This window comes from Anoplophora glabripennis, unplaced genomic scaffold, assembly GCF_000390285.2.
Source record: "Anoplophora glabripennis isolate ALB-LARVAE unplaced genomic scaffold, Agla_2.0 scaffold133, whole genome shotgun sequence".
Classification (NCBI taxonomy): domain Eukaryota; kingdom Metazoa; phylum Arthropoda; class Insecta; order Coleoptera; family Cerambycidae; genus Anoplophora; species Anoplophora glabripennis.
Window position 1 is genome coordinate 739,905 of NW_019416244.1, and position 144,179 is coordinate 884,083.

The 144,179-nt window shown below is 31.9% G+C and overlaps 7 protein-coding genes and 1 non-coding gene across 15 annotated transcripts in view; 3 read left to right on the forward strand and 5 right to left on the reverse strand.

Moving 5' to 3' along the window:
* LOC108904446 (dmX-like protein 2) overlaps window positions 1-6,280 on the forward strand; it is a 43,924-nt gene extending 37,644 nt beyond the window's left edge. For all 3 annotated transcript variants that reach the window (XM_018707009.2, XM_018707010.1, XM_023456094.1), the window contains 5 exons: window positions 101-161; window positions 1,644-1,852; window positions 1,905-1,974; window positions 2,028-2,320; window positions 5,834-6,280. In XM_018707009.2, coding sequence (XP_018562525.1) covers window positions 101-161; window positions 1,644-1,852; window positions 1,905-1,974; window positions 2,028-2,320; window positions 5,834-6,040 — 840 coding nt within the window. In that variant the 3' untranslated portion in view covers window positions 6,041-6,280. The remainder of the gene's footprint in view (window positions 1-100; window positions 162-1,643; window positions 1,853-1,904; window positions 1,975-2,027; window positions 2,321-5,833) is intronic.
* Window positions 6,281-16,346: 10,066 nt separating this feature from the next.
* On the forward strand, window positions 16,347-44,983 carry LOC108904447 (sorbitol dehydrogenase). Of its 2 annotated transcripts, none has more exons than XM_018707012.1 (9): window positions 16,347-16,449; window positions 32,561-32,594; window positions 37,348-37,452; window positions 38,118-38,177; window positions 40,157-40,316; window positions 40,399-40,583; window positions 41,980-42,155; window positions 44,344-44,465; window positions 44,737-44,983. In XM_018707012.1, the coding sequence occupies exons 1-9, from the start codon at window positions 16,348-16,350 to the stop codon at window positions 44,903-44,905; spliced, it is 1,113 nt and encodes a 370-aa protein (XP_018562528.1). In that variant the 5' UTR covers window position 16,347; the 3' UTR covers window positions 44,906-44,983. The 2 variants fall into 2 exon arrangements, with proteins under 2 accessions (XP_018562528.1, XP_018562527.1); XM_018707011.1 differs by lacking the exon at window positions 16,347-16,449 and adding an exon at window positions 20,449-20,517.
* A 10,184-nt stretch (window positions 44,984-55,167) lies between these two features.
* Window positions 55,168-55,249, reverse strand: Trnal-aag. Its single transcript has one exon. It is a non-coding gene; the product is annotated as a tRNA-Leu (tRNA).
* Window positions 55,250-60,800: 5,551 nt separating this feature from the next.
* LOC108904455 (muscle-specific protein 20-like) lies at window positions 60,801-90,701 on the forward strand. The gene is made up of 3 exons (XM_018707028.1): window positions 60,801-60,906; window positions 88,194-88,405; window positions 90,249-90,701. The coding sequence occupies exons 1-3, from the start codon at window positions 60,877-60,879 to the stop codon at window positions 90,559-90,561; spliced, it is 555 nt and encodes a 184-aa protein (XP_018562544.1). The 5' UTR covers window positions 60,801-60,876; the 3' UTR covers window positions 90,562-90,701.
* On the reverse strand, window positions 60,979-78,283 carry LOC108904454. 3 transcript variants are annotated; one of them, XM_018707026.1, is made up of 5 exons: window positions 78,203-78,283; window positions 68,289-68,443; window positions 65,528-65,756; window positions 61,414-61,563; window positions 60,979-61,355 (listed from the first exon to the last, which is right to left on the reverse strand). In XM_018707026.1, exons 2-5 carry the CDS (start codon window positions 68,421-68,423, stop codon window positions 61,195-61,197), a joined length of 675 nt encoding a protein of 224 aa, XP_018562542.1. In that variant the 5' UTR covers window positions 68,424-68,443; window positions 78,203-78,283; the 3' UTR covers window positions 60,979-61,194. The 3 variants fall into 3 exon arrangements, with proteins under 3 accessions (XP_018562542.1, XP_018562543.1, XP_018562541.1); XM_018707027.1 differs by lacking the exon at window positions 78,203-78,283 and adding an exon at window positions 78,025-78,155; XM_018707025.1 differs by lacking the exon at window positions 78,203-78,283 and adding an exon at window positions 75,262-75,484.
* On the reverse strand, window positions 80,497-81,793 carry LOC108904456 (myophilin). Its single transcript, XM_018707029.1, has 3 exons — window positions 81,710-81,793; window positions 80,902-81,189; window positions 80,497-80,848 (listed from the first exon to the last, which is right to left on the reverse strand). Exons 1-3 carry the CDS (start codon window positions 81,713-81,715, stop codon window positions 80,633-80,635), a joined length of 510 nt encoding a protein of 169 aa, XP_018562545.1. The 5' UTR covers window positions 81,716-81,793; the 3' UTR covers window positions 80,497-80,632.
* Window positions 90,702-99,100: 8,399 nt separating the features above from the next.
* On the reverse strand, window positions 99,101-103,924 carry LOC111692251. Its single transcript, XM_023456158.1, has 3 exons — window positions 103,694-103,924; window positions 102,035-102,307; window positions 99,101-99,411 (listed from the first exon to the last, which is right to left on the reverse strand). The coding sequence occupies exons 2-3, from the start codon at window positions 102,111-102,113 to the stop codon at window positions 99,101-99,103; spliced, it is 390 nt and encodes a 129-aa protein (XP_023311926.1). The 5' UTR covers window positions 102,114-102,307; window positions 103,694-103,924.
* Window positions 103,925-105,844: 1,920 nt separating this feature from the next.
* On the reverse strand, window positions 105,845-131,781 carry LOC108904453 (mitogen-activated protein kinase kinase kinase 15). Of its 3 annotated transcripts, XM_018707024.1 has the most exons (15): window positions 131,523-131,781; window positions 131,255-131,463; window positions 130,162-130,356; window positions 127,537-127,685; window positions 126,867-127,203; window positions 126,667-126,817; window positions 122,348-122,817; window positions 122,066-122,244; window positions 117,519-118,000; window positions 117,062-117,460; window positions 113,048-113,183; window positions 110,401-110,463; window positions 107,676-108,078; window positions 107,197-107,478; window positions 105,845-106,928 (listed from the first exon to the last, which is right to left on the reverse strand). In XM_018707024.1, exons 1-15 carry the CDS (start codon window positions 131,563-131,565, stop codon window positions 106,593-106,595), a joined length of 3,834 nt encoding a protein of 1,277 aa, XP_018562540.1. In that variant the 5' UTR covers window positions 131,566-131,781; the 3' UTR covers window positions 105,845-106,592. The 3 variants fall into 3 exon arrangements, with proteins under 3 accessions (XP_018562540.1, XP_018562538.1, XP_018562539.1); XM_018707022.1 differs by lacking the exons at window positions 126,667-126,817; window positions 126,867-127,203; window positions 127,537-127,685; ... (1 more) ...; window positions 131,255-131,463; window positions 131,523-131,781 and adding exons at window positions 123,020-123,170; window positions 123,220-123,556; window positions 123,891-124,035; XM_018707023.2 differs by lacking the exons at window positions 110,401-110,463; window positions 126,667-126,817; window positions 126,867-127,203; ... (2 more) ...; window positions 131,255-131,463; window positions 131,523-131,781 and adding exons at window positions 123,020-123,170; window positions 123,220-123,556; window positions 123,891-123,972.
* Between the last annotated feature and the right edge of the window lie 12,398 nt (window positions 131,782-144,179).

Here is a 144,179-nt window from a genome sequence, read left to right on the forward strand (position 1 = left end):
GTTGTTTTGAAAGAATGGGTGGGTTCTCCATTAAAAATTGTAATTTAGAGCATGTGCTAAATATTGTTTGAATTTATATCTAACATGTCTTTTAAAACAGGTTCTAAAGCATAAGATCGATGGCATAAGAAGAATTACTGCACATCCTTTATTGCCCCTGTGTAAGTATCGTTAAAGATATTCGACCAATTACGCTAAATTTCTTGCCAGAAGTGAAAATTAAAGTATTTTGATAATAGAGCATGATGAAAACATTTCAAATGAAATTTGTGAATTAAAAAATTAAATAATGGTTGCTTACCTTAAGTTGTGGAAAATGAATAACATATGCAGGGTGTCCCTTAAAGAATGTGCCAAACTTTAGCACTAGATTCTACAACGAAACTTGGGTAAAAGTCATATACAATGTTGGCCAGTTTTCAAGATACAGGGTATTGAAGTTGAAAAGATAAAAACGATTTTCAGGCATATCTCGGAGATACGTTAAGGGATTTTTTTTCTAGTTTGATATGAGGAGTTTTAACGAGGACCTACATCATTTGCTGCGATTTCATGTTAATACAAAAAACCAGTGGCGTGAAAACTATATTTTCGAGACCCTTTTTTAAAAAATAAATGTTACACCGCTGCGCAAAGCGGAAATAAGTAAAATTGTTTCAATTTTCAATTATTTTTCATTCACTTCCAACTTGTGTTATAGAATAATTTTTTGATAATTAAATAGTATTAACGAACATTAAAATATTTTAATATTTTACAATATACTGTTTATATATGATATTTCGGGTATTACAGTTGTAAAATATATCAAACAATTGAGAAAACTAAAATATAAATACATATAAACAAAATTTTTGTTTAACGTAAATAATGAATTAATAAAATATACCAAGAAGAACTAAGAAAAACATTAATTAAACACTAATTATGTTTAAGTTTATTTTTGAAATATCCAAGTTTGACTGAAGACATGTTCAATATCTTTTTAAGAAAAATCTCTGAACAGTGAAAAATGATGGGTTCGGGTGTTTTATAGCATTTGCAGCAGCAATTATTCTTTGACACAGTTCATCTCTATTGTTGATAGAGGCAGCACTATAAACCATGGTCTTAATATATCCTCAGAAAAAAAATCAAGTGGATTTAGATATGGACTACGTTCAGGCCATGAGTGTTCACTTCCTCTTCCTATTCATCAATGAGGAAATATATTTGGCGCATTCTTTAACGGACACCTTGTATATGCGTAAAATGTTTTCTCGTGACCAACTGTAAAATACAATTAAGCATTTTTTATCACGACTCAAAATTAAATTTTCTCCAATTTTTCAAACATAATGATATGATAAAACTTTTTCCTAAGAAAACTGAAAATAATTTCAAAAATTAGAAAATATTTTCTTGTATTTAAAAAAATATATTTTGCAAATATATGTAAACCATTTTTGATATTTCAGGATCGACAACTTCTAATTTAATTTTCTATTCCTCAAATTCTGTTTGAAATTTTTTCATCGCAAAAATTCTCTGTGTGGGCCTTTATTAAAATACTGTCCTTTAATTCTCACCAACCACTTCTGCAACACACTCGAATAAACACGCATGTGCTAAGATTTAAGTTTATTTTATTCAAAATATGACAGATTTGACTGGAGGGCAAGACGGATCTGTACATTTGTGGGAATGGGGACATCAGCAACCGGTAGCTGTGCCTAGGCCACCCGGCACATACGCCAAAGTTACCAGAGTGCGCTTCTCTCAGCACGGCAACAAATTTGGAGTTGCCGATTCCGACGGAAATTTAAGCCTGTTCCAAGTCGGTCTGAGCGCGAACGCTACACGACCATTCTTTGTAAGTAACTTTTAAGAAACAATATTCAAAAGTAAAATCATAATTTTCCTAGACTTTGCCGTGCCACAACAAAGGCATAAGCGATTTCGTATTCTTAGGATCTTGCAGTTTGTTAGCTACCGGTAAGTCGTTTCTTACCATCTACAACATTGTATTAAATACGATTGTCTTTTAGCCGGCCACAGTTCCGAGAGTAAGAATGTGTGTATATGGGACTCCATCTTGCCTCAGGGCAAGGCATTGGTAATGGCGTTCACTTGTCACGATCAAGGCGCCAGCAGCTTAGTGTTCGCCCCTCAACATCAGGTACTTATTTCGGCTGGTAAAAGAGGTGACGTGTGTTTGATCGATGTAAGGTCCAAGTCCATCCGACACAAGTTTACGGCTCACGAGAATGCTGTCAAATGTATTGCTATTGATCCGCATGAAGATTACTTTGCTACGGGATCGGCAGATGGTGATATTAAGGTATGATTTTTTTTATTAATCCTTAATTTGCAGTAGATTGAAGAATCATTTATTTTTTTTTTTCAGTCAAGTGTAATATCTTTTAATATTTTTTATTTTCATTTCTTTCTCTAATAATTTCAGATATTAATTCTTACTATATTGATATATTGCCACTTTTTCCATTACAACACAAAAATTTGTTTTTAACGGAACCCCTGTATATTTTTATTTACACTAATTCAGAAACGTTCCCTTCTCATATATTTTTTAGTCAATAATTTCAAATTTGCGAACCTTGCTTCTTCCTGAAGAGGTCTTCGTAATAAATATTCATTTTAAAACATTTTTTCTAATTACAACTTATTACTTTAAAAAGATGTTACTTTTTGACTTGACTTTGATAAAATTAAAAATATAACAGTTTACGTGATTGTTTAATTTTCAAAATCATAAGGGCCCAGATCAATAGGGTTGGTGTAAATAAAAATTGCGTTAATTTCACATGCATAAAATACGAAAATATAAAAGAAAAACTTACTGTCTATTGATCAAAATGCGCAAAACAAAAGAAAACTACTTTTCCACGCTAGTGTGTAAAAATCTTTGTAAACCAAAATGCATGCAGAAAAGTATAAATTTTCAACATGTACTTAGAAAAAAGATTTTTCAGGTTTAATTTATAATTAAGAATTATTTGCTCCATAGAGACATACGGTTAAAATAGATATTTCATAAGAAATACGGTTTGACTTTATTTAATTTATTATGAAACCACAAAGCATGTTCTTATAACTTATTGCAATTAAATAATACAAGAAAATAATCAATTTATTATTTATTATTTAATCAATATTTATTCATAATTCTTGGTCACAGGTAATTTAAAAAAAAGAATAGTAGGAGTAGTGCGATTTAAATTATGTGTTTCTGAGTTTATACTACAAAATAAGTTAATATTTGGTTTATTATTTGTAACAGATTGGAAATTTAATAATTGATAGACCGAAAATAATTATTTATTTCATATCATTTCTATTACGTAAATGTAAATAAAATACCATAAAAAAAATTCTAATTTTTGGTACAAGATAGGCCAATCCTGACACTTGAGCTGTTTCTCGTACTTCTTGAGGAGATAATAGACCAAAAGTATAAATATGCTCAATTTTTGATGTTTTGATTCGTTTTTATAAGGCGTTTTTATTTTTTTGTCTTTTATCGTGATGTTAGGTAACTTTTATTTGTAAACATTTTTTGCTTTTGTTATGTAGCTTTTTTTTTAGAAGAATCAAGTTGCATATGTGATATTTTTCTATAACTTCAGTTTTACAGTTGTTAATAAACAAATGAAACACATTTTTTTTATTTTTTGTAACTGCATTAAATTTTGTTTTGAATTTACACAAAAATATTTTCAAGGTACCTATAAACCACAATAATTATTTTATAATTCAACTTTATGTGATGTATTTTATTATTTTTTTTCACTAATATGTCAGTTACATCCATGGCATACTTAAATATATAAAAAAAACGGCTTAATTCAAAAAAATTTTAGTGTTTAAACTTTGAAATTTAAATATCAAGTTTCACCCCAAAAGGGAATTTTACACAAATTGCAAAAATTGAAAAATATAAGGGATGTTTTATTTAAAAAAAGAAAAAAGTTATAGGGTTTTAACTTAAAAAATTGAATATAAAACCTTTTTACAAATTAATAAAAACCATTAAAAATGAAAAACGCCCTGTAATAGATACAGGGTAAGTAATTTTTCTCGAAAATCAAGGAGGGATTTATGAGGGAGGGCTGCTAAAAAAAAGTTGAGTTATTTGAGTTATTTATTACTTATTTCATTTATATGAGTCGGGCCACTACAACTTTATTTACAGTGTTCGTTCTTCAAGTTGAGAGTTGTAAATCAATTTATTGTTGTAATTTGTTTGTTTCTCATTAAATTTGGATATCTTTTGGGGAAAAGCTATGTTATTTGAGGTTATTTCTACTAATGAATACAATTTATTGGGAGCAAAGCATTCTCGGCAGTCTTCGCTTCCAAAACGTACTTTCATACTTTTTTAAAGTGAAAAATGTATACATGCTTATTATCGATGTAATGAACCGTTTTTGAAATAAATGCATTTGACAATAAAAATGCCATGCCATTTCTGACATATCTTAATAGTAATAAAAACTTGAAAACAACAGTTAGTACTTTATTTAGCAAAATAAATACATAATGTCAAATGTCTCGTACATACTTATTTTGCTGCATAAATTTTTGTTTTCATGTATTTAATACTAAAATAATATGGTACCTTCATCATTTAACACGTTTGTCTTAAAAACGCCTTATTGTATCTACATTAATATATGCTATTTTTTGCTTAAAAATGTACGAAAATCTTAAAAATTGAAAAAATTAAAAAATAGACATATATTTTTTTAGGGACCAAAAGTGCCGAGGATCTCTGCTCTTGGACCCCCAAAGTAGCTATCAGTAACTGAATTAGTATAAATAGCTTCAAATAACATGGCTTTTATCCAAGAATGATAAAAACTTAATGAGAAACAAAAAAACTAACTTCAAGTGCTAATAACACTACAGCCTGACCTGACCTTGAGTAAAAAAAATTAAATAAACTTGTGACTTTATTTTTGTAAGTTTTACCCAAATCCCGAGAGATTGCCTACCATTTTCTGGACACCCTACATATGGGTTCCATATCTTTGAATGAGGTAGTAGGCATGTGGTCACTAAATTGAAATAAGGAAAATGTAGATAATTTTTTTCTATCTTATATACAGGGTGATTCACAAACTATGACCAAAAATGAAACCTCGTAGTTTTAAGGGGAGTTCTATATAGTTTTTATCTAGGACGCTTCGTTAAAAAGATACAGGGTGTTAAATTTATTTTTTTTTTTTATTTTTTTAAATAATTTAAAAACTAGTAACTGAAATAATTTGAAATTGGGCACATATTTATATAAATATTTTCCCAAATCTGAGGCCTTTTCCGAAAATTTACACACCGATACAGAGTATCGGTGGCATATTTTTGTAAATAAAATAGTACGCCACTGCTTTACGACAACAATCATGATATTTTTGGATTTGTCTTTCAATTTTCTACAAATTACTACTCTCTTATGTTTTTAGAAAAAAGCCTGATTTTCGAGTAAAACAAAAAACGAACTGAAAACACTTTCACTTAAATGAAAAAAGCCCTCAGATTTTGAACAATGTTTACATAAATACATGTGCCCAATTTCTAATTATTTCACTTAACACTAAATTATTTAAAATAATTAAAAATATTTTTTGAAGTTTAACACCCTGTATCTTTTTAACCAAGCGTCCTAGATAAAAATTTTATAGGAAAGACTTCCCTTAAAATTCACCAAAGAATACGAGGTTTCATTTTTGGTCAACGCTTGTGAATCACCCTGTAGTTGTCAAGATGTCAAAAAAAAAATTAAAACAACTTTTGAATAAAACTTATTTTATTTTCCGTGTGTATATTATTTTAGATTTGGGGAGTGGCAGTTCCAAACGTCCTGCTCTCCTTGCCTGCCGAGCATGCAAGGAGTAGCTTCTTCAAAAATATCGGGCAAGGGGTGACCCAGCTACACATCGATTCACACGCGAGACTCTTCTCTTGCGGGGCCGACGGTAGCATGAAAGTTAGGCAGTTGCCCAATAGAGAAACTTTACTTAACCACCATGTTAAAATCTAAAGCTTATCAACTGTATTACTCTACTTGTATGTACATTTATCGAAGGTATTATAATTTTAAAATAATTTTCCTTTAGCAACACTTCCCATACTTTTATAGTTTGTTATCTGACTGCTTATTTTAGGTTCCCTTTACTTGTTGTTTGTTATCATATATGTAAAAGTCTATTATGTAATTATATGTGATTGTAGATTTTAGATGTTGTGCAATTTTAACTTCAAATAAAGTTGTTAAGGTCAATAACGAGGTTTTTTTCTTTTTCGAACCGCCGATTCTGTTATCGCGTACACTGTATTGCTGTATAATCAAATTTTGCGTTTATATTGAGATATTTTTAAAGTTTACATATTTACATGCCTAATTAAGGATAGTATCTTTATAATTTAAAAATAAACATACAACTTCAAATTAGCATAATTCTAATGGAAGTGTAAATTATTGAGTAATTTATTTGTGACTGACTACTTACTAAACTCGTTTATTGAAAAAGGTAAGTAATTTATTTTCAGCATTTTTTCAGCCTCATGTGGTTTGTGTGACTATTTAAGAATTCAAAAAAATAAATGGAAATGATCATTAATTTACAATACTTTTATGGTTAGAATTGTCAAAAGGGAGAATATTTGTATTTTTGAGTTTACATAAAAAAGTCATTCTTTACCAAAAATTTTGTTTTTAAAATGAGGTCACCGAAAATCCTAGTTTTGCATGTACAGGATGTTAAGAAAATGGGTAAATTTTTTAAAGTTTCAAGAAATACTATTGAAGAAGTTTAGAATAAAAAATATATCAGAATTTTAATTTGTGGATAAATAAGTATACTTCGAATGTTCTAAAATTAAAACAGTCAAACTAAAAATTTGGATAGTGTGCAAGAGTAACAATTAGCTTTGACATGCTTATAGGCTGATTTTATCCAAAAAAACAGGGTTAAAAGGAACTATTACGTTTAAGCAATTTTATTGCATGAATCGTTCAAAGGGTCATTTTAGATGAAAAAACCACGGAGTGCTATTAAATTAGAGGGTGGAAATTGGAGATAGGGGTGAAAATGCACCCCTTTCAGTTTTTTAATTGTAACTCGAAAAAGAAGCAAAATTTCGCTATAGTTCATAGGAAAAATTATTTAGAGAATTGAATTTCCCATCGAAATGGATTATTTAAAGAATTTAAAAGAAAAATTTTATGCAAAAAATCGTTAATAAACAATTTTAAAAAAGTAAAAAAAAGATTTATTTATTTTTTTTTACTTTTTTGACTATTAATAAACTCCTATTTGCTCGTTGGTTCTTGAATGTGCCTTGTTTTGTCTAGTTTTAGTTGTTTAATTTTGTTTTTTTACTAATAACAAGTTACACAATATTAAATACTGGCCTGGATGGACCAAATGACAGTATTAAGGGGGGTATCCTCGTATAGATGGCAAAAAATCAATGCGAGCTTCAAGATTTTTTTTTTGAGAAAACTACAATTTTTTTTAACTTTGACACTATTTTACTTGTAGCTAGTTTAAGAAAACATAAAAAAAATTCTATGATAAATCGCTGTATCATTCAGAAATATACCAATCGAGGTTTTTTCTTATTATAACACTTATACCTCATCCATGAACCTAATTTAAAAGTATAAAAAATTTATTAACAAAGTGGCGAACATTTGAAAATATTGTAACAAAAGCCGGGACGCGCAGTCATTTATTTATTAGTTCCCAGAACGGATGGCCAAAAAGTAAGATATTTCAGTTGTCACAAATTATCGGAGGATTAATGGTTTTCAAGTAGGTAGTCCTTCGGAGAAATTTGCCAATATTTTAACAAGTTCGCTTAGAGTCGGGGCCATGTGTTAAGCGTCTAGTATAAGAGAAAAATCGATATTTTAATAACGCGCGAAACCGCGAAAAGAGCGTAGGGGTTCCAAATTAAAATTGTAAATAGGTAGTAATTGGACAAGGAAGTCACTTATTAAACAGCTGGTTTTTCGGCGGATTTTCCAAGCTATTAAGAAGATATTAAATGACATTGACTAATCCGCCCCGTATTTGATACACGGAGTCACGAGGGGAAGGCTAGGGTTTAGTTTAGTTTCAGAATTCTTATATAAATGTAAGTCAAGTCAATTAGATAATTATTAACCTAATTATTAAAGCATGCCGACATTCAGGGTTCTCGCCAATAAGATGAGAACCGAACTTCTGGACCCAAGAAATGGACGTGGTCAAAGCGTCAAATTTTTTTTAGTAGAAGTAGGCAAAGAAAATTGCTGTACAAAAAAACTAGATGAGATTCCCTTCAAAAAGACTAATATTTACTGAATTATAATTGGTCAAACTTAAATATTTTTTAGATTTTCGTTGTTTTTAACATAAATTAGAATAAAAAAAAGTAAAAAAAAAATGAAAAAATCTTAGTTTTTACTTTTTTAAAAATTGTTTATTAATGATTTTTTGATTTTTTAATTAAGCCACTTCGATAGGAAATTCAATTCTCTACAAAATTTTTCCTATGAACTATACCGAAATTTTGCTTCGTTTTAGTGCTATATTAAAAAAACTACAAAAGTGCATTTTAACCCCTATCTTCAATTTCAACCCTCTAATTTAATAGAACCCCGCGGTTTTTTCATTTTCAATGATGACCCTTCGAACAAGTCATGTGATGAAAATCCTTGAACGAATCCTTCCTTTTTTGCAAAAAATGAGAATTAAAACGTTTAAGGGTAAACGCGACGAAAATCGAAAAATTGGCCAAGTTTGAGTGGCCATAATATCAGTCAATTCTCATCCAAAAATACAGTACAACCTCATTTTTGAAGGAAATTTTATTGACTTTTTTTTATGAAGCAATGCCTATACCTATGTCAAAAAAAAAACTAGAGGCAAAAAAGTAAAAAAAAATGAAAAAATCTAATTTTTTGCTTTTTTTTTCAAAATGGCTAGTAACGATTTTTTGCATAAAATTTTCCTTTTAAATTTTTTAAATAAGCCATTTCGGGGAAATGGGAAATTCAATTCTCTAAATAATTTTTCCTATGAACTATAGCGAAATTTTGCTTCTTTTTCGAGCTACAATTAAAAAACTGAAAGGGGTGCATTTTCACCCCTTTCTCCAATTTCCACCCTCTAATAGCACTCCGCGTTTTTTTCTCATCTAAAATGACCATTTGAACGATTCATGTAATAAAATATCTTGAACATCACCTATATCATCCTTTTAAAATCCTATAATCAATAACCTGTTAGCATATATATACATATATACAATGTAATTTCAGAAATTTTAAAAGAAGAAATATTTATATCAATTATTTTCCAATTTATTCTTCACATTTTCTTTATACAAATAAAACATTTTCACAAGCAGAAACAAGTTTTAGAGATTTTTTCATAGTTCTTAAGCAAATTATAGGTGTAGTTTTTACCATTCAATTCATTTAACCTAACAATTATTTTTTTTTTTTTGAAGACACTTGTTATGGTTGGTTTATAAAAAAGTATTAGTCCTAACTTAGCCGTAACTTAACCTTAATCTTAGTCCTAAAAATTTAAATGTACACAATGTAATGTATCGGTTTATAAAAATCTTAACGTTGCCCTAGTTCTATACATTACATTTTGTACATTTAAATTTTTAGGACTAAGATTAAGGTTAAGTTACGGCAAAGTTAGGACTAATACTTTTTTATAATCCAAAAATTAATGAACTGCATATTTCAACTGCACCACTTACATCATCATATTTTGGTTTCGCGCTGTAAGCCCTTCATCCACGTTTTTTATCATCTGATATTCCTGCCTTGTTAGATGAGGGCGCTTACCATTACGAGAACACGCTGTAGATCTTGAATTACTCTCCATTTTAAAAATACAACTTCTCCCGCGCGTTCGCCTATTTGCCTGTGCCGACAGAATTGCCCGGAACCGAATAGACGCAACCCAGTTGACGTCACACACCAAAGATCAATGAAAGTCTAGAATTTGCTGCAGCAGAAGAATTCCTAAAACTGTGCAGTATCAACCGCTGTGTGAGAATGCGGCACACACAATTTTATACGAAGAATTTACGAACGGCTCATACTTCTCTTTGTTTTGACTGCTAAAAATGGTGAGCCGGATTAAAGTTGAAGTTACTGCCTATTATTTTGAGATACGACTGTAGGTATGTTACAATTTTCTCACATAATTTCAGATTTAAATAACTTTATTCTTACATTCAATCCTAATTTTTTTCTTTTTTAGACCACTCCCCCTCCCTAGAAGCAAACTTAATTAAAAAATAATATGTATAGAACAACTTCCTGTGATACAATATAATCTACTTCTACTATTGTTTCTACTGCTCATAAAAAACTACGTCTAACAGTAAGATAATAATTTCAATCAAAATTTTTGTTATGCTAAAAAACGACAGTCATGCGATTAATCGAGACCTTGATATTTATCATGTTTTTTACAGCCTCATTAATATTTTTTATAAAAACGATAAGATAATTACTTTATTATTTAATTATTAATTTCTTTTCATAGCAGTTTGTGCCACACTTGCAACTGAGTATATTTAGCAGCATTAATCATGTTCATGTAAAAGTGTAATAAAGTAAAGAATATATCTTATCTAATAATAACAATAATGTTTAGTCTTAAACTTTTTGCGATCATAAAATATTATAGCAAGAATTATTCCATGCCATAATCATCGCAAGCTTATTGGTTTATTGTGATAATTAATGCAAAAATGTTCAAATGAGGTATTATTGAGGTCAAACACTATCTGTATATCGTATAAATACGTTAACGAGTTCAAGTAGTAAGAATATCCTTATTTAACAATAACTTGAACGAATTTATTGATTTTCTTACTGTATGTTATCATTTTTATCGACATCTAATTCAATTGATATTTTAGACAGTTTGTTAGCGTATTGGATCAAGTACCCATCTAAAGGGTTCCATGCTTTACCTATATACAGTTTTAACTTATTGTGTGGCCTGTACAGGTTAAAATTGGGCAATGTATGAGGACCGTTAGTTCCAGGATTACATTTTGAATTGACCAGGGTCTGTTTTATGTTATGATTTTATGGTTGACTGCAAAAGTATCATTGATAACTATTATCTATTTATTAATGACGCGTTTTTGGAAAATTAATAAAAAATCGATTTGTTTAAAAATTATTTCAGATTTATGGAATTGAGGATCAATATTTAAATCTGCTATCTACTTTTCTCATATTCTGTTTGTATGTATCTAAAATATAGGGCAGTGAATGGAACTGTCCATGGAAATTTCTTTTTTTATTTAAACCTGTTACTTCATTTTTTCTTGTATAATAAGGACAAATTCTCATTTAAACCTCATATGTTCTGTGTAGTTATGTTGCGAATTTCATTCTTTATAGTAGAGGCACTCCTATTTTCCCGATAAGTTATTAAGTACATCAATGTTAAATCTAACTTCAGTGAAGAATAAACTGTTTGCAGCACGGATTTGTCAAATTAAACTAGATATTGTAACTAAGGTAGGTGAAATGAAAAATTACTGCGACTGCGTAAAAAAATGAGAAATATAACAATCTTTCTGTAAAAAAGACCAAAACAATATATTTGTGATAATAGTATATCACTGCACCACGGTTGAGAATTTTCCTATTCCAAGGTTTATGATTATTTATTTATGATACAATATCATTAAGAAGATTAAAATATATTTGAATTATCACTGGTAAGGTTAATAATACCATCGTAAGGGGAATATACTATTTACTTATTCTGAGATATTTCGACAATGAAAATAGATTTTATACTTGCTTATCTGTTTGTTGAAGTGAATCTGAAATTATAACTATGACAATATGCTCCAGTCGAATTAGATCATAAAATTTGAATACTTGAAAAAATTATTAGTATACATTGATGATATCAAAAAAGTAACTCGAAAGAAGTGACGTTAAGTTGGCAAATTGCAAATAAGTGTCAAAATGTGTCTTTTCACTTTTTTACTTCCCACCGAATTTGAAATTTTTAAGGCAAAAATCTCGCGTGCGACGAGAGCGACGTTCACGAGCATGCGCGGGCCCGGCGCTCCTTCTCTTGCGTGCAGGCGTTCATTAACTTTTACTGTTGCGTTTATGGACATGAACTGTCAATGTAAAACTTTCTGAAAATAAAAGTTGTACACTTTCTTTAAAGGGCCGGTACTTTCAGTCTAGATTAAATACACCGTTAACTAATCGATCTATAAATTAATCCCAGTAAACTAACTCAAGTTTAAAGGATATTGGGTACTTTACGGTTTTTTCAAACACTAGGTTAGGTAAACTGGGTTTGAATTAGGATAGTAGGAAAGACGTACTACGTACTGAATATGAAACTTAAACAAAGTTTGGGGCTATCTTAATTCTCATTAATAATAAATTATACACAAATCACGTGTTACTTTTGCGATAAGTAAATTATAATAGAGTAATGTTAAGGGTTACATCATGTTATTATTAGCCGTTTTAAAACCGAATCTGGTATAAGATTCATATTTAACTTTTGGTAAATAAATTTTTCAAATTGACGTCTTATTTCATAGACAATATGTATAACAGTGATTGGATAACCACAAAGTAATACTTATAAAACAAAAACAGAAACACATATTTATTATACATCTAATGGTTTAATTAACAAGAAAAATAGCAAATATAAATAACTTAAGGTAGTGGAAGCAAGATTGTCCTGACAGTGTTTTTGATAAACCGAAATCTATTAAAAAATTGTTCTTCTGTACACTTTTCAAAATGGTTTATGCGTGTTTTTACTTCATATGTACGCAAATTATTCACGTAGTTTATCATTTCTTCATCGTTATCATCGAATAGCTCCTCCAATTCATTCAAATCCATTATTTTTAAAAACGTCAGTTATGTCAAAAGTATCAAAACCACGTTAATCAGGCGGTAATCGCGGATAGATGCTCCGATTAAATTTAAATACGGACACACCCACTTTAACTCCTGGTTAATGGTTGACAGTATTTGAAAGTAACCAAAACGAAGGGTTAAAGTTTAACCGAGGTTTATATTTATCTAATCTAGACTGAAAGTACCGGCCCTATTGACATAGTGACAGCCGATTTGAACTCATATTTTCAAGTCAGCTTCACAAAGGCCAGTTATAGACAATTTGCTTATAAGAGTCGTCCACTTTCAAAGGGCCGGCACTATACTACTTTGTTAGTTGTAAAGGGCAACTTAATTTCAACTTTTTAAAATATTTCTTTTTCGATACGTTTCTTTAGATTAACGTTTAGTAATTAAACAACAACAACAAGAAAATGATCGAAATTAATTATCAAATATCTTGAGCAACAATTTCACGATCGCCTTCGGCATACATGTTGGTCTTTGGATTGACCGTTTGTTCCATAAATTTCATCAACATCCATCGCTTTTTGCAACAATAATGCGTAATTTCCGAAAACTGATTTCTGCGTTCAACCTTTATTCTACAGCTTTAGATACCTGCAACATAAAATGACTAATTTTCCGATAAGCCGACTAGTTTTTCGTGGGCAGTAAAAAAAGTGAATATATACGTAATTTTGCCAATTATTTGGAATTTGCCAGCCTAACGTCACTTCTTTCGAGTTACTTTTTTTTACGTTCAAACTCTAATTCGATTGGAGTAATATTTGTAATGGGGAAATCTTGCCAAATATCCATACAAATTCTAATTACATTTGAAACACTACTTTTGGAGTATTTACTTGATTTTGATAATGATATTTTAAAATATATTTAAAAAAAATGTTCTTTGTACAGTATGTTCAACTTAACAGTTCTATAATCCTTTTAGTGTTTGTCTGATGTAATTTCTTTTTAAAGATGCAGATTCCATTTGTTGAAGATATTCAGTTACCACCCTCAAATACAGAGGCGCCTGAAGTTAAAGGTCTTACAGCCCTTTTATGCATATACAGTATGTCTGTTTTTTTGTATTAACACTCTCTTAAACGTAAGTAGTCTGGCGGAATCGAGTGGGACTATTTTTTTAGAGTTCTGAAAGGTCATCACTTGGCAATTATTAGTTTCCCATTACCACGAACACATGGACTGCTACGATTTTTTATATGGGTGAATTTTTCAGAAAAATATGAATACCTAAAGAACATTTATTGCCTATTTTTCTGTACAGGGTGTTAAAAAAAGAGTGTAAAATATTTAAGGAGGTAATAGTATGAACCAAAATAAGCCGAACAGTCTCAATAAACATGGGTCAAAGCAAAGTAACGGTTGCGGAGATATGGAATGTTTTATGTTTTTTAGCCCCTTTTTTTATTTTGCAAAAACGTTGTGTATTTTCTTATAATAGTTGGTTGATATTTAGTGAAATAAACAGTACGTATTTGACAGTTGTTCTCAGTGCACAAGTTTTCTTTCGCTATGGCTGGTTACTCTAACGCAGAATTAACAGACATGCATTTCATGTATGGTCGTGCTAATGGGAACGCCACCGAAGCGCCAGATTCCTTCACAACGCATGTTTCGAAGAATTCACCAAAGATTGCGTGATACCGGTTCCTTGAGCAAACAGTGCCATTTATCCGTAAGACCAAGGTCGGTATCCACTCCTAGAGCAGAAGAAGAAATTCTAGCACTGGTAGAGCAGAATCCAGGTACGAGTGTGCGGAGAATATCAGCCGAGGTAGGAATTAGTGGTCCTCTTGTTTGGAGAATCCTTCACGAGCAACTGCTTTATCCATACCATGTGCAACGAGTACAGACCTTAAATCCAATAAATGATCATCAAGCACGTTTGTTTTTTTGCCGCTGGTTTCTACGTCATGATGCTGAAAACCCTCGTTTTCTTGCAAACATTCGTTTTACTGATGAGGCCGGGTTCACAAGAAATGGAGTGTTTAATTTTTACAATACCTACGCATATTTGGGCCGACGAAAATCCTCATGCTCTAATAGAATCTGGACATCAGGCACGTTTTTCATTAAACATTTGGATGGGTATTGTAGGTGACAGGTTTCTAGGTCCTGTTGTTTTACCAAACCGATTAACAGGCGCTGCTTACCTCAACTTTCTGCAGAACACACTGTATGAGTTTTTGGAAGACATTCCTTTGAATCAGAGGCAACAAATGTGGTTCCAGCATGATGGTGCTCCAGCTCATTTTTCCATGGCCGTTAGAGAGCATTTACACCAAACTTTTCCACGTAGATGGGTAGGAAGGGCCGGACCTGTTTTATGGCCTCCAAGATCGCCTGATCTGAACCCTCTAGATTTCTTTGTTTGGGGATATTTGAAGACATTAGTGTATGGTACTGCTGTAAATAGCCTGGAAGAGCTGTAGCTACGGATTAATCAAAAGTGTCAAGAAATCCAAACCAAGGAGGGTGTTTTCGAAAGAGTTCGAATATCGTTGTGAATGTCGTGCCTGCTTGGAAATGGACGGAGGGCACTTTGAACATCTTCTGTAACTTTGTTTTTTGTTTGTTAAAAGCTTCCTTTGTCGGTTTATTCCTAATAATATAAAATGTTTGAAAAACGAATAGTGGTCCATATCTCCGCAACTGTTACTTTGCGGACCCATGTTTATTAAGACTTTTCTGCTTATTTTGGTTCATACTATTACCTCCTGAAATATATTACACTCTTTTTTTAACACCCTGTATAGGTACCGATAAACTTTTAAAAAATGCAAAATAAAATTTTCGTGTGTCGTGTGTGCTTCTAGAATGCCATAAAACCAAAAGTGGAGTAACAAGAAAAGTATTGTTGAAAGTCTCTAATTTTTGGTTGAAGGGTTTTGTGTAGTAAAAGAGTTAAACATAAGAACTGCAAATAATGATTAATAGCAACAACAATTTTCAGTTAATGACACAACTATTTCTCCTTTAATGATCGATAGATATTTTTTTCAAATTTGGGAAACGTAGAATAGTCTTATGGCGACGTTCTTGATTTCATAGCATCCTAGATGCGCCCCTCACTGTTCTAAGTGTTCTATGAACATTTTGAAAGTAGCTTTGCGTCAAAAAACAATTCTATACTTTGACAAAGTCAAAAAATTCGTTCGGCACCACCGCCGCACCTGCGGTCACTTCAAATTCCTGTACAAAATCCAACCCTCTGCAACCATGAACTAAACACACCATCGACAAAACCCCTTGGGGACGCAACGACCAGCTTCTTGAGAAACGTGCGCATAAGTACAAAGATAATTTTCCGAAATCCTATTATCAACACCAATTCATATCAATAATATTAACGTTACGTCAGAGTTCGCGGTTATAAAGCAGATTTCTCCAGCGCCATGCATATTTGTAGTGCAACTAGCGGCAGCTCTCCATCGCCCGGCATGGCTCCCAAGGATAACTTGTCCGCCGTTCTGTACGGCATCAACGACATGAGATTGGTGAGTAATGTAGACTTTAGGTACCTAATTTTTCAGTCCCTTTAACGCGACAGTCCGTTTTAAACCTCAGTTTCATTTACCGTAAGCATGCGAATGGCAAGAACTCTTCGTTTTTTTTTTGTTGTGCTTGTAAATATAAAATAGGGTACCAGGTTTTTGTATGAATACAGCATGTACTCATAGTTGAGTATACAAACTGGGATTACCTAATATCTTAATAGAAAAATTAAGTAATGCTATTTCATTAAAGGAAGTTTTGTAACATGCAATATTCCAAATTTCACGTTTCCAATGAAATGTTTCAAAAAATTGGTTTCAGTAACATTCTTTTGATGTTCCATTTATGCACTCGATATTTTTGTTTTACGTTTCAGTATATTTTCAGAAATACTTGAGTAACAATAATTTTTATACCATACTGTTCTCATAAATATAATGCCCTCAATTTTAGATAAATTCCATTTCAGAAACGTTTTTGAAACAGTATAGTGCGAGTAATTTTTTAAATATTTCTAATACTCTTTTGTGATATTTTTATTTGTATTGTGAATGACTTAATTCGGACTCCAGACAACTTTTTCTGATTTCTCAAAAAAATTAACTCAAAAACATTATTGTATATTAAAAAAAATAACTGCTCTTCTAGTTTGGGGATGCGGCAACTTTTACCAAGAATTTTTTTCTTTTTGAGGAGCCACTGAAAAAATTTCTAATATAGATTACGAATTCTGCCATTCATCGTATAAATAAAAATGTCACAAAACAATATCAGAAGCATTTTAAAAAAGCTACACATCATTTTATATTGTTGAAATACGCTTCTGAAATGGAAATTTTCTAATGTTGAGACCAGTGGCGGCGCGTGAACATTGATTGAATGTGTTCTGCTTAGGGTTGTTACATTTGTTGAATTGAATTCCGGGATATTAAGTGCCCGGAGTCCCTAAATGGCGCCGCAGGCGAAAAATTTTAAAATTTTCAAGGTCACGCGTTTTCCTGGCACTTCTGAATTTCAAGGAACAATGAATTTATAAAAAAAATACAGATTTTCACAAGAATGATTTTTGAAATTGATACCTTTTTGAAATATCCATTTACGAATTACCTACTGATGGTATAATAATTTGGAATAAACTAAATATATTTTATTAAATTATTGAATATTGTTTATAAAAAAAAATCGTTTGTGAAATTTACCAACGATTCAACGAATTTTAATTTTCCTCGGCGTGTTATGATTTTTTCTTTATCTTTTTTTATATATATGTACATTATATTATATTTCGGGAGTTATACGTGCAAATCCGAAATCCGGGACCATACAGCTAATTCCCGGTACAATCACAGAAAATCCCGGTCATACCAATGTGGCTAGATGTTCTTTTAAAATGTCGTCAAGATCTACACTAAAATTTATGAGTCCACGAAACACATCAGGGTTGTCCGAATTTTCTGTCTCGTCGTGTCCGAGAAGTGCTAATTCGAAAGCTCCGCAAAATTTTATGCAATCTATGATTTTAAATAATACATGACGATTTTTCATTACCTGTTCATATGTTTCCGTATATTATCCCAATATGCAGAATCTAACTGACTTCTTATGTTTATTTTACCTAAAGACGTAATGACTTAAATCTTTCACACTGTATATTGTCCATGCTTTATCCCCACCGAAAAGTAAGCACGGAAAACAAAACAGTGAATATTTTAAATCACACCCGCACACCCACTCTGCTTTTGTGTATACATTATTGTTTTTTTTATAACTTTTACTTCTTTTATTTTTAGTTTATCCTCATAAGGCAGAGAACCAAAGTTTTTTTTTAAACGAAACGCTATTCATTTTAATAACTATAATATCCGTAGATGCCTAAACGAAAATATTCACACGTGCCGCTCGCAGAAATAAACCACCACATACCACGTACGACGTACGAAATATTACTGCATTTACTACAGAGTGCAGACTGCAGCGCTGTGACTATTGCAGCCGCAAAATCCCCTATCTCCGTGTACTGGGTCACGTGCCTGATCAGCCAATAAAAACAAAGGACGCATATAATTGTTCGCTGTCCACACATTGTGTATATGAGGTTGCATATATTAAGGAGCGTAGCTCGCGTCGCAATAAATAATAATATAAGCTCCTAGATTTATTTTAGCGCGAGTACATTTGGATTCTTTAAATATTTTGTTGACATTTAATATGATTAAATACATAAAATTTTATGTGTTCTGCAGCTCCGCAGCTCTTATGGTAAAACCGCCACTGGTTGAGACCGTCATGAATATGGTAATAATGACGAACTGATAATTGAAAAAAGTTAGTTATGATTTTGAATCTTGAAATGGCAGGTACATGAAAAACAAATAACTTTACTGAAAAATAATATAAAGTCAATATTACATCTAACTTTTTAATAATAATAAATTTTACAGTAGAAATAAAGATACAAAAGGATATCTTGAAAAAATAAATATCTGTAGGTATAACTAAACTCTTTTATTTAAGCATGCCTATACACATTCACAAATATAAACATTTGTACGAAATATAAAATAAATGACATCTATTTCACTTGGTTTATCCATATTTCAAATAGTTAATGAATGAATATGTAGTTGTTCTTCAAATTATATCGAAACATATAGTTTCATGTTCCATTTTCTTAGTTCTTGTCCTCTTGTCTATAATATAGGTAGTGAGTATAACTATGTTTAGGTAGATGTGACGCAAATTGGGAATCTCTTTACACATATCGTTTTAAACATTTTGCATCGGTATTTATTATTTTATGATGCAGCCTTTCAAAAACCACTAAAAAATTTATGCACATTTTTTGTTTCTTTAAATTTTTCCAGTAGTGTAGGTATGTAAAAGAGTTTATTATATTACTGCCCTAATTACAGTACAATATTTGAATTGTTTTAGCTATAATATTCCAAATAGTTTTTATAATGCCTTCTTTATCTATTTCTCCATTTATTTTCCTCATATCGTAAGCTCGATCGGTTAAAATTACTGCAATGTGGCAGAACTGTATGAATTGAAACTATGTCGATGCTTTCTTCGTTCAACATATTATTTGAAGAGAATTTTTGCTGAAGCACATTATAAGCACATTTCACAATCAGTTAAAAACGTTTTCTTTATATTCGGTTTGATGTTAAAAATTAATTTGAAGAGTAACACATTTAAAGCATTACAAAGACATTTTATCTTATGGATGGGGGGAAATAATATAATCTAATAAGTTATTTTGTACCGGTGTACTCGTGTACCATCATTTGTTTTACCGGTATTTGCCTTCACTAGCTTTATCTGCCTTGCACACATCAGTACGATAGTTTACTTGGTCAGTGACTGGCACGAACTTTGCTTTGTACCTACTGGCAGAGAGCGACCTACTAACCCGTAGAACTAGAGAACTTTTTAAAAGACAGTGTTTATAAAATATCTCGTCGTTTTTTCAACTGCTGGTAAAACAAATTACAAACGTTTTTGTTGATATCAAATGATGTGAAGAATTGTTCACACTTACTTTTTGGTTTTTGATTTACATTTGTTACGAATAAGTTGCTAAATAATGAATTATTATGACAAAATTGGTTTAATCTTCGCTAAGAATGGACACACTAATTTATTGAAACAGTAAACAGCAAACAGCATAACTCCATACTAGGTAACTATGTTCTAACATTTTGAAAGTAGCTTTGCGTCAAAAAACAAATCTATACTTTGACACAGTGAAAATTTCGTTCGGCACCACTACCGCACCTGCGCATGCGGTCAGGCCAAATTTTCGTACAAAATTGAACCCTCTGGAGTCATTAACTGAACCACACACACCGACAGAACCCGTTGGCGGCGGAGTGATAATTTTTTTAAATTATCAGCACCATATCGTTACGTCAGTGGTAATAGTTCGCGGTTATAAAGCCGATTTTTCCAGCACCATGCAGACTCGTAAGTGTGGTGCAACTAGCGACAACTGTCCACCGCGCGGCATCGGTATGGCTAAGGATAACTTGTCTGCGGTTCTATATGGGATCGACGACATGAGACTTGTGAGTAATATAGACTTTAGGTACCCCATTTTTCATTTTCTTGTATACGACAGTCCACATTTGACCTCTGTTTCATTCCCGTAAGCATACTAAAGATAAGAATTCTTCGTTTTTTGTTGCGCTTGTAAATAGGTACCTACTAGGTTTTTGTACAGCACGTAGTTGACTAGACAAAGCGAGATTCCCTAATATCCTAATAGAAATTTCATTAGAATTAGAATTGTAATATATGCACTGTTCCAAATTTCACGGGTGATTTTTTAACTATAAATAGGAAAAAAGCTACGTAGATCCGCACACACTTGGATTTTGAGATAAAAAGTGATTAAAATTATTATTTATTTAGTTATATTTGTTTTATACATTTTCTGGTATAAGACTTGAAACCATATTATAATTTTACCTAAAAAACACCTAAAAAATGTGATTAATAACAACAAATGTAGAACAGTTAAAGATAGAAAAAAAATCAGATCAAAAAGTTTTTCTTCACAAAAGTGTCAGTCAAAAAATGGATGGATTAGAGTTCCAAAAAGTGGCATAATAGACCGGGAGATATTAGACTGAAGTTCGTCGACGTCTTTCTCGTTTATGCCTCTGAGAGTACTGAAAGGTAACCGAGAGACAAGTACAATAAACAATTTAAAAGATGGGCTGCGGGATACCTTTGTGAAAATTCAATTTTCCTTTTCAAAAAAATTATGTGTACAGCGACGTATTTCTCACTTATGCCATGTTCATAAGTTGAAGAAAAGTATCGATTTTATCGCAAATTAAAGTGTCGCAAGGGACCTAAAAATGGAAAAATGTAAAAAACATCTTTTTTTCTGTAACGGGAAAAAAGTTTGACATTTTATCTCTGTTGACAGGTAACAAAATGTCACTTTTTATGAAATTGCTGTTTTCCCCGGGAAAAAAGTGAGTATTTTTTTCCCGGATATATACAATATACATAAGTAAAGGTAGATATTTAATTTTAGAATATTTTATTATATAGAAGTTACATTTCCTTTACACCAAAAGTACAATTATTAAATGTACATTGTATAAATGACATGTTTCTTAAACTATTCGGTATAACAGTCGAACGTTTTTGTGTATTTTTTTCTGTCATGGACACAACAGCCGTTGATGTACCTGGTCGGAAATCGGATGTTATTTCAGCACTGCCACACGTTCTAAACACTTTATTAGCTATTTCTGTCCTGTGTGCTACCGATTCATCAATATATCCTTCAGCGACCGTTGATGACTTCCAACCGCCATGTTTCTTTAGTGTCATCAAGTCTCCCTCAGATTCAACTAAAAATGTAGCAGACGATCTCCGAAATGAATGACCTGTGACTCAGCATTGTCAAGTTGAAGAAAATTAACTACTGTTTCAGGTACCTTATAAAACTGATTTTTACCTACAACCTGATTGATACATTTCCCATTGCGATATGCATAAAACAGACGACGATCTTTTGCTGCTGCTGGACGAAGGGCTATGTACATTCGGTAAAATTTAGCATATTCTTCAGTAACTACAAATCTCCTGTTACATCATTCTTTGTTTGTTTAAGTTTCACAATTAATAGCGTTGCCGAATCTTCAATATCATCTAATCTTACCTGGCTGATTTCACAAATTCGACAAGCTCCTGCAATCCCAAATACAACAACAACCTTGGCCATTAAATAGACTTCATCAGGAGCATTATTTAAAAAATCATTAATTTGTAAAATCGTCAAAATCGCAGATTTCTTGGGCGTATAATCTTTCCCATTTTGTTTCAGAAATGTAATTAGTTTGAAATATTTTGAAATGTCTATATTATTATTGGATTTTAACATACTTTTAATCATTGAATAATTTGACCACACTGTTGATGGCTTTTGTTGTTGTGCCAGTTCCACAAAAAAAGCCAATAACACCGTCTCCGAAAAATAACTGTATATCTTTTTCATCTTCCATTCCATACATCTTGAATACGCGGTTTCGTAAATTTTCCGCGATTTAGCTGGCAATAATTTTTACGCTACTTTCGCTGCTTCTACTAACTCCGGTGGAGTCAGAGAAAACTCGGAATCAGACATTTTTTAACTTTATATTATTCAAAATAACTACTAAACAACCACTAAGTTTGCAATTTTTAAATCAAATCACAGAATTAAATTGACAGATAGGTTGATTACTTTAAAGGTTTCCTTAGCAACGCAGATGTAATTGTCGCTATAAGTATAACAGCCTACCAATTTAAAACTTTAGTGACTAGTATATTGTAATAATGTTTTTTCAATATTAAATCGTTGATTTTCCCGTCACAGAAAAAAATAGTGTATTATACACGGGAAAACAGTAGATTTTACCTCTCGGTTTTTTGTCTCCCTCCGCTTCGCGTCGGGAGACAACACAACCTCGAGCTAAAATCTAGTACTTTTTTCCCTTGTATAATAAATATCTATATTTGTCTACCAATTTCTCATTAATGCCAATTAGAAATATTACATTATTATATTCGAAAAGCTCATAAAAAACATTGGCATAAGTCCTACTAAGGACTTATGAACATGGCATAAGCGAGAAATACGTCGTTGTACACATTACTTTTTTGCAAAAGAAAATTAAATTTTCACATAGGTGTCCCGGCGGGCACATCGGTTTTTTCCATAATCTTACTTGTCTCTAATGTATCTTTCAGTACCCTAAAAGGTATAAACGAGAAAGACGTCGTTGAACTTCTACGAGTATCTCCCGGTCTATAAAGTATGATTTTTTAAATTATTTCAAACAAAATTTGTAACACCTATCTCTTCCCAAAAAATATTAAATGTGCCAATCTAGAATGGATTATCCTAAAAAACGTATACACGTGTACAATTTGTAGGTATGAAATCATTAATAATATAATATCGCGATAATCTCAATTTTCAATTTCAAGTTTTTTTAGTTAGAACAAACGCTGTGCAAAATTGTTTCGCTGTTCCGATGACGTACTTAGAACATTGTTAGGGGTCACCTCATACCAGAATAAATTAAAATTGTATTATTTAAACTATTTATTTTCTTGTTGCGGTGAATTTCACTACAAACAGATTTAAAAAAGGATAAAACATCTGCATCATAATTCAATTTTAACAAGTTTTGCGTATTTATTCATAATGATACACTAATAAACTTAGCACGTGCCCATAACAAAAAGGTTATCAGCAATAATTATCTATATTGCTTGCTCATAATCACTAAATTTGCCATTTTTTTTTCAACAATTAATAAATTATGTAAGTATGATTATATCTTATCTTTCAGTTTTCTAAATTCTTTTCTTTTTTATCGTATTGTTTATTTATAATTAAAATGGATTAAACAATTATTGACAAAAAATGTTATTTAATCTGTACTTATATTCGCTAATGTTGTCTCCATTAATTTTAGAGTGGCATTTTCAATCATCGTTAGTCAAAAATTTGTTGACACTTTTTTCAGTGATCTGTATTAGATATTAAAAATATCAACAATGTATGAAAACACACTTTGCAGCATTCCTTTTAGAATTGATAAAAATATCTAATTCTTGGTCGACTAGTAGTAGCAATTATTAAATTATACATTAAAACTGCCTTTTATTATTACCTACATACAAGTTTTATTGCTTCTATGTACCTATTTATTAAATTGATTTATGATTCTTTCCCATTACGTTTCTAAACCTCTCAAGATATCTTTGTATGATTTTATTTATCTTAACTAAATTAAATATTTTGTACGACTTAGACCCCCTTATCTGTGTTTAGAGGTCAATACCTTGTTCTTGAGTATAGCTTCGCTGTATTGTTAAATTAAATTATAATTCCATTAGAATGTATGTGTGATATAACCTGCAAAGTATAATATCTCATACCTCAAATGTCATTGCTACTCATTGTCCACTGGCACAAACTTTGTTCTCTACCTACTGGCAGACAGCGACCTACTAATACATAGGCATTGAGTAGCAATGATATCAACATTTAAGATATGACAGATACTTTGTAGGTTTCATCTCACGAACACTCAAAACATGTGGGTAGATACACATCCTGATACAACTAAATAGTTCGTTAGTTGTCTCATACGGATAATAACTAATAAGTTCGAAAACGGTTTGTCTCTAGTAATTTTGTTGACAAATGGTCTAGCAGTTTACTAGATATTGGAGGTGTAATTCAATGCTGGACGGGTCATGTAAGCCTCAGAGTATTTTCGGAGCAACTGTTAGCAAGAATAACATTATTAAGTGATTGTCCAAAAAAACTCCTGTTTTTTTCAAAACCTCTATATAGCGAAAAAAAACAAAATACTAAGATATCCTTAGCGTCCTAAATGAACTAGTTATCGTAAAAAAATTAAACAAAGTGAATTTCTTTAAAGGTTAGTAACTTTTTAAGGAAGCAAAATTGTACTAAGGCAACTTGATCTTAATCGGCTTATTTTCACTTAAGAAAACTACCTTTTCTTAGTAGACACCATGATAATACAGTTTTTGATCGTCATTCTAACAGCGTCTTATTTTTGGATACATATCTACGTTATCATCAATTTTTTTGACCCTCCATATCAATTACTTATTTGAACTGTATTACATAAGCCAATTGACACTGCAACAACGCAAGTGATCTTTCAAATTGTGACTGATTTTTGCGCATTTACAAATAGATTTGTACGCATATCTTCAATTAATCCATCACTTAATCACCATATGAAGCAGTTAACAGATATACTGTGATACTTTTGTTTAATTAATTATTAAAGTTGTTCAATTGTCATGTCACGACCTGGATATAACTTTTCATTTTATAATTCTGGGATACCCTGTATACAAAGTAATTTCGTGGTAAATGAAAGTATCATATTTATTTGCAAATCGTTGTAACTACGTAGTCTCTGGCTGTTTTTAAAGACAATTTTAATGGACTAATTGTAAGTAACCTTGATTGAAACGAACATTTATAGCAAAAGTCGTACAGTTTATTATTTAATCCATCTATTTTTATTTTCTAAGGTAATTGTGGAATATTGAACAATGAAATAGTTTAGTAGGTATACAGTGATCCATTAACGGTACAGAGCAGCGTACATAGGAAACTAGACGTGCTACGATTATGGGGTAAAAAATCTATTAACAAATACGACCAAAAGAAATTGATTTAAAATATTTTCAAGTTTATAACTTCACCGCTAGGGGGCGCAACTTCTATAGTGTTACAGAAAATTGTTGGTTTTTCGAAATTTCGCTTATATAACCTAAGTTGAAAATACATTTTTTAGATACGCTCTTAAACCCTTCACAAGTTTTGTTTGAACTTTTCTTTTGTTATTACCATAGCGACGTTAGTATGAAGGACGCTATCTTGAAATTTTTAAATTGTCATAACTTCTAAATGCCTTAATCGATTTCAATAAACGATGGCTCATTTTCAAGAACTATTAATAAAATTTATTTTTGTGGTATAGGAATGAAAATATTATTTTCCTGCGCAACGGTAGACGATGCTAATGAGAAAAGTTTTGTAATTGTCTCCGTTTACTAAAAAAATTAATCGCAACGATATAGGTTTTTTCCATAGCTTGATAGACCATTCATTATGGAAAACAAATACACAAACCGGAGATCGATATCTTTTTTCATTTTCAAGTAATAGTGAAGTTGTGCTAGAACATCCACCTTTATTTAGTTCTCTAAATAATATTGATATAATCCAAGCCAAAATTAAATTGTAAAACTATACCAATCTTGTTTTTACAAAGAATTATTGCTTTATTTTGAAATTTTTTTGATAACTGCAATATATCATATTTTTATTAATTCCAAATATCTAGTAGTTATAAAGATTATTGTTTCCATGACGAAGGAGGCCTTGGACTTATTTGGGGATTTACATGGACACAAGCCAACATATTAATAATATTATCTTCCGTTCTTGCACGGCGATATCTTCTTACAGAATGTAGTGGCGTGTGGATAAACGCTGAAATACTTCCCTGGAGCGTATTCTACGAGGGTATCGTGATATTTTCTTACAAAATCTGGCGCCTGGATAAACGCTGAAATATTTCTCTGGAGCGTATTCTACGAGGGTATCGTAAAGTGTATTCTCTTAAAGCTATAACGCATTTTTCAAACATTGAAAATAAACTGCCAACATATCATACGCTTCCACATTCGTAAAAGGCATTTTCCTTGTTCACAAGTACTTTTACAACACAAATAACACTAATTTTGCACGTAGCAAGAGCTGTCACATTTCGTTTGGCATACTTTTTGTCTATTTTCATAGGGCATAGCCTGCCTCGTTATGGAAACAATAATCTTTATAACTACTCAGATATTTGGAATTAATAAAAAATGAAACATTACAGTTATCAAAAAAAATTGAAAATAAAGCAATAATTCCTTTTAAGGACAAGATTGCTATAGTTTTACAATTTAATTTTGGCTTGGATTATGTCAATGTTATTTAGAGAACTAAATAAAGGAGGATGTTCTAGCACAACCTCACAATTTTAACAATAACTTGAAAACGAAAAAAGATATCGACCTCCGGTTTATGTATTTGTTTTCCATAATGAATGATCTATGAAGCCATGATAAAAAGCCTATATCGTTGCATTTAATTTTTTTAGTAAACGGAGACAATTACAAAATTTTTCTCATTAACGCCGTCTACCGTTGCGCAGGAAAATAATATTTTATTACTATATCATAAAAATTAATTTTGTTAGTAGTTCTTTAAAATGAGCCATCGTTTATTGAAATCGATCAAGGCATTTATAAGTTATGACAATTTAAAAATTTCAAGATAGCGTCCTTCATACTGACGTCGCTATGGTAATAACAAAATAAAAGTACAAACAAAACGTGTGAAGAGTTTGACAGTGTATGTAAAAAATGTATTTTCAACTTAGGTTATATAAGCGAAATTTCGAATAACCGACAATTTTCTGTAACACTATAGCAGTTGCACCCCCTAGCGGTGAAGTTACAAACTTGAAAATATTTTAATTCGATTTCTTTTGGTCGTATTTGTTAATAGATTCTTTACCCCATAATCGTAACACGTCTAGTTTCCTATATACAGCCGCTCGATACCGTTAATGGATCACCCTGTATAATGGTATTTATCATACACGAGGAATTACCCATATCTCGCCATCAGTAACGTACACCATGATAAAAAAAACTGCAAAATATCTTTTTTATTTTGTTTTGTAACGTTTTTGTTTGTAGAACTAGTTTTATAGACATAAAACAACCTATTGATTGCAATGGCGATTTTCCTCGGTGTATCACTGTTTTTTGAGATGCTATAGTAAACTTTTTTACACACCTTACTGGTTTTTATATCATTAAATAAAAAAATAAATAAAGGTCAAATTAATTACGTCATTTTAAAATGAAAATAATATTTACATGTACGTACAATATTTTTTGGCCGTCATTTTTTACCCCATAATCGTAGTTTCCTATATACAGCCGCTTCTTACTCTTAATGGATCACCCTGTATATTGCCTCAAATCTCAAATTGGTAGAGCTCAAGCATAAATCAACAAAAGCCAAGTATAATGTTTTATATTTACAAGATTAAAAAGAAGAAAATCTGAATTATTCAACAATCAAATGAAAAAATATTAATTCTTAAAGTGTTTTTAACCAAATTCAAAATAAAAGCAAAATATAAAATCAAATCATGAATAAAAAATATTATTTTGCATATTCAGTAAAAGGAAGTTCTTCAATTCCATGTGGTTCCTTTCCAGAGCAATATGATTAGCAGCCTCTATAAAAGCAAAAAATATTCTGACGATTTCTTTATTACAGTAAATTCTGAGGCTGTTTTTTTATATCCTAAATGTTATCAAGTTCAAAATTTCCGATTTATTTCGGTTTTCTTTCTATTTTTTCCGACACACCAATTTTCCGGAAATTTTGTATCTCTGGTTGGAATGTTTCATTGTAAGAAATGGTTTAGCAAAATATAGAATTTTATTATAATTTGATGTTAAAATAATTGTCTTTACGTACGGTACTGCTCCCCATTATATTGAATACGCGTATTGCTGATAATGTCAAATATAGACGCCTAATTAGAACTATCAAGACTTCCACAATAATAATATATTAGAAACATTTCAAAACATTTACACGAATTTTTTAAAAACTCTATGAAGTGCGATATTCAAAACGAATGGGAAGTTAGCAACATCTGCAACTGTCTCATCTATAAAAATTCTAATCCGTTAGAATTATGAAAGTTAAGCGAACATATGAGTTCCATGTCGTATTAAACTTTTCCAACTTTGGCACGATAACCTTAACACATGTTAAAGCGTTTCAAAGATACAGAAAAAAATCATGATAATAGTGTGGAAGTTAAGAGAAATTATTATTGTAAATATTGGATAACATGTGTTGTAGATATAATGTTATCTCGTCGTTAGTTCATGCTTGCTTACGGATACATTACATTTTTATTTCGTTGTTTTTACTATTAAAATGTAGTGGTGCCGCTTAAATACTATCATACAGGGCATCTATGAAATACAGTTTCAAACCAAAAGTAAAAAATATGTTTTGGAAAAAACACATGGACGGACAGATACGTTTAGAAATATGTTACATGCAGTTCTTTTGCAATTTTTTTTTATATAGCGAGTGTTTAATTAGACTTTAAACTGCTTTCTTTGAAGAGACAACTTTTACCTGTGAAAATTTGTTTGTTTAATGCCTTTTAACATTTATTAAAGATCTAATATATTCAAACCAGTGTACCTGATTTGTAAGCAATCCAAGGTCAGTCTTAGGTGGTCACGTTGGTGATTTCACATAATTTCTATGAGACATGTACTGATTTGATGAGGCATGTTATACCTGTTGTCAATTTATTATTATTACCATAACGTTTTGTATTACATAAGCAGAATTGTTTTTCAAATCGATAGGCTGTTAATCTCGTCAGCAATATCGTTCGCTTGATATGAATTATGGGGAAAAAATATTCTGCGGGCATTCTACTGGCAAAGACCGACCTATTAATCTAGGTAGATACTACGAGATATTAGTGTTGCATTAAACGAAATAAACTTTTTAACTAATAATATTAGTTATTATTATTCGCTCTTTGGAAGTAGGTATAAAGTAATACTAGCAGGTATTGAGTAGATATGTCATACCTTGTAGGTTATATGTCACCCACACTCAAAATACGTCGACCGCCTCCTCTATGGTATACTATTGAGAACTGTTGACGAATGATCTTAAACATTTTCTAGATATTGCGGAGGCGTAATTCAATTCTGAATGGTGTCTGTAGTCAGCAGTCAGCAGAGTAGTTTCCTACAATATCATTAGTTCAAAAATTTATTTCGCCTAGCGCGCCGCTAATCATGTTACCATAGTATCTACAGATTAGTACGTTGCTTTCTGTCAGTAGTTATAAAGCAATGTGCGTTTTGTGACAGAAGGCGTCGAGTAATCATAATAATTAATATACAGGGATGGCCAGAAGTACGGAATAAAATTCATATCTTTTGAATGAGTTAATTTTTTTTAAAACACCGAAACACGTTAATTGATTTTGATTTTTTCTCATCTTTCGGTTATATAATAATTAATTTTTCTTCAACCCCCTAACCCCCAGCTACCCCTACTTTTTTTTTCAAATGGAAACATAAGGCATGAGGGGGCTCGTTGAAAAGCTTGTAGAAAACCGAATCCAGCCATACCAAATAAACAAGTTTTATTTTTCAATAGCAAGGTTTTTAGGGTTGTATAAAACACTTACTTAACAAGTGAAATAAAATTTAATTATCTTCAGTCTTCAGTGTTATTCTCCATGAATTTGCACAGAATAAAATAAAGAATTTGAAACTGTACCTATCACTGCTAACGCAAAAAAGATATATTTTTTATGGCGCGTTTTTTTGGTACCACTTATTTGCCAGACTATCTGGTTAATTTTTCGCTTTAGTTGTAAATTGGAGTTTGAAAAGTTACTATTGTGTCAAAATCAAGTTATTTACTGAATTGCAATGGTATTGTCGGAAAGACAACGCATCGAAATCTTGATATTGCTTGGATGTGGAGACAAAATAATAAGTCAGGCTGAAGTGCGCGATTTATTTAATGCGAAATATCCCGAAAACCAAATCTCGCAAGGGACAGTTAGTAAAATATTTCACAAATTTGAGGAACACGGTACAGTACAGACTTTGCCCAAAACTGGACGGGCACGTGCTTTGAATGAAGAAAAGAAATTAGACATTGCATTAGAACTTGTTGAAAATCCTCATACTTCAACTGTTTCATTGGCCCGCAATCACGATGCTTCTCGAACTGCAATTCGAATGTTTCTGAAACAAGAGAAATACCACCCCTATAAGGTATGTCTTGTCCAAGAGCTTTTGGAAGACGATTATGATAGGCGATTACAATTTTGTGAGGAAATGATGAGACGGTGTGACGACAATAATGGTTTTCAACGAGACGTACTTTTTTCGGATGAAGCTACGTTTTATTTAAATGGAGTGGTTAACAGGCACAACTATCGCTTTTGGTCCCAGGAAAATCCACACTGGACATGCGAATCGCATACGCAGCATCCACAAAAAGTTAATGTATGGGCAGGTATCATCAACAACAGAATCTTGGGCCCATTCTTTTTTGAAGAAAATCTTACTGCCGCACGCTACCTGGATTTCCTAACATTTGACCTGATACCTGCTCTAGCTGTGATTTTCCCTCATGAAATTGATCCAGATATACCGAATGAAAGAATTTGGTTCCAACAAGATGGCGCTCCCCCACATTTTGGTATTGATGTTCGAAGATACTTAGATGAAATGTTTCCAAATCGCTGGATTGGTAGACGGGGTACAGTTGAATGGCCGCCAAGATCCCCCGACTTAACACCCCTGGATTATTTTCTTTGGGGATATTTGAAAGAAAGAGTCTACCAGGACAGACCGGATAATATTGAGAATTTAAAGAACAAGATTAGGGCGAAGATGCATAATTTACCAGCTGAAGTCATTCAGAATGCTGTGGACAGCTTTTACTATCGTTTTGGAGAATGCCAAATAGTGAATGGAGGACATTTTCAGCATTTGCGAAATTGAGTTTATTTTTGTAAATTATCTAGTTGTTTCAATTTCTAAATGAAAAAAAACTTGCTATTGAAAAAATAAAACTTGTTTATTTGGTATGGCTGGATTCAGTTTTCTATAAGCTTTTCAACGAGCCCCCTCATGGCTTAAAAATTAATTATTATATAACCGAAAGATGGAGAAAAAATCAAAATCAGTTAACGTGTTTAGGCGTTTTAAAAAAAATTTACTCATTCAAAAGATATGAATTTTATTCCGTACTTCTAGCCATCCCTGTATGTAGGTTATATCTGATCTATAATAATTGTTGATTTGTTTACTTATTTTTATTTTATCTTTTACTGCTTTTGAAAAACTGAATATATTGATTTTAGTATATTTTGTCACTTTATCGTTAACTAATATAAAAAATAATTTATTTTTTTCCGTGTTTATCTCGTACTGTCATTTTATAATTTACTTATATCAGAGGTGCGCGAGGGGGTTAAGTAATTGTTCCATCTGAGATATTATATTTATTATTTAAATCCGTGTTGTATTTTGGTACTTAATCTTTATAAGTACTTATTTGGGCAATTTAAGAGGCTAATTAATTAATTAATTCTTAAGTACTGATATCGTGACAAATATTATTTCTCATCTTGTAAATAGCAAACAAAATACGTTAGGTAAATAATGATTATCAAGCAATAATAATAGTGCTTAATACACAGTTTCATAATTAATGTATTTGTGTTATGATAGGGGATAGAAAATAAGTACATGTTATGAAAACAACGGATGACTATTGTTAAAGGATTCTAGTCCAAAATGTGTCAAAATGATTTTCTATGATTTTTATTTGAAGCATAATGACTTTTTTTTGCATAATTAAACTCTCAAAACAAAATCTAAAGTAACTTTTTTTTTCGTTTATAGGAGCAGAGGCCAGTTCCTGTACCAAAAGACAATCGTAAGTACCTACCGTAAAATACAGTTTCAGTAAATAATAATATAGTATATTAAGTATTAAGGTCAAAAAATTTAATATTTTAAGAACATATAAAACAAACAAGTCGTACAAGACAAAATTTTCTCTTTGATTCCTTTGTGACATCATCTGCTGTCATTAGATATAAAATATTTTAAGCTTCTTGTAAGTTATGATTCAAGAAAGTGACGATTCAGACTTAGAAAACGCTTGGCAAGTAGGATGCCCAGCCTGAATTCCCAAGAAGTCCAAAGAGAGATATGAGAAAATCTTCAAGCTATTTACAGATTGATGCAACAAGCAAAATTTTGAAAATATCACAGAGCAGGTAATGCTAGCCTATTTTGTTTCAAGAAATAAAACCGTAAAGTCTCCAGGAAGTTTATGGGCTGAATATTCTATGCTCAAAGCCACAATATTTTTGCATGAAGCTGTTGATAATTTCAAAGTATGCTACGTTAACTGCTTTTCTTAAGAGGAAAAATATTGGACAAGGAAGTGAAAAATTCAAGAATCTTAACCAGAGAATACTTGTGCAAGTTTTTAAATAATTTGTCTGATGAATTCTATTTAAATATAAAAGTAGGAATGATATTTGGAATAGGTAGCAGGAGCATGCAGAAGGGAAGAACTATATAATATGGAAATAAATGACATTGAAGATAAAAGTGCATTTATAATATGTAGTAAATATTTCCGACATCGGCCGTTACGTGAAAGCGATAAAGTAAGTCATAGAAATCCGTGTGATAGAGAAGGATGGCTATAATGAAGACGTCTCATAGTCACCGCCCGTTTCGCCCTTCTACAAATAAGATCCACTTCCACTTGTAATTCAGCGACCGGTGGTCATCTTTGTTTTCGTCGTTTGCCTTTTCTGTAATAGATGTCACTACTTATACAATTCCGACTTCGTATTCCGATATGTTAATACAATCCGTTAACAGAGGGCAGCACAATTTGTCTAAGGTGAGGCGCAGCCCTAGAAAGAGTGATGCCAGATCTACAGATTTTTTTGGAATTGGGGAAATAGGGAATTTTGCTTTATTTCTTGGGATTTTTAAGTCATTTTAAAAAGTATACTTAAATAACAACTAAATGAACTTTAAATGCAGCTGAGCACTATACTCCATTTGAATAACTTCTCAGTAGGGAAACAAGGTCACTATATTTACAAACAGAGGTATCTACTAGCTACTGTAAAAAGTTTTCTTTGTTACGCGTTGTGCAGCCCTCTGTTAACGGATGGTATTAACATATCGGAATACCGAAGTCGAAATTGTATAAGTAGTGACATCTATTAAAGAAAAGCCAAACGACGAAAACAAAAATGACCACCAGTCGCTGAATTACAAGTGGAAGTGGATCTTATTTGTGGAAGGGCGAAACGGGTGGTGACTATGACACGCCTTCATTATAGCCATCTTTCTCTATCTCACGGATTTCTATGACTTACTTTATCGCTCTCACGTAACGGCTGATGAACCATTTAGACTTTCCGACCCTGTATATCACGTTTACAATAACAAATCAAGGAAACGAGAGATTTAATTATTTGGAATTTTATGAGAAATATCTACCTCTACGACCAAAACAGACAGTCAGCTCATTTATTCTAGGCAATACGAGTTGGGAAGGTCACAAATCAAGTAGCAGTGGTCTGAAATGCCATAGGAAGTTGTCCCAATAAAATTTCACAGTGCTTGAAATCACCGGATCCCTCAACTTATACACATTCCGAAGGAGATTTGCCATTATTCTGGCAAACCAAGGAATATATTTTAGGCCTTACAAGGCACGGTGGGTGGCGTTCGTCCTCTGAGGCTGAGGGATATATCAAAAACCGTGGAAAATAAAAATCAATTTTCAAACAATAATAACATCTTCAGAAGAGAACGTTGTTTGAATTCCGATTTCTATTGCTCCAATAAACTTCAGTAATCGTTCAAATTGTAATTTTAATTTTGTCGCTAATTTGTAAACGACACATACAAATATCTCGACAAATTCAGTAAAGATGTCAAATTACCTAAGTATAATTTTGGTTTAATTCGAGATTCCAGGTAAAATTGTGAGAATAAAAAAGTATTTTTTATCTGTGTCAAGTAACTGTAGTAATTAACATTTTTATTTGTAGCATTCTTCAGTCTCGTTGCAATAATTAGGAATAAACTAAAATAATTAGACATAATTTGTTTTAAGTATCATTTCTGCAAGGCCATTATTGTTTTAAACATTCCACGCAATTAATTGTGTATCTAATAATACCCAATTAAACCATAAAACCATATGAGATTTATTTTATTTAAAGAAAGTAAACAATCATCAACGTGGCTGTCGAAAATGAAATGACTGTTGTGANGGAAGCTTATGGGCTGAATATTCTATGCTCAAAGCCACAATATTTTTCACAAATAAGATCCACTTCTTATTTGTGGAAGGGCGAAATGGGCGTTGACTATTAGACGCCTTCATTATAGCCATCCTTGTCTATCACATGGATTTCTATGGGTTACTTTATCGCTCTCACGTAACTTCCGATAGACCATCGGTACTTTCCTACACTGTATATCACGTTTACAATAACAAATCAAGTAAACGAGAGAGTTAATTATTTCGAATTTTATGAGAAATATCTACACTACGACCAAAACAGGCAGTCAGCTCACTTATTCTTGGCAATGCGAGATGGGAAGGTCATGAACCAAGTAGCAGTGGGTTGAAATGCCATAGGAAGTTGTCCCAATAAAATTGCACAGTGCTTAAAATTACCGGATCCCTCAACTTATACCAGACACACATTCCGAAGGAGATCTGCCATTATTCTGGCAAACCAAGGAATATATTTTAGGCCTTAGAAGGCACGGTGTGTGGCGTTCGTCCTCTGAGGCGAAGGGATATATGCAAGACCGTGGAAAATAAAAATCAATTTTCAAATAAGATTTTACATGGAAAATCTCGAGGAAATTCTACGGTGACAGAAAGTGACATCTCAGGCCAGAGTGTTTTTACAAAATGTGCAGCAACTATAGCATCTTCAGAAGAATACGTTGTTTTAAATTCTATTGCTCCAATAAACTTTAATAATATAATCGTTCAAATTCTAATTTTAATTTTGTCGCTAATTTGTAAATGTCACAAATATCTCGACAAATTCAGGTGTCAAATTATCTAAGAATAATTGTGGTTTAATTCGAGATTCCAAGTATTTCTTGTCTGTGACAAGTTATTATAGTGGTTAACATTTTTATTTGTAGCATTTTTCAGTCTCGTTGCGATAATTAGGAATAAACTAAAATAAAATAATTATTAGACGTTGTTTGTTTTAAATATCATTTATGCAAGACCATTACTGTTTTAAACATCCCACGCAATTAATTGTGTATCTAATAATACCCAATTAAACCATAAAACCATATGAGATTTATTTTATTTAAAGAAAGTAAACAATCATCAACGTGGCTGTCGAAAATGAAATGACTATTGAGATAAATCAGAGCTTTTCACTTTAGATTATAAAAAGGTAAAACTGATTAAATACGAATTCGTATTATTACAAATTCGATAAGATATTTGAGGAATACTTATATTGTCAATAATATCAACAAGATGCCTCGTGGAGTATTGAACGAGAAAAATATTTCTTACATAATCAAATCTTTCGATACAGAAGTGATTATTATACTAGTCAATATTTGCTAAAAAACTTGATATTCATCCATGAAAACGTGTTTATTTGATTGTTGTTCAGATTATGAGAGGAATTTGAAGTATTCACAAAAAAAATATTGCGTATTAATTACATGTTTGCGAATTATTTATGAGGCCATTGGCGTGAATGAATAATCGGCTTTATTCACAATTTCTGCGTCAAATTTTGTTCCAAGATAATCACTAAAGATGTTTTTATGCTGTCTGTTTCTGATCTAATCAGTTTTTAGCTCGGAAACTGCGTCATTGCTGATCTAGATCGGAAAGAAGGTGAGAGCTCCGTAAAAAGATATGCAAGCTGAAGAAACTAATGTTACCGAGCTCGAAACTTGCATTAAAAACAAACTAGGTATAAATCACAGTTGTCTGTCAGCAGTTTTTCTGACGAAAGTGACAAAGATTCCATTCAATATTAAAGAAGCGGCTGCTGTTGCCAATGATGAATTATTACCAATGGAATACAGGAAAAGTATGAAAAAACATGAATTTTTCGAAGAAGCCATCAAATAAAAAGTCTATGGTCAATGCTCAAGACAATGTAAAGAAGAACATTGATATTAGCAAATTCCGATATTAATACCTTTTCTAAGGAAAAATCTGTGGAATATAAAGCAAACAAGTAAATTTTTTTACAGCAATCATGATTATTTTGCTACGAAGATATTTTCCATAATTTTTAGTGGAATGCATTCAACATTTTAGCAATTTAATTCTTTGTAGATATTGACTTGGGCGGTGCATGTCGTCGAGATGAATTAATAAAAATGACGAATGACCGTAATTGATGATATAAACATTGCTAATATAAAGACAAACACCCAGAGAACATTTGAAGTTGTCGACAAAATTAATTTAGAATTATGTGAAAATATTTAGCCCTAGGCCCAAACGTCACATGTCATATTATTCATATTATAAACAATAATCTTATGGTTTTCAACCTGCATGTTCGTCCTACCACTTTTTGATCTTGGCATGTAAATAATTATTAGTTTTTCATATTATAGTAAATTTTCTTTTGCAGAGGTCCTCTTGCAGATGGAAGTTGTCGGAATTTGTGGGTCAGATGTACACTACCTCGTAAATGGAGGAATTGGTCCTTTCGTCCTCAAAAAACCCATGGTCATAGGTAAATAACACATTATTTCGATGTTTTTGAGAAGTTTCTTCTATTTTTCGAACGATAGAAAAAAATACAGGTTAATATTTCAGAAAAGTTGAATAGCGAAAACCGTAACTCTGAAGAACCCATTTTCTATGATGCCCTATAACTATTTTGTTTGTGGAAATTTTTTAGTTTTATAATGAATCGAAAAATATATAGGATCTCGTTTAAAAAAAGTTTGTGTTATCACCCTAAAACCAGACGTTGTAGAAAAATATCTCGCACGCTATGGATTCTACGCAGAAAGCTGTATAGAAAATCTCTTTGAAAGAATAACATATTTTCACAAATAAAAAAGTTAAATTAAAACTGGGGTAAAAATGAAAAGCGAATCTAGATTTCGAGATGCAGTTTTCACTATTAACTGTTCCCGAAAATCGAGTTTGTGCCTACTTTTTTCTTCTGTCTGGAGAAACAGAAGAGATTTTCCTAACTAAAATCTGAGGCGAAATATTTTTATTTCGTTTCAGTAGAAATTCACTTTGTAAAATAATTTATTTTCCCAAAACATAATTAAAATATACTTTTTTCTTGATAAAAAACTTAAATGTATCTTTTATTGGGGTAATATTAAATATTACTCGCTTGTACCTCAACGTTAGATATTATACTTGAATTTTTATTTGCAGGTCATGAAGCTTCCGGTACCGTAGTACAAGTAGGAAGTAAAGTAACAAATCTCAAACCAGGTAGGCAAAATATAAATCGCATTTACATTAAAATGTGATAATTGATTGAAGTATCTGTTTGTTGATCAATTTTCACCTACTCGTGAAAGAAAATACAATTTGTTGTTAATAGTGGGAAATTAGAGGCCAAATTTCAAAGAAAAACACCAAATTTTCTCAATTGTCGACGTTTCGTCACTTACCGTGACATCCTCAGGACAATTACAGATTTGAGTGCTTCACTGTGTTTTTTTGTTAGTCTCATTGTACATAGTATGTCATTTAACAATCTTCCATCTATACTGTCCAAGATTGTTATATGACATACTATGTACAACGAGACTAGGAAAACACAGTGAAGCACTTAAATCTGTAATTGTCCTGAGGATGTCACGATAAGTGACGAAACGTCGACAATTGAGAAAATTTGGTGTTTTTCTTTGAAATTTGGCCTCTAATTTCCCGCTATTAACAACAAACTGAATAAAAATAAGGCTACCAATATCATTAGTTAGAAAATACCAAGGACATTTAAATAAAGAGGACTATGCATGTCACAGTCTATCTCATATGTTGGGTGAAGCTAGACAAGGCGAAAGCAGAGGGCTTTATTTTCATCCAACTGATGAGCGCGATTACATCTCCAATGTCGTACATTTTGGATGGGTCAAAATAAAATATTTTATAGTCCTAAGTCAATATATTTCAACAGCTACTCAGTATTTTTATAATAAATATATATAATATTTTTATAACTTCTTGGAATCCCAATAACTGTAACCATTTCTTTCTTGTTGCACCATCCCCAAGCATCCTAAAAACGTTCACATTTCACTTTTAGAATACTGAGGCAAATTTTCAGTGAGACATAAAAATACATTCCCAAAGGAGAACATCAAGTGGTTGAATGAATGCAACTTTCAGTCGATTGCATCTTCCGTATTTTTACGTATAAGTGAACCACCACCATATTTTTGCTGTTGTATTTATTCAGTTTTTATGCTCGTGCATTTAGTAAAATTGTAAATACATTTTTGAAAAGGTTTTTGTCGTAGAGGAAAATGAAAATGATGAATGATTAAAATTTGTAATGTTGGGTATAAGGGATAACATTGAAATACCTATAAATATATTAAATATAAATAATGTCTATAACTTATTTGTGGTGCAGCATTTTCCTTTCATTTTAATGGCCAAACGTGGTTCATATTATTGTTTTACTATTTCAGCAAAAATTTAAGTCAGTTTTATAAAATTCTACCGTTATTCAAATAAAAGTTACCCACACGCACGACAATGGCCACAGTTGCATATACATTCCAAAGTCACCTTCAAGCACGCTTACCTGTGGAAGGATAGCTGATGTTGATGTTTATAATCCAATTTCTTATAAATTCTGCACTGTCTAACCATATTCACACCTTAAAAGTTTATCCAAAATACATGTATAAACAATAATCACGTTTCACTTACTAAAATCACAACTATTTTCTAAGAGACGCCATATTCTGTCAACCACGGCAGAACGAACGAGGAACACGCTACAAATTATTGCGTAGTTGCCAAGTCTTCAAACATGGCAAATATGAAAAATGAAAAATAGTTTTAATATGTACAGAATTTAACAATATTGTATGCATAACTTAATAATACTATCCTATAATAATAATTTTCAAAATTGTAATGAAAATTGCGATAAAAATATTAAGTACATTTCCAGTATACACTGACAACAATGATACAATTAGACTGTGAATAGACCAGGCTTCATCTAGAAATGTAAATAAATAAGTCCCCTTTATTTAAATGTCCTTGGAAAATACAATCTTCTTAGTTTTCTCTATAGAACCCTTCATATCCTTTTTATACACAAGCAATGTTTGTGTTTTAATATATTACTTATTGCCTGACACCGGGTACTGTATGACATATTTTATTTTTCACTGACTTCTGAATAAATTGTTCGTTAACAAATGTACATAAATAATGTCTCATTTTAGGTGATCAAGTAGCCATCGAACCTCAGGTACCATGCCGTATATGTTGGTACTGCAAAACAGGAGATTATCATCTTTGCCCTGACATATTCTTCTGCGCCACTCCTCCAGATGACGGTAATCTGTCTAGATACTACGTCCACGATGCCGATTTCTGCTACAAGTAAGCAAAGTCTTCTTGGATCTGTTCTAGAAGTTTCCTTGTTAATTTTAACATCTCTTTTCATTCATGTCAATGCTTATAGACTTCCTCCAAACATGGATCTGGAGGATGGAGCCCTCATGGAACCCTTGTCAGTAGGAGTCCACGCCTGTAAAAAGGGTAATATCAAGATAGGAGATGTCTGTCTGGTTCTTGGTGCAGGTCCTATTGGTCTGGTGACTTTACTTGCCGCTAAGGCAATGGGAGCCTCAAAAGTTGTTGTTACGGGTAGGTTGAGTTCCAAATTTACCTAAATCAGAGTTACAGGCAGTAAGTCTAATAAACAAATAAAGTCGCAATTTTTATAACAAAATAATTTTGCGTATGGAAATTGTAATTTGCATTATATGTAGCTTATGTCAGCATTCACTTTTGTTACAAGCTCGCGTTTCTATATTTATTTATCGTGTACAAAATGAGACGACCAACGCTGCATAGTTTAATTCCTCAAGGTGTCAATTTCCCGCTTAGACGTTTCCTTTCGTGTTATATGCATGCAAGTGAAAAAAACGTGTTATAATTTTCACATTTTAGTTAGTGTGTTAGTGAAACGAGCGAATTTAACAGTTGAAGAACGTGATGATAAACAAATATCAACAACATACCAGAAGCATTTTTAGAAGGACTTTCCAAGGGATCAAAGGCATCTTTTGGAAAGGATGGCCATTAATAATTACACATGTCAGACGTGTATTCGCATTTTTAGATAATGCGTTACACATGTTCGAATTGCGAGGAACAGAGGGTTACCATAAGGATATAGACAATGGGGTATATGAAAAATGGTTTACACCCATCCATCGAACTTGACCCAGTGATTATCACGGATAATGCTCCTCACCACACTCGGCTAAAAACTGCATGGAGAAAAAAAGAAATCCTGGAATAGTCGACTAGAAAACAAGTTGAATATAAAGACACTATATTAAAAGTACCTACAATTATTAGCAATTGCCTAAAAAGAAAATATACAAATACATGAAATATGTTTTGGATGAAATGTCATTGTGAGCTGAACCACATTGAAGTCATTGAACTAATCTGAGCGGATAAGAAAAACTTATGTGGCACGAAATAACAACTACAAGAGAAGATACAAGAGAACCATTTATTATATTTTCAGGCGTTAGTGACGGTGATAGTGATAGCGACAACAATAATTAGTGATTTCATTACTGCTTATAACGGTCAGGTCAAGTGTGTTGTCTGTATAGCATCTTATTTCTAATTATTCATGTTTGTACTTTTAGTAGTTTTAGTGATGTTACTGATTTTGTATTGCCTTACTGTTGCAACACTACATAAGTAGACTTTTCGCAGGGGTTATTTGTCATGTCAGCGAAAGTGCTAGATATATCCCGATATAAAAGAAAGAATAAAGCTCAATACATTCTTAATATAAAAATAGACATATCTGTTGTTCTATATTTAATAATTTCCGCAAAAATGATACGCCTATGGAATCACATTCCTCGTATGCCTTACCCGTTCGCACAGATCGAATGGGTCACTGCCTACAGTTTTGGGACTTTAGTGTAACTTCACAGTTTTTGTCAGTATTAGAAACTATTGTTCTGTATTCTTCCATATATCTAAGGCATTTGTTTAATTTGTATATCTTCAGATGTAATCGATTGCAAGCTCGAGATGGCCAAACAGTTAGGAGCCGACTTCGTCATCAAAACCTTAAATCTTAGTGAGGAGGAAGTGGTAAACAAGATAAAGGAACTATTAGGGGAAGAACCGACTGTTAGCTTCGATTGCTCGGGAGCAGAGCAAGCTGTTAGGGTTGCTCTAACAGTAAGTATTGCTTTTACTATCCCTAGTGTCTAAAAATGCAAGTTGTATAATATTTTCTTGTTCATACATGTTTTTTATTCAGAGTTGTAGACCCTGGTGCAAAAAAGGAATAAGTAATACAGGGTGTTAAAAAAAGAGTGTAAAATATTTCAGGAGGTAATAGTATGAACCAAAATAAGCAGAAAAGTCTTAATAAACATGGGTCCGCAAAGTAACGGTTGCGGAGATATGGACCACTATTCGTTTTTCAAACATTTTATTTTATTAGGAATAAACCGACAAAGGAAGCTTTTAACAAACAAAAAACAAAGTTACAGAAGATGTTCAAAGTGCCCTCCGTCCATTTCCAAGCAGGCACGACATCTTCGTCTCAACGATATTCGAACTCTTTCGAAAACACCCTCCTTGGTTTGGATTTCTTGACACTTTTGATTAATCCGTAGCTGCAGCTCTTCCAGGCTATTTACAGGAGTACCATACACTAATGTCTTCAAATATCCCCAAACAAAGAAATCTAGAGGGTTCAGATCAGGCGATCTTGGAGGCCATAAAACAGGTCCGGCCCTTCCTACCCATCTATGTGGAAAAGTTTGGTGTAAATGCTCTCTAACGGCCATGGAAAAATGAGCTGGAGCACCATCATGCTGGAACCACATTTGTTGCCTCTGATTCAAAGGAATGTCTTCCAAAAACTCATACAGTGTGTTCTGCAGAAAGTTGAGGTAAGCAGCGCCTGTTAATCGGTTTGGTAAAACAACAGGACCTAGAAACCTGTCACCTACAATACCCATCCAAATGTTTAATGAAAAACGTGCCTGATGTCCAGATTCTATTAGAGCATGAGGATTTTCGTCGGCCCAAATATGCGTATTGTGAAAATTAAACACTCCATTTCTTGTGAACCCGGCCTCATCAGTAAAAAGAATGTTTGCAAGAAAACGAGGGTCTTCAGCATCATGACGTAGAAACCAGCGGCAAAAAACCAAACGTGCTTGATGATCATTTATTGGATTTAAGGCCTGTACTCGTTGCACATGGTATGGATAAAGCAGTTGCTCGTGAAGGATTCTCCAAACAAGAGGACCACTAATTCCTACCTCGGCTGATATTCTCCGCACACTCGTACCTGGATTCTGCTCTACCAGTGCTAGAATTTCTTCTTCTGCTCTAGGAGTGGATACCGACCTTGGTCTTCCGGATAAATGGCACTGTTTGCTCAAGGAACCGGTATCACGCAATCTTTGGTGAATTCTTCCAAACATGCGTTGTGAAGGAATCTGGCGATTTGGATAAGCGTCAACATAAAGACGTCGCGCTTCGGTGGCGTTCCCATTAGCACGACCATACATGAAATGCATGTCTGTTAATTCTGCGTTAGAGTAACCAGCCATAGCGAAAGAAAACTTGTGCACTGAGAACAACTGTCAAATACGTACTGTTTATTTCACTAAACATCAACCAACTATTATAAGAAAATACACGTTTTTGCAAAATAAAAAAAGGGGCTAAAAAACATAAAACATTCGATATCTCCGCAACCGTTACTTTGCGGACCCATGTTTATTGCGACTTTTCTGCTTATTTTGGTTCATACTATTACCTCCTTAAATATTTTACACTCTTTTTTTAACACCCTGTATGTTAAAATGTAAATTCTTCAGGTAAGGTTTATTTTTGAAGTTGGTATTCATAGAGTGGAGTATTCTTATAAAAAAAATCATTTATGACGTAGGAATGGGATATATGAATGCTTTATTTATTTTTATATTATACGAAATCGAGGAAGTGGATAATAACATTCAAAATCTTTTTCCTTGTACAAAATTATTAGATGCAAACTTATTACCTACAATTATAATATTTAAGAGACACGAATGGCCAAAATAAATATCAAGTGATATTATCTTATGGTTAATTTTTTATGAAGCCTTTCATATTTTCTCCAGGAAAAAAGATAACATTTTGAAATGTATATCTGTAGAAATCTTTTCAAAACTATGGACTTATCCCTACTTGCATCAGGGTTTTCAATTACTGTTATCCTCATCATTTAGAAGATTATGCAGAATATATGTAATCTTAATTATCTTCTTTATCCAATTTTTGAAGAAAAGAATGCTGTAAATTTAACATATTTCCAGAAAAGTTATTCATGTTATGTATTGCACCCTACTTTTAACTATTTTAGGTAACAAGGACGGCAGGAAAGGTAGTTCTGGTAGGTTTGGGCAAATTTGAAATGACATTGCCTTTGACCAGTGCTTTGATTCGTGAGGTAGACATCAGGGGAGTTTTTAGATACAACAACGAGTAAGTATTACCGCTTATCAATAAAAAACTTTAATTTTGGTAGGTTGCTAGAAGTTCACATCTTTTTAAAGTTGTTCATAGAGTACAGTATCCGAAATTTAGTTACACTATATTTAGTGTGCTTACAACCATTTCCTTTTCAACTTAATATTTTCTTGGGCACTGAACAAAACCTCAAAGTCACGACACACTTTACACATCATACAAAGTTTAACACACAGACTAACAATAGGTTTTTATTATCCTTATTTGAAATCGTGTTCTTTTTCAGTTACCCTACAGCCATTGAGATGGTCAGATCGGGAAAAATAAACGTGAAACCTTTGATCACCCATCACTATACCCTCGAGGACACCCTCAAAGCCTTCCACACCGCCAAGACTCAAGAGGGCAATCCGATAAAAGTATTAATCCACGCCAATCCAAACTGGAAACCCTAAATTTTCTATTCTTTTGGTTTATATTAAACTCTTGTACTTATTTTAAATAAATAGTTTGTTAACTAAGGTTCCTACTAATTTTATTTTTTTTTAATTTGAAAATTATCCTGACGTTTCCATCTTGTCGGGATTGGAAAAGCCAACGAAGCGAACGCACACGATCCAGGACGCAGAGTACCAATTCCAATCAGATCAATCGCTTGGCCGTTCCCCGATCAGCAACGAAATAGGTTCCGATCCGTTTCAGCAGGTCAACAGGAGCTTCAGGAGGTAACCGTTACGGCACCGATATTTCCAATAAGTTCAAATCGACAGTGGAATGAATATCTGGCCGTACGAGTAGTGCAGATAACGAATTGCTTGTTTATTGGGATTGGCAGCTGATCAAATTCTTTAGGTTTCATCGAAAGGGGCTCGCCACGTTGTGTTGCTAGGCTCATTTAACCATTCGCGTATTGGATTATATGATACGATCTGAGTAGTAAATGAGAGGAGTTTTACTTGTAGACAGGGGCGTATTCAGTACGTAATTACATTTTTTAGTACTTTTTAATATATTTTTGACGTTCATTTAGTACCAGAAAAGATTTACTAAAATTATGTTTTCCTCACAAAAGGATGTTAATAGATATAAAGATTCTTTGGTTTTGCTATCATAAAAAACAATGGATCCAATCTTGGTTTTTAATTTTAGTTTTATATAATGAAAAAAAGATGTATTCTTACCAAATTCCCTGTGGGTGGTTACTGAGCTTATCATTAAGGTTTAAACTATAGTAGTGTGCTTGGGATGAGAAAAGTTTATATAAAATTTTTTACTCTTTTATACAGGGTGATAGTAAATAAGTGCGACAAATTTCAGGGGGTGATTCTACATGAGAAAATAATGGCAGTTTGCTTATAAACGTGTGTCCGCAAATGATTCGTTTTCCGAGATACGGGGTGTCAAAGTTTTTCTTAAAAACTGACGATTTAATTTATTGCTCTGAAACCGGTCGAGATGTGCAAATGAAATTTGGTGGGTTTTAAGAGGTAGTTATTGCGCATTTTTTGACACGCAATTAAGAATTTTATGTTCATCATTGGCGCGCGTACGGGTAATAATCTCAATTTTTTTAAAGAAAAAAATGGTACGCCACTGAGATATTACAAATTAAAAATCATTTTTGAATTCCTCGTTCAATTTGTGACAAAAAATCTCTCTTGCCTTTTCTTCGTATGGGGCGCCGTTTTGATGCAAAAAAATAAAACATCTTAACGCGTATTTTTTATTTCTTTAATACATTACCTAGTAGGCTACTGTCAACATTTGTCTGTTAAATACGAATATTTTTAAGAAATGTCAAATTAGCGTTTCGTCATTATTAATTTATTAAGCTTTTAGTTTGCTATAACATTAGTGTTAATAAGTAATTAATTTTTCTTTTATCGAAAAGAATGGAAAATTTTACAAATGCGGAATTGTCAGACATGCATTTTGTCTATGGTCGAAGTAATGGAAATGGTCGGCAAGCTCGACGATTGTATGCTGAGTTGTATCCAGGACGTAGGGTACCTCATCACACAATATTTGCTCGTCTTCATCAACGTTTGCGCGAAAATGGTTCATTTAAGAAACAAACGGTTGACTGTGGGCGCCCTCGAGAAGTACGAACTGTGCAACTAGAAGAAGCAGTTCTCGAGTTAATTGCGGAGTCACCTGAAACAAGTACTCGAAAAATTGCCAACATATTGAATGTAAGCAACTTCACTGTATTTAAAATTCTTAAAGAACAGCAATTGTATCCGTTTCATATTGAACGTGTGCAAGCTCTACTACCTAGAGACTTTTTTCCGCGCCTATTTTTTTGCCAATGGATTAATCATCAAATCGCTCAAATTCCTAATTTTTTAAATGCCGTTTTGTTTACTGACGAGGCTACTTTTGGACGACAGTGTATACGAAATTTCCATAACAATCACTTATGGGCTGAGGAAAACCCCCATGGAATCTTTGAAGCTCATTTTCAGCATCAGTTTTCCGTAAATGTATGGCTTGGGGTAATTGATGATCATTTAATCGGTCCATATTTCCTCCCACAACGACTAACAGGCGAATCTTATCTTAATTTCCTACAGGAAGAGTTACCTGTTCTTCTTGAAGAAATTCCTCTACAGCTGAGACAACACCTATGGTACATGCATGATGGTGCACCAGCCCATTTTAGCATTAATGTACGTAATCACTTAGACACAGTATATCCAAATCGTTGGATAGGTAGGGGAGGTACGGAACATTGGCCTGCTCGATCGCCGGATTTAAATCCTCTTGATTTTTGCATTTGGGGTTTTCTTAAGTCATTAGTTTATTCCACTCCCGTTGAAAATGTTGATGACCTGAGGAATCGAATTATAGTCGGCTGTGAGACAATAAGAAATATACCAGGAATATTTGCGCGAATACGACAATCAATGAGGCGAAGAGTTGAATCTTGTGTCACGTCTGAGGGAGGTCATTTTGAACATTTGTTGTAGCTTTGCGCCTTTTCAAAATTTTATTAGTGTTATTTTCTGTTATTGTTCTGGTTTAATGTTATTGTATTAGATAGTTCTTGATAATGTATTAAAGAAATAAAAAATACGCGTTAAGATGTTTTATTTTTTTGCATCAAAACGGCGCCCCATACGAAGAAAAGGCAAGAGAGATTTTTTGTCACAAATTGAACGAGGAATTCAAAAATGATTTTTAATTTGTAATATCTCAGTGGCGTACCATTTTTTTCTTTAAAAAAATTGAGATTATTACCCGTACGCGCGCCAATGATGAACATAAAATTCTTAATTGCGTGTCAAAAAATGCGCAATAACTACCTCTTAAAACCCACCAAATTTCATTTGCACATCTCGACCGGTTTCAGAACAATAAATTAAATCGTCAGTTTTTAAGAAAAACTTTACGTTTATAAGCAAATTGCCATTACTTTCTCATGTAGAATTACCCCCTGAAATTTGTCGCACTTATTTACTAATGCCCTGTATATATGGTCAAAACTTAACATACATTTTAGAAAAGGTGAAATATCCATTCCATTAAATAGATACCTAAAAAACTTAAAATTTGTATACATATAAAATTGAAATTTGTATTTAATTAAAGCAAAAGAAATTAAATCATTCTACTTCCTTTTTAAAGACTGTGAAGACCAAAGTTTTAGCAAATGTTCTTTTGATATTAAAGAAGTAAATAAAAAACAACTGAACATTGCGTTTCTGAGATACGAGGTTTGATCAAAAAGTAACGGGAATTTTCAAATTGCGCGTGTTGTATCTTGGCTATAGAGCTGATTCTTTCTTTGTGTATTGGTAGCACTGTCAGTGACGCTTAGTTTTGTGTTTAGCGAGCAAATGAGTAAAGGTAAGTTCATCCAGTAGCGATTTGTGGATTTCAATTTGATTGGTTGAGATAAAATATTTTTGACATTAATTTCTTCATTTCAATATACAGGGTGATTCACAACTTATCCAAAAAAATTTGGGAATAGATGCGGCATGAGAAATGGAGTCAATATTGTAAAAAAATTTATGTAAAATCCTTATAGTTTCTGAGAAAAAAATTATTGAAGTTATAGCACATTAAACCACTACATAGCTGGACAACTGTAGTCTCTAGCGTCATTCGCAATACGCGTGGAGAACCATGTGACTCCTAATACTGAAATCCGTCGGCGTCGTTGCGGTAGTTTTTACCTGTTACCTATCTGTGGTATTTACATCAGTTTTTTAGTAGTTAGTGTCAAAAATGGCTTGCGTGTATAGCAACTCAGAGTTGATGGATATTGTTTTAATTTATGGTGAAGCAAGATAATATTTGTGTTATGGTGAAGCAAGACATCATTTGTGTTAGTTCGTAGAAAGTGAGTAAGATGGACCCAAATGTGTTTACATGTGAGTGGATAAAATTTTGAACAATTGCTGTTGCAGCATCGAGTATGTCAAATGATTTTATTATTTAAAAACACAAATTAATTTTATTAATAATTAATAAAGGCAAAAGCATTTGAATTTGCCGATATAAAATAGGTGCGATAAAATTCTATTTACATATTTCTTTCCTTGCGAAAGTTTTTGTCCGTTTTTATCACGCCGCCATACCGGTCGCATTGTGCGAGGTCAGGTTTTGCAGTGGACCAGCTTCCAGTGCCGTGCAGAAGTGTATTTTTAAATCAATTTCGAACTGACCTTTTTGATTTTTTATTTTCAAAATTGTATTTGTAAGGGTCCCCTGTACATCCAGAATTTTTTTGATAAGTTCTGAATCACCCTGTATTGCGAGAATCGCATAATTTAAATATAAGGAGCGGGAAAATAGAAACGGTATTTTTGGCGATTATCGCAATAATTTTGACTAACTGCGCATGTGCAGTCCATCCAGTTTCGTCATTCGCAAGTAATTAAAATACTTATTGGTGTCATGTGATCTCAATTCCATTACCAAATTATGATAAATGCCTAGGGGCCTGTTTTTTGCAAGTACTTTTCAACTTTTTACTTTTCTGGCTATTTTATGTTTTCAAAATTAATATACAAAAAACAGCTGGTAATCTGTACAGTGAAAATGAATAGTTGAAGCTTAAAACGCATAACATTTATGTAAAGTACATTTTTTTTATAAAAGAGAATTATTCTTCGCTTTTCAACGTTTGTAATGTGAAAAGTTGAAAAGTACTTTAAAAAAATAGGCCTCCGGTCATTCCTTTTTTAAAATAACGCTCTCACGGCACAAGATCATTTCTGGCTTCTTTTGTTTTGCTTATAAAATACCAAGCGATTAACAATCTTCTACGCTATTGACAATAAATGACATAATGACAATCTCTGTTATTTATCACATTCATCGTTGAAGAATGTTTATATATGAATGTCTTGGTCTTGTCTAATGTCCCGCGTATGTCAACACAAAAATATTGTGTGAGTTTAGGTTATGTTGTTTAATTTTGTTTACTGTGGCCCAAGAATATCTAAAATTCTTGACTGAGGCCTGTGGCATGGCATGGCAAGGCAAGTAACACAAGAAATTTAAAAGTAACTAGTTTTCGCAAATCGCTACTGCATGAACTTACCTTAAGACTCAGTGTTTATGGCGATTTTTTGTGGCGAAATATCGGATCAGAGATCTCTGTCTGATATTTCATGTTAAAAACAGAATTAAGTCCAGCGAAGTGTTTAAAATGTTAGAGAAGTATTTTGGCGAAGATACTATGTCACATCCAAGATATCGATGGTATAAAAATTGGAGATTAAGTAAAAATGAACAATTTCTGTTACTTTTTGATCAAACCTCGTATAATCTAAACTTTTTATAAATTGAACATACATCCATGGAATACAATGGTACGTATATTTGTCGATTTTTGGATTCCCCGTTTTTTTTTATTACAATATAGACGTATATATTAGCTTCGACAGTTTGCACAATATTTTGGTTTATTGACTAACCCTTTACAATGGATGGATAAAGTCAAGATTGCCATGGAGTCAGTGCAACTGCTGGTGTTAAACTTACTGGAAAGATATCTTATAAGGGTGTTCCATCACTCTGTTCCAGACAAAGGACATAATAGCACATGTCATCTACCTCATGTGGGCTTAAAAAATAATTTAATGTGTCTGAGATATAAAGCAATTATATCTCAGAAACACAACGTTCAATATTGTTTTTTATGTACTTCTTTGGTATCGCAAGAAAAAATTACTGAAACACTACTATTTTTCTACATAGAAAGGTAAAAAATATAAGGAGGGTAGAATGTTATGTGAATAATCCTGTACATTGGAAACAAGCAGTTACATCATTTAAAAAGCATTCACAATTTCTTCAAAGCATATAAAATTTAACACTCCCGAGTTTTCAACCCAAAAAAAATCATTTTAATTTTATTGGCATTTAAAAATTTAATTGCACTTTTACTTTAAATGTTTTTAACTACCTCCGTATAGAAAATAACTTCTCAGAAGTACACGAAGTCACTGGTATAGGGTATAGTCCAATCTGTACAAATTTTACAAATTCTGGTAACATATTACCCAAAGGAACATTATCAGGCTTTCGTAAAATATTCACAATGTCTGACAAATTTATCAGTTTCCCATTTTTTGTCTTACATAGAATATATCTAGATATAACGTGAGTTTGAATTTATCAAAGCTTGATCCGTAAATGGGCATAACCTCAACAGAGCTGGTATCTCTTACAGCAAATAATTCTAACTCAGAATTAATTACATAGTATCACCTGTCATTCAGTGAATTTACGGTGACGTCAATTATTAAAAAAAAAATCATCTGTACATATCCTCTGGTATTTGAAAATCATATGGAGTACCACCATCATAACACTAAAGCATCGTCTTCACTCAGGTAAAACTTGTTCAACAATGTTAAATTTTTTCGTTTCTTCACTAAATACATTTTCCACATATAATTTGATGTTTTGATGACACAATTATTAGCTTGGAAGACCAATAATAAGCTGTTCAACTTTCCAAACACAGAATCGTTGCTTTCAATAAAAAAAAAAACTTGAGTTGATAACACTTGCACTAGCTTTACCCAATCTTTTACTGTTTTTTTAACGTCTTTCCAAGCAACAATAAAGGAATATCGTTAGAGCTTTTGATGATGAATTCCTTTTTTGTGTAGAAAACATTGACCGTTTAAAATAGGCTTTCAAAATGCCAATTTTCCCAGAATCGTATAATTTAGGGATAAAAGTACCTCTAGCAATTCTAGAATCTCCGCCCCTGTCATATGAATAAAAATTGAATTAACTCTCAAAAGTAGCTAAGGTTAATGATAAAGCGTGTACAAAATTTGTATCTTAAACGGTTCCTGAGATATCATTAAAAAACTGAAATTTTTTTTTAAAATATCCTGTATCTTGAAAATGGTGCCTTTATGGACTATGTTTACTAAGACTTTTTTGCTTCTAGTATCGTGTACTTACAGCTGTTTCAATTTGCGCCATTCATTATGATACACCCTGTATATTTGATTGTTTGCTCTAGAAACGAAGCTTATATTAAGGTGTAACATTTTACTAAATTTCTTCATTACACCACTCCCCCCTCCAAGGTAAAATGCTGGATGTGCCAGTGGACATCGGTAATTATTATAATAGCTTTCTTTTTTCAGCAATTACAAAAAAGAGCTTCTGAATAAAAATTGTGACACAATTTCCAAAAAATATCTATTACTCATGTACATGTACGAGTATGTATACCATAAAATATCTTACAAACTTTTTTAAATTTACTTAGTAATTTTATTGTTCCCTTCCTATTTTTAGTTTTGTAATATTTTCAATATATTTTTTTTCATTATTTTTTATTTAAACTATTCTAGATCAAATGCTAATGTTTCCTGGTTATTTATTATTTACATTATTAATACAAGTTTGGAAATTCAAATAGGTACCACTAACATACCTGCTGTGTAGTAAATTTATTATTTTAATAAACAGCTTCTCAAAGAAGGGACAATCATATTCTAAAATAATAAGATTTAAAAGCTTGGGGACGCATGGTCCCTTGGCACTATCCTTGTGCACGCCATTGCTTTGCAGAAAATTTGTATGATAGCAGAAATTCAGTTAAAAATATCAAAATATCCGTTTCCAATAACGGCAGAAATAGATTCTGATTTGTTCTGCAAGGCTATCAGAAGATTCTGGAGGTAACTGTTGAGCTCCCGATGTTTCCAATAAACCTTCAATCGACTGCAGAAATTCCAATATTCGGACATCCAATCATTCTAAAATAGAAATGTTTAAAAATGTTTGCCACTCAATTAATTTCTTTCCGTTTCGTGGAGTGGTTCTGTATGCTTGATAACTCATTCGGCTGAATATGAAATAGAAATGAAATATACGCTCTATCAACGAATAAGGAATGAACGTGTTACTAATCTCCAGGCAGGGACGTACCGAGGAGAAAATCAGCTCCTCATATTTTACCTAAAAACACATATTTGAGATTAATTTTCCCTGGACGAGTCCATGAGCGTATGAAAATTTACAAACAGAAATTAATAAAATGCGAAAACTAAATAAAAAATAATCGAATGTACGTATTTGGGTTAACTGAAAAAAACTTCCCTACTTTCTACAGTTTGGCAAGAAATTCAAAAAATTTACTCATATCAGAGTTGTAAGAGTAGGAACAATTATTTCCCAGGAACACTGATTTTGGTAAATCGGTGTAAGGAACTGAAACAAGCAGGTTTCGTGTATTGACAAAAAAAAATCGAAAAAGAGTTATGATGTAATTTAGATACATTTTAAGGAATTTAAAACAACTCAAATATTGTACAATTTGATACACTATTATACAGGGTGATTCACAAACTGTGACCAAAAATGAAACCTCGTATTGTATAAACTTTTTATTTTTTTTTTCGTTAAAAAGATACTTGAAAAAATATTTTTAATTTTTTTAAATAATTTAAAAACTAGCAGGTGAAAAATTTTAAACGGGGCACATGTATTTATATAAACATTGTCCAAAATCTGAGGGCTTTTCCTAAAATTTAGTTGCTCCAGTGGCGGAGATACAGGGTATCGGTGGCATATTTTTCTAAATAAAATAGTACGTCACTGCTTTACAGTAAGAATAATGATATTTTCGTATTCGTCTTTGCGTTTTTATTCTAGAAGTCCTTATACACGAGGAAAATTAGCGAAAATAAAAGAGATACTCGAAAAAAGTCCTATTCGCGAGATTATTGTAAAATTGTCTAAAGGAACATAATACAAGACATCTCTCATCTCGTGAGTCGAAAAATTTTATTAGCTAACTTTTCTATTTAAACAAATAAGTGAGGAAAACAGTTTTTTCACTTTGCAGGGAAAACCATAAATTTTAACGAAAAGTGACTCACAGACAGCTTGTAGGGAGTAAAATTATCTACAAAATGAGATGAGAATGTTAAATTAAAATCGGTTTATAAACAAAAAAGTTATTGCAAAAAAAACAAGAAAAGTGCCCATTTTTTAATTTGTATAACTATCGCTTTTATTGTTAAAATTTTATAAAACCTATGACAAGTTGAGGGTTTTGTCATACTTTAAAAGTGTGCCAAAAGTGGACGCTATAGGTGCAATAGTTTTCGCACAATTCAATTTGTTTATAACGGAGGCTCCAAAAGTTATGAACTTTAAGCCTCTGTCCAGGTGTTAATTTTCAACCAAACATGATTCTGAAAGCGTTATTGTAATCTTAAAGACGTAATTAAGCGACCTATTAAAAAATATCACCGTTTTTTGACATTAATGAACGATAGCTTCATTTATTTATTTAATAATAGTCAAATAATTCCGAAATTGAAATTTTAATTAATATTTCGTTTAACAATAATTTTTGTGACATTTTTGTAAATTAAAAAAAATTCGATATACAAGATGCAATTTTTCTGGGGTTCAGGGATATTCTATCGTTATTTTTCGTCGAGCTACTCCAGTTAAAAAAAAAAGAAGTTTCTACGATGAATAGAAACCGAGATATTGCCAAAATTTTACAGCGCGCATTAATTTGAACTTTGGATTTCACTTTTCTCGCGCTCGCGACTCACAAGATGAGAGATGTCTTGTATTATGTTCCTTTAGACAATTTTACAATAATCTCGCGGATAGAACTTTTTGCGAGTAAAAATTTTATTTGCCTAGCCTATTAGTAATTAGTAATTTTATTGTAATGTGTAAAAAAATATTGACACTGATTAAATTTTGTGTTGAGTGATTACGGCCCTGTCTATTTAGCTGTGCTACGGCGAGCTGGAGATTGTGGAGATTCCACTACCTCTGTCACATTCTGTTCGCCTGATATTAGGCGGGCCGAACGAAGTCTATACATTCCTTTTCCCGCATTCTTACCGCGTCAGGAGTAATTCCTAAATTCTTTATAGATGGCGGTATCCTCGAGAATTTGAAACGCAATCGGATGAATGGCATGTTGTTGAAATACAAACTCTTAATTTAATTTTCAAAGCAATATCTACGCATTGGAATTCGAAAATAAACTGATTTATATCAAAAGGCATTTGCTTCTAGTTTTAAAGCACAAATACGTAGGTATGGAAACACTTATACTTGTCCATGTTAAAGTTAAAACCGTTTTCTGATGAAATGCTGTATAAAAATTACTACATTTATGTTTTTAAATGAGTATTAGTATTTGGTGATGTTAAAAATACATAATGTTAATTTTTTACTTTTTAGAATAAAAAAAACATGGCAGCGGTGGGATTCGAACCCACGCCTCCGAAGAGACTGGTGCCTTAAACCAGCGCCTTAGACCGCTCGGCCACGCTACCATATACAAAAATTTGCTAAAATACTACTAGAAAACCAGCAGGTATTTTCTTGTAAATTTTATTATTTTATCCATAACTAAAAGTAATTAGTATACATATATAAATTATTTTAAATTGATATTAACTGCTCATTAATAAAGATAATTTCTAATAACGTATAGTAATATACGTAATACAAAACAAAATCTTATTTTCATTGGTTATTACTTTTGTTTCTTGATGTTTGAAAAATATTGTTATTAAATTCTATAATGCTACAAGCTACAAGTACGTATAAACAACATGTTTTATGATACTGGATCCTTGCCCACTTACCTTTGCCAGTGAATATTATCTTTGTTGAAAACAGGTAGATATTTTGAATGCAACACCTAGATATCAACGATATTAGTCAACAACAGTGTAAAACGATCCTAGCCAGTTTTGGAAGGCTTAGCATTTGGATATGTGATTGGTTAAAATTTCAGCAGCCTGGTCTCTTTATTTTTAGATTAAGGTATCTATTCCAGTTGCACCATGTTTCTAGATAATTTATTTTAGATATAGAGAATCATTCTCTACGCAAGCTTAGATGTAGACGTGTTCATAAATATAGATTCAGTGTCAATCCTTACGTTGCACAGTTCTGATGGCAGATAGTAGAAGCTAAGATCTTAATTTTTTAAATATATTAAAACATATGACTTTGTATTAGAGCTATTAGAATTTTTTAAATAATAAACAGTAATCTCTAAGGATTTCACTTAAACCATCAATAAATTTTAATGATTAGTGGTAGTACTGGCCAGAACATCTTAATTTGTTTAAAAAATGGTTTTCAAATAACGAGAATTAACTTATTTTTAATTATATTTCTTAAAAGAGATGTTTTTCTTAGATGGTTGTTTTAATAAATGCGTAAGAATGCAAAAAAATAAACTGAAACGATTACACTTCTGGTGTAAATAAAACAAGAGTCCATGTTAACAAGGTTTTCTTAATTACAATTCTTATAGAGGATATAATAATGCTCACGTCTGACGTCATAGAATACAAATGAATACTTGCCAAAATCACCAAACGATTCGTCACTTAACTTTGTTTACAAGGAACTTTTGGTACAAATGAAAGATTTGACCGAAATAGAATTAATTGCTTTATTACTAACATCTTCATCGTAGATTCAAACATTTTTAACGTTAGGAGCGTGTTGCCAGCTCTTGGTAGTACCTAATCGAATGAGTAAAACTCACAATACAAGTTACCAGTACCAAATAAACGTCAATGGAAGTGTTTCCAAATTTATTAACGGAGGATTTCAGCAATTTTTCAGCTGATCTCAGTACTCCGCCACTGTCCTGAAATGTAAATCAACCGTAAAGAATATGACGTAGATATATACCATTATGCCCGCGCAAAGATATCTGGAACATACGTTCAAAATTATACATAAAGCTAAAATAGAATGGCATAAACATATCCTGTCGAGGAATACGGCTGATGTCTGCATTTTGGAATGGAATAAAAATAGGTAAACAATGAAGAGGGGTTGAATATGTACCAGCTCGTCTCTTGTTTATTTTTACACCTGTGACTGGATGCAACGTAAACACTTCATATTTTTAGTATGACTGGGTTTTAATTAGTTTCAGCGGCTTCAGTGAAGGTCGCGTATTTCGGTTTTCAGTGAAAGGAGTACTACTTCGAACAAACCCACTGAAAAAATGTTAATAAAACTAGTCGATTTAACACGAAAGTAAAGAAGAAAAATGAATGGAACAACATGTATTTATATGGATTTTTTAGAGGTAGAAGATGCTCGGATCAAATGGTGGAGCTATGGGAACGATCGCCTCCCAGATGTTTCGAAAATTTCCTCTATGAACTGACCAAATCCAAGATTAAATTAATAAGATTAACATTTTTCTGTTTAAAAACTTCTTAGTTTCCTTAACTGCATAACCTCTTTTTTAGTAATATAAATGAATAAAGATTAAAAAATTTTCTCTTTTTATTTTCTTTTTTTTAGACATCAAGTAACCCCCCATGGTACATCTCTGGATACGCCCCTGGTAGAAGCAAAATGAAAATGAAAGATCTAAGACTGAAAGAAGTAAATGTTTGTTGCTCTGATGTGGGCTGAATAAATTTTCACTTAAGAAAAGGTGTAATATACACTAGTCGCAAAAATTGAGGGATATTAAAAAAAATCCCAAATTTTCAAAGAGCTGTAACTCAGAGGAAAATGGTCGTAAAGAGAACAAAAAAAAGGAAAGAGAATAAAAAAAGGAAAGTTTCTAGTTTTCGAATCTGGAGTTTAAAGTTTTTGAGTAACCATAAGAAAACCAACGAAAAAAATTTGTCCAAATTTTTGCTTGTCTTTGAAAAGGTTTATGGAAATTTTTTGGTAATTTCACTGTAAAGTTATTTTAGATAATTTAATTCTCTTCAATTTGAGTTATCGTCGATGAAAGCAAATGTAATTTTTGACTTTGGCAATCAATTAATTACTCGGGAAATAATGAACGTACCTACAGAAAATACCTACCAAGTTTTGAAAACTACAAAGTATTCACTACAAGAGGTGCAAATGTTGACTGGAAAAAGGCAAAAAATTGCATAATTAAGGATATTTGAATAACTTGGCATAACTTTGCAAATAATGCATAAACTAAGGATATTGACTAACTTTTTAACCTCAAAGTGTCCTAAAGGAACCCTGATAGTTCCAAAGCGCTGTGTTTTTTTAGTAGTGCCCGGAATGTTTAAATCTGTCGTTTTTGCTAAAAATCAATATAACAAGCAATTTTTCACTTTTTATTCATTTTTTGAAAATGTTATTTTAGTAATAATCCATATTTTCTTCATCAAAAAATTTAAACTATTGTAAAAAGAAATAAAAAAAAAAGTTTTTTTCAATTTTTTTTTAGTATATGTACCTATATACAACTTTTTTTATTTCTATAGGTACTATTTTGCTACTTTTTTATATTTATAGTTATCCCGTTCAGCAGGACTAAACAAATAAATAAACGGACGAATAAATAAATCATATTAGTGAAAAACAAATTATGAGATGTAGATACAGTGTCTGTTTTCAGAATATAGGCCTAAAATCTCTAAAAATAAACGTGTCATCAAATCCTTTAATTCTCGATGAAAAATTTGTATTCTTTTCTTCTCTTAATATATCACCACGCAAAATTTATAACAGCGTTAAAATCTGACATTTCCATCAACACAACTCGTTAAATTTCCAGACATTGCCAAAAGGCAGATAAATGTAATGAATATTTAAAAATATAACAAATTAGTTAATCATTAAGTATAGCAGTATACATGTAAAAAAAGCTAGCAAGAGTATTAATACTAAAATCATTATTTTCTGGATAAGAGCATCTATTTTTTTTAAATACCTTACATGCATTATGTTATTAGTTATCGTATTCTTTACTTTGTTACAACTTTATGGATTACATGCCTCAACTAGCATTGAATAACACTTGCAATATCTAGTAAACAGATAGTAATAGATAACAAGCACAAAAAACCCACCCAAGAGACCCACATATCATTTCCGAAGGAATTCGATGCGTTGAACACAATCCTGTAGTCAAAATTCATGACTTCCCGATGGATTTCGGAGAAAAGCGAAATTTTTGGGTGAAAACTGAGCCAAATATGAATCAAATATATAATTTTCGTAGTATTTTGAGGCGCTGAACACGATGGAATGAGTAAAATTTATGACCTCGATATTTCTCAAAAAATCCACTACTTGTGTGAAAACTGTCCCAAATATGGGTCAAAATTGATTTTTTCGTTAATTTTGTCCAAATACATCATTTTCATAGTATTTCGAAGGGTTGAAGACGATGCCATTAGTAAAATTTACCCATAACATCGATATTTCTCAGAAAATCCACTATTTGGATGAAAACTAGCCCAAATATGGATTTTCTGAGAACTATCGAGGACGTTGGTAAATTTTACTAATGCCTCCCAAAATACTATGACAATGATATATTTGATCCATATTTGGGCTAGTTTTTACCCAAAAATTTCACTTTTTACCGAAATTCATTGGTAAGTCATGAATTTTTACTACAGGATTGTGTTCATGCGGCGCATCGAAATCTTTCAGAAATGATGTGTGAATCTCTTGGGTTTGGACTTTTTTTTGTGTGCTACATATTCAAAATAATAATATAATTAATACAAAAACACATACGAATTAAAATTTTTATTTATAATGTAACCATTCAAAGAAGCATTTTGTACTTTTGTTGTTCTTTCATCACTTCTGACAAAGATGAACACGTAAAAACAATTATTTCTAAAAGATATTTTTATTTGAATTGGATTTAACCCTTCAATTAAATACAACAAAACAAAACAGTTTTCTTACAAACCTTTTTCTTCTTTCACTTGGTATAGTTTATCTGCAAAATAATTTAATGCCGAAATAAGAGCTATCAGAGCCAAGAAAATAAAATACTATAGTATATACAACAATGCATATTTTATTTTATGGTGTTTATGTCGATGCGCATCGATAACTTCATATTTTAAAATAATACACTAAATTTATTGCATATTGTTATAAACTATAGTATTTATATTTTCTATTTTACGATTGCAACATAATGAATCATATTTATTACAGCTGCCTTGCTGCCTTTTAATTTGTATTTGTGTTTTTCAGAAAAGATTTTTGAAATATGTTAGTACCATCATAAAGATTTTTTGTCGAGTTACGAAAAATTAAGTATGGAAAATGGAAAATATTAATATTGAATTTCTAAAAGCTGTTTTACATTAACAATTAATTGATGAAGTCGCTTCATCAAGAAATTGGACAAGTGTAATGCACCAAATCGGCTGTCAAATAACTTCATCAATTTATTCATCAAGTTCTTGACGAATTAGAGCATGTTCTAATTTTCGTCAATTTCTTCGTGAAGTTCGGAAGTACCAACCCAACAGATTTCTAGCCTCAGATCAGTAATGATGTTATGTTATTGGAATATGTAAATAATTGGTAAGTCATGAATTTTTACTACAGGATTGTGTTCATGCGGCGCATCGAAATCTTTCAGAAATGATGTGTGAATCTCTTGGGTTTGGACTTTTTTTGTGTGCTACATATTCAAAATAATAATATAATTAATACAAAAACACATACAAATTAAATTTTTATTTATAATGTAACTTGACAAAGTCTGTAGCAGTGTAAAACCACACTGTTTACCAATAAATTCGTGAATTAATTCATGAAGAACTTCGTCAATTTATTCATCAATAAATTGTCAATGTAAAACAGCTATAAGTAAATACTTGTGTAAAGTTGCAAAAAGAAAAACACGTGGATTAATTGCCCTTCTAAAGAAAAATACTTGGTTACTTACTAGATCCCATAAACAAAAGCCGTCGCACACGCGGAATGAATCAAAACAAAGGAGGCGACGCGAAGGATGACTAAGGAATCCCAGTTTATGTTTGATAGGAGAAAGTGGGCGTCGAGCGTGCGACGCCACTGCAAATGGAACGCTATAAGAACGAGTCAAGCTAAAATATTCGTAGTTAACCTGGGAACCTCTCCCCTGATCTTTGACAGTTTCAAGTGATCAAGTGCACATCCTCACACAATGCCTGGACCATCTAGACCCCTCTGGCAGGTGAGTAGGCTGTAAAGTGTCTCTAGCAAGCTCTTGTTTTCCAAGGCCTACTTTGCGAAACGAAAGAAAAACCTTTTGTGGCAGTTTTTTATTTAAAATTTATATAAAAAAAACACATAAATTTTCGTAAATAATAAGCGCTTGGCTAGGAAAATATGAAAGTGTACAGTGAAAAAGTCCCCACATCTCCGTGAATCACCGCGCGTCCTAACTTTAAACTGTTTGCCAGCTGTGGTTGACGAAATCGTGTCGAATTTTGCTAAATTTACGTGACAGTCTTCTAGGACGTTAAGGGTCCAAGTCGCCGAGGAAAAAATTGGCGGGAATGTTGTCGAACACCTTCCTCAGGATGTCTATCATGATGTCTTCTATGGTCTTGGATAAAATCGGACTGAGGCTCTCGGCAACGGGTCGCCAATTCGCGTTCAGATACGTGTTCGTCGAATCCTCTGAAATTCGAAAATAGATCGTTTATAGCGTTGTTTATTGGTTTAAGTAAATGTTTACCTAACGCCTTGATGCCGTCGAAAAGGTTGTACATGTGGAGCTTTAACCCTCCGATGCTGAACTTTACGTGGACCTTGGTTACGTTGAAAAACTGGAAACCGTCGTGTTTCTCCATGATAATGTCGCTCTTGACGATTATTTCCAAGTCTTCTACAAAAAAATTAATGAATCTGTTAGTGTCACGCGCTTAGCATTACAGAGGAAGTCCAGATTTTCACATGCGCCATTTTTTTAAAGCTAAAAATAAACCGTAGAATAACAATAAGTTAGGCTGGTACATTTTTAAAGAAAACACATGGCAAACTAAAAATATTTCGGGGTATTTACAGATCTGTGAGTTATAAATAGAGAGTTAACTTCAATGGCAAGGAAAACGACGGCAATTCATAAAAGTATCTTGTTTTTATATGTGATGTTACCAAAAATATTGAAATCATTAACTGTTTTATTTATTAAAAGATTTTAATGAAACTGTGCCAGAAACACGTTCTAATAATTTTATAGTTCAGAAGAACATCCAACTATGGCCACTTTTTTTGCAGATACTATTAAGGACAAATTAAAGGATTCTTGCTCAAGGTGCCTGAAAAATAAATATACCAATTTTTGTAGTAGCAGAGCATACACAATGTGTAATAATAAATAATATATTTAAAAATTGAGGATAACTTCTGAATTATTTTGGTATATCTAACTATAGTTTAGCTAATGTTCTCCAATGTTATGCAACTTTATTCAGTTAAATCTAATAAAAGACTGTTCAAGTCACCCTGTAATAAATTGTGTAAGAATTGCTCAAACAACACCTGGTAACTTTAGATAAACTGTGGTTATGCCAAAAACACTTTAAAAATATGTGCTTACTTAAAAATCTGTTATTAATTATTTGAAAAACTGTTTACTAGTACTACAAAAAAAATGTGACATCTTGACTAATAATCTGTTGGAATTTTTTCTTGAAAAAGAAATAATAGAAAAAAATCGCTGCAGTATAGAGTGAAATACGATTTTCTTGAAAACGACAGAAGTTAATCCTGAAAGCGTGATTATATTTTCAGTGGGTACCACTAAAATGTAAAATAAAAATAATCGCTTTTCACTACAGGGATTTCGGAAACGGTAAGAGATACGAAGTAGCTTAAAAGGGGGCAAAGTTGCATAATCAGGGGACCAACATTTTGCCTCTAAATAATCAAGGCTAACATGATTAGTAAACTCTAATAATGTCTTATTGTAACGTGTAATGGTAATAATTTAAATAACTAGGTGGATTTCACAGGGTCTAGCGACACTTAAAGTGTACGATAATTCAATAAACACATAAATAAAAAAAATATATACAAGTTTGTAACGAATACATTGAAGATGAATTTTTCGAGACAAAACGTTTGAAACTGGTTCGTGCTGAGACAGTACAGTATTGGGGGCCATGAATGCTTGCAAAAATTGTAATAAAATTTCCAGGGTCGTATTAAAAAAAATGAAGTTGATGATGGTCCCGGAGAGACGAAACGTGACATATAAAAATTGATTGTACCATTCGATAGACGGCAAAAAGTTGCCATGCGGAAGTGTTCTTTTTTTTCAATATCACCTCAAACAAGGCTTTAATGAAACAAAAACGGATTTCCAAAGTTTCGTTTTTTTTTCAAATATTCAACTAATCATGTTAGCCTTGATTTTCGAAAGGCATAATGTTGGTCCCCTGATTATGCAACTTTGCCTCGATTTAAGCTACTTCGTATCTCTTACCGTTTCCGGGATCACTGTAGTGAGAAGCGAATTGTAACGTTTTTTTTTCAGAAACATATTCCTGTTTTGATCCTAAGGACTTTTTATTGTAAGATCGCTTATCTAGCTTTTTTATATGTTTCACTATGTCGAGACAGTAACAGATGAAAACTACTTTTCTGAAACTTTTGGACATAACATACGAAAAATGGATGGGATTAAATAAGTGTTTGTTCAAAGGTTTTTCTTCAAAGGTCTGAAATCATTTGTAGAATGAATCAAATTTATGGGAAAATTTGCAAACACCACTGATATTATCTAGATTTTGTGCCATTCGGTAAAAATGTTTGTAAATTGTCACTTAAATTTGAATTGTTTTGTAAAATTACTATAGACAAGTTTATTTGAAAAAAGTTCGAATAAACTTTTTTGTAACTTTATCCTTTTTTCATATATCAAAGCAGAGAATTCTAAGAAAGTGATTTTCAACTGTTAATATCTCGAAAACAGTTGAAAATGTAAAAAGAAACGACAAAATTTAAAAAAGTCTTACAGCTAAAAGTTCTTTTTTAGTTTATTTTAAAGGCTAGTTTAAATAAGTTAAAAAAAAATGTTTACAAAATACAAATGAAGGTTTTTTCTTCTAAAAATCTAAAATTTTTGTGATTTGTATATGATTTTGTTTTATAAATATATATCTTTTCCATTTACAAGGGCGTTAGTCGAAATAAGCAATAAGTAAGATACAGAAATATGAGATTTTGCGTGTTGGTCTTTAAGGATGATATTAGAGTGACAGGAATATAAGATATTTCTATGAAAGCATACATTATTTAATAATATCTATGTCAGATAGGTGCTTTTGAATTAATAATATTTAAACGATTTTTTTTAATATGAGAATGTAATGTAACTTCAATCGTTTTCAAGAAAAACGCGTTCCTCAAAATGTATCCTCCACCCTGTAATTTTTTGTTAAAACAATTGTCGCAGTTGGCCAAGGCATTGATTGATAAAATGATTGGAAGAACAAAAGAACAAAATAAAATTCAACTGACAGTAAAATGTATAGTCCCAGTTAACAAAATTTACAAGATCTGAAGACATGAACCTGATTAGAGAAATATATCTAATTATGTTATCAAATTCATAAACTTAATTGGTGACTGACTCCTGAAAACTATATAGTACTTTGAGTTAAACTTATGATTTTTATATAGACAAATGCAAAAATTTGAAATAAGTATTACGATTATTCTAGAAAAAAAGTAAATAAAGTCACTTGATTGATTACGGTGCATAAAAAGAAGTTGGAAATGAATATTGAGATATTAGTTCATCAAAAGAAATACTAAACATAACTTCAAGCGACAAAAAACAATTGTTGCTTATTGTCTTGAAGAAATGTTCGTATTCAAATTTCTTGCGTCAGACAAAGTCAATATTCTGAGTTACTTAAAATAAAGTTAATGGTTGAGTCGCGAAACACTTTACAAACTTCTCAAGTGACTCATAGAATGACTCAAGTTTATTTTTTAAAACAGCGTCAAATCGTGAAGTGTTTATGATTTTTTATTATTGTCACATTAGCGCATTCGCCAGAATAAAAAAACAACTTAAATAATGTTTTTCAGCCTGTGTTATTCAGTAATACAGGAAAATTTAAGGACTCTCCTGTTTTTAAATTTATTTATTCTACATCTGTGTCTCACGTTTTTAATTTTTTTTATTCCTTTGGGTATTCTTGCCATAATGAGAAAAGAAATTTGACGTAAGTACCTAATTCCTTGTGCCGATAGGGTCGATCAAGGTGTTGATTTTATAAATCTAGTTTTGTTTTCATTTTAAAAATGAATTAGAAAATAAAAGTACATTTCAAAGAAAACAAAGGTAAAAAAAACTGTCAAATGCCCTAAAACCTAAAACTTTGTAACCACATTTAAGGAATCAAGTCTCAAAAATCTTGGAGAGATAAAGTATGGTATAAACAAAATTAAAATAGATCACACACACTGCGTAAAGCGAGAGCTTTTAATATTGGGCATTCCACTGTTCCAAAAATAGATTGTTACGAAGTCAACTGGTCAATTTAACACACAATCTGCAGTATATCTGTTTTCAGTAAAATTTCATCACTGTTATGAAAAATCTGTCCTTAAAGCTGTTTATAAAAGCTTGGACTGAATTCAAGAATTAAGTGATCCTTCTATTTTCCATTGGCAGCTGTATTTTTAGTATATTTACGTTTATTAAAACACCCTAAGCCAATAGCTATAGAAAACATTTGAAAAAAACAGCGGTATATGAAATCAAAATCAATTTTGTCATAATCTAGCGTGGTATCCCAAAAAAAATCCAAAACAAAACAGAACACCCTACTTACTGGCATCAAACCAACAGGTGCCTCTTCCTTTGAGGGGAATAACCAAAATTCGACCAAAAAGGTCATAATTGCCGTCTATCCTTAGCCTTGGAAGGTGCAGTTTTGTGTAGAAATCGAAAGTTTTTGGATCGACACTGTTGTGGACTATCTTGGTATTTCCAAAACCGAGTACCGTGACGTTAGATAAGGATGCGTTTACTGTTACTGGACCACCCCCTCCTTGTAGTATCTAAAAAACATTCAAATATTAGTAACCCTAACCCCTCATTTGTTTCAAGTGAAAGTATAAACCATAAAATGTTCAAATCAAAGTAAAAACAGTGAAAAATAATTTTTTGCAAACATAATTTACATTTACAATACTAAAACATAGTTTTTATAGAAATGTGAAAATTTTGCATTATTTTGTTGTGTTTTACATAAACAATAATAGTTACATACACATATTTTTTCTGAGTAATACAACCTATATTACAAGATCTTGATTTACTGGTTGCATATGAATTAGTTTTGATAATATTTAAAAATGAATTTCAAACAGTTTCATTTTATCGTTTCTTATTTTTTACATTGTTCATACATATAAATACCTTGTTGTTGTTGTTGTGTTGTTGTTCATACATATAAATATCTTGTTGTTATTAACGCTAAAATGCTTCATTATCGTCAGGATATTTGTTATGAAATAGTATCTCAGTAAATTCAATTTATTTTTCACTTTCATTGGACAACATCAAATCCGTGCAATGCCAGTTACATTTTTGATTTATTAAATAAAATATAAAAATGCGATAACTTAGTTTATCGGTTTAACGTTAAAGTATGTAAAATATAAAATTGGGTAGAAACTTTTGGTTGATTGCCAAAATGTAGGCGTACTTGCTTACATATTCTTAATTATAGACATATGTAACTGAAAAAGTAAACTTAGTGAATAAAATAACCCAGAGATGTACTTAGGGAGGTCAAAACCACGAAATACTACGTTGGTATAATATTTTCTTCAAAATATTGGATTGACAGATGGTTAATTTTGACGTTAAAAAAACCCTTATCCTTATTATATATTTAATTACATATTGCACTTATAAGAAGTCTACGGTAGTGGACAATAAAATGTTTCATTTTAGAAAACATTTTATTGTCTATGACTTTACACTCTTCCAATTAATTTAATTATAGTCAACGCTAATGATGCAGTGGCAACATGGACTGAGTTAATGAAGCATTTAAGATTTATTAACTTGGCTGTGAACTAAATAATAATAGATTTTACTACATTTTGCGCGAATTGTAGGTCACTTAATTATATGAAGCATAACTACGTATACCTATATTAAAACATATAAACTATATTTTTAAATCTTTGCAAATGTTGTATCGCTCTGTAGGAATGTTATAAATTAATAGCGTTTAATATACAGGACGTCTATTTTAAGCGTTATGCAAATCGTTTGATGTAAGGTTCTTTAGATGTGGATGCTCTTAAAATATCCGTTACAACGTATCTGCTTGAAAATGTAAATAATTTTAATTTCAATTTAATTACATTTTCATATATGTATTTAACTCATAAACTTCATACTTTCGTGCAATGTTATTATAGCATACCCTATAATTATTTATGAAAGTTTGTGTACTTTATCAAGAAAGCTGTTTTTTACGTTCAGTAATATTTGTTTTTTAAGACTACATTGTGTGATATTATATAACTTATGATTTAATTTAACAGATAAATAATTATCCAATGCGTGGGAACTTTTATACAAAACTTAGAAAAAATTGTTCATTTCTCAATTTAGTCAATTTACAAAAGATGTAAGGAGTTTCAAAATAACTATAGTAGGTATAACTAACCATACTGATTTGGAAATTAAACATTTTTTTTATTTTTTCATTTTCTAGTATTTATTCAACAGCTACACGTAACTTTCGTTGCTGTTTTTATTTGCGTTTTCAACTGAAATTTCAAATCAGCATTGCAAAAAAGTTGTTAACCACATCTTTTACAATGTGGACTGCATTTTGAAAAAGAGTTATGCAAAATTATATGTAAATATTATAATATTTAATGCTACCTATAGCATATGAAGATACTTAGGCACTTGGCTAAATATTTGCTTTCATTGTTTTTTTGTCATTGACAGAATAATGATTACTATGAGAAAATTTGCAACTGTATGAGCTAATTCAATTCGTCTTACTTTCAGTTGTCTATTTTATGTAATAAGTAACCAGTGTATAATCAGTAAGAATTATTACACCTATTGTGAACAAACATTGTTCTGTATTGTGAATGTGAAGGATATTGCAAACTACAAATAGGTTTATCCAAATTCAATTTAAATATAAATATAGATGAAGCACAATACTTTATTAAACTATTAATAATTGCTTTCACTAATGCTATTGCATTAGTGAAAGCAATTGGACTATTGTCCAATTCTTAAAATGATGAATTAGAAATTGAAGTAGGAAATGTTCGATTATTATCCCAGTTCCCATGAAATTGTGACATTAACCAAAAAAAATGTGTTAAATTAAGCGTGAATGATTCATTTTTTAGTTTTATATAATTGCACTGATTTCTTTTAACGCAGAAGTTAATATTGGTTACATTACGGTAATGTAACTAAAAGTCTGCTTGTTCTTTTAGAAAATTTAAATCAGTATTGGTTTTTAGAAGAACGGATTGAGTTGATGTTAAAATTGTTAGATGAAAAGTTCTGAATTGAAATTTGTAATCCATTGAAAAACTTACACTGATCATTGGAACATACAAGGGATCCAATTTCTCCAGACCAATTTCAGCGACCCCTTTCGGAATTTCGTTGAATAAAATTTGTACTGCATGTGTGGAACAATTTACAAATATCTCCTTTGGTTCTTTAATCATGCAGGTCTTTACATATTCAGCTGAAAATTAAATGGGAGTATTATTTTTGAATTGTTATATTTATACCATATACGGTGAATCAGATTTAAATTCGGGTTTTTCATATCCCCATTTAAAAAAATGCTTCCGCTTAGAGACACCCACGGTATAAAAAGTTTATAATTTTATACACAGGGTGTTCCAGAAGTAAGTGCCAAAATCTTAATCACATATTTAACTCATCCAAAGCAACAACTTTAATAATTTTTCCGAAGACTTCTTAGTTTTGAAGGAGATATAATTTTTGTTAATTTTAATTTTTTGTTGCCTGTCAGCAAAAAACAATTAGTACTAGAATTTTCTATCTAGGATACCAAAAATCATTCCATAAAATATTCGCATATGTTACTTAGATATTTTTTTAATCCATAGGTAACTCGTTAAGATTACAAAATACTAGACAAAATGTGTTTTCGAACAAATTTATGTTAAATAAAAGCTATTGCTTTTGACGATTAAAAAATAATATGTACTTGGCACTTATTTCTAGGAGCCTACACTAATAGAGATTATTATAAATTAAATTTGGCACATATCTTACTTATATATAGGTTGCCTTGATGTCGATAGTATCGATGCCATTGGTTGTATAGGGTATAGGGGACTCTATACAGGGTGTCTCACCGATAACTGCGTCGATCTATATCTAGGAAAGGAAACATAGTAACGTTCCTGGGGCGAACATAACTAAAATATCTAGAACTATCCAGCACTTCCGGTAATACCGGAAGTCGACACCAACTTCGTTATTTTAAATGGGACACCCTATATATTTTTGCATTTTCTAATTCTTCGTGATATTTGAGGGTCACTTTATTAAATATTCTTTATACCTAGAATTTGAGATATTAATATTTAAAGAAAACACAACAATAATTTGACAACTAATTTGACAAATGTCATGTTATTTCAAGTATTTTTGGAATGTTTCTGTCTGGCCAATTTGACAACAGGTCTGATACGAGAAAAACTATCCAAAAAATAGAAAATGCAAATATATCTTAAAGTAGTAAGGGCAACCTTAACAATGCTTATAAGGTTAGAAAAGAAATTTCAATCTGCATACGACAGAGTAAAAAAATATAAGGTGTTCCATTTAAGTTAACAAAGTTATAGCTGTTTGAAGTTATCAAAATGTAATAGCAAAAATAAAACACCTGGTATTTAATGTTTTAATTTGTTGGTATACAATAATGTCCCTTTACCAGTATCAAAAATCCACTTGACATCACGCTTCTGAAAAGAGTTACTAGCATCTCCGCGAACCCTTGCATCTGTCAATTTTTTTCTTTAAAAATTAATATCTCAAAATATATAACTCTTAGGTATAGGGAATATTTAATAAAGTGACCCTCAAATTTCACTTAAAATACGAAAATGTACTAATATATAGGGTCCCATTTAAAATAATGAAGTTGGTGTCGACTTCCGGTATAACCGGAAGTGCTGGAGAGTTCTAAATATTTTAATTGTGTTGCCCCAGTCACATTGCCATGTTGCCAAATTTTTAAATTTTTCGGAGAGGTCATTTCTTAAATATCGATCGACGCAGTTCCCGGTGAGACACCCTGTATAATCAGTGGCGGATATATGGAATTAAAAAAAATTGTGCGCCCTTGTAATAAATAAATTTGGTTTTGGTGTTACATTAATATTCTATGATATATATTTCGTTATTAGCTCTTGTATTATTACTTTATTTTCAAAGTATTAAACTAATTCAAACAAATTCAACAATGTTTCTAAAAATCCTATCAAATGAAGTCACACGATGTTTTTTGGTACCAGGTTTCTTTATCTACAGGTATGTGTTTTTGTATGTTGCATGTTTCACAAGATTTTTAAAATATAATTTTAATTTATTTGAATTAGCTTTGAAATAAAGTAGGTAAACATATTCTGTGGTAATATCGAAACTGATACATTTAGGTTTAGATACGTATGTATGTGTAGGGGAGGTATAGAAAGTATCTGGAAATACTCAACATGCAGAACTAACAAGAATATGTAAATAAGGAACTTAAAATAGATGTTCAACAGACTTTATAACTTTACTTTATTCACTTTATAAATTAAGGGAATACTTGGTATTTACTTTTTAGTACAAAGTTTAAACTACGTGAAAATAGTGACTTTCAAAAGTATTGTATAAATTTCCGAGGATTATTTGGTCAGAATTTTTTTTAAAAAACAATAATAATTCAATTCATTCAACTCATTTAAGTAAAAGTTAAGAAATTTTTAAAGTAATTTAGAATTACAGAATACACTATAAATACATATACCTACCTAGATATAGGATGATCCAAATTTTTAGGATAAAATAAGTGAGTATAGTTAAACAAAAATTATTATTATTTTTAAGTAACTAAAGAAAATATGAGGTTATCGAACAGTATAAAGAAGGACAAAAGATAACCAGGACGAACCATAAGTATAAAGAATATAAAGAATATGATCCAAAATGTCGAGATTAAACATTGAAAAAATCACGAAGCAAACTTTTCCATTTATAAAGTTCCCAATTTTTGATAATATATTCCAGATTTATACCCTAAGCCGACGAAAAAAATTTTGAAGCAGCTCAGTATCCCTCAACCTGGTTAGTACACACTAGTCTACAAAATTTGTGTTGATTATTATTTATTACTAATAGGCTATTGATTATATCCAAAAAAACAGGGTTAAAAGGAACATATTGCATGAGTCGTTCATAGGGTCATTTTAGATGAAAAAACCGGGGAGTGTTATTAAATTAGAGGATGGGAATTGGAGATAGGGGTGAAAATGCACCCCTTTCAGTTTTTTAATTGTAGCTCGAAAACGAAGCAAAATTTCACAATAGTTTATAGGAAAAATTTTGTAGAGAATTGAATTTCCCATCGAAGCGGCTTATTTAAAAAATTTTAGAGGAAAATTTTATGCAAAAAATCGTTAATAAACAATTTAAAAAAAAGCAAAAAATACGATTTTTTTATTTTTTTTTACTTTTTTGCCTCTAGTTTTATTTTGAGTAAAGATAGGTATAGGCATTGCTTCGTAGAAAAAAAGTAGATAAATTTCCTTCAAAATAAGAGGTTGTAAAGTATTTTTGGATGAAATTGACTGATATATGACCTCTCAAACTTATTAGAAAATTTTTCGATTTTCGTCGCGTCTACCCTTTACGTTTTAATTCTCATTTTTTGCAAAAAAGGAAGGAAATAAGGAGTTTCACCACATGACTTGTTCGAAGGGTCATTAAAAATGAAAAAACCGCGGGGTGCTATTAAATTAGAGGGTTGAAATTGAAGATAGGGATGAAAATGCACTTTTGTCGATTTTTAAATATAGCACAAAAACGAAGCAAAATTTCGGTATTAGTTCATAGGAAAAATTTTGTAGAGAATTGATTTTCCTCCCATCGGAATGGCGTATTTAAAAAATTTAAAAGAAAAATTTTATGCAAAAACTCGTTAATAAACAATTTTTAAAAAGCAAAAAATAAGATTTTTTGATTTTTTTTTTACTTTTTCTGGCTGTAATTTTTTTTTTTGAAGTAGGTAAAGAAAATTGCTGTACAAAAAAAACTAGATGATATTCCCTTCAAAATGATGCGTTTTAAAAAGTTTTTGGACTAATATTGACTGGGTTATAACGGGTCAAACTTGAATGTTTTTTAGATTTTTCGTCGTTTTTAACATAATAGTATTTATAATTCTCATTATTTTCACAACAAATTGGTTCTTTACTTAATAAAAAATTATTTCAAAAGTTTTATTTGTTAATAATAAATAAAGATTTTCACAACTTAGAGTCAAAAAAGTAAATAAAATCAAAAAATCTAATTTTTTGCTTTTTTTAAATTGTTTATTAACGATTATTATATAAAATATTTCTTTTAAATTTTTTAAATAAGCCATTTCGATGGAAAATTCAATTCTCTAAATAATTTTTCCTATGAACTATAGCCAAATTTTGCTTCGTTATCGAGCTACAATTAAAAAACTGAAAGGGGTACATTTTCACCCCTATCTCCAATTTCCACCCTCTAATTTAATAGGACTCCCCGGTTTTTCCATCTAAAATGACCATTTGAACGGTTCATGTAATAGAATATCTTGAACATCATAGTTCCTTTTAAAATCCTATAATCAATAGTCTCAGTTTAAAAATGTGTTTCGAAATATTTAACTCAAAATAAAATTTAGATTATGAACATACCAAATAAGCTTTTGAAAAACACAAAATTTTCATTTCCAAATTTTGATTGACAGGTAACAAATGTAATATACAGAATTATCTAATTGTAAGTAAAAATTACGATTTTCATATTAAATGAGTTTATGTCGATGCATATTTTAAACATATTAATATTTATTGTAGATCATTATTCAAAAATGAAGACATGCATTTTTTAAAGTATTGGAAACTAACACTAGTCAACAAGACCCGATATTGGCTTATAAGTACAACCAATGGTATCGATAAGATAATATCTAAAATAAATCCATTTTAATAGTTTTTGGTGGTATAAATTTTAACTGAAACAGTCATTAATGATGCTATATTTCAACGTCACATCAATGAAATGAACAAACTACTTAAATCTAGAAAAAATGTTTACACATGTAAACAAAGTATTTCTTTTAATTTTATCTTTACTTTAAAGAAACTTACAAACATGTTTTTTGTTTTAAAAATGTATACTTTAATTATGTATAGAATATTTTATTTATGGATATAAAGTGTATGTGATACAATAATATGCACTTTGTCTAACATGGAAAATTTTTTGCTTATAAACTATTGTTCATAAACCAGCATTTTTATGAACAGTTTTTATACATCTATATTTTGACGCATAAAACTGATAAGCGTGTTGCTTTTTATATAAAACAATAAAATTAGGATGGAATCTTTCTTTTTAACCTGATATTGATACCACACCAGTTGTATTCTGTCAATAGAACCAGCTTGTATATGATTTCTAAGTCTGACATTGACATGGTTAATAAGCGTGGTAAAGTCTGAATCTATAATTGGTAGTAGCTTAACAAGATGCATATAAAATGTACAATTATAAGAATCTGTCGCGTACTTGTTGTTTGCTCAGCCCACTTTCTCAAAATATTGTTGTCAAAACATTTTGATGCATGGACCTATCAGTACGTACTGTTTTTATATTACTTTTGTTTTATTTTGGAAGGTGCAATTCGTGCTAGTTTAATTGGGAGCAGAGTTGCAAGAAATGGAAATAAATGTTCTTAAGTAAAATAATGTTCCCTTTCAGAATAGACAAATCATATTTTTCAATATGTTTTCTGAAAATAGAAAGTTCATTCAAACAAGTAAGACGGCTTAAATGTAGAGTCTTTTGTTTTTGTGAAAATTAAAAACCTTTATTTGGGGACCTTAAAACAAAAAGAAACTGCGATAGAGAGCGATACTGTTCACAATTTATAAAATCAAGGAATATTGTTAAAAGTACATTTTAGTTTCTTGGGTAGAATGAATTTTCGTTTTACAAAAAATGTAGTCATGTTGAACAGTCTATCAGTGAACATCATATTAAAAATTATTTTATTTCTGTTATCAAATAAATTATCTTTGAAATGATGTAATTATTTCAAGTTTGAAAGAAAATGCATTATAAAATAAATAATTAATCCAAAACTGTTATAAATACAACCATTTTAGAAAGGGAAACATTTTTCACATATCCTTCATCTTTAAAATAAAAAAATATAGAAGCTGCTTATTTTGATCATAGGAAGCTAAGGTAGCACCACGTACCTACACGGAATATTGCAACACCCTGTATAGTAGAACCTTAAACTTGAAATTTGCTATTCTGCTGTGTTGCCCTATTTACAATAACTGCATTTATTCTAAACGAATAATGATGACAATATTTTACGAGTCCAACGAACGGAAAATTGAATTCAATTTTAATTCCAGATACAGTGAATAAAAAGGTCAGATATTTATAGTAGTAGAATTTACTATTATCTAAAACTTTCACTATGTTATAATATACTCTAATAGCTAACTTTTTTTTAGTATGTTGATTTAAAAATCTTGAACGGTTCATTGATGAAGAAATATTTCGACACGCGTTCGTAGCTTCGAAAATGGATATACAGGGTGTTTCAGAAATACTTAGAAAAAGAAAAAGAAAAATAGAAAAAAGTTTTATGAAGAAATGTCCAGTAGCTTTTCAGTCTTGAAATACAGTGCTGAAATTTGAAAAAAAAATTGAGATGATGAGACTAATGATTATTATTTATCTAACTAAAAGTAAAAATATGGTTAAGTGGGATACAAATAAGTCAACTTTAGACGAAAATTATAAGCAATTGTGTATTTTGCACAAATAGTATGTTTAAGATAAATAATTTTCATGTTATTAGTAACTTTTAACAAGCATTAGGTAACATATTCGACACATTTTTTTAAGTTAACATCTCTGCTGCTTCTAAAAAGATGTACAATTAATCCTGAACTGCTAAAGTTTTTCAGAATGTTAATAATGTTTGTTGTAACTATTTAATGAATTTATACTTAAGATTTGGTTGTTTACCATTAAAAAGAGAAAAATATTTTACAATTTCTTTATATTCTAACTAAAGTTTTCTACTATTTGCAAATATTTCGATGTTTTACTGCTTCAGAAAAAAATTTTCAAAAAAGTTTTCTGGAACCATCTCTTCCATTTTATTAGACTAAAATGCCAGGCATAATTAAAAAAGTAGAGGGTAGATAGTTTTTAACATGTAATATCTACGATTTAGTGATGAATTTTTCTGAAAATACTCACGTTGCTTGTCTATCAAGCCCAGGACGTGGTGCAGACAGGCACAGGCGACGAGAAGGGTTACAAATTTCCCGGCCATGTTGCACTCACTGGGCTTCATCAGCCACTAGCAGCGAAATCCGAGTCATATTCACAAATCGCTTTCACTCTTGCATTTCTGCTCTATGCCTATCTATTACATAACCAAATCGACCCGTGCGGACAGCGGACATATTCATTTGTAACCGTGAAAGACTGGGCTTTGAAAAGAACGCGTTTTTCCCAAAACTTATAATGATATCCTTTCCCCCGTGCCAAAACGTGTCCACCCAAATTGTAAACTAGAAAGGTCAATATTGCGAACAGAATTAGTCAGGCTTCAGAATTTTCAAAATTGATAAGTAATTTTTATGAAATATCGCCTTTTTTAATAAATAAGTATAAAGTATAAATCGAGATCATACTAAGCTTTGCAGCATTGTAGTTGTTACTGTTGTACTATCTGTACTGTCTTAAATAGGAACCTCTATTTTTATTGTAGATTTAGATTCAGCTGCTAAAAGTACCCACGTAGAATTTGTCTAAAACATTTTTTTTTATATTCATGATAGATGGTGCTGTCATCGACAAATTTTTTTTTAAAATTTTTCGAAATGAACCTATGCACACGATTCTGCAATGTTCGCAATAAAATATACCAAGTTTTCACTGTAAATAATAAAAATTAGTTCTAGAACTAATTTTATTTCTCAAATTTTCAATTACTGAAAAGGGATTTGCCGAGAAACTACTATTATCGTAACCCAGAAACAGGCGTCTTGGTTTCCTTGGTTTAACGGAGTGCTTGATTAAATCTGCTTTCAATTGAATGTATTTTTTGTATTTTGTTTTAAAGATACCATTTCTTTTGTTAAAAATAATTTTTATAAAATGTTTTATTATGTTTACATTTAACATTTGTGTTATTTCTTTCTTCGGGCTTTTTTGTGACTGCAAAAACACAAAATAAACATAGGAAGAAGGGAATAACTTTAAGAAACAAGTCATTTTAATCAAGCACTCAGAAGGGAGTTGGGCCTTAATTTTTTCTTTTGTTAGAAAAACTGAAGATTTTTCTCGAAAAACAATCAAAATAAAAACATATTCGGGTTCGCTACTTAAAACCACATATTTTCAAGGCCTTCTGAACTGTCTGTTTAGTTTTCAAAAACAAAATTGATCATGAAACAATCGTGGTTGTTGAAAAATTATTTCCCGGGGAGGGTTTTTTTAAGCGCTTGTGGTACAAAAATTTATTATATCATAAAGAGCTTTAATTTAATATCGATAGTTTCTGTTGTTTTACAGGGTGTTTAAAATTGGATAAAATAAGGCTAAATATAAAATTGTCATAGGTAGAGAGACAGTTACATTGGAGAAATATAGCACAATAATAACAGAGAAATCGAACTTTTTATTTCTAGTTTTTGAAAAATGCAGAATTATCAGGATTTTTTGTCTTTGAAGAAAAATAATTCTAGTGATGATTTTTTCAGTGCAAACCGTCGCTAAATAGTAACATATTGTACCCCATTGACTCAGAGGTTAATAACAAATACAAATATTTAAAAAAATCAATTTGATGGTGGTTCTAGAAAGACGAAACGTCGCAATAATTCCATATTCAAATACAGGAGCAAAAATGGCTAACATTTCTTTTCAAATAAACCAGTAAAACGTTGCATTTTCTAAAAAATCTCAAAAACTAACAAATATGTTTTGAATTTCTCTCCGATCATCATTAAATTATACAAGTTTTGATTAATTAACCATTTTCCTATTGCTGACAGCTTTCTTGGTAGCAATGTTCTTGTATCTTACTTTCAAAAACGCCCTGTATAGCAGTATAGACCGATGCCTCAAATTAAAACTCTTTTCATGGCCTATTCAATTAAAATGCATTTTTATGCATTGTGTTAAAGAATACATTTGCTTCAAAACAAATTTTCATCATTTCATTTTATTACAAACATTTGTCTTCTAAAATTAAATTGTTAATTCTGGGAACCTTGAAAAATGTACAAACTGTTACCATGCTTGTGTAGAAGTAAAAAATTATAGGAGATGCAGTCTTGGTCCATTACAAAATGAATCCTCCGCTTTTGAAAAATACACAAGTTGAATTTTTGTATGAAAGGGTTGAAAATGTTGTGCAAATTTTTGACATTAGAACCTTAGGAGCTTATTATGGACCTAATTTTATTTGGTATAAATTTAATTTGAACTGCATATTTATTTTATATAGAGTAGATAATAATGTAATCATTTTCTATTTCAAATTCTATAATTAAAACCGACAAAATTTCGAAATACTGTTTTACTATTGAAATTTGGCAAATTTACAGATAATACAAGAAAAATACCGCCTGTCTGAACCAGTGAAATATATAAATAGTTCACATATTTCTAAGGAAATTTTATAATAGTAATAATTCCTACACAGTGTTCTAAAAAAATTGTCAATTGCTTCGAGCACATTTGTAAACAAATCTATGTTAACTTTAATAAAGTAATTATGTTCTCTATGTATAATCAATAATTATTGATGTTATACGCGTCCTATATATCTAATGGTATAATAACTGGTACAGAGTTACATGTATTCAAGAAAGTTACATAATCAATTTATTAATTACTACGTGCTATTAGGAATTTTCATTTTGCAGTAATTTATCATATTTTATGAAATTTCCTGCCTTAGTATACAAGGGTTACTAAATATATGCTGTACCAAAAGTTAATACGTACTAGTTCTTATTGGAGTTCTCGTTCTGTATGACGAAAACAAATGCACTGGAATAATAAAATCTAGTTGCTTTGTATTTATTACCTCCGGTACATTTTATGTTACCTTCGACACCTTTTGTTTCGAAATCATTGATCTGATTGTATTATTGTTAATTAAAAATACTAAAAAAAAACGTACGTGTCTACAGTATTTTTCAAACCTATCGGCGCAGATATTCAATAAAGTACTCGTATGCACAGTAAGTAGGTAACTACCAATAATTTATTAGACTGCACATCGAATATGTAACATCTAAACTAATTACATACCACATACATATAATCAACGATAATTTCACATGCGTATTACAAAAACACATAAAATTGTGTTATGAAAGTGAATTATGCAATTTTCAGAGCGTACGGAAAACATTTCCAGCATGTACCTGAGCAAAAGTAATATTTCCGCAACAGTTTCCGAACTTGACCCGTTGAAAACACAAAGCGGATAAATTCCCTCGTTACGTAACGTTTACGTATAAATAACCACTCTAAGATAAACTAAAACATCTTAAAAAGGACGGTTGGTTAACTTTCTCTAAATTTCTTGACGCTAAACCATAACAAACTTGGCATGATTAGCTAACTGCAAAAATTGGAGGGATATTACGTCGTTCTTGATTTACAAGGTGGCACCCGTTAGCCTATTTTTCCATTTTCCCTTTTTTATACAGGGTGGACAGTCACAAGAGTTTTCAATTTCTTTTACAATTTTTTTGAACACATTTTCAATCGTTCCTTCCAAAAAATAAAGTCACCTACGATTTTATCTAATTACCATGTCGATAAACGCAGTATAATAGTTTACACAATATAACTACCTTTTTAGCAACTATAAATACAATTATAGAATTGGTACACAGTATTATTAGATTCCAGCTTGAGATTTGTCGGTATAGTCAATATTTGCTTTGTAGATTTACACCTAAGCAAGTTGCAGCACAATAAGATATGACAGGACCTAATTTCTTCCAAAATCTGAAATAAAAACGTCATCGTTCTCCTATTTTGACTTATTTCGAGGAATTCCAACGAAACGTGAAAAATAAAACAAGTAGCTTTGATATTTTTAGAGTTACTTTTATTTAGGTATGTCACTTATGGAGGAAACCCTGTTACCGTTTTGAGACAAAAGTCACGTCATATGTCTCAGTATTTTTTTTAACATAGAAAACTTCTTATTCACTCCAGAACAACGTTCCATACTAATAAATTTTGATTATCGACACAACATAACACTAGCTCCTACGCTTATTTTTTTCTGATGTTAAAAGTTTTTGAGGTTTTTCTAAATATTTTCAAACTTGTAGGATTAATAACTGGTTTTATCTTTAACAGAAAAAGTGGATGAGATTATCTGAACAATGCAACAAACAGACAATTGGGTTGAGGCAATAGTCTAGAAATAACAAAATTATTGCAGTTTACGAAATGAAGCCAGAACGATTGACAAATTAATAGCTATTATATTACTTTGATACCTTCATCTATTTGCCTTGCCAAATATATAGATGGTTTCGTCATTTGTATTTGAAATCGTCTGATCAATAACATGTCTCACCATGGAGTCACCAGAATAGTATTCATTATTGAGGGTTTGGACTAGCAACCATTTTGATGAATTACTTACTAATTTTTGCTTAAAAAAAAAATAATGTTACATAACCATGAGTGATTATTAACTAATATGTATTTTTAAAACGTTGTTGTTAATGGCGAAATATTTGTGCAAGTAGTATTTAATGATATTTTCTCTTTGGTGACGTATTACAAAATGTTTTGTTATGAACACGAAATTTTAAGTGATATATTGACACTGTACTAACAAATTTCAATAAGTTAATTACTTTTATTAATATCAATATAAGTTGAGTTATGTGAAATGGTCTGATCCTTTGGTTTCATCTGGCATTTTTCCAATATAAATATTAATTACGTGTAAATAATCATTTCTTTTGAACAAGCAAGATCTGACAAAAAAGTGCTTATATTCCTACCAAATTTTCCTCTGCTAGAATCAATTTTTTAAATTTTAATCTAGTCATAAGACGACAATTAAGTCTTCAGGTCTTATATGAAGTAGTTTTAGCACATTTTGCTATTTGTATTACCTAAAAGTTTAAAAAATATAACTGAAATGTACCTATTATAATATTCGTAATATAAAATTGCAATAGAGAGCTCCAGCTCAAACGATATGTAAAGTTTAATTTTTTTTTACCCGCAAAAGTTAGTTACACTAAAGGATATCCAATAATTTAGTCAAATCTGAAATGTCTATTCTCTTTTTCAATGAATGTTTGCCTTTCGTACATATAACATTAGTTGTTTACAGTCTATTTCGGTAGCCAGCTGTTACTTCTCAAAATAAACACCAAAGCCGTGTCAATACGGACTCTGCCAATATCAATCGACTTGATATAAAAACACAACTCGTAAAAAATCATATAATAAATCCAAAGATAGTTACATTTTATAACATACGTAGGTACTATAGTATTATCCTAATAAATACATTGAAGTTATAAAAATAAATAAATATGCACGAAGTGTAGAAAAAAAGGGTGGTTTACATGTGGCGGGTGTTGCCGAAGCCACCATGACCTGACTGGGAGGCACCCTTGTTGTACCCCATCTGCAGGTTCAATTCGCCTTCATGCGCTCTCAGCTGCTCTTCCGTGAAGTTTCTTTCGTTCTTTTCAGCCATTTTCGGACCTAGCTGAGGCCCGTTCCATTCTGGGTGCTTCTGGGTTATGCGACCAAGAGCGAAGAGAGACAGGGCCACCTAAAAGATTGAAAGTTTATAAAATAATTTCTCCTATATATCAAAAATTGTACTTGGGCGATGTTTCTCTTCTCGAAAAGATCGGCGGTCTGGAAAATTTCCTCTTGGGGCAGACCATAGGCCTTAGCGGCGGCTTGGAACCTCTGGATGTTTTCCATGAGTTGGAAATTGGTTCCTTTGGGCTGGATCTTCTTCACGGATCCAGGGGCTAGCTTATTCATCAAGTTGCAAAGGACAACTCCATTCCTGAGGATGTCTTCGAAATCCCCAGCGGGAACTGGCTCGCCAATGCAGCCGAAGATCCAGGTTAAGACTTCGGCTTCGAGGTCCTTGTTGCGTCTCTGGAAGCGTTTCAAATTTTAGTATTTCAGGCGAGATAATATCCCCACGATATTCTGGAAATTCGATCTAGTCGAGGAATTAGCGGTCAGTTGGATGTTGATGTTGGAAGGATATAATTTATCGAAAGTTAAAATTATCAGGGCAGATGTTGTGGTACACGAAAATAATTCGGCGTGTCACGGCTGAAAATATCTCGTGTGAAAACCATTCTATTTTTAAAATGATGCAAACCGACGTGAAAATTTAATTCTCTCGAACCAGTTTTGTAAATATTATATAACTTTTTGGGGCAAATCTGAAAATCTTGTGCGAAAATTTTGCGCTATTTATATGCTACGTAAACATAAACAATACAAAAAAAAACAAGGAGTTTGTTACTAATTCAAAAATTGATATAAACATTCCAAAAAAATTATTAACTAACATTTCTAACATTTAAAACAGTTGTTACATGACTTTTACTAAACTAAAGGAACAACTAAATTTGAAGTTATTTATTTTAAACAAATATGAACTTACAGACATTGTGGTAGAGCGTTTGAACTGGGCGTCGCGATGTTACTGACTGAGGCGTCGCTGTTCAGCTGTTAGTCTTTATGAGAGCATGATGCGGGGGCGGGTTTGCATATAGACTTATTTTCCGACATCATTCATTTTTGTGTCTTCAAGTTCTAGAATTGTAGTATATGGGTGAACCAGCGTTTGATATCGAAAATAAATATGTGTAGGTTATAGTCCATTAGAAAATAAATGAATGAATATTAGTTTTTTTTATTGCTTGCCTTCAGTATGGGCGTCTGGTTGGTGGTATTACATTATTGTGGCTTGTTTCTTTTATACACGTACAAAATGATACACAAACTGATAATTACTGTTACTTCTTTAATAATAGTGATTAAATGTCAAAAAATGTCAAAAGTTACAAAATTTGTGAGATTTTATTGTTTCTTCTTTTTATGAAAATATTTATTTCGAAATCTATAACATCAACTGCTGCAAAATGCTTAGAGTGGCAGTAGTATCTTGTTTTTTCTTGCAGGACACAAATATAGGGTATTTGAAATCTTTGGACTCATTTAACAATTTTTCTAATACAGTTAACATCTTGTTAACATTTTGACACTACGTAGGTTTACAAGAATTTAGACAACAATAGTTTTCGTCTTTTGGCACTTGTAGGAATGTAAAATATGCCATATTTTCCAATTAAAAATAATATACTACATGTTTATATTTCTTGTCACATTCCGTGAAATTGGCAAAAATAAATGAGGCATCCTCAATTATCATAAAAGTATCATCAGCTGTAATTACCACAAGTGCAAAGAACACGAAGGTTTGTATGGTAACATTGCAACACAGTGCATTAGCAAAGTTGATGAATATTGCACAAGAACATTAATTGTACCAGTTCTTCTATTTTAATTTGAAAGCAAAGTATTTTTACTAAATTTACGACATGATATATGTTGGCAATTTTTTAAGTATTGAAACTGCATTATTTATAAAATGAGGTGGGTCCTTTGTACAAATTTGTATTCTATTGCAATTTTACTTTTTGTTATTGCAGTATGTAGGTACTGCTTTTATAGAATAATGTATAATAAATCAATTTTTGGCAAAAACGAGCAATTTTAGATTTTCTTACTATAATTTATTTGACTTATTGTTGTATTGATTTTTGAGAATAAGATTAAAATAACTGTATTAAAAATATATGTATTTGGATGAAGAAATTTATGTTTGGCTTATTAAAAGAGTTTCAATAGACCGTGGAAGTAAAGGACAGCAATTAACTGATTTATTTTTAGGTGCTAATAAATTTGAAAGCCAGAATCTTCAAGTGATAATTTTAGACCTTAATTGCAACTTAGCCACTTTAATAAATGTGATTTATTTTTAACGCTTGTTTTTTCTTTGGCCTACTATTCAGAACTCATAAGTATTTTGCCAGAGTTTATAGTCCAATAAAATTTTACCAAAAATATTTGTTTAATCTATGAAAATCATTTTACACTACATAATTTCTATTATTATATTTACGGATATTTCTAAATAACTATACAAATATATTTAAGTAGAGACTTTTTATTTTATCACATTCTTTTATCCAGAAAAATTATCCAATCTTTTTAAAACTACCAATGATCAATGACTATATTTAATTGAAAACGGATTTAAACTTTATATTGTTTTAAACTATGTATGAAATCTGTCAGTAGAATGAGTTTTGCACTGTATTGCTGCATCTAGCGTCGATATTTCAATAGCAGCAATTAAAAAAATAAAATAACAACAGTTAAAACGTTATTGCTGAACTAAATTTTGAATAGATTGAATAAGTAAAAAGGCACTTCAAATGTTAAATAGAGAATTGAAAATGGAGTAGAACTGAAGTATAGATACTGAAACATGAAATGAACATAACCTAAAATTTCACCGTGTTGATTTTAACACATTTAAGACACATTTAACAGATTTTATATCAGCATTGACTATCTTTCATGAACTACAGGTTAAAATACGAAAAAAATATTTCTTACAACAATACAGAAAGTACAGTTTAAATACAGTATAAGTACGTACAATTTTCTGCCTAGAAAAAAAAGGTAAAGACCAACATATTAGGGAACTTTCTTTCAATGTCAATGAAATATTAAAAATAGAATATAAAATACTTGATTAGGTATATTTATTGTGCTCTAAAGCTCTAAAATATATGTGAATCAAAATATTGTGTAAACTGTCAAAGCAAGAATTACAAAAAACCACAAATATGCAGGATGTTTCGTTTGAGAAACACATACGTTCGATTGTATATTGTATCTATGTTATCACAAGAATCATAAAACTTTTGTCTTTACAACTTTATTTAAATAGTTCAAATAGAGTACAACTTAAATAATAAATATTTTTATACTCAAATTTTGTATAAAAAGTACTGTCGTTCGTTAAAAACATATTGGACATCTGAAAAATATATACAGGGCTGGAAAATTCACATGGTCCATCTGCCTTTACATGAGAGCGACAAAGTAAAGTAAAGAAATCCGTGCGATAGACAAGGATGGCTATAGTGAAGACGTTTCATAATCTGAATATTCAGATTATGAAACGTCTTCAATGTAACCATCCTTTCTATGACTTACATTATCGCTCTCACGTAACGGCTGATGTACCATGGGGACTTTCCGAACCTGTATAAATATTCCATGTGTTAATTTTTCTATTAAAAAATTCATATTTTTATAACAATTTGTCCTGGCTGGATTTTTAAGAGTTTAATTTTTAAATTTTTTTATAGTATCTATTCTCGAGGATATTATTCTACAGAAAAAGCCACGAGGTTATAAAATGGGAAATTTACAACTTAATTCTGCAATTTCAAATCATCTCGTCATAATGTTTTGAAAACGACACTAAATTTAAAATTATCTATCAAAAACAAAATTTTTCGTCACTGCTATCACAATAAAACCATTCGAAACCGCTTACGCTAACCTTGATCCAGAGTTTTCGTCATTTGGCAGCTATCGGGGATGTGTAACCTTTGTCCTACTCCTCTTTCCAATAATTAGAATTCCATTATCAAATAGCGGATATCATTCAACGCAACAACCGAAATAGCCAATGTTTCGGTACTGCCCACCCGATACTACATGAGCTCACACGTCTAAAATAGACAGTTTGGCGCGGAAAATTCAAAACGTCACTCTCCCACTCGCTAAGAATTTTTGAAATGTGTCGTGATCCACTGAAGGAGTGTTTACGTTGACTTTTTGACGTGATCGCTTTGACTATAGTTGGTATGATCCAAAATTATTCTTTTTATTCGACGCAGGGCGTTCTGTTGTCGGTCTAAGCCTTGCGCAAGGGTCTGGTACTTGGTTTTTACCACACTGAAAGCTGTTTTGAAATGGGTTGGGGAAATAAATCAATAATTTTAAAATTTAAATCGTTCATTAGCTCTTCTTAATATTCATGGGAATTATACTAAACTTAATGGATAAAAAATGTGAGAACATAACGTTTATAGTAGAATCCATAATTGAGGGGTATACATGCAAAACTCACATTATCCACTTTTTCAAAATTTTCAGGAAGAAGTAATAACTTATTTCTCACTTTTTAAGTGACTTAAGGCTCCGATATTTTTTTTGGAATTGTATTAGAACTTTAACTTTGCTTCTTGATTGGTGAAATACCAGCACAACAATATTTGACTCCAAGAAAGTGAATTAAAGTTTGGATAATGAGAGTTTTGATACAACTTCTTGGATAATGGTAGTTTTGCTCCAAATTATTCTACATAATATTATTTTTTACACTAAAATTCATGAAGTTAAAGGAACTTTGAAACAAATTCAATATCAATAAAATTTTTATGTAATATGGTAGTTCATGTTAAAATAAAAAGCTGCACAAAACACTTAGAATACGGTTTTATTATCAGTGAAAGTGAAATATTTTTATAATGACTAAAATTGCAAAGTATACAAAAAATGTTGAGTAAAAAGGTCTAATATCCGATATTTAAATATGAAATTTCAGAACTAAACTTATCTTACTTATAATCAGAAACTCATAGAAAACACGGAACCAACCATCTAGGAAAGCAAAACAATACGAGAAGCAAAACTCACATTCTCCTTAGGCAGTCGGCCATATTTGTTTATCGCTTTAAGCTTTTTCATTGGTGGATATATGGATAATGTGAGTTTTGACAACTTCAGATCGTAGGAGAATGTGACTTGAAACAATTCACAGATTTCACAATTTAAAAATAAATACGAAAATGTGAGTTTGTACCACTTCTAAATTTTAAAATGGTGTAGTTCAACACGATGAACAAGATAGCGCCACTAACTCTATTTCGAAAAATTATGGATAATGTGAGTTTTGCATCTATACCCCTGTTATTGATTCTCAAGAAAAACAGCTCATCAAATCATTCGGAGGACATTTGTATTTTTCTAAAATAAATACATAGCACCAATACTTTCAGTTCCGATTAAGACTTAGTTAACTAATTGGGCAATTAAATTATGAGACTTTCCGAATGTGAATCAGATAAAAAACTAATATAATGGACATTCACACCTCACCACTATCTACGCACAGTATTGGTTGCTGCTGTTCTACTCTACATGCTCTGTTGACTAATCGCAGTTGCACAGTAGTGTAGTTATATGTTAAGGATTAGCACTAACATAATCTCCAGCATATTTTTCATATGTAAATAACTTTTTAATTATGGAAAACAAGTATTTTGAAAATGATGAAAATCAATTTTTCAATTCTGCAGTTAGTTGATGACATTCTCAATTTAACAAAGTTTTGAGAACTAATTAATATACTATATACAATATACAACAATAAATACGTCAGTTGACATTTTCAAAAAACTGAACCATAGTTTTAAGCAAGATTTTTTTGCCACTGTAAATTTCTAGAATATGTTCGGTATTGTTCGGTCTGAAAATTTATTGTCCATATTTTTATTCTTCTTTGGCGGAGTACAGAAAACCAAATTTTGTTTTTTTTTATTTGATTCATATTTTTAATACCCAGTTAAATTAAAAAGCATTAAAACATAACACAAATAAATAACTGTAGACAACAACAAATTTTTATTTATTATTCCAAGCGGTACATTTCTTCCCTCATTCATTCTGTTCTTAAGTGATTCACATATATAGGTCACTGATATGTATGCAAATGGTCGATTATCTCCTAGCTACGATACGCTACAATATCTATCGAAGAATTATAAAACATAAACCTTTTAGGGTTTTTTAAATCTATTACAATAAAGAAAAATTAAGTATACAGGATCAGTTAAAAAATCATGACGAAACAAAGTTGCTTTTTCTTTAATGGAACACCCTGTATATTATTTCATATTTCAATAGACCTTTTTAGTAGTGATGTCACATACGCCAATGATAGGCAATCCCATAGTGCATATTGTCATGAAAAATTTCTCAATATTTTTACCAGATTTTCGACCTTATGTACTTTGGTCATAAGTGCTAAAAAAAATAGTTTCTTTGTCATGACCTCAAATATTCGGCCAATATTAGAAATATTTAAAAAGTTTCAAACCCCGAGTGACCAACTAAAAGAATTATAGAATTTATATTTTAAATTTATAGAACAACATGAAATTTCCACTATTCTTCCCAACACCCTTTTAGATTCACTACAAAATTTTGTTCAGCGAATTCCTTACTGTCAGGAGGTAAATGGTGAACACTCTGAGCACCTTCTAAAAATAGAATTCTAAAGAAAATATTTGTTGTTTATTAAAATTTAAAAATATCCAGTACATTCATTAAGAAATACACTTTTTCGTTTCTTGCATTTTTATCAACCCTGAACCATTGTTTTTTTATTTTCTGTAAAAAACTAATAATAAAATTAAATCATATCCATATCCTCCACCTTGTGTTATTTTCAAAATAAATATCCATAATTTGGGGCCTTTTTTCTTTTATAAATTTGGGAATAGTAAAAAGTTACTTTCAAAGTTCTCGAAAACGGTTAATTTAGGTACATTATGTGCTATATGAATTTTGTTTAGAATATGGAGAAGAATTGAAATAACGGATAATATACAGTGTTCCATTAAAGAAAAAGCAACTTTGTTTCGTCATGATTTTTTGACTGATCTTATATATTTAGTTTTCTCTATTGTAACAAATTTTAAAAAAACCTAAAACGTTTTATGTTTTTTTCGATAGCTATCTTACTTTAGGAGATAATTGACCGTTTCCATACATATCAGCGACCCTGTATAATGAGCTTCTGTTACATAATCTCATTTCGAAACATAGTCGAAAAAGTCAAATAACCGAGGCTACTGTGCGAACCATAAAACACATATTTTTTAATTGAATTATTGGAAATCGATTGAAATTGAATGAATTGTATGTTTCTGAAACACCTAATATTGCGTTTGACATGACATTTTTATTTTATTCCTGTGTATCCTTTTTTTTAGGTTGCCGGAAAACGTGATCCTGTCCAAGAACAAGAAGCTCAGGCATGGATCGAAACAGTGACTGGCCAAAGATTCCCACCAGGAGTACCCTACGAAGATGTTCTCAGGGACGGAATCCTTCTCTGTCAACTCATGAACCGTCTGGCTCCAGGAATTATCCCCAGAATTAATACTTCTGGCGGAGATTATAAAAAGATGGACAATCTTAACCAGTACGTCAAATTTTGTTATTCTTACAAACTCTAGTCACTAGTTGGTTCCAATCACTTTTCGCATCGTGAAACTAGCTAATTTAAATCTTCCGAATAATGCTAATCCGCCCAGGATTGGAACTAATTTTTCACTAAGGTTTTCAATTTCAACTAAACAATTTTAACGAATGTTCTAGAGGTATAGGAACAATTAAAGTAACATTAGCAGTGGAATACTGTTCAAAGAAATAAAAAGTATTTTTTATAGACATATGTTATTAAAAAGTTAAAACATTGGTCAAACAAATATTTTTACTTCATTATATAACTTGCTTCGATAATCACGTTACTTAGAAAATCAAAGGAAGCAACCAACTGCATTTTGAAAGTGTGTAAAATTTCTTCAGGGATCCGCTTTTTCCGCATTATAAATTTTATAAGCAACCGACAGATCCTGAAAATCTCATGTTGTCCTGTTATCACGAGGAAGTATTAGTATTGTCCTTGCTAATTTTAAAGCAAAAGATAAACAAACTGTCTGTTTATGTTGTCTAATTTATTAATTGGGGCTACAGGTTGAATTAAACACAAAATGAACTGAATCCAAATTATTATCATCTCTATTAAGTTTTTACTTGCTCTACATAAATCATCCAGTTGAAATTGTAATAATAGGAGAACATAATGCTTGAAGGGTGAACGAAGAGACTTGTGAGAGTTTTTTACCATGAGCGTAGTTAAGGGAAATCCAAAAGTATTGAGGTTTAGAAAATCAATTCCAGATAAAGCTATTGAAATTGATTATTAGTTACAAGAAAATAACAAGAATCTTAATTTCATTTATGTTTACCGTCAGAGTAAAGGACTACAATGGACTTTTTTCGCAAATGCAATGTATTTTTATAATTGTTTGTTAATGATACATTCAAAAAAATATAGGTTTTGTGTTTAAAAGTTTATAATCTATGAACAATCACAAAACAATCTTGTCAAGTCCGTCACGTTAATTGTGGCTGACGTTATTTTGTGAGGTTCAGTATATCAATATACCCTTTATTGATTAATTATTACTCTTAGAAACTTGGCAACAATGACAAGTTCTCCTTTTATTTGTTTGGTTACTCTAGAGGGAAATTAAAATGGAAAAAACTTATATTGCTTCCATTTAAACTTAAGCAATACTGAATAATTGATTTATTACTCATAAGTGGAGTTGCAGCTAGAGAAAAAGGTATTTTTTCTAAATATAGATAGGCAACATAGTTTTAGATTTATCCATAATTATAATTTTTTTATTGAAAAATAAGTAAAACTATTTAACGTTTTCTTTTATGTGTAGTCTTAGGTCTGATAAAAATAATCAACTAAATAATTTTATTTTACAATACCTATCTATTTTCTCTTGTGAAAATCACTGAATGAAACAAAAAAATAAACAATTTATTAAAAATTATGGACATCGCGCACATTATAACCTTTTACATGCACGACACTGCATGAAATTTTATATAATTAAATGACGGTCTTGATAATTATTAATTACTAATTAATTTGGATTATTCCAATGCCGAATTGCTCGGATATTTCCAAATTTTAATCAACTTAATCCAAATTTATAGGTCTATCAAGGCGTTAATTATCATAACAAAGGTTTGAGTATCATCAACTAGTGCATTCAGCAACTTTTTAATGCGGGTAGCAGAAACTCAAAAAGATATGCGAAATGATCGTCACAGAACGACATACATTATTTACTGCAATCAGTAATGCGTTAAAGTCAATATTATGTTGCCTAACTAATAAGTTTTAATCTTTCAAACTGCAACTTTTATGCCAGAGAATAAATTGTACTTTCTCATTTCAGATTCCAAAGTGCCTGCACACGCTACGGAGTCCCAGACGTAGACCTCTTCCAAACTACCGATCTTTGGGATAAGAAGAACATCGCTTTGGTCACCAACACAATCTTCGCTATTGGCCGTACCGCCTACAGACACCCTGAATGGAGAGGTCCCTTCCTAGGCCCCCGTCCAGCTGAAGAAAACAAGAGAGAATTCTCCGAACAACAACTGAGGGCTGGAGAAGCCATAATCGGTCTCCAAGCAGGTCAGAATAGAGGCGCAACACAAGCTGGCCAGAATTTCGGCGCTTCAAGAAAAATTATCTTGGGAAAGTGAGCACCTTGTCACATTTTGTATTGTAATAGGGTCTATTTTTGTATAACTGTATTTCTAAATTGATTTATTTATTTTTATCCATGTTTACTCCCTTTATGTTACAATAGTACCTGCATATAATAAAATATAATCGGGGAAAATATGTTTTTATTTAATTGCTCTTGTAGCGTGTGTGAGGTACATTTTCCTACATTCAAGTAGGGTTAGGCAAAATACTTTAAAAATGTATTTAAAATACCAATCACAATAAAATACTAGTATGAAAGTATTTTAAAATATTTAAAAACAAAATACTTCTTTGTCAAAATGAATAGAAACAAGAAATTATCTAAATAAAACCAGAGCCTTCAGGACCATTCTAAGAATTTAAATTTCATTTAACGAATTACATAAAATCGTTTTTTATTTTTTTTTCTCGATAACGGTCGCAGATACGAAAAAATCATAATAGGCAAGTTTCTCAACTAAACATAAAATTAAATTTTGGTTTTAGAATCTACCAGCAGCGCACCGCACAAAAATTCAGGGGAAGAAAAAGGGGGCATGAACCCCGAAAAAATATCACTTTGTGATATTTTTTCTGGGTTATCACGACCATTTGGCATGTCCAATGATGTAAGCCCTACAGCGTAACCTATATTCCAAATTTCAGCTAAATACCTCAAAAACTGTGGGAGCTATAGAGAAAAAACAAAAAAAAATCTTAAAATTTCAACATCCTGTAAGTCATGAAATAAGCCAAAGAATTACCCCCTTCCTGCTTATGTACATCATATTTAGGAACACCCTGTATATTCCATTTTATCATAATAACAGTCATGTTATTTCATACGTCACACTATTTTTCGTCCTATAATATTATTTTCAAAGGTCAAAATAAAACGTTTTAACATTATTTTGGTAGATCGGATATACAGGGTCGGAAAGTCCCCATGGTTCATCGGCCGCTACGTGAGAGCGATAAAGAAAGTCATAGAAATCCGTGCGATAGAGAAAGATGGCTATAATGAAGGCGTCTAATAGTCACCGCACATTTCGCCCTTCCACAAATAAGATCCACTTCTTATTTGTGAAAGGGCGAAATGGGCGGTGACTATTANCATTTTATCATAATAACAGTCATGTTATTTCATACGTCACGCTATTTTTCGTCCTCTAATATTATTTTCAAAGATTAAAATAAAACGTTTTAACATTATTTTGGTAGATCGGATATACAGGGTCGGAAAGTCCCCATGGTTCATCGGCCGTTACGTGAGAGCGATAAAGAAAGTCATAGAAATCCATGCGATAGAGAAAGATGGCTATAATGAAGGCGTCTAATAGTCACCGCACATTTCGCCCTTCCACAAATAAGATCCACTTCTTAATTTTATCGCTCTCACGTACGGCCGATGAACCATGGGGACTTTCCGACCCTGTACATATTATACTGTGTTCTTATCTTCTCAAATTCTTATGAGTCCGTGTTTGACTCAAGTGTGAGTGCGCCGTGCGGTGTCGGTGTAACTCAATTGCGTTAACGCAATAAAAACTTTGGTATCAGCGCAGTGGATATACAGCTCGAAGAGTCCGTGTCGGCGCCTTTGATGTGGCGGTCGAGAACCAAGCGAGACGGAATCGTGCTAACTCTCTCAGATTAGCGGAATAGTCAGGGCTGGATTAAAAGGATTTTTATTATTGAAATAAAATATTTAGTTTCTACCTGACAGTACCATAGTAGGGAATTTTAATAATATGAAATTTGAATTACAATATTACGTGGTATGACATTAAAAGTAGAAAATGGGTATTTTAGATAGGTAATAGGTTTTGTACTGGAGTTAATACGGATTATTAAAGGAAAACTTGAAGAGTAATTAAAATTCCTTGTAAGCTGCTGTTTGCTGACGTAATCCTAAGAGGATGGAAACAAAAATAAGATGATTATCAGCAGGGGCAAACTGATCAAAGAGGTCTTAAAAGGGCGCTGTTTGAGGTATTTATAGAACCAGTGATTTTAATTAAATCAATATATTATCGCAATAAAGGAATGTCATAAAACAGTATCCATCCATACTCCGCGGTCGAAATTATAGAGCGTGAGTCAGACATAATATAAAAACACTATTACCATAACGCGTATAAAATATAATATGATTTTTTATCTTTGTGCCGCTCGCTACGCACATCGATAGAATCTATAATCGTCTATAGACTGAGTTATACTGAACGTCGATCTATATTCTATGTCTGTCTTTTGCACTTGATAGAGAATAGGGAAAAAATTTTTTAGTTGGGTGTAAACGGACTTGATTTACCCGCCCTGAGAAACGTCATAGCAGAAGCGTAGACGAGGGGTCTAATTCCATGGCTATAATAAATTTAAAAATTAAAAAAACACAACTGGGGCGTTTTAAAATGCTGTAATAATTAAAATGAATCATAGTGCCGGTTCTAGCAAACCGTAAAAAATATTAGATGTTATGTTTTATTATCTTTTTCCAATATTTTCTATATCTTGTTCCCTTTTACGCACACGCCAACGGATTTTCGTTCCCGGCACGCTTCATCCCCCTTACTAGTCCATAAGCTAGTGATGAGTCACTATCTATTAATTTCTATCGCGGAGTATAGTACCAAAATAAAGGGTGAAAATGGTTGTGAAATAAAATTGCGTTATTTTTAATAAGTTGTATTGCCTAATGTAAATGATGAACAACCAACACCTACAAAACAAAAATACCTATAGTTATACATATTATAAAACATACCTACAATATACAAAAAAATATAATAACATAATATAGCATTAAAAATATATATGTTTGTTTTTTTGAATATTCTTAAAATTTTGGTTTATAGTTTTTAACGTATAATAAACTCTAACCCTTAAATATAACCAAAGTACAAATTCTTTCGGAAAAGAATGACACGGATGACTAAAAGGTAGTCTTTTAATTAATTCAAAAAGTGTGCTACAAATGTTATTTTTTTGTGGATAATTGTTCAAAATTATCTTGAAATATCTTTTCAGTGTTACAAATGAGCTCAACAAAGTTATCGTTTGGCATTTGCAATTGTCCAAATAAGGTACCTTCATTTTCATTATTATATGCCTTCAAAAAACAATAAAAAGAAGAATAATCCAATTCATTATAATCTTTGCTATAATTGGTGCAAGCATCACAGGAGTGTATCCGCAGGACTTTGTTCAAAAGGTAGCCACACACATACCTAATAAATTTTTTTTGCAATAACTCGTCCTTACAATAATTCATGCTATTGATTATTTTAATGTTTGCATCTTTAATATGGGGGGTTTCATCCTTAGTATCAGAATCGTCTTTAGTCAGGAAGCCTTAAAAGCAGTTGATCCGAATCTCCCTCGCAGTTTTCTGCACCCGAGTTAAGCAGGTTAATGCACTGCAACTTTCTAAAGATCCTGTGAAACTGTATGGCCATCCGATTAATACAATTACTGTTTTTACTCCTAATTTTGCCAAAATGATTCTCCAGACAATCTTGGTTTAGTCTTTTCGTCAGTAAATAATCAAACCCTGCAGTGTCACGAAGATAGTTAAATAAATTTATGACACTGTTTATGGAAATTTTTAGACTATTGGTAAACTTAATTGTTTTTGTGATGTATACATTATTTTTGTCACGAACTTTAAGTTTGTCAAAAAGAGTCAAGCATTCTGTTAAAAATTCCAACTGAATGGGTTGACCTTTAAAAGCAGCATTATATTTTTTTGGGGAAAAACTTTGAGAGGAATTTAAAATATCAAACAGCTGGTTAATTGTGTGAACAAACTGCGCAGTTTCAGCAGCTTCTGCGGGAAGGGACCCAAATCTTATATAAAAGCTCATCACTACATGAACTGAAAAACTAAATACTTGTGTGACTAGTTTAACTTTCATCTTTTGAAAATTTGTGGGGTAAATGCGGGCATCTATCAATTCTGCTTTCACAGAAAATTTTTTATCTATTTCATAAAGTTCTCTTATGTATTGCCACAATATTTTTTTGCCATCAATATAAGTTATACAAGGTGACTCAGAGTAAAATTCAGTTTTTAAAAATTAATATCAAAATTATTTAAACTTCAATAAATTTTATTTTAAAAATAAGAAACTGTATATATGCGGATTTTACTTTTTAAACACAACGTTATCCAAATGCCGACCATCTTGCGTCCAGCACTTCTCCAATCTGGTCCTCAAATTTTGGAAAACTCGTCGACACATTTCAACAGGAATATTGGTAATGGCTTCCCGAATGTTATTCTTTAACTGGTTGTATTGGCCGGGGGATTGGTGTAAACAATACTCTGTAAATATCCTCATAAAAAAAATCCAGGGGCCTTAGGTCCGGTGATCTTGGGGGGAAGGGGATATCACCAAATCTGGAAACAAGCACACCTGGAAACAATTCACGTAGACTGGTCATTGATGCTGCTGCTGTGTGTGCCGTGGCACCTTCCTGTTGAAACCAGGTGGAATTTGGGTCATATCCAGGAAAGTTCTGAAGAGCCGAATAAAAAAAGTGCGAATCATTTCACAGTACCGCTGGCTATTCACAGTAACAGAGCGGCCACAGGCATCTTCATAAAAGTAGGGCCCGATTATTCCAGAAGACGATATGGCACACCAAACAGTCGCCTTTTTAGAATGCAGTTGTTTCTCATGCTTTTCTTTTGGGTTAGCTGGGGCCCAGAAACGACAATTTTGCTTGTAGACATATCCTTCTAAGTGAAAGTGAGCCTCATCACTGAATAAAATTTTGTCCAATCCACCTTCATCCCAAAACATATTCATCATGGTCTCACAATATTTTTTTCTTAATTCGTAGTCTCCGGGCTCTAGAAACTGCAAAAGTTGAATTTTATACGGATGAAAGTGTAAGTCGTCCTTTAAAATCCTTTGCACACTTGACCGATGAATATTTAGGGCCTGGGCATGTTTTCGTGCAGATCGCTTCGGGTGGTGTGTCACAGCCCGCCGTACAGTCTCGATGTTCCCGGGTGTCACTGATGTCGTTTGTCAGGGACCTTGAATGACGTAAATCCCACACTTTTGGTATTCAAAGTCAGGATTGTATTCAGTGAAATTTTATTGCGTTAAACAGGGATGTACTATCAAAAAAGCCAGGAATTTATTTATTACTTATATTATTTATGTGAAAAAGTTTTTTAAAGGCGAATTTTAGATTTTATTTTTAAGTTAAACCAGTCTATTAATGAAATTATTCAATGTTAAAAATATTTATAGTTAAGATCAAACTACTGAATAATTACATGTTCAATATTTATTAACATAAAGGACCCCGCACAAACCTTATGGAAAATGGCTTTCGGTCAAAATGGCTGAAATTGAAATATGATATAGCTCTCACCTTCCTGAGCAAAAGTTGTCATGGGCCCAAAGCGATCCTATGTGTAGGTTTAAAGATATAGAGCTTTGAAGCTAACGATTTCATAGCACGGTGCTGAATATAAGTGCAGGATAGGTGTATGTACATTCTCCGTATATACAGGGTGAGTCAGTTTTTTGTAGACAAACTTTAAAAGGAGATAGAACACATGTTTTTAAAAAGAAAAGTTCCTATAAACATATGTCGTAGAAGGCTTCGTTTCCGATACGGGGTTTTGAATATAATTTTTTTTCTCGAATATTCATTATAACTTATAAACAAATGCTTAGATTTTTTTCATGTTTAGGAGATAATGCCTATTAATTAAGGGGCATAAAACAAGCGATAAAAATGTTCAAAAACTTGCAAAGTGGTGGAGTGGAGGGGGTGCTCAATCTCAGAAACAAAGCCTTCTACGACATATGTTTATAGGAACTTTTCTTTTTAAAAACATTTGTAAACTATATCCTTCATTCGAGACCAAATAGAAAAATCAAGAGGATTGAAGTCCGGACTTATGGCTGAGAAAAATGTGGTGGAGCACCGTCGTGCATGAACCACATGTCTCTTCTTAAATAAAGTGGAACTTCTTTAAGCTGTGGAAGCATTTTTACTTGGCCACCCAGAAGTCCGGACTTCAATCCTCTTCATTTTTCTATTTGGAAGAATCTATTGGTTCGTGTGAAGAGTTGTGGCAAAGAATACAAATCGCTGCCAACGAAGTCAAACGCAATCCCAATATGTTGTTTCAAACTCGAAGATCTCTCAGAAAACGTTGTGTAAAGTGTGTAAATGTCAACGGTGGATTCTTCGAACACTGACTTTAAATCATTATTACGAATTTCATTTGTTTTATTGTTAATTGTTGTAATAACACGAAGAAACACTTGGTTTGTTTCGCTTTTAATTTCTCGTATTATCAAAACATAGTGTTCGTTAAATCGATTTTTCTCGAAAACGGATCGAGATACCGAAATGAAACAAGAATACACAATTAATGGAAAAATGATTGCTCTTTCAGGTTTTGAATCAAGTTTCATGTTAGACATACAGGGTAAAAAGTTATTAACTAAATTTTCGGTAAAATTGGTCGTAAGTGGCGCCCTCTATGAGCAATGCTGAAATTACAACACGCATCTTATTCGTCGCCTAAAAAAATACAGTTTCACAAATTTTCATGTTCGTAACCTACATATTTTCAGAATAATCGCAAAAAACGATTAAAAATTTTAGGCATGTTTGCGTCAATGGTCACCATTTCCTGTGTAGTATCTTCAGCTTTTGATTTTCCCATTGTTAATGAATCACCCTGTATATACACTCGAACAATCATTTATTTACACCACAACAAAATAAATCACGTAAAATGACGCCAATGCTCAACGCTCGGGATAAAAAACGACAAACAGGCTCATAAAATGGCTAAAATGCTTTTGTAATTACGCCACTTTGTTCGCATACCAAAAGTGGGGGGGTGCGTGCACCGATCTGCACGAATACCCCCCACGCCAACTTATAATTCTGATTGTTTTATCTTCTGTGCTTTTGTTGACTCGGGCGCTTGCAGTTTACCACATAACTCGTTTCTTGAAATCGTTTTACCCATAATTTCACTAAGTTTGAGGATGGTGCATCATTTACTCGGCGAATGTTGTAATGATTACAGACACGTCGCCTAGCCACAGCGTAAGAATCGTTCGATTTAAAAAAAGCCTCTACCATAAACGTGCGTTGTTCTCCTGACCACATCTCCATGTTTACTAACAATCCGCATTAGTGATGGGACTACTTGAATGAAAATTATCGATTATATCGATTATGAAAATCTCTCGATATCTCGAGTGATCATATAAATTCACTCGATTATTCGGAGACGAATGACAGTGGCCACAGCATTACTAACGTCAATCGTCACTCGTCATCACCGAATAACGCAAACGCGCTGCTCGAGCGAGAGCGCAGGTGTTTCGATTATTCCTAACGAGCTACAAAATCTCGAGATAAGACGGCCGAGAGGATGGATGAGACAATCGAATATCACGGCATAAAAAAGACAATATGCAGTAATTTTATAAGTGACATCGCGCGGTTTTGAAGGGCGGTTTAGAAGGGAGCTTTATTTAGCGAGGATAGAAATTCATATGAATGAAGATAATACAAAAATTATGTTTTCTATATAATTTTTTTTCAGAAGCCCAAACAATGGATCTCTTTAGGCGGCGACTAGTCATTTTAAACATAAGCTGATGAACCACTCAACTCACAACGAAGAAATGCCGCAATACGGGAAAGTCATTCATTTACCGAGCGTCATGTTTCGCATATAATTTGGGATAGGTCGGAAATTTTCGAAGTAAACTTTCAATTATATATCATTCGAATAATCACTCGATTATAAAATTAATTCGAATGGTAACCTCTCGATTATTTAATTCATTCGATTATTTCCATCACTAATCCGCATGTATTAACTACGTATTGACACTACTACACCATCTGTAACTTTTATGGTATTTATAGCGGGATCGTTTCTTAGCGCTTTAATTATATGCGGAATATAAAAAATAGATATCGATTTTCTAAATAAAAACCTGTATTTTCTGGAGAAACATTTAAAATATTTGAGTTTTATATTAGAACCCATGTCACAAGTAACTGCACAAACATTTAGGCCAACAGTTTTTAATTTTTGTAAGGCTTGGGTTAAAAAATTTGCTAATTCAGCAGGACAAGACGTGTGAACAAAGAAATAGGCAAGAGGCTGTTTCCACTTGCTATATAGACCTCTTAACACGAAAACACAAGCAGTCAAAGTGGGTTTAAAAATCTTTTCTCCATCATCCCCTATTGCTAGCCCTATAATATAGTCTTGATTACGTTCGTAAAATAAATTTGCTTTGATAGACATTTCATCGAAACATAATAGGCAATATTTATTTGTTCCTGAAAACTGTCAACCTTTTTTTAAATAATTTATAAAATTCAGGGTTTTCTAGTCCTGGTCCTATTTTAACTGCCCAAATTTCATTGCGTAAAGTATTTGGCGAGGGAAGACCAAATTTATTCATTAAATATTGTTTATAAACACGGGGACCCGCAAAATATACCGATAAACATTCAATTTTGAATTCTTTGGTATAATGTCTACCCTTTGGATGTTAAAGACATATATTCCAGAGATATATATATTTCCAGAGATATATTATCCAATCGATTATTTAATTTACTTTCGAGTACTTGAACCCGTTCTTGTAAATATTTGTTCTCTGCCTGTAATGCCTCAATGTTCTGCCTATATTTGACTTTCCTTGGGGAGTTCTGAGTTAAACTGGCTAACGTTTGTGTAGATGTTGGAGACATCAAAGGCGGACTTATTGTTTTCACAGGACTGAATTCATTTTGGACCCCGGTTTCGGTCTCGGTCTCAAGTGTCTGATCTTCGGTCTGATAATCAACTGTAAAAATATGTTATGCTTAATGTTTACGATAATAATTAAATATGGATCATATTTTTTGTACAACTAAGTATAAAAATGTAAATACTTATTTCTAACCAAGGAATACATTATTCCATTAACCCATTTAATCCTGAAACTGTTTTTTTCCTCAAAAATTACTGTTTTTATGTAAAGTTTGTTAAAAATAGATTATTGGAGCTAGAAAAAATTGTAAAAAAAATATGGAAGCTTTTAATTGGTCACAACGAGGTGTCCTTTTAAAAGGACGGTAGGATCATAGGATACTGAGCAAGCAATATTTTTTAAACATTTTATTAGTCAAATTTTACATGGTATGGTACATGAAAAAACAATCCTTAGGGTGAAGGGCTACATTACACTTATTGCAGATAAAATTTGCTTTCTTATGGCAGGACGCACATCTCCGTTGCTGATCTTGATAGAGTATGAGATGATTGAGTCCATCAAAACGAGAATATTCGTGCTGTGTTTTTGGTGCCTTCGATGGTCCCCTCTTTGTAGTCCTTTTATACGTTTCCAGTAACTCAATGGCAATTGATCGTCTAAAAGCGAGCTGATCCATCTTCCCCCCATTGCACTTTTGTAATTGCCAAGAATTTTGGACTGCCATATCGATGCAGTGGGTTAGTAATGGAAAATACCATTTTTTTCCACGTATCGTTGTTCTATACTGACTAATATTCTGGTCACTTCTATCTACGCCGCCCATATTTTCGTTATATAATTTTATCAAAAACGGTTGGTCGACTTGAATATGTTTTTTCTGAGATTGTGAAAATCTTTTGACCCTATTTAGTGGGAATACTGATGACGCATTTGAAGCCAAAGTTACGACGCTATTGTCGTTCCATTTACAGATCACCATGTTATCGTCAGCTAAGGAATAATCAAAGGCACCTCTTTCGACCTTCTTTAGTTCATGTGATGATTTTAGAGGACACTGTGGGATCCGATTCTCTCTAATTGTTCCAGTACCTTTGATTTTTCGCAGTGTAAGTTCTTTTAGAAGGGACAGAGAGGTGAAATAATTATCAAAAAATAGATGAAATGAGTGATATGGCATCTTCTGTAAAACATCAGCATATTTCAGGATCACGGCGGAACCTAATCCCATATGTTTATACTGCTCCGGTAACTTTGAGGATGAGCCTTGGTAAGGGTCAAAATAATTGATGTAACCAAGTCTTGTAGCTCCCACCCATAGCTTGTAGCCCCAACGAATGGGTTTTCCACGAATGAACTGCTTGCAGCCATGGCGACCAAAGTATGGCACCATGGCTTCATCCACACTGTGGTTTTCCTCTGCAGGCGCATGTTCGAAGAACTTTTTATTCAAAATGTCAAAAAGTGGTCTCATTTTTGAGTACCTATCATCTTTGTCTAATCGACCATTATCATTACAGTGAATATTTTGCATTATATAATGAAATCGGTCACGAGACATGGCAGCACACACCATTTTATTGTTAGTATCCTCTAAATTTTGCCAGTACATATTTCTTCGAGAAACAATGCAATATCCACTGAGAAGCAATATACCAATATAACAATACATTTCGTTCTTTGATATATCATCATGTAGATTTTTTTGGTGTGCGTAATTATTGCTATAATGAAGAATCAAATCAATGACGTCATCGTCAAAAAACATCTTGAAAATGGTGGCTGGAGATTGCTGGTTTCGTACTGTCTGAACTGGAATCCAAGGTGGAAAATCGGGCTGCAAATCTTGAGTCTTGTACGAGAACTTTTTCATTATTTTAGGCTTGCGCAAAACGAAGTGTGACAAGGGCCTATCGTCCTCAGAATCCGAATCTTCGGATATTACAGACGTCCCTACTTTTTCCTCAGGGATTTTGATTTCTACCTCTACCCTCAATTGAGATCCAGGTAGATTTTCCATTACAACCTGATCTTCATCACCTGAATCCTCATCAGTAACGGGATCATTGGCGTTCTCCGGAGGAAAAATTATAATATCATTTGGAATCTCCGATTCACCGATGTTTTCTAATTCTTCGCCTAATTCGGCTAGGGTTAACGGCTTTTTCCAATAACTAGAAACAAGAATATATACTTATTAGCATTTACACCGAACAGTAGTGGATTTTCCTACTGTCCTTTTAAAAGAACACCTCTTTTTTATGACCACGTGCCCATGAAAATAAATAAAAACGGACTAGTATTTTATACTCAATAACTATTTGTACATTTAGCTTCGTGATGTAAGTTACAAAAACACTATTACTTATTGAAAAAACAATATTTACATACCTCCAATTATCCATTGTCGATTCGCACTTTGCAAGAGTACCAAAAATATTCGACACGTGCCGCAAGAACGTAAACAAATCACTTTTATCCTGTTTGCGGTTGCACTAATAATCATTGAAACTATACCAATAGCGACATCTAGAATTTCAACGCTGATCTTGATTTTATCGCGCTCTACATTCAGCGGCCCTTATAAAGGACGGTAGGATCAAATGGGTTAAAAAAAATGAACACTTTCTCATAGAGCAAACTATTATTTATTTTTGAGTTGGCCCATCTTGAATGCATAACAATAATATAAGGAAATAATAAATATTGTAAATACCGGAGTCAGTTTGTGTAACACCTGGAACCAAAACTCTGTTATCCAGGAAGTAGCAAGGGTGCACTATAAGAATGTTCATCTATACCAGCTTTAGAACTTAATTCAAATGATGGAAATAGGGTAGGATATGCAGTGGCTACTAATCGTGTGTGAAGACAACTGTTGAACATCCTATCTTCAAAATGACTTTCGCATAGCATATAACTTTTATGTAGATCATCCAGTTTTGTCAGTAATTCCTCCCGATTGGCTTTCATTGCCCATATCTTAGCCCTGTAAAAGTTATTTATTTACATTAATAATTATTGTGAATAAGATAAAAAAATTAATAGATATATTTTTAAACAATATCTCTTTTTATTTATTTTATTTCCATTTTGAATACTTATTAAAAAATAAGCGTCTTAATAAGTATATTAAAATAACTAATATGAGTTTGGACTAGGACTTTATGATAAACCTAATTATACTTTAAATTCAAAATTATATTTAGTAACATCTCGTATTGGCTTAACAAAACCTGGGAAGCTCCACCAGAGAATGCTGGTGCGCTACGCTACGTAATATAACGTATTAATATTTTCTGGCACCACCATTATTTCGCATGGCACAGCCTGCTNGTAACATCTCGTATTGGCTTAACAAAACCTGGGAAGCTCCACCAGAGAATGCTGGTGCGCTATGCTACGTAATATAACGTATTAATATTTTCTGGCACCACCATTATTTCGCATGGCACAGCCTGCTCAGTGAAGGTGAGACTACAGTCAAATTAATATGTCATTGAATCAAATTTTGAATTTGAAGTATATAAACAAGTACTCAAATGTATATTATTAGTATAAACTTTATATTTTGTTAAATGTTTATTTCGACGTTTACAAAAGTAGCTCGATGGGGTAATTATTTAGTATAGTGACACCCTCTCCAGTTTTCACAAAATTTTGTCTACCCCCCTATTTTCGATGGTGCTGAACACGAATCTGAAGTTTTTTTTGTGTGGTCGAACCCAGTTTTCGAGAAACATTTTTTTCAAAATTCTATCCTGAATATTTCAGATAACACTACGTAGAACTCTGTGTATTTTATGTAACTTTCAGAACATCTGTAATAAATAATCAACATTGTTTAAGAAACATATTTTCCCAAATTTGAACTTAAAAAAGTATGTATTTAATAAATAAAATTATAGTGGGATGAACAGAGATGAATGAGAGTAGGGGAACTCGATGGTCATCACGAATTAGAAATGGTGGATTCAAACTACAAAATTTTTATTTATTAAATACATATTTTTTTACTTGAAATTTGCGCAAATGTGTGTCGTGAACAGTATTAATTGTTCATAACAGATGATCTGAAAGCTACATAAAATACCTATACAGAGTTCTACGCAGTGTTATCTGAAATATCCAGGTTAGAATTTTGAAAAATTTTTCTCGAAAACTAGGTTCGACCGCACAAAAATAACTTCAGATTCGTGTTCAGCAGCATCGAAAATAGGGGGGTAGACCAAATTTTGTGAAGATTTGGGAGGGTGCCACGATTATATTAAATAATTGCCCTCGATGGAAAACAATATAATAAACTGTTTATAAATATTAGCAATGACAATTTCACATACATAATTCTATTTAAAAACTACAGGTAAGTACTTACCGGTTTGGTTCCTTGGGAAAACGAAAGAATTTTTTCTTGGAGTTGTAACCCTTATTAAAACAGCTTTTAACTGCACAAACAGTATGATGTCCTTTTCGTTCACTCATTTTACTTACACTTACTTTACATTTATGTTCTGTGCTCAAAATTCAAAACTAAACATTAAACAACCAAGCTAAATGCAAAACAAACACAAATAAATCAACGAAATTATAACCACGCCCAGGGACTCCAAAGCCCTTTTCTTTTACTCATGATTTCGGAATCAACGTGTTACGATCCAATGGAAACCAATCAAATTGCTAGATTTCGGATCGTAACGCGTTATGATTCCGAAATCATGAGTAAAAGAAAACAGCTCAGGGAGACTAGACAGCAAAAACAGAGAAAAGAAGAAGAAGAAGGCTCATTTATAAGGATAAATGATAGGCAACAGGCAATTTCAAATGGGTTGCATACTTCCACTATATAATTTAAAGTTTCATTTATTTAATAAGCATAAAAAATACATTTGTTACATATTACTTATTACTGAAGCAAACGTATTTTTTATACTTCTTATAATAGGGATGACATGTATACGTGTATGAAAAGAAACACGTGTATTACAAAAATTTATTCAAAATGTAAAAATTAAACAAATATATAAATTGTACACAAATTCTGCACAATAACAATTACATTTATTCATGGCTGAAAGTCCTAAATCAAAAAATCTTATTTTTTGCTTTCTTTAATATAATAGTTCATTAACGATTTTTTGCATAAAATTTTCCTTTTACATTTTTTAAATAAGCCATTTCGCTGAGAAATTCAATTCTCTACAATTCTTGCTATGAACTATACCGAAATTTTGCTTCGTTTTCGTGCTATATTTAAAAAACTGCAAAAGTGCTTTTTCACCCCTATCTTCAATTTCAACACTCTAATTTAATAGCACCCCACGGTTTTTTCATTTTTAATGACCCTTCGAACAAGTTATGTGATGAAAATCCTTGAACGTCTTATTTCCTTCCTTTTTTGCAAAAAATAAGAATTAAAACGTATAAGGGTAAACGCGACGAAATTGGAAAAATTGACTAAGTTTGAGCGGCCATATATCAGTCAATTTTCATCCAAAAATATTGTAGAACCTTTTGATTTGAAGGAAATTTTATATACTTTTTTTTTCTATGAAGCAATGCCTATACCTACCTTTACTCAAAAAAAAACTAGAGGCAAAAAAGTACAGAATCGAATTATTTGCTTTTTTTTCACATTGTTTATTAACGATTATTTTGCATAAAATTTTCCTTTTAAATTTTTTAAATAAGCTATTTCAATGGGAAATTCAATTTTCTAAGTAATTTTTCCTATGAACTATAGCGAAATTTTTCTTCCTTTTCGAGCTACAATTAAAAAACTGAAAGGGGTGCATTTTTACCCCTATCTCCAATTTTCACCCTCTAATTTAACAGCACTCAGCGGTTTTTTCATTCTAAATAACCATTTGAACGATTCATGCAATAAAAACCCATCAACACGTAGTTCCATGCCATATGACTTAATCAATAGCCTATTATGCTAACTAATATTTATCTAGGGAAATTTAACTCTTCTTTCCTTTATGTTGCGAAACCTGATATCAATTCTCTGAATATTATGTGATCGCTCGATTTGCCGCCCGCTTACGGCGGGCCTGGGTGTCACTTCTACCTTCACCTCATAAGAAAAAAGAACAAACTGGCATTCTTGATTGCATTCTTAGGTGAGATAGTTTAGGACTGAGGGTTTTGCTAAAGGGTCCACAGAGTCCAGTCCGAGAACAACAAGGGCAGGTCAAAGATTCTTACCAAAGGCTGAGGAAGTGTAATATAAGTGCATTATTGCATTATGCATGTACAAAAAGAACGAATGTGAAACCTTGATAAATTTTTTCTATAATCATATCAGTGAAGCAACTCATTTTTCAGAATTGCTGAATACATCAGTAAAATAAAAAAGCACCTATCCACCCACCTGTTGGATATACCGAGGCAAGTATAAATTTTCAGGGATAATTCATTTTTTACCACGTCATGCCTACTTATTTATATTTTATAATTTTTGGAACCCCTAAAATGATAAGCCCATGGGATAATATTGGTTTTTACTTTGAAAAAAAACACAGTATATTGCTAATCTTCCTTTATTAGTCAAAATATATAACATCGTATTTAAATATAATTCGTATTAAAACTGAAAACATACATTTCCACTTCAAAAATTATAACCGAAAACAATTTCAAAAACGATTCATCTCTAGGCCACAACGTTTTGATTAATGTGATGCATTAACGCGCAAGGCACGAAACATTGAATTGAAAAAGCCGCAGTCGTCATTATGAAAAACATTTAAAAAGAAAAGATAATTTCCTTAATTTAAGCAAAATAATTTTTAAACGTCGCCATAACAATTACAGGCTTTTTCCTTAAAACTAATTTAGTTGTGTTAAAATGTTAATCTCAAAAAAGAAAAAAATATAAAACACTTCCACGATCTGTGAAACAAAAAAAAAAATACATTTTTTCTTACTCTCAGGTAAATCAGTTCTTTGAGGTTTGCGAATTTGGAAGACAAAATTAAAAGTAAAATCATTCGGATAAAATTAAATAAAAATCGGTATCCAAGCCATCGGTACTTTTTCGATACAAAAAAGTAGAACAACGGAATAAATATTCCTCTAAAATAAATACAGTCATTGCACAATAATTTAAAAATTAAAAACTTTTGATAAAAGAAACAAAAAAATAATCACAGTCTAATTATAACGATTATAAATTATTAAGGGGGTGGTTCATTTTAAGGTTAATAGTGAATTTGAATTCTACATGAAATTCAACAACAGTTATTTGACAAACCACCCCGTACTCGAATCTTTCAGACGGTGCCGGTCTCATCTGTCGTGACACCGTTACATATGATCACGTCGCTACCCTGTCTGTGTTGCTCGATGGCGCGCCAAATACGAAACTCGGTGGCACCCCTAAGGCCCACCCTGCGAAGGTCCTCCCGGCTTATGTAGTAAAGGACCTCCTCCAAGGTGTAGCCCTCGGCAAGAAACATTTTTTTGGCTACCTCGTTTATGCCGAGGCCTTGCAGCCAGTTGGACAGTCTTATATCTTCCTCAAGCACTTCTTTTTGTTGACGGTTGCAACAGCAGATCTGTTTCAGGGACTCGGTTTGTTGCCGGTGCTCCTCTATCAGCAGCTTCAACTGAAATCGTAGAAATGACATTCATGACAAATGACGATGAAGATTATCCCGAGCTAAAATAAGACGCTTTTAAAATTTTGAAACTATTTGCAATTTTATATTTGTACGAAACGATTTCGACTTTGACTGTTATCAAAATAAAACTGTGCAAAATAAATAAAACCCCTTTAGGAGGTCGTGATTCACACTTTGGGAACCGCTGGTACACACAAATTAAAACACATTTTTTGACAATAAAATATGTACTCTCTCGAACGTCAACACTTACCACAGCTTGATATTGCTTCTGCATATCCAGCAATTCCTGCCACAGTCTGGAATTCTCCGAACGGAGTTGCAGGACCTGGTCTCTCACCTCGTAGCTCTCGTTTGTTTTGCCCGACTTGCTGGAATTGACCGTGCTGGGCGAACTGTGATTTCCTATGTGCTCGCCCAATTCGGGCGATAACACTGTAATCGCCGCTTGAACGCAGGATCGCACCAAATTGTCCAACGCGAACATCCAGTGGGGCTTTATGGGGTGCAAACGCAGGACCTCGTTGACGGATTCCTATAAAAATGAGGATATAACACTAAATACACTGCATCTACATCTCGATTATACGGGTTAATGCAGAGCGCTGGTACCTCAGACAACCGTAAACTTGGATCACACGAATTTTTGAATAAAGTGGAGTTATTTTCAAATCGGTTAACGTGAAGCTGCCGATAATCGGGACTCGGGTAACTTCCTTGAAATAATCTTACCTGGTACAAATATATGGCGAACTGCAACTGATTGATGGCTGCCGAGTCAAAGTCTAGCTCTTCCTTCAGCCGCCTCATGGTGCTCTCCACGACACTCAACGACTGTTCCGTCAAATACGACTTCAGCCCGTCCATAAGCCTAAGGAGGTGCTTCTCGGTGAGTACCGTCTCGCCGAGATACTTATCCCTGACTTTCTGCATCCAGACGTCGCATATCTTTGTTCCGTCATTAGCGAGTACTTTGGCGAGAGTCGTTCGCCGCTGGGAGTCTTTTTTGAGGAGGTAGAAACCGTCGGTTTCTGTCGTGACGTCCACCTCTGGGGAGAGGAGGGTGCCGGATGAGTTCCGGCGTTCCGTGTTGCCATGTTCCGAATCGCAGTCCAATGAGGGCGTAGAGGCTAGACTGCAAGATGGAAACGTTAATAATATTTTTCGAACGTCAATAAAGGTGGAAAGATAAGTTTCAGGCGTTGTTTAAAATCAAAAAATTCTTTACACTTTGTACATAATTGGAAAAACTTTATTATTTTTGCCTATTTATAGTTTTTATACAGTGCATTTCATGACAAACTACATATTGTAAGTGCATGTGGAATGACCGCTTAAAAAAGTTAACCACTGCCAAAAACATTTAATTTTTTCGTCATATTTCCAATAATTTTTTAATTAACAATCAAACTCTGGTAACACACTTTTTAAATTAGTACGATCAATGTGATTTGAACGGTTTCGACATTTTTATAGGAAATTATATTTCTATAAAAAAGGTACTCGGTATCTTAGATACAAGACAAAGATTCTGAATGTTCACAAAAAATGGGGATTTCCCCAAAACGGCCCTGGAAATTTTTCATAACAAATTTTAGTGACCTTGTATATACATAAATTTCGACCCATAACTTTTCTAAGTGGTCATTCTATACTTGCTTAAGTTGTCTCACTGTCCTTGCAGTTGATAATGAAACACTCTGTATACAAATTTGTAAACAACTTATGCGTATGTTTTGTAACACAAAGTATCACAAAATCTATCACATATGCAACCCAAACAATTTTAAAAATACCTTGAAGGATTGTTTACTTCACAATACCAAGTAGAATTCAAATTCTTTATTACAGGAAAACTGCAATCGAGCATGTACATTGTGTAATGATTTTTCACTTACTTTCTATGGAGGTACCTTTGTTAAGATAAAAATATGCCAGGACTTTTATTGCCAAGTTTCAGTGGCAGAGAAGTCTGTTGTTAACTAACTCATTGTCAGTTCATCATGTTTACAGGAATATATCGGTTTGTTGGAAAAAAATCTATTTATAAATCAGGTGGTTCGGTAAACACCTTCTTCTATGTAGTATCAATTTTTAAATAGGACATAAATAGTTACACAACGTTTTCATTTCATTTATTCTAAATTTAAAATTCCTTGTACCTCCAAATACAAAATCACATAATTTTGAAACCCATATAATTCGATGATTTCAGTACATCTATGAAATTGGAAAATAATTTTTAAATGTTTTGCAAAATTAAGTTAGTTTTTGTCATAAAAAGTTATTTTTTTTTTGAATATTTTATATATAAAACAATAGTTTTACTAAATTTGTTATTTTTAGCACAATTTCTTATAATATACGAGGTTTGATCAAAAAGTAACGGGAATTTTCAAATTGCGCGTGTTGTATCTGGTCCTATCAAATTGATTCTTTTGTTACGTACCTGCCAATTTTTACGCAGCTGCCACACTTAGTTTGTGTTTAGCGAGCGAATGAGTAAAACTTACCTTAGTGCTTTTGTCGATTTTATTTGTGGCGAAACGTCAGATCAGAAAGTTCTCTGATATTTTGTGTTAAAAATGGAATTAAGTGTAACGAAGCACTCAAAATGTTAAAGAGAGGTCTTTGGCATGATACTATGTCACAGCCATGAGTTAATAATGGTACAAATGTTTTAAGGAAGGCTAAGTAGACATCGAAGATGAGGAGAGATCTGGTCAAGTGTGAAGGATCTTCCTACCGTTTTTTTCGACAACATGGAATTGTTCATCGCGAGATTTTACTGCCTCGTCGTACAGTTAATAAGAAATAATACCTAGAAGTTTTGCCCAATTTTCTTGCAGCATTAAGGAGAAAACGACAAGAACGCGAGAGACAACTTGTAAATTTTGCATCAGGACAAAGCACTGGCGCATACCACTTTGCTTATTCAACAGTTCTTGGCGAAATGTTATACCGTTGTGATGCGGCAACCACCCTATTCTCCAGAAATGACTCCTATTTCCTCAAAAGAATACTCAAAGTGCAACAATTTTCAACAATAAATGAGATTAAGGCCAAATCACAAATCGTGCTCAAGACGATACCAAAAGTGGCGTTTAACCAGTTTCTCAAACTGGAAACTACGTTGGGATAAAAATTGAAGTAAATAGATACGCTCTTGAGAAAATTAACAATTCCCGTTACTTTTTGATCAAACCTCGTATAAAGGTAAAGATATACCAAAATATGCAGTTAGAAACTACGACTACAAAAATCTATAATCTAACATTTCTACATTTACTAAAAGACTTTGAGGTTGTTAGTAATTAAAAGTAAACTAAATGCGAATGAAATATGTGGCAGAATTATCCCATGTGATGTTAAATTGTACGCTAACTGAAGCACATGCAAAATGTTAAATAATAGGAAACGTAGCTGTCGACAGACGAGCAACATTTATTAGTATTACCTGTTGAAAGTCAGAGCAGTTGGCATTTGGATAGGTGGCAGTAGGGCTCCTCGACTTTGTGAACTGGAAGTTAATCATAATTACGACCACAAGCGACACACATACAGGGTGTTCATCTCTCGGTTTGTTTACACTGTCATGCTGACTTAACGAATATATGCAGCATTACTCGAATTTTCACTTATTGCATTTTCGAAAGGGATATACAGGCGGATCGAAAACTACGAGCAAAAAATTTACTGAAAACAATGGCACAAGTTCCTGATATATATTTTTTAAATAAATGTAACTATGCGGGATGTAGGTTTAAGTAGGTTGGTTTTTTAGTTTTACATGTTCCCCACGTCTCAAAAATTTTTTTAAATATTTTTTGCATGTTTATTAAATTTTTCTTTTAAAATGATTATATTTGCAGTTTTATAAAATGTGCAAAATAAAAAATAAGTAAAGATACTAAATTAAAATACTTTTTAACATCACTGCCAGTTAAAAAGTATTTGTACAATTTTTTTTGGAGCACTGTGTTTAGTTTGTGAATCTCAGTGTCGAAGATCTTTGACATTGACCTAATTTAGGTGGACTACATAATATCAATACAGCTGAGTTGAATATATGTCTATAGGGTTGTATGCTGGCAAAAAACAAATGTCCAATGTCAATTTGGCAAAACCAGAATGCCAAATATGTCACTGATTAATTTTATTACATTTTAATTTTCAGTTTATTAGTGTTACAAGATGATTGCTAATTTCGCGACTTTCTGAAGTATTAGTTTTTACTGCAATCGAAATAAAATTTCTATAGTGCATGTTGTATTTTATTAAGTTCTATTTTATTAAAGAATTGAAATGGTTCTTATTAAGCACATTTTTTAACTAATAATTACACAACTTATTATCAAAGATCACTATAAAACTGTAAATTTTGTCCAAAACGCTCAATGTATTTTTTTCTCAGAAATAATTAAAATATTGTTGCTAATAATTTTTATAAAAAAATAGCAAAAAAGTTACTATTAATTTTCCCTACTTATCATTTTTTCATAGTTGCAGTTTGTTACCTATAAAAAGTGTACCAATTTTGAAAAATATAGCTTTAATGAAGAAAAAGTTACAGCAAAATATTAATTAAAAAAAATACCTTCGAGGTGATGTAACTCTTTGTAACAATGAGTTTTCAAAAAAATGTCACAGGAACTTGTAATATTAATAAATATTTTCATGAGTGGTATCGCTTCCAAAATTGTTTACTCATTGTTTCTATACACCCTGTATATTTTTTCTGTACAGAGTGTCCCGGAATTAATGCAACAAAATTTGATCATAGACTCTTAAGACAAATTTAGGGGACACATATTTTTTCTTTTGCCAAATGGCCCCCTTTTTCGGAGTTACAGCCCCCTGAAATCTGCGCCTAAGAATAGTCTTTTTTATATCTCAGAACCCTGTTGTACGAGAATGACTAATTTGGTTTTATGACATGTGGAATCTGATAGTGCTACGCTTTTTAGAGAGGAACCTTCCTTAAGACACTTTTCCCCTTGTCTTTGGAACTAAATAGATTTGGTCACAAATTTCAACCTTTTTAAAATTATTGGTTAGTTAGAAAGCCATTGAATTTAGAAACTTTTTTCTCGATATTTTTTTCATAAAACGCAATGTTTTTCAGAAAAATGGCGAATCACGATACGCATTCGATCTCATTTTGACATTTTTCTCGAAAATATAGTGTGTTACGAAAAAGTATCAAGAGACAAAAAAGTTTCTAAATTTAATGGTCTTCTACCGGACTAATAATTTTTAAGAAATTTAAATATGCGACCAAATTTTTTTGGCTCCAAATATAAGGGGCTCACGAAAATTGTCTTAAGGGGGTTCCCCGCCAAAAAACGTAGCACCATCAGATTCCACATGTCATAAAATCCCTGTGTACCAAATTTAGTGATTCTCGTACAACAGGGTTCTGAGATATAAAAAAAAGGATTATTCTTAGGGGCGGATTTCAGGGGGCTGTAGCTCCGAAAAAGGGGGCCATTTGGCAAAAATAAAAAAACGGGTCCCCTAAATTTGTCTTAAGAATCTGTGACATAATTTTGTTACATTAATTTCGGAACACCCTGTATAACTTCTATATTTTAAGGTAGGACATAACAAGAAAAATCAATAGGTGCATATTTTTTGGAAAAATTAATTTTAATTAAACTCAAAATCAAAAACAGTTCAATCGAAGATAAAAAGAAAAACAATTTTGTTATAATTAAAAAAAAAACTTTTAAAAAATTGTGTTGATTCACTTTTTATTATTGATTGCATTTAAAGCTTAAACTTCACACCCTGTATACAGCTGAACTTTCCACAAGACAGTAAAAAACATGTTAAATTCTCAAAAAAAAAAGTTAAATTATACAAAACTGAACAAAACAATAAAATAAAATAAAATAAATGGTGACATTACCACTTGCCAATGTACTTAAAATACCAATCCTCAAAAATAAGGAAATTTGGAACAATCATTTTTGCACCAGTACATCACAGAGACCTGACAACATACTAACTGTTATTTGAGGTTATAATGGTTTTTTGCCAACTTCCTGTACAGGATGATAAAAAATGGAGCATGCATGATAATAGAAAACAGATGGACTTACTCTGATTCTGGGGTTGTTGGTGTCTGGTTCGGGGCACTGGAGTGCCCGGGGTGCCTCGGTGTTATTTTGTCTACGGGCACAGAGACACTACGGTTAAATTCGGTGTTTAGGCGAACGTTCTTTTTTCTGTCAGGTCCTAGAAATATTTTCACCAATAGTGACATGAATTTTAGGAAAAAACGCTGATAAATACAAAATAATATCCATTTTAATAATTTCTGAATTATTATTCATAATTTTGTTACCAAGGGTATCTAAGTAAAATATTTACTTTGAATTTTTTTAGTAATAAATATTATTTATGAGAACGTTTTTATGACTTGGTAAGCAGATGATGTACGTAGAAAATACCAAAGTAGAATATGCTAATAAAAAGGTGATTTACATTGAGAATATATCAAATACTTTTTTGGTACAATATCTTGATTTTCAAAACTGTTGTTTTTATGTTCCTAAATTTTTCACTTTTTAGATGGAATTTTTTTTGGAAATTACTAAGGACTTGTATTTCATCAAATTCTTTCTTAATCCTTTGACCTTATTCTTTAGTTAACACAGTTGGATTTATTGAAATTTGCACTACTGTATCAAATTCTTTTCTCTCCTTTTTTTTTATTTTAATGAATCTTGAAATAATGACTATATTCTAAATGCTCCAATTCCAATAAAAGATAAATGTTCCAATTCCATTAAAAACTAAATTTATATAAATAAAGAAAATATGTGAAAAATTTTCTCGTAAACATACTATTGTGTACTCTGAAGGATTTCATGATAAAGTTGTGGTTCTTTCTATGTTTATCAACAATAAAAGTTCTATGTTCTAGATAGTTGTGGTTTACTGGAATGATAAACAGTTTATATATTTATATAATAAACATGAAAATCTAAAACTGCCGGAAAGCGAATACAGTTCATATTATACAGGGTGGTCCTTAAGTTCTTCAATAATGCACACGACTTTATGGAAATCTTAAATAGTTTAGTGACTCTGCGGGTCACCGATTTAGCCGAGTCTTTGTCTACTTAAAAAGACTTACTAATGTAGCATGTCCCCAAAGCCCTGGGGTACACAACTTGGAAATAAGGGAGAAACATTTTGCTAATGCTGCAACCTTTTTTGAGATTTTAGGTTTATTTTCAATTTACATTCTGCTACTTTCGTTCCAAATTTTTTCGTTACGAAAGCTCCAATGAAGCAGGCCTAGAAATGATCTTCAAAAAAATATGACCATTTCAATTTTTGCAAACCATCACAGCTTTCTAGAAATTTGCTAGATGTCACGTTTTATAAAAACTTTTTGCTGTTCAGGACATAATATTCACAGGATATTTTTTATAATTTGAAAAATCACTCTTTTTTATCGCGAAGTACTTAAGGATCACTGTGTATAAGAATTTACACTAAATAATAAACATATAAAATGCAAAAAACAACGACTACTCACACAACTCGTTTACGTTTCTTCGAATTCAAGATCTATGAAGAAAAAAATTCAAAGCACAAACGAGAAACTACCGCATTACTCATGCAAGATTTAAATAATTTTATAATGGCGAAAAGGTAATTTTGCATTAGCTGGTTCTTCTTCTTACCTACATTTTCTGAAATCACGATTGCACATTTTTCCTTTAGAGGTGGTTTAATAGCTTGTAAGATTATAAAGAAACAAAATTATTTTCTTGGGCAGTAAATTCATAAAATACTTTCAATTGTTCAAAAATCAGCACAACACGACATCTTAAGAAATTAAAAATTTTTGACTAAAAAATTCCTTGATGTTTCAATTTTTTTTCAGGTCTTTCAGATTGGTTTAAAATATTTTCCAGTTTGATAAAATATAAGATTTACCTCAGTACCTCCTAAGTAAATATTTAACAAAGGATGATTATTTCAAAAATTATATAGCAGCCACCAAAAAATTTGCACCAAATACAGAATATTTTTATATATGATTTTGGAAAAAATTGTTTCATCCAGTAATTTTTGCTTGTCTGAATAAAGGCAATCTGGACAATAAAATTTTTGATTTAAGAGAAAATTACTTACATCAGCTGAAATAAAAGAAATAATATTTTCTTTTGCACAATATGCAAATATTCAGCAATATTTTACGGTTAATTAATCAATACATTTTTATAGATTTTATTACACAGTTTGTTTAAATATGAATTAATGCACAAATAACAGACTTTCCTCCATTTTAACGCAGATTTTCTATAAAATGGACTTGGTTTGAAACTCCAAATTACTTTTTGTTGTAAAGAAATTTGTTATTTGTCGCTTTTGGCATCGTAAATTACAAATTTATTTATACCAAAAAATAATTTGAGTTTTAAACCAAGTCCATTTTATAGAAAATTTGCATTAAAATGGGGGAAAGTCTGTTATTTGTGCATTAATTCATATTTAGACAAACTGTGTAATAAAATCTATAAAAATGTATTGCTGGTTGCCTATTTACTATAGAGCCCTTTTAATAATTCGACATAAAATCAGCAAATGTTATTTATTTGTCATTACTGTTTTACTCTGTTTCATTTTTCCCTACAAGAACTCAATATCGCTAATCGAAAAGAAAATCATTTCCAAATTGTTATTAGTTTGAAGTTCATTATTTTCATTATGTTTATTACTTTCAAACAAAGTTATAAGAATTTGGTAAACATTTAAAAATAATTTTTAATTTTGGCCGGTTAAAATAATGATCCTTTCTTATAAATTAAAAATGGAGAGTGACCGCAAAAAAATCCATTTTTCCGCCTGTTTTTGAGGCTTTGACAGAGGCGATAGGGAAAATCCTAAAAATATTCTAAAAATATCCAAATACTCGTCAAGTTTTTCGAACATTTTCAAAAATCACCCTTATTTAGGGGTTGAAAAGACAAAAAAAGTGAACAAGTTAAGAATCATCAACAATTGTAAAACCCCAAATATTTCTATGTTATCAAAATAAGATTATGAACGTGAAAATATCTAATTTCGTATTTGATACGGTCTTGTCCCGATTGAAAATCAACCCATAATATCCCTAAAGGGGTGAAATCATCCCCTAAATGCCTAAAAATGCAAAAAATACAATAAATGTTACAATTTTTTTCTTTTTGTTTTATATGTATATGGTTGAATTTAGGGGTGGTTTTATGCTCATTTAGGGGTATTTTCCTTCGGATCTAGTGATTGTTATTAATGGTTCAATTATCATGTATAAAAGAAAAAGAAAAAAAAAATGTAACTTTTTTTTATGCATAGATTACATTTACCAAGTTTGGAGTGCTCCTCCCAACCCACCCTGTATACAGGGTGTACCAAATCTGATTACCATGACAGGGATCTCAGGAATTATAAAAGATGTCAAAAAGGTTAGATATGGCCAAAGTAATGGAGAATTTTGCTTTTGTCTTTTATCATTGCACGTTCTTGTGCGAAAAAAAAAACATTTTTGGAATAGAGCCGCATTGAAGTGAATGAAACGCATTACGCTTGAAACTACGTTCAGAAAGATAAAAATCGCTCCTTTTGATTATGACAAATTTAGGGAAGAAGCCGGCCGGAATGACTCTACAAGAATCGCCTCCAGGTGATCCGCTTAATTTATTTATTTGTATTTTGGGAATATTACTCAATTTAATTGATAAATCCCAAACTACTTCGTTTTGTACTTCGACTGAAATAGATTCTAGAGAAAATAACTTATTTTCTTTCGTATGAATTTTATAAAAAGATATATTTAAAAAAAGATTCACAATTTTTTTTCAATTGGACTGCAAGAAACACAATTACAGCTGATCTTTAAAAAGACGGATTTTTATTTTTTCTAAATAAAATCTAAATAAATCTTTGTTCGTTGATTATTAAATTTTGCACTACTGATAGTGTCTAAAATCCCTATTGTGCAGTGAAATTGAAATTTGTCCAGCAGAAAGAAATAAAAAAAAAACAAAACAAGAAAATTTAAAGATCAATTACAACGGAAATTTGAAAAAATCCCCAAACAACAGATTTCCACTCACCCAAAAACGGATCCTCCAGCAAATGAGCCGCCGTGGCCCTCTTGGTGGGGTCAGGTTCAAAGCAGCGCTTGATGAAATATCGAGCCCGATCGGAGAGCTCTTCAGGTACTTCCGGGTGAATTTTGTAATACCCCACTTTGAAAACCGCCGCCTGTGGGGATCCCAGTTCTATGAAAGGCGGCTTGCCCGTCGCCATCTCTACTACCGTGCACCCCAGAGACCAGATATCGGCTGGGGCGCCGTACCCCCTCTGTCCTTTGTCGATGACTTCCGGCGCCATATACTGGAGGGTTCCCGTGAAGGTCTCCGTGCTGGGGCAGAGGCCCGCCAGTCTCTTCGAGGTTCCAAAGTCAGAAATCTTAACGACGCCGCTGTAAGTGTTAACTAAAACGTTATCACCTGCAAAGGAGAAATTATTTTTAGGATTTATGTCGATAACGGCGATTCAAGCTCAAACCTTTAATATCGCGATGTACTATTTTCTGATCGTGTAGATATTTCAGCCCCTCCAGGATCTGCTTCGTGTAGTAAGCCATCGTGTGCTCGTTGGATTTCAAAGGCCCCCATTTCGATCTCAACAACGCACTCAAAGATCCTCCGGGAACCTGTTCCATGAAAATCTTGAAGTAGTTGTCTTCGGATAACGAGCCCAGGTACTGCACGATGTTCCGGTGCCGCAGCTGAGAGTGTAGACGGATCTCTTCGTGTAAGGGTTGCACTGCACCCAGATTCTTTTCAGGTACTTCCTTGACTGCTATGCGGACTTGAGTGTTGAGATCCCTAGCTGCGAAGACCACTCCGTAGGTGCCCTTTCCTAGTATGATTTTTTTACCCTGTTCGTCCCTCTCGTACTCGTATTTTATGTCTCTGGGTGGCTCGGACTCCACGAGACCTTCTTGGTAGTTGGTCAGTTCAAGAATTAATTTGTAGAAACATTCTCTGTAAAAAATATCAATATAACGCTTGTTTACATTCAATGTACTTAGTTACAGTCCATATGATATTTGTTGAGATAAAATTCTAAGAAGACCCTTGCATCACTTTCTTGGAATTAACCGCATTTGACACCCAAGATAAAAGACATTGGCGGTGTGGCGTTCACCGTAGCAGCTAGCAGTTCTTACTGTGTTTTGCAATTAGGAATGCGTGTTTCTTCGTAAGTGTATTGTGCTGAGCATTTTCAGTGTAATTTCTGATTAAAATAAATCAAAAGAAATCATAACACATTTTTGGCCAGAAAATCTGCTTTATATATATTTACCTTATACAGGTTGTGTTATTAAGTGGGGGTCAGCTTTTTAGGGGTAATAGTACGTGTTTCCCTTAATACGAATCTGAAGTTCAATTTTTTTTAAATTAAAAAAATAATCGAGTTATACTTAGTTTTTTAAATGCACTTTAATACTTGTGAACGCTGCCACTGTAATATTCATGTATTACAAATACATGAATTGTAGGAAACCTACAGTGCAAGTGAAGAGAGATAGTGCATATCACGAAGCGAAGAGGATCAGTTATTGTTCCGCATTTGGAGACAGTACATTTAACTGTGTATTTTTGTGTATTTCATTTATCATTAATGATTACTGCTCGAGTTTTTTGCTACGGTTTCTTGTTAAGTATTTTGTATAGCAAACACCTATTCAACAAAAGTAACTCGCAGCGAGTGGTGTGAAATTGTGCATGCGCTGCGACTAAAGCGCGTCATTATTTAAGGCTAAAAAAAGAAAAAAAAAACAGCTTTTACAACGGAATTTTAAAAAATAAACTTTTGGTATGTGTCTAAAGGTCAAAGGAAGCCTCTGTATAAATATAACCCCCACCCAAAGTTACACCCTGCATATAATTTAATGTTCTGTAAATAACGCAGAAGGCACGCCCCTACTGTGGTAAATTGTTCCAGTCGTTCCAATAATAGAACTTTATTGGCTTATTCTTTTCTTAGAATTCTATCTCAACAAATATTGTACGGACTGTATGTGTTTTATCCTCATCAGCCTTGTTAACGTTATGTACAACTGTAACAGAGATTTTACGGAAGTATGACCGTCTAGAATGTGCAGTAATAAATGTATAATCAATGTGAAAAATATTAATAATTCAATTTTTATACGAATAGCTCAAAGTCCAGGAAAAAATTTAGAAATCTGTCATCACGGTAGAGTAATTGTGTTTTCTTTTTGTCTTAAACTGGTACATCATGATTGTACGATGTGACATTTCATGTAAGTAGTTGTTATTTGGGTTTTAAACAATACCGTGTGTGATTTCGGTATTCAAAATGGCCCATATTTACAGTAGAGATGAACTATTTGAGGTACAGGTATAAGCAGAGGGTCTCTAAAATGCTGACATAGCGTCGCGATTGTCTGTAGTGTTTTCCTTTACAATTTTATCCTGTAACTTGCAGAGTGGTATATTATTTTGTTCGAAAAACTCGAGAAATACGATAGTTATAGAAAAATGGTAGTGGACATGTTGGATCTTTAACATGTAGTACTAGATATAAACTAATGCAAAAAATTAAATGTAGAAAAATTTTTCCGTGATCTTTTACAGACTGTATTTAGGTGAAAAATGGTCGTATCGGGAATTAAAAAAAGCATTTTGAAGCTCTAAGATTCTAGTTTTTAGATCTTTCAGTCGAAATTTTTTAGGAGCTACGATTATCATGCAATTCTAATAGCGTGACAAAAAAGTGTTTCAAATTTTTTCAACTTTAATACGACAATTTCTCATCGAAATATCGGATTTTTAATCCTTTTGTCTTCAATCATCGATATCTTCGTGCAGAGAATTGAAGGGCAGTTTCGAAAACTGGAATAAATTTCCTATAACATGCTGCTAACACTTTTCGGAAAAAAATTTTTTTTGATCTATTACACAAATTTTTAAACAAGAGGAACAGGGTAATTTATAGTTTTTTAAAAAATTGACGGCTAAATTTGAAATATTCACGAAATGACTAATGTTAAGCATGACAATCTCGATCTAGCGAACCGTTTCTTTGTTTCAAACAGTCAAACTTTTGAAAAAAAATTAAAGGGTCACTTTTTTGAAGTTAAACACTTCATAATCATGATTAAAATGTAAAAAAAAAAATTTTTTCTTCATAATCATGATTAAAATGTAAAAAAAAAAATTTTTTTGAGATTTTCTCACATTTTTACTGCAAATAACGTTTAAATATTTTAAATTGATGAAAAAAAAATGTTTGAAATTTTTTCAAAGAAAATGGGTAGTTTTGAAAAAAAACTGTTTTTTAAGTGATTACAAACTGCACAAAAATTAGAAATTTGTCTCAAAAAACGGTATGAATCAGGGTCAAATTCTGGTTTGTGTCAACTTTAATTTTAATTTAATTAAAAGTTGATGAACAGAAGCATAGGACGGAAAAGCCGAATCGTGTTAGAAACAATTGGATTTTGTTTTCTTCAATGTACAGAAGGTTTTCCAAAAAAAAACTAAAAAACTTCAAAAATTTGGAAAAATTTTCGAATTTTTTATTATTTTTTTTTTTCATCAATACAAACGCTATTTGCGGTAAAAATGTAAAAAACCTCAAAAAAAGGATAGTTTTGAAAAAAACTGTTCTTTAAGCGACTACAGACTGCACAAAAATTAATTAGAAATTGGTCTCAAAAAACGGTATGAATCGGTGTCGAAATCTGATTTGTGTCAACTTTAATTTTAATTTAATTAAAAGTTGATGAACAGAAGCATAGGACGGAAAAGCCGAATCGTGTTGGAAACAATTGGATTTTGTTTTCTTCAATGTCCAGAAGATTTTCCAAAAAAAAAAAACTTCAAAAAATGTTTGGAATTTTTTTTTCATCAACAAAAAAAACATCAGCTGCAAAAAAACGAGAAAAAAAAAAAAAAAAAATTTTTTTTTCCATTTTAATTATGATTGTGAAGTGTTTGAGCTTAAAAAATGTGACCCTTTAATTTTTATCAAAAGTTTGAATGTTTGAAACAAAGAAACGGTTCACTAGATGAGATGAAACTTCACAGGGTTCTTCTGGGTATACTGAACTGTAAAAGTCATGCTTAACATTAGTCAGTTTGCGATTTAATTTAGCCGTCAATTTTCCAAAAAACCATAAATTACCCCTTTTTCCTGTATTTTTAAATTCGTGTAAAAAATTGAAAAACAATTTTTTTCCGAAAAATTGCGGCAGCATTTTATAGGAAATTTATTTCAGTTTTCGAAACTGCCTTTCAATTCTCTGTACGACGATTTGTCACCGATATCGATGACTGAAGAAAAAAGGATCCTTTTCCATTAAAAGTCCGATATTTCGATGAAAAATGATCGTATCGAAATTTAAGGAAAGGAAACTGAGCTGAATAAACAAGTTATCTGGTCCATGCAAAGGCTTAGCTGAAAAAAAAATGTCCGTGGACTCAGAAAATCCTAAAAAAAAAAAATTGCAAAATTTTTTCGTCACGCTATTTCTTACATTTGCATGATAACCGTAGCTCCTAAAAATTTTGACCGAAAGCGAAGAAAAAAGTTTCATGAAGCGCTTTTATGGCAAAATGTACTTACACGATGCGAATTTCACCGAATTTCGATAGTGCTCGAATTTATTTAAATCAAAAGTTTAATTTTTTATTTTCATTGTATGTTTTTTTGAAAAATGTTCTTACTTTTGTATGTCTATGTTGAAAGGAAAACTCTAACTTCAAAAACACCTTGAATTTTTACTATTTCAATAATTTAGAGTTACATAGTAGGAAGACAATTCCTTTTTTTATTACAGAACAGTTGTCAAAATGCATCGGCCCTCAGTACTACACCATTAATTGAAGGTTATCTCCTCCACCTAACCTCAAAATTTATAACCTGATTTAAATTAGAAAGTAATGCGGAGAACTATACACAAACACGTACAACAAACGCATACCCAATTATTTAAAAGCGCATTTAATCCTGTTATAGCGGCCGAAATAATTAAATTAAGCTCCTCTGAGGGCAACGAAAAAGAAATTGGGACTTACCGACAATATTCCGACGGAAAAAATATTTGGAAGTCGTCAGAGTTGTGGTGGACGTACAGAAAAAGGCATCTCTCGTCCCTCTTGTAAAAACTAACGTTACGGATCTGGTTGGCTGTGAACTCCCAGTCGTGAATTTGAGTGCATTCGCCCTTCAAACTCTTTTCGCACAAGTTTGTGACCTAGAGAAAAGAGAAAGAAACGATTATTCCTCAGATTTCGAGTTTTATAAAGATCAGCATGCGTAAACGAGTCCTTGCACAAATAATTGCATCGAGCGTTTACCTGTAAAGTCTGTGGTTCAGCGCCGAGATTAATACAAACATAACTGGGCATTAACTCCTTGTTGGACTCCAAAATCAGTGCAGGAAACCTGAACTCCTCCTCCTGGACTGACTTCGTGGCTTCTATGAAGAACTCCATCCAAAAATGGAATATCTGCTCGTCGGCGCTGGCGATATCGTCGGATTTCTTACGGAACTTATCAATTAATTGTATATTGCCAACGGTGGATTTCAGGTACCAGTTCGGAGGTTTCAGTTTGAACATACAGGCTGCGGCTTGGGTCGCGTTGCCGTAATGCTGGAAGAGCACGGATATCTCGAAGAAAGTCGCCACATCCCAGTAGTCCTGGAGGGAGGCCAAACTGCCCTTCTTGCCTATCAGGTTGTTCAGGACTAAGCCGATGTGTTGGAGTTCCGTAGATCTGCCAATTTCGGCGCCTTTGATCACTAGTAAGGTGGCTAGATTTATACCTAAAACATGAATTCATAATTCAATCTTGTTAGTATATCTGTTTCAACCTTGCTTTTGCCCTTAAAGAATGGCATGACATCCCGACGGACGAGGATCTATATCATTTCTGCCACATTAACTTCATCATTTATTAAAGAATAGTGGCCATAAGTTAGTACCTTGGGGCACACATGAAACCATTGAGATTTACATTTGTATTACCTGCATATTCATTGGGCTTCACTTCAAATCCTTTCCGATACCAATATATTGCCTGATCCAAACTCACTTGATCTTGATGGTCGGATTCCGTAAACTTATCCTTATATATCCTGCCACACAGGCAAAGCATATCGGGGAAGTGATTTTCTTTCTAAAACACGATTTTTAAAAGAGAAGATAAGATAAACGTAACTACTTACGATTTTTAGGGCGTCTATGCAAACATTTAAAGCTCTCTCTCTGTCACCTTCTTGCTTCCTCCTATTCAAAGCGAAAGCGTACAGGTACATAATGTAGGAATTTAGGTACTTTTTGGCAGAGGGTACGTGCCTGAGATCTTCAACTAGTTGTATCATGGCGTTGTACTCTTGTATATCTCGGAAGCAGAAAAGCATATTGATTATAATGTCTCCGGAGAGGACGTTCGGGTCATCCAAACGTTTCCTTATGAGGTGCAAGGCCTCTTTCAGTTCTTCCCCGTTCTTTTGCTCCTTCAGTTTTTTAAGGTCGCTGAGGAACTTCTCTTTCATATGAGCCCTAATGAACACATCACGTTTTATTTTGTAGTGTTGTAAAGGTGAGAACGTTCGCAATGTGTGCTTGAGAAATTTTAAATATTATTAAAAGCTTTTTTTGGAAATTGGAGAATATTCAGTATTTTATTGAGAATATATTTTCATGATTTTCAAAAAATATCTTGCGGTTCTTAATTTTATAACAATTTCGCATTTATGCTCATTTTATTCTCCAAATATAAATTCTCAAGTATTTCACAACACAAACTGTTTTTATATTAAAGAAACAGCGATTTTTGCGAGAATAAAAAACTTTTACAATTCAAGAACGTATTAAAATCGTACCTAGAACTTACTTTGTTTGAATTTCAACATCCTGTAATAATTTTCTTAACTTCTGATGCAGAAGATCTGTAGGTTCATCGGCCCTACCACCTGGGCATGTTGTCAAGCAAGAAACTTCGGAAAGATTGTAAGATATGAAGGAGTAATTTGCACATGACAACTAAAAGTGAAAACATGTGGGTTGATTACAAATATTTCTTACTTGCGGTACCATATAATTTATAGAAAATTATGAGCTTCGTTTTTAAATTTTTAGAATAGATTCTCATGAAAATTAAAGTGTTAATATTAGTCCAGTCGGTATCTGTTTNTCAGGTTGTTCAGGACTAAGCCGATGTGTTGGAGTTCGGTCGATCTGCCAATTTCGGCGCCTTTGATCACCAGTAAGGTGGCTAGATTTATACCTTAAACACGAACATTTTTATTTATTTATTTATTATTATTTATTTTTTACCATCAATAAGTGGTTGCAAACATTAAAAACAACAGTAATAATAAAATTAAAAGGTCAACTTAATATTAAATTAAAAATGCTAGTTTTTCAGCTAGCTACTGAGACAGCACCAAATTTTATGTCCGGATATGCGATCAGAAATTTTCCTGGATGTTGTTGCGGGTCCTCTATAATTCAATTTTGAGAAAAATGAGTTTAACCTCTAACTGATCTGCAAAAACATATCGGAAAAATTTTCTAACCTCAAATTTGAATGTAAAATTTGATTGCTGGTATAAAAAGCAGGGTGTTCAATTTAATATTTTCAATTTGACTTTGGATCATCCTTGTATTTCAAGGAGGAAATTTTAAGGCTTGAAACTTAATGTCAAAGTCAATAAACCAGCATAAATGAGAATTTTCAATCAGCATAAAAATTACAGATATTTCAGAATGAACAATTTATATACTTCACCTAAAATTTCCGTTTGGTTGTGCAATTTAAAATTATTTTTAATTTTATATAAATTTTATAATTTAGGTATAATTTTATATTGAAAATGTATTGTGTTTGTCTGTATTATATGCAGAAATAAACAGAATAGTTGCGCGGTGAACGCCTTCTAAAAAAACATTGCCTTTGTTGAACATAAACATCAACCTCGTATCATACAACATATATAGTATACGTAAGTGACGCAGATTGGAATCAGTTTGTATCAGCTTTTCTTCGTACCGTTGTTTACGGCGGTTGTCATGGCAACGTGGCGGCCAACACCGGAGTAAGCTACGGTGTGAGGAAACGAATGATGTAGAAATTGAAGCACCATTGTCATCACCCATCTCCTGGTATACGATAAGTCGCCCAGTGTACGATTATAAAAGTTCTTTATTAATATTTGTTTTGCACCAATAATTTGTAGAAATGTTTCGTATGTATGTATTTTATTGGAAATGCCATTTTATATGTGAAAAATTGATGACAAAAAAGGATTTTTTAAATTGCGAGAGACCTGTGTCCTCTCGATGTGGAAAAATGGAGGAAGTCAAAAAACAAAGTGTACGCATTGTATTCGGAGTATGTGTTTATTTAAAACAACTTTTCTGTATGCCGTGTTTAATTGTGGTTGTAAAGTCGGGCGTGTGGAATAAGAAAGGATTTAACAATTTTGGAAACGTCACGAAGCTTTTTTGAAACATACATATAGGTGTGCATTAATGTTCGCAAGCCGAACTAATATTTCTATTTTTTATAAAATCTAAATGAAAATCCTTCTCATGAACGTCAGTTTTTCGGTAATATTGTAAATGCAGCTAAAAATTTCTAGATTCATTTAAATCCATTTGACCTTGAAAATTAAAAAATTTTCTCCTGCGGCGCTTTTTTTTTTCTTTTTCGTCAACGAATAAAGATGCATCACTTATTCTCAATATCACGAGCCGCCACTGTATTCAATATGCCTGGATTATATAAGAGCAGACGAAATTATCCATTTAAATTTATAATCTTTGACAGCATTTACAAATTTAACGATATCTTGTACCGTTTTTGAGAAAATGGAATTTTATTAACAAAAATTCAATATTAACATTTTTGTAAAAATGTTGTTTTCTATGGAAATTATTAAAAGAAAAAAGAGAACTGTTAAGTAAGATGTTCAATATGTGCACCTTGAACTTCAATGCATTTTCTGAAATTGCTCAAACACCTCTACTGTATTCAAAATAACATGTGGTGATCATTTCTAATGATGTCGGCGTATGTAATTATACGATTTAATAACTCTTCTTACTATTTACAGGAATTTGATAAACAAGACTTTTAAGATGACTCTAAAGAAAAATATCGAGAGGATTAAGATCAGGAGACTGAGGTGGCCACGGAAAAGGACTACCTCGACCGATCCATCGATTGAAGGCAAATAACTCCACAACAAAGCCGGATAGGAAAAGTTTTTATATTAAGTACTACAATCATTTTGACCTGCCCTGTAAGCCTCTTCATTTTTGACATGATCTTTCCTGACACCCTGTATATTCTTATTCGGTATAACATGTACTAGACTTTATTCCAATAGTTATTATCGAGTTTACTATAAATTAGACAGCATGCAATTAATAACAACAATAAATATGATTTATAAATGAGTTAAAAGGAAATGTAAAAATCTACCTTAGTTAGAAAAATATTAAAGAAGAGGAAGGAACAAGTAGATTTCATAAATCTGGTGGCAGAAATATATAAAAATTTATATATTAAAGAACAGTGGCCCCAAGTGAGAACCTTGGGGTACACATGAAGCCATTGAGATTTTATTGGACATGAAATTGATTTGAGCTATAAATGTTATTACCTGCATATTCATTGGGCTTCACTTCAAATCCCTTCCGATACCAATAGATTGCCTGATCCAAACTCACTTGATCTTGATGGTCGGATTCCGTAAACTTATCCTTATATATCCTGCCACACAGGCAAAGCATATCGGGGAAGTGATTTTCTTTCTAAAACACGATTTTTAAAAGAGAAGATAAGATAAACGTAACTACTTACGATTTTTAGGGCGTCTATGCAAACATTTAAAGCTCTCTCTCTGTCACCTTCTTGCTTCCTCCTATTCAAAGCGAAAGCGTACAGGTACATAATGTAGGAATTTAGGTACTTTTTGGCAGAGGGTACGTGCCTGAGATCTTCAACTAGTTGTATCATGGCGTTGTATTCTTGTATATCTCGGAAGCAGAAAAGCATATTGATTATAATGTCTCCGGAGAGGACGTTCGGGTCATCCAAACGTTTCCTTATGAGGTGCAAGGCCTCTTTCAGTTCTTCCCCGTTCTTTTGCTCCTTCAGTTTTTTAAGGTCGCTGAGGAACTTCTCTTTCATATGAGCCCTAATGAACACATCACGTTTTATTTTGTAGTGTTGTAAAGGTGAGAACGTTCGCAATGTGTGCTTGAGAATTTTTAAATATTATTAAAAGCTTTTTTTGGAAATTGGAGAATATTCAGTATTTTATTGAGAATATATTTTCATGATTTTCAAAAAATATCTTGTGTTTCTTAAATTTATAACAATTTCGCATTTATGCTCATTTTATTCTCCAAATATAAATTCTCAAGTATTTCACAATACAAACTGTTTTTATATTAAAGAAACAGCGACTTTTGCAAGAATAAAAACTTTTACAATTCAAGAACGTATTAAAATCGTACCTAGAACTTACTTTGTTTGAATTTCAACATCCTGTAATAATTTTCTTAACTTCTGATGCAGAAGATCTGTAGGTTCATCGGCCCTACCACCTGGGCATGTTGTCAAGCAAGAAACTTCGGAAAGATTGTAAGATATGAAGGAGTAATTTGCACATGACAACTAAAAGTGAAAACATGTGGGTTGATTACAAATATTTCTTACTTGCGGTACCATATAATTTATAGAAAATTATGAGCTTCGTTTTTAAATTTTTAGAATAGATTCTCATGAAAATTAAAGTGTTAATATTAGTCCAGTCGGTATCTGTTTTAAAAGTAGGTTATATGTATGTTTCATATAGTAACGCTAATGTTTGTTGGAAATAGTTCTAAATATTATGTGAAATGATAATTGTGATATGCGCCCGCTAAAAAAGTTGTGCATAATTGTTAGCGCAAGAAAATAAAAAATTAAATAAGGCGCATTTTTCTTCCTTCTTTCATGTATAACTCGGAGAATATTGACATTAGAGAAAATAGTCAAAGGAAAAAAAGTTTTGTTTTGAGATTCTCTTCAAAATAAAAGTGGTCCGAAATTTTTAAGTCCATTATTGTTGCTGCAATACAGTATAGACAAAAAAAAATTGTGAAAAAATATGTTTTTTTTCATGAATTTATTTTGGACCTTGACTTTAGAGCAGCCATATAAAAAGTTTGGTTCTGAGTACTATCGTAATATTTCAGAAATGTTTTCATCGAAATCGGCTGGGTAGATTTCGCACAATTCAATTGTTTCAATTCTCTCTCATGGTAAAACCAATTATTATTTTGAGCTTCCAATTTTTATACATACCCTTTGGAGTCTCAACTATCAATCCCCAATTAAAAATTTTCGATTTTATCCATTTTAGTAAAAATTAGAATTTTTTCAAAATTTCTTTGAAAAAATACTTATAAACATTTAGAGCTGGACGTACCGTATTTGCGTATTCTTCATATGTAATTATAGGATCAAATAGAGGTAGGATTGACAAACAAAACACACTTTTGATCTTGTGGATACAACAAATTGTCATCGAGATATGAAAACTTAAAGTTGAAGTGAGTTTATGGCAAAACAACATACAGTACAATAACAATCAAAAGTGATTTTGATTATTTGATGCAAAGACTTTATAACTATGAAAATTCGTTTAAATCGGAAATGTACTTTAACTGTTCTGATGCAAAAAAGATCGATACATTTCACAGGAATCGAGTAGAGAGTCAAAGAGTTTTTTACCATTGATTATGTTCTCTAATCTCAATATTCTTCGAGTTATACATGAAAGAAGGGAGAAAAATGTGCCTTATTTAATTTAATTTTTACATTTTCTTGCGCTAACAATTATGCACAACTTTTTCAGTGGGCGCATATCACAATCATCATTTTACATAATATTTAGAACTATTTCCTACAAAAATTAGCATTACTATATAAAACATCCATCCCAAAACAGATACCGATTGGATATATTTTGATAATGAAGCATATGACCCACTGTTGTTTCGAGGATGATATCTATGCCCACACCGAGAATTTTAACGATGAAAAAATTTCAAATGAAATCTGCAAAATTGAAAATTCAAGTGGCCGATTAAAATTTTCACATACGCTTATTTGAATTTTTTTTTTTTTCATAATCAGTAGATATATTTTATTTTTTGCAAAATTAATTTCCCTTCTTAGTAACGTCTAGTTATTTTATTTTTAATTTGATATTAAAATTTTATTTTCCAAACTTCATAAAATTGTAACTTTAAGAATACAATTTTTGGGAAAAACAGCAACAACAGCAACAACAACAGAAAAACAGAAAACACCTTTTTGTATGTAAGTATCTGTTGGTTTTTGGGTCCAAGCCTCATTATAATTTTCACAACTTATATTTCAAATTTGCATAAATTCAGTCTTTGCAGACTTCGAAGTTAGTTTAAGAAGCAAATATTATTTAAACATACCATATGGTTTCTATTTGTTGTTCACATAAACTGAATATCTGTAATTTTCTATTGTAATACTGTAATGACCTTAAAGTCTATTCATAACAATAATAACTGTTTGAAATTACAGATTGACCCTGAGAAGGTTATTATTCAGTTTGAAGAAAAGTAGTTTCTATTTAATTTACATTGATTTGCATCTGTAATTTTTATTTTTCTGAATTTTCAAGGCTAGATATAACAATAATACACTTTGAAATAAACAGGGGTTCTAATTTTAAACACTAGTTTTCGCCTATTTAAAAGAATACAATCTGTTTAGATTTCCCGTTTCCTTCCCAGGTTTCCTTTAGATATATTTGGAATTTTTACATATGAATTTAAACTATGAAGGTTTACCTCATTTTCACCAATAATATCAAAAATGTTGCAACAGTTACTACACAAATTCCTAAACAATTTTTGAACGTTTAAGCAACACATATTTCTGTCATACTTTATCAGTTGTCTGTGAAGGAAAACTTTATTAATATGAGCATAAAAATATAGTTTTATTTACAAATGGATTAAATCATTTATATCACAACTACAACAATCCTATTTTTAATACATTTATAGAATCAAATGGAGATTATCATACTATGAATAATACTGTTTATTTTGACAAGACTTACCTTTAAACGTAAGGTGACTTCAGGATCAACATCATTGTAAATTAAAATGTTTTGTTTCATATTGAAGCTTTCCCTCACCCCCAGGTGATAAAATAACGTACTCTGTTGTACTTGAAGCGACAAATCGATGATAACAACATCGGCATTGTAAAAACTGCTAACCACATTTGCTTCACCAAAGTCTAATTTTTCAAACTAAAAAATATTATACTATAAGACATTGCGTGAATTATTGTATTAGGCTGAGTCTTCAACACAAATAAAATGTATTGAAGTTTAATATTATAGTATAGAAGAAGTAATAATAAAATTTTATGGCATATGGTTCACTCAATTACTGCTTTCTAGTTTTTGCCCTGTTTTTTATATGTTTTAATTACATGATGATTAAGTGATTTGTATAAAAGCTTTTTTCCACTTCCGTAAAGCATATCACTTTAATATTTTTTGCAGTTTCAGTAATGCATATGTATATACCAATTAAAATGTATAATTCATGTTGATTTTGAAGTATATTTATCTCATATTAATTGAAATGTTTTTAATCTTCCTACATAAATTGTTATCTAATGTATGTTTTCTGTATCCACATTTCTCAGAAATGTAAATATGAAGACAGTGGAATTGTTTCACTTTCTAGGAAGATAATAATTTGGTTTTCCCTTCAATCAATTATTCGACTGAGTCACTTAATAGCTCTTTATCAATGATTCACAGTCAAGTCCATCTTTTACAATGTCATTTATATTAAACGAGAAAAACTAATGAAAAATTTTGAAATCAACAGGAAATACATATGGAATATTTAGATTCTAATGCCTTCTTTGGATTGTTAAATACAAATTCACTTGGATGCACCTACTGTAAATCAAATTTTTGTTTCTGTAAAATAACTGAATAACTTGTTCTATTATTAATACAGAATTTTGGAAGCTTATATTTCATAACTTTTTCTTAGTCGTTTCAATAAATTATTTGAATTCATAAGTCACAAACACTTGCATCGCTGCGCAGAAGAATGAAACTTGACAGAGAATTTTTTACTAATTCAAAGATTTTAGGCATTTGTTTAATTGAACAATCTCTATCATACCTGAATATGGTTCAGGTTGGCCCCGACCAGCATGCAAGCCTGCTTAACCTCCTCGAGGGCCTTTTTACGGTGTGTCAAATTATCCGACTGGCATATATCAATGACACAAACGACATCCATGTGAGGCTTGATCATTGTGCTGCCAGACTGTACGGTGTTTCCAGAAACATCGGAGTGAGAACCAACACTGTCGGTGACACTTCGACATTCTGCAAAATGTTTATGTTTTAACATGCTATTCTGTTATTTTAATGAATCATTACTGTACCTGCTTCGGGTTCTATAACTACTGGGATTGGAGGAACTGGCATGTTTGTTTAACTTTAAAACTAACATAAACTTCAGAATTTAAAATAAACAATGTTATCATTCACTCTCAAATCCTTTTACAGTCTATTAGAAGTAGTACTGGTTGGATGCAGCTTGTTTAAGCGGCTAATTCTCATTTTATTAACTTTCAATTACACTTTATAAATAATAATAAACTTGCATAATTGAACACCACACAAATATTTTCACTTGACAGCTGTCCATTTGCTGTCAAAAACAGTTTGACCTATGACCTTGGAACTACAGGAAGTTATAATAATATTTTTAAGAAAATTATATTCCAATATTATTGACTATTATTTGATTTGCCGAATTTAGAGTACGTTTCAGTATTTATTAAATGACTATACACATTTTACAAGCAAATAAAAACTTTAACAGAAAATTTACCTGCTGTATTAGGCAACCCTAAATACAAAGGTGTATAGAGATTTAGCAATAGTTAGAAGTTGAATTTATTTTACTACGAAGGAAGGAAGAAGGAATTGCCACAGAAGATTAAACAATATTCTTCTGTGGAATTGCTTCGTATATACCAGATAATTTTTTCGTTGCTTTAAAAATGAATATGCCATGTGACGCAGAAAATCAAAAAGTAAGAAATATTATCAGAACAAAAAAATACTGTAACGTAATAATAAGTAAACCTTTTTGTATCTATGCTTATTTGGGTTTACATTATATATATTTATTACAGATTATTATATAATTATAATTATGTACCTATTACTGTTATTATTAATTATTATAATTATAATATAATTATGTTAGATATTACAGATATTACACAATATATTTGTGTGTTAATACTTCTTTGTTCATCTATGCAATTTGATTATGATTATTGATTACTGCTGATTACTGCTATGCTAAGTTGGACAAATTTTAGGACGGGCAGTGAGCTTCTCCTTGCTACGGCCCTGAAAGTAAGTGAGTGAGTTTGATTCAATAACTTAAGCTTTGGTTATTAATTACAGACAATTAATCAAATTTCGTATGGCATTTATTTAATCACATAGTAAGGAGCCAAACTGAGTCAATTAACATGTCAATGATCAATGATTTTCAATTGTTTCAAATTTACAGCTATCTACCTACTATGAAATTGATTATGAATTAAAATTATACTTATTTTCGAACTGTGAAACCGTTTAGTTGGGACACTTTGTAGCTACCCACACAAAATAAGTGTAGATGCATTTCCAAGGTTTTATAAACAAACAGTTTCTCATTATTTATTTCCGCAGTGCCTACCAGTTTACCACATTTTTTAAATATCCTGCATCTGCTGAATAAGAAAAATAACTAACTTAAGTTTAACCTTGGGGATTGACCTACCTGATAGGTCTTTCAAAATGATCTCTTTTGATCGATAAAAAATGTAAACCGACATAACTTCCTGCATCAAAATAAATATCAACAGCAATTGGATTTTGTATATTTTACGATAAAAAAATTACATACCTATCTATTTTTTAATGAAGAGATTGAGCCGATGATTAAGCAGTTTAATTTTAATTATTCTACCAATTCGCAATTGTGCTTGAATAGTATTAAAAAATATGTCCAGACCAGACGAAGTTAATAAAGCAACACCCATTTTCATAAAAAAAATCGTTAACTTAATTGTTCGGTATGGTATAAAATAGTTCATACACACGTAATCAGAGACCTTACTATCACTAATTCGTGAGACTGTCACTTATAAAACCCATATTTTAAAATAATAGTGAGTAATCGTAATCAATCAGAAGGAAAGTCGGCTGCATACTTTTTTGCCGACCTTGACTAATATGTTACTAGTTGCAAGTTCGCGGTTACATTTGAAGGAAGAACGGCTGGATAAGGATATGCTACTGCTACCTAAGTGTGGAAAAAATGTGACACAGTTTCAAAATGCTATAGGGTCGGACAGAATATTCCTTTTAAATTTTTACCACAAGTATTCAAAATAGAGTAGGTATGCATATTTTTTTAAAGTATTTTTATTGTAATTAAAGCTCTTCCAATGAGTTAAATCCTTTGTGCACTATGACTTATTTAATCCTAAAAAACTATTAGAATTGCGAAAAAATTTTTTCCATTATATTTGATTGTCTCTCATTAATAGAACCCTCGTTTACATTCGTGAAGGTGATAGACATTTGATTTTTAAATTTCGATATTGATTTCTTATATTTTGCTTGTTTTCTGAATTGCAGCTAATTTAAATCTATAAATTTAAATAATCTAACTTTTTAAATAAGAGTAAGTTAAGAGAACTTTAACCAAAACTCTTGTCAAGACGGTCATTTTTCTGTTGTCATCTTCAAAAAATTTCAATTTATCGAAAATCAGGCTCCATTTCAAAATAAATTTTATGAGAATTAAAATAATTAAAGAATGATAATTTAAGATAATAAACAATGTCTTTAAATCGATAGCGTATACCGGAAAAAATAGGGGGGAGTGGGGGGCTTAAATGGAAACTCTAACCCCCTCCCTCCGTTTGTGTTTTGATTCTGTTTATTAAAATTACACAAAATATATATCCTAAGGAATAGATACAACTTTATGCAAAATTTTAGTTGACTAAATATCTAAAACAACGGAGTTATTAATAAAAAGCCTTTTTTTAATTGGAGCTTTGACATTCTGTAAACCATTTTCTAAAGGAAACACCTAAATTAAATATGGCATAAAGAAAATCTAATTATTTTCTCCTAAAGAATTTGTGGTTAACAGCTTGAACTAATTTTTGCAAAAAACCGTACATCTTTTAGATTCAGAATGACAAATCTCAAAAAACATATTTTTGCTTTTTAAGTCTTTTGCGTATATCTATACTAAAAATGTCAACACCACACTTGGTCGTTTTGGTCTCAAGTCAAGTCTCAAAGATATGGAGCAGTAGTATTGTTTCCCATATTTTTTTTACACGCCTTGTTTTAATTTTATCATTATTTTTTTTATTTTTGATCATTTTATGAAAATGTTATGCTGTACTATATTCTCATTGTAACTGTAAAGGCAAATATACAAGCCATTTTATGATTTTCTCAATTTCACAGTTTCATTTACAACCGTTTTTTGTACTGATGTCTACGATGTCTATATGCCAGGCTACTACAAAATTGCAGAATCATTTTTAATGAAAATTCTTAATTTTACCGCAATTTTACCTCTGTTATAGCAAAGTTACCCGTTCTCTCTCTTTGTGTATACAGTGTATCACTATTTATTATTTCCAAGAATTTCAATAAAACAAGAACAGCAAAAAAAGCAATTATGGTATTTATTGTCTTTATTTTATAAGTCGTTTATGTAATACTTTATATGGAATTTCAAGTAAAGGCGGAAATACACATGCCTCTTGCTTGCACAATAGCATGCAAGTAGCTTGCAGGAGATAGCTCCTGGTATGTGTATTTATGGTGTTACTAAAGTAAGCAGCTCTAAATAAGTTTCTTCGTCCATTCGCAAATAATTAAACCAATCTCCCGGCTCTAGTCGTAATTCATGCAAAAGATTTATGTGTGAAAATTGTTTTCTTTTAAGTAACCATTCTTTAACCCATTTTGAATGTTTTTTTGTTTAGATTTAAATTTTATAGCAATTGCCGCCGTAGTATGAAAGCGTTTTTTAAGTTTTTATTTATTTTTTAAGTTTGGTTATTGTTATCATCACCTTTTGTTTTAACTGTATTAAAGAATTATCGAGTTTAATCCTTTTATTTATTCTTAATGATATTTATGCACTTTAAACAACGAACATTTAATTATTTTCCAACGACTACTTGATCCTTCCATCGCTAATGTAATTTTTAGGTGGTATTTCTTTTGAGACTCTTTAGGACGATATTGCTTATAACTTTTAAGCGGGAAATAAAACAAAAAATTTCTCTAATAAAAGTTTATTAGAAAATAGAGAGCTTAAGATTGGGTATGTTTCTGGAAAAAATATAATTNCAATACAACTACTTAGGTACAAAAACAACTAATGATCGAAACTCTACAACGCCTTTGAGCTTGGGAAAAATCAATTGAAAATAGCATTTTCTTAGATAGCAAATTCCGCCAACACCAAACTAATGAAGCTTTCGGGCTGAAATTTTTATCACTTATTAAGGGTACAAAAAAGCCTCAAAAATCCTGAATTACAAGTGTCTGCGATGAAAATTGCATTAATTATTAGCAATTGAAAAAACGACCATTTTTGAACTCTTGCGCATAAACAAATTATCGGAATTTAATCGGAATTGGGCCTAATTTTTAGGAACATACATTGAACAGCGTGAGTTACCTACATTTCCTACAAGAAGAACTTTCTGCACTTCTGGAGAATGTGCCTTTGCAGCTAAGGAGAAATTTATGGTTTCAGCACGACGGACGGGGCTCCACCCAACAAGGCCAGGATTGTGCAGCAATATTTACAACACTTTCTTTCCCAGAAAAATGGATTGGACTTAATGAACCTATTCAGTGTCCCAAAAAGTCACCAGATCTAACACCCTTCGATTTCTTTTATGGGGGTACGAAGATTGGATATGTGTCTTGAAATGAGAGGAGGTCATATAGAAAATAGATTGTATGTATGTAGTATGAAAGCGTTTTTTAAGTTTTTATTTATTTTTTAAGTTAGGATATTGTTATCATCACCTTTTGTTTTAACTGTATTAAATAATTATCGAGTTTAATCCTTTTATTTATTCTTAATGATATTTATGCACTTTAAACAACGAACATTTAATTATTTTCCAACGACTACTTGATCCTTCCAAAGCTAATGTAATTTTTAGGTGGTATTTCTTTTGAGACTCTTTAGGACGATATTGCTTATAACTTTTAAGCGGGAAATAAAACAAAAAATTTCTCTAATAAAAGTTTATTAGAAAATAGAGAGCTTAAGATTGGGTATGTTTCTGGAAAAAATATAATTGATTTCGTCATTAGTCGTTTCTGTCAAATCCCAAAGATAATACTTTCGATTGAAAATGGAGCTTATCTCATCCCATATGAGATGAGACAGTTACAAAGGATATTTTTGTTAACGGGAAAAGATAAGTTTTTATTGGAATTTGTAATTGTTTGTAAAATGTTCTTTTATAAATTTTTGTCTATTGGATTGTGTCTTTAATTTTTTATTCGTTTCTTCGTAACAAATTCGTTTAAACAGTAGTAGGTTAATGTATCATTTTTGACGGATACTTTTTCATTTGAAAACGAAAGATTGGTTACAATATGACTTCAATATGCGTTTTTGTCACCCCTGATGATTTTTTTAAAGAGGTATGATATTTTACCGAACAAGCAATTTGGTTTTCGAGAAAATAATGTCGGCTCTTTATATTGTTGTCATGAAGTATATCCAGGTGGGCGAACTTCTTGCTGCATTCGATTGTGTACGTTATGTAGTTTAGTTTATTAAGGGCCCCATATTCTTTAAATAGTGTTTTCCGCAAAGACAAATAATTTCAAACATTTAATAACTGAATAATCTAAAGCTTATCAAATAATAGGAATGTTATGTCATGCCACCTGAGTATTTTCGATCCAGCTGCTATAAAGTAGCTGGACTTTATAGCAGCTGGATCGTTCATCGGTTGTTCTACCTATGACACACTGATGAGGACTAACAAGTCCGAAACCGGTCTGTGCCTGGTGGGACCAACTGATGAACGATCCTAGCTGTTGTACTGGGTGTCGCGAATGTAATTCAATGCCGGTAGGGGCAAATAGCCCTCGGAGTAGTTGTTTTTCGCGGCACTGACGACTTAAACATTGTGTTTCGCCCTCTATGGGTGACATTCGTGCAATAAAGTACCTGGCAAATTTTAGCAGGTCGCTTCCACCCAGGCCTACACGAGATGATGCAGGATAAAGAGGGATAATCCCCCTCGATCCCAAATCATTGAGACCAATTTCTAGCCATGGAATAATGGCGCTTCCACCGTAGTAGCCATTTGAATGGCATAGTGGAAGTCAGCGCGATAGATGGAGCCTTTGTGCTTCGCGTACTAAACATCAATGATTTTATTTTTGTGCTTACTTTTGTTCTACACGTTTTACTTTTAAAGATTTCAGCACCTAAAAACGACAGAAATTTCACTATTTCTCGGCCAGGAATATGGCCACCTTAATGAAATTTTCAAAGTAAGGGCATAGTTAGGTTAGCACCTAAGCACTTTTCTCTTGATTCTAAAAAAAGGTGGCGCAGTCAGCGACTTACCGATGTGTATGTGAAAGATAATATTATTGGAAATTAGTCCATGTTTCAAAGTATGGTTTGAGGGGTAGATCTTTAGAGGGGATCACTTTTATTAAGCATAGACAACAATTTGTGTCCGCAGTACTCTAATGGTATAATAATGTCTTATTATAACTCAAAGGTTTTAGAAACTAATTTGGGAGTACCTCAAGCCTCAATATAAGGCCCGATTCTATTTATTTTATTTGTTAATAGGGTGGAGCATGTCTTGATGAATGATTGTTTTACTATATATGCTGATTTTTCTTTAGTATATCTTTTTAAAGATAAAAATTATTGACTATTGCTATGCATTAATTTGTGAAAAAAAGGATCCTATATCTCAAAAACGAAGCATCTCCTAAATAATTTTAATACAATTGGTTAAACCCAAAGGAAGGGGAGACAAAAAGGCTTATTTAACTCACACATACTCGAGACTAAGACCAATTTTAATAGGTACTATATCTTCTTAGGTTTTATGAGGAACGTCTTCCTAAAGTTTATCGACAGAATCCAGAAGCACTCTTCCGAAAAATCAATTTTGCCATGAAACAATAATAGTTAGGAAAAAAAGTGAATGTACACTTTTTGTTAATAACAAACTGTTCTATCTAAAAACAGCATCATTTTTTATTTTCAGTAGGGCCGTATTAATTTTTTTTTATAATTTAATGAGTCTGAGTCCCCATAACTCCGCCACTGGTTGCTTGCGGGATTTCTACTTCTACGGAAAAATGGTATCTTATAAGAAGATGTGTCATGCCAAATTTGGCTTAAATAGCCTTCTTCATTTAGAAGTTATTTAAACAATTCGAATTTTTTTAAAATCTTTAACGCACTATATTTCGAAAATGAAACGTGTCTGGAAAAAAATGTATACTCGATTTTTTTCTTATTTTTTTATAAGGAATATCTCCTTAAAATTTGTCGACTTAATCCTAAAACACCCTATATAATTAACATTGACTTCGTATTATAAAATGCACTCATAATTATTGACCTACTTCTACTGTTTTGTAGACTGATGTTTTATCAATTAGCAGAATTTTTACCAGGAGCTAATAACGTAATGGCATTTACATACTCCTTTATGTAAATTCCAGCGCTTTACTCCTGTAAGGTTGAGATAGCAGCGGCATAGTGGAATATATCAATTACTAATGCGGTTTCAAGGAAAATCGTAACTAATTTTTCAAAATCTGCATCGCCGTTGCATACGGATCTGTCACAGTCCAGTGATTTGTTATTATAAAATAGATTGAACCAGGCACATGCGAGCCACAATTCATTATATTTAGAGGTATGCGGCCACCAAAGCGTAAAATACTTTTTGATATAGCTACACCTCCGTTAAGTAATACCTAAAAAATATGTTATTATTGTAACTCCATATTATTAGGCAAACGGTAATCATATAGACCGAATTGAATTCTTTTAGTACAAAAAATGGGACTGGGAGTGTTTAATAAAAGATAAATAACAGTGTTTGATATAAAAACTGGGTTTGCAGTCTTGGTGTTAGCGAACATGCTTTTGATCATTGTTTTCATAACCGAGAAAACTACGAGTACACCATAATATAAGAAAAGAGAAAATATAACGCAGTTTTTCTGTTTCCTTAAAGTACGATTGTGTTTCCTACAGTTTTCAGTTTTGAGTAAGTACATAATAACAGAAGTTGTACTTTTTCAATGGATATTGCGGTTGAATTCGATGCCATTGAAAGCAACGACTTTTACGTATTAATAATGTTATATCTTCCGCTATTAAAGAGGTTTTCTTGGCATACATGACTGCGAACTGGATCATAGTGGCTTAGGAAATAATTAAGTCATATTAATTGCTGTCGAATGTATCGTGTTTATACAGTTTACAGATTCAGAAAAAAGAACCTCAAAGGTTTACTGCCCTTTGATAAAAAAGAAGGACTGTCACTGGTCTATTTGCCAATTTTAAAGATGATTGAAAATTTATATCCTATTAAAAAAAAGAGATCGTCAAAATTTTTTGCAAAAAATGTAAAAATATAAAAAATACTATAATTTAACTGTTTTATGATCCAATTTAGTATGTCATGTGCCTAAAATTCGAGATTAGCGATTTTAAGGTATTTTTTCGGGTTAGAAAATTCTGCTGATTTACTGGGACAATTATGCCATCGGATTCGGATTCAACGGGTCAAAATAAACTCCTGGGCAAAATTAACGCACCACTAACATTTTTTAAAAACATTCAGAGATGATGATAACTTCCAATCTACTAACAGATATACAAGTAGGCTTTGGACCTCCTCTGACATTTCAAGCATACCGTTTTCTTTTAAAATTACAGACGTCAGTAAATCATGTTTGATCACAATGGATTTAAAATGTATTCAGACATTGAGAAAACATCTTGATTGAGCACGTAATGCCATTTGCTACTTTTGTGGAACCTATTTTTTTTCTTGCAAGACAATGCTCGTCCCCACGTGGCTGGACAGGTTATTGACTACCTGCATGCTGTTAATATTCAGTTAATGGCATTGCCATCTTACAGTCCCGACCCCAATCCTATTGAGCATTTATGGGACTATCTTAAAAAGAAGGTCCGAGGTCATAAATTCCCACCTGTTAACGAGTTAACTCTAACTGAAGAATGGGAAAATATTTCACAGGATACCATTGAAAATTTAGTTGCTAGCATGTCAAGTGTATGAATGCGGTTATTAGGAGCAGAGGAGGAGCTACAAGGCACTAACGTCACATTGAAACCATTATTTCTATTGCTTTTGATTTCTTAAATGTTTTTTATTTTGATTATCAATTTCATATCGACTTCATTTTCAACAAAAGTGTTTCATGATTTTAAATAAGGTCATGTTTCAGATTTCTTTCTCAAGTGATTGTATATACAGGGTGGGACATTAGTGTGAGAAAGTGAAATAACTCTCTTGTTACTCATAATACAGAAACAAAACTTTATATAAAATTTGTACAGAATCAAGAAACCTAAACTACAAAATTAATTTGAAACATACAGGGCGATGAGTAAAAACGGGACACTCCAAATATTACATTTTTTTAAATGGAACACCCTGTATATTTTTAAACATGGATTTAATGGTAGAAAATTCTTTGAATTTTGGACAAAATATGACCTCGAAGAAGTTGTATTAACTTTCAGCTACTAAAACTTGGAACAAAATAATTAGACAGAATTATAGGCAAATGTTATGTAAACGCTCCCACATTAGCTAATATCGATATTTTATACAGGACATTTTTTATAATACAATCATTTTTAGAAAGTTTAAACTTGATTTTCTAAAATTTTTCACTTCTTTCTTCTTTCACAACTTTTATATATCTAAAATTGTTAGTTTTTAAGATATAGCAACATTTCTGAAAACACTTAATTTTTACTATTTTACAGAACACCACAAATAAATATATTAATTAATAAAATTAACTCAAAATGGTATGATAAACTATGTCACTGACAAGTTGGCACAATGTGACAGTTTTTTCCAAAGCCATTTCGACCGACAGAAAATAATAAAAATTAGGTTTTTCCAGAAATATTGCTATATCTTAAAAATTAACAATTTTAGTTGTAAAACATACTTAATAAAAGTTGAAGTGGACTGGTATGTGAATAAAATAGAACAATAAAATACAGGGTCATTCCTTTGAAAAATTCTAGAAAATCAAGTTTGAACTTTTTAAAAATGATCGAATTATAAAAAATGTTCTGTATAAAATATCGATATTAGCTAATACAGGAGTCTTTGCCTAACATTTGCCTATAACTCTGTCAAATATTTTTACTCCAAGTGTTAGTAGTTGAAAGTTAATACAACTTCTTCGAGGTCATGATTTTTCCAAAATTCGAACATAACTTGGCAACCCTGCACTAAAATGTTAAACTGTTTATATTGCCATATATAGAATTTTCTCAGAAATCCATATGTTTAAAAATATACAGGGTGTTCCATTTAAAAAATGTAATACTTGGCGTGTCCCGTTTTCACACATCGCCCTGTATGTTTCAAATTAATTTAGTCCTTTATGTTTTTTCATTCTGTATAACTTTTATATAAACTTTTTTTCTGTATTATGAATAACAAGGGAGTTATTTTACTTTCTCACACTACTGGCCCACCCTGTATGTACTCATATTTGTAAGTTTTTATTATAATTTAGCTCATTTATTTATTTATTTTATTTTTCATTTATGTAATTATTTAAGTTTAATAGAGTGGTACGTTAATTTTGTCCAGGGTGGGATATAGAAATGCTTTCAGTAGCTGTTGTCATAGAAGCTAATTTATTAATTTTGTGGATTTTTAAACTTCTTTAAGGTTAGGAAGGATTTGTGGCCTTAATTGGCAAATCTGACTTCGGAATCGTGTTCAGCGGGCCAAGATACATGGGAATTATAAATATCTGACCACTATAGTAGCATCATATTCGATGCAAAGTAATAAATCATTGCCTGTCAAGGGATCCACTGCAATACGCTTTTAAGGGTTTTAGAAATTGAATAATTTCTTTATACATTATGAAGGGACGAAGGGATCAGCTCACGTCTGGCACCCTTGTTCCTACAAAAATTCCTATATTCTCATAAACTATTTATTTTAAATGTAATTTATTATAGGTAAATCCAATTTGTTTTTTAAATTCCACATATGTACTACATTTTACCTCTGTATGCGCCACTGTTGTTTACTTGTATTTTGGAGACGGTCTCTGATTTACGACCAAGCTCGCCAGGTTAGTATTTGACGTATAACCGACCACTCAGTACACTCGATGCACCTGGGCGACTACAGCTACTACCAGAACACAATCGGTATGATGCGGTATTTCAGATTTTACATTCAATTTCATTTTAAATTTGAAATAGTTCATCTTACGCCTCCTAAAAATGACGACACAATTTTCCTTTGATAAAAGACCGACAACTTTTTGCTCTACTTCGCATCGAATACGATCCTACTATAGTTTCAGCCGCTGATATATCATACCTGGATTTTAAATGCTGGTTTGCCGCTTTAGTGGGATTTTAAAGCAATTTTTGATGTTAGAAAATTCAGCTGTTTTGCTGGGTCAATTCTGACATCGGATTTTAATTCAGCGGCTCAAAATGTATAGGAATAATATATTCTGGTCATTTTAATAAAACTTTTTTTTTGTGGAGCTGTGTTATTATTAATTTTTTTAAGTTTAATTTTACGACCTTTAATCAGTTAATGTATTCAATTGTTTTATTTTCGTTTCTGTACTACTGAAATTAATCTTGTGGTTTGTAAAAAGCCTGAGGCGAACTACCAAAAGAAACAGTAAATTATTATTAGTAGAAGAGCATTGAGATGGTAAAAAAACTGCACACCTCGATAAGTCATTGATCAGTATGTTTATGGTATATTTCATATAGAAGTCAATGTTGGAGAACCTTTATGGGTTGGTTGATATGGGAGTCAATGTTGACGAATTGCAATTACCAGACTAACCTTAGCGATTTTAGATAAATCGATTAAATTGTTGCGGTTTCACGGTTAAACGGATTTACCTACAGACTTAATTTGACAAATACCTTCTGTTTAGGTCTGTTTCATATTCGACCACCGTTAACATAAGACTGGCGAATTGGTAAAGTACTGCCTAGCTGAAATAATTTAATCTCGATTAGGTATATCTACTTGTCTAGACAGACGGTATCGACATCTACAAAAATAACTTTTGTATTTTTACATTTCTTTTCAACGTATTAAGCCGATGTTAACTAATTTACAGATTTTTTACATAAACTTGCAGTGTGAATAGCAGTAGGTATGTGGTTGGAGATTTGCTAAATCTAGTTTTAAAGGCTTAAGTAATTCAGTAAATTGTTAGTAGGTATAATAATGTAATGAATAAACCACAATGTAACTGTCCGATTTTTAAAAGAAGACCGGTCTGTGAAGGCTAGTTCTAACTTTATTTAAAACAAGCATAAATACCGGTTGAGTCGGGACAATGTCCAAAAACTCCAGGAATGGATTCTATACGTCAAAATAATAAGAAAATACTCAAATGTTGTTAAGCGAGATTAATTTGTTCCCAAGCTATGACGCACATTTCAATAAAAAAATGAATTAATTAATAATCTATTAAACATAGACACTTTCTGCTTCGTCTACGAAGAGCTGCAATATTGATGATACGTCAAATTAGTGCCTCCCGAGTGTTCACTCTAACTTTGTACACTTCATTTTTGAACCAGCTCTATAAACAGAAATCTAGTGCTGTGAGGTCTGGAGAACTTGGAGGACAACTAATAGGACCAGCGCCGCCAATCTAACGCCTTGGAAACCTCTCGTTTCAATGCAGCGAGAGAAATA

Excerpts from the sequence above, each read along its gene's own strand:
- LOC108904447 (XM_018707012.1), top strand. The coding sequence starts at position 16,348 with ATGCATATTTGTAGTGCAACTAGCGGCAGCTCTCCATCGCCCGGCATG. Across the intron at positions 40,584-41,979 it reads CTCAAAAGTTGTTGTTACGG|ATGTAATCGATTGCAAGCTC; the intron begins GTAGGTTGAGTT and ends GTATATCTTCAG. Across the intron at positions 44,466-44,736 it reads GTTTTTAGATACAACAACGA|TTACCCTACAGCCATTGAGA; the intron begins GTAAGTATTACC and ends GTTCTTTTTCAG.
- LOC108904455 (XM_018707028.1), top strand. The coding sequence starts at position 60,877 with ATGCCTGGACCATCTAGACCCCTCTGGCAG. Across the intron at positions 60,907-88,193 it reads CATCTAGACCCCTCTGGCAG|GTTGCCGGAAAACGTGATCC; the intron begins GTGAGTAGGCTG and ends CCTTTTTTTTAG. Across the intron at positions 88,406-90,248 it reads AAGATGGACAATCTTAACCA|ATTCCAAAGTGCCTGCACAC; the intron begins GTACGTCAAATT and ends TTCTCATTTCAG.
- LOC108904454 (XM_018707025.1), bottom strand. The coding sequence starts at position 75,358 with ATGAAGCCCAGTGAGTGCAACATGGCCGGGAAATTTGTAACCCTTCTC. Across the intron at positions 65,757-68,288 it reads TGTATGTTCCAATGATCAGT|ATACTACAAGGAGGGGGTGG; the intron begins GTAAGTTTTTCA and ends AATGTTTTTTAG. Across the intron at positions 61,356-61,413 it reads CGACGGCATCAAGGCGTTAG|AGGATTCGACGAACACGTAT; the intron begins GTAAACATTTAC and ends TTCGAATTTCAG.
- LOC108904456 (XM_018707029.1), bottom strand. Across the intron at positions 80,849-80,901 it reads AGAAGAGAAACATCGCCCAA|GTGGCCCTGTCTCTCTTCGC; the intron begins GTACAATTTTTG and ends TCAATCTTTTAG.
- LOC111692251 (XM_023456158.1), bottom strand. The coding sequence starts at position 102,113 with ATGAACATTCTTATAGTGCACCCTTGCTACTTCCTGGATAACAGAGTT. Across the intron at positions 99,412-102,034 it reads TGTTACACAAACTGACTCCG|TTGATTATCAGACCGAAGAT; the intron begins GTATTTACAATA and ends ATATTTTTACAG.
- LOC108904453 (XM_018707024.1), bottom strand. The coding sequence starts at position 131,565 with ATGCCAGTTCCTCCAATCCCAGTAGTTATAGAACCCGAAGCAG. Across the intron at positions 131,464-131,522 it reads AGTTATAGAACCCGAAGCAG|AATGTCGAAGTGTCACCGAC; the intron begins GTACAGTAATGA and ends AACATTTTGCAG. Across the intron at positions 107,479-107,675 it reads TCGCCATATATTTGTACCAG|GAATCCGTCAACGAGGTCCT; the intron begins GTAAGATTATTT and ends TCATTTTTATAG.